The sequence below is a fragment of the Prunus mume genome, linkage group LG1 (genome assembly GCF_029339155.1).
Source record: "Prunus mume cultivar Tortuosa linkage group LG1, ASM2933915v1, whole genome shotgun sequence".
Taxonomy (NCBI): Eukaryota; Viridiplantae; Streptophyta; class Magnoliopsida; order Rosales; family Rosaceae; genus Prunus; species Prunus mume.
This window is the reverse complement of record NC_142698.1, coordinates 6,211,556-6,353,437: the sequence shown is the minus strand read 5'-3', so window position 1 is coordinate 6,353,437 and position 141,882 is coordinate 6,211,556. Positions and strand designations below refer to the sequence as shown.

The 141,882-nt window shown below is 37.1% G+C and overlaps 12 protein-coding genes, 2 long non-coding RNA genes, 1 other non-coding gene and 2 pseudogenes across 22 annotated transcripts; 9 read left to right on the top strand and 8 right to left on the bottom strand.

Annotated features, from left to right (window-relative positions):
- Positions 1 to 2,868: 2,868 nt before the first annotated feature.
- Positions 2,869 to 3,465, bottom strand: LOC148920853 (uncharacterized). The gene has a single exon (XM_089047175.1). It carries the CDS (start codon positions 3,463 to 3,465, stop codon positions 2,869 to 2,871), a length of 597 nt encoding a protein of 198 aa, XP_088903301.1.
- Positions 3,466 to 21,632: 18,167 nt separating this feature from the next.
- On the bottom strand, positions 21,633 to 24,836 carry LOC148920852 (uncharacterized). The gene is made up of 3 exons (XM_089055716.1): positions 24,662 to 24,836; positions 23,227 to 23,463; positions 21,633 to 22,019 (listed from the first exon to the last, which is right to left on the bottom strand). The coding sequence occupies exons 1-3, from the start codon at positions 24,677 to 24,679 to the stop codon at positions 21,972 to 21,974; spliced, it is 303 nt and encodes a 100-aa protein (XP_088911842.1). The 5' UTR covers positions 24,680 to 24,836; the 3' UTR covers positions 21,633 to 21,971.
- A 1,089-nt stretch (positions 24,837 to 25,925) lies between these two features.
- LOC148920851 (uncharacterized) lies at positions 25,926 to 27,202 on the top strand. Of its 2 annotated transcripts, none has more exons than XR_016123163.1 (2): positions 25,926 to 26,248; positions 26,910 to 27,202. It is a non-coding gene; the product is annotated as an uncharacterized LOC148920851 (long non-coding RNA). The 2 variants fall into 2 exon arrangements; XR_016123162.1 differs by having other exon boundaries at positions 25,968 to 26,248; positions 26,820 to 27,202.
- A 12,397-nt stretch (positions 27,203 to 39,599) lies between these two features.
- LOC148920850 (uncharacterized) lies at positions 39,600 to 40,740 on the top strand. Its single transcript, XR_016123161.1, has 2 exons — positions 39,600 to 39,799; positions 40,282 to 40,740. It is a non-coding gene; the product is annotated as an uncharacterized LOC148920850 (long non-coding RNA).
- Positions 40,741 to 48,247: 7,507 nt separating this feature from the next.
- Positions 48,248 to 50,921, top strand: LOC103344151 (UBP1-associated protein 2B-like). Its single transcript, XM_089048078.1, is given in 3 exon segments — positions 48,248 to 49,064; positions 49,067 to 49,878; positions 50,605 to 50,921. Coding segments are annotated over 2 exon segments (1,494 nt in total). The 5' UTR covers positions 48,248 to 48,371; the 3' UTR covers positions 49,868 to 49,878; positions 50,605 to 50,921.
- On the top strand, positions 49,736 to 56,448 carry LOC103344249 (3-dehydrosphinganine reductase TSC10A-like). Of its 4 annotated transcripts, none has more exons than XM_089048140.1 (4): positions 49,736 to 49,878; positions 54,125 to 54,904; positions 55,014 to 55,304; positions 56,076 to 56,448. In XM_089048140.1, the coding sequence occupies exons 2-4, from the start codon at positions 54,220 to 54,222 to the stop codon at positions 56,081 to 56,083; spliced, it is 984 nt and encodes a 327-aa protein (XP_088904266.1). In that variant the 5' UTR covers positions 49,736 to 49,878; positions 54,125 to 54,219; the 3' UTR covers positions 56,084 to 56,448. The 4 variants fall into 4 exon arrangements, with proteins under 4 accessions (XP_088904266.1, XP_088904325.1, XP_088904248.1 ...); XM_089048199.1 differs by lacking the exon at positions 49,736 to 49,878 and adding an exon at positions 53,032 to 53,839 and having other exon boundaries at positions 54,129 to 54,904; XM_089048122.1 differs by lacking the exon at positions 49,736 to 49,878 and adding an exon at positions 53,033 to 53,839.
- Positions 56,449 to 59,032: 2,584 nt separating this feature from the next.
- On the top strand, positions 59,033 to 63,681 carry LOC103344153 (ABC transporter F family member 5-like). Its single transcript, XM_089042959.1, has 9 exons — positions 59,033 to 60,105; positions 60,508 to 60,849; positions 61,339 to 61,479; positions 61,586 to 61,765; positions 61,938 to 62,093; positions 62,346 to 62,447; positions 62,560 to 62,688; positions 63,149 to 63,253; positions 63,341 to 63,681. The coding sequence occupies exons 1-9, from the start codon at positions 59,203 to 59,205 to the stop codon at positions 63,434 to 63,436; spliced, it is 2,154 nt and encodes a 717-aa protein (XP_088899085.1). The 5' UTR covers positions 59,033 to 59,202; the 3' UTR covers positions 63,437 to 63,681.
- Positions 63,682 to 64,580: 899 nt separating this feature from the next.
- LOC148920849 (large ribosomal subunit protein eL6-like) lies at positions 64,581 to 67,077 on the bottom strand. Its single transcript, XM_089051446.1, has 4 exons — positions 66,709 to 67,077; positions 66,498 to 66,604; positions 65,412 to 65,593; positions 64,581 to 65,047 (listed from the first exon to the last, which is right to left on the bottom strand). Exons 1-4 carry the CDS (start codon positions 66,963 to 66,965, stop codon positions 64,892 to 64,894), a joined length of 702 nt encoding a protein of 233 aa, XP_088907572.1. The 5' UTR covers positions 66,966 to 67,077; the 3' UTR covers positions 64,581 to 64,891.
- Positions 67,078 to 74,492: 7,415 nt separating this feature from the next.
- Positions 74,493 to 75,712, bottom strand: LOC148920848 (uncharacterized; annotated as a pseudogene).
- A 5,025-nt stretch (positions 75,713 to 80,737) lies between these two features.
- LOC148920847 (RNA cytidine acetyltransferase 1-like) lies at positions 80,738 to 94,575 on the top strand. The gene is made up of 26 exons (XM_089052152.1): positions 80,738 to 81,301; positions 81,426 to 81,517; positions 81,605 to 81,776; positions 81,886 to 82,008; positions 82,582 to 82,755; positions 83,069 to 83,179; positions 83,279 to 83,412; positions 83,555 to 83,648; positions 84,511 to 84,609; positions 85,527 to 85,663; positions 85,865 to 85,953; positions 87,274 to 87,397; positions 87,497 to 87,584; positions 87,689 to 87,788; positions 87,867 to 87,919; positions 89,273 to 89,449; positions 89,543 to 89,580; positions 90,207 to 90,300; positions 91,226 to 91,405; positions 91,511 to 91,601; positions 91,702 to 91,771; positions 91,841 to 91,988; positions 92,861 to 92,989; positions 93,341 to 93,466; positions 94,006 to 94,071; positions 94,174 to 94,575. The coding sequence occupies exons 1-26, from the start codon at positions 81,197 to 81,199 to the stop codon at positions 94,438 to 94,440; spliced, it is 3,081 nt and encodes a 1,026-aa protein (XP_088908278.1). The 5' UTR covers positions 80,738 to 81,196; the 3' UTR covers positions 94,441 to 94,575.
- Positions 94,576 to 95,523: 948 nt separating this feature from the next.
- Positions 95,524 to 100,649, bottom strand: LOC148920846 (putative ATP synthase 24 kDa subunit, mitochondrial). Its single transcript, XM_089053093.1, has 7 exons — positions 100,491 to 100,649; positions 100,094 to 100,187; positions 99,586 to 99,730; positions 98,617 to 98,727; positions 96,731 to 96,877; positions 96,136 to 96,258; positions 95,524 to 95,853 (listed from the first exon to the last, which is right to left on the bottom strand). Exons 1-7 carry the CDS (start codon positions 100,527 to 100,529, stop codon positions 95,790 to 95,792), a joined length of 723 nt encoding a protein of 240 aa, XP_088909219.1. The 5' UTR covers positions 100,530 to 100,649; the 3' UTR covers positions 95,524 to 95,789.
- A 1,847-nt stretch (positions 100,650 to 102,496) lies between these two features.
- On the bottom strand, positions 102,497 to 105,788 carry LOC148920845 (iron-sulfur assembly protein IscA, chloroplastic-like). Its single transcript, XM_089044243.1, has 3 exons — positions 105,584 to 105,788; positions 104,660 to 104,878; positions 102,497 to 102,799 (listed from the first exon to the last, which is right to left on the bottom strand). The coding sequence occupies exons 1-3, from the start codon at positions 105,747 to 105,749 to the stop codon at positions 102,657 to 102,659; spliced, it is 528 nt and encodes a 175-aa protein (XP_088900369.1). The 5' UTR covers positions 105,750 to 105,788; the 3' UTR covers positions 102,497 to 102,656.
- A 489-nt stretch (positions 105,789 to 106,277) lies between these two features.
- LOC103326079 (ras-related protein Rab7-like) lies at positions 106,278 to 108,127 on the bottom strand. Its single transcript, XM_008228289.3, has 7 exons — positions 107,797 to 108,127; positions 107,657 to 107,683; positions 107,422 to 107,521; positions 107,171 to 107,317; positions 106,894 to 106,974; positions 106,665 to 106,810; positions 106,278 to 106,537 (listed from the first exon to the last, which is right to left on the bottom strand). Exons 1-7 carry the CDS (start codon positions 107,853 to 107,855, stop codon positions 106,474 to 106,476), a joined length of 624 nt encoding a protein of 207 aa, XP_008226511.1. The 5' UTR covers positions 107,856 to 108,127; the 3' UTR covers positions 106,278 to 106,473.
- Positions 108,128 to 114,215: 6,088 nt separating this feature from the next.
- Positions 114,216 to 116,982, top strand: LOC148920844 (putative WRKY transcription factor 51). Its single transcript, XM_089041240.1, has 3 exons — positions 114,216 to 114,541; positions 114,668 to 114,817; positions 116,561 to 116,982. Exons 1-3 carry the CDS (start codon positions 114,309 to 114,311, stop codon positions 116,769 to 116,771), a joined length of 594 nt encoding a protein of 197 aa, XP_088897366.1. The 5' UTR covers positions 114,216 to 114,308; the 3' UTR covers positions 116,772 to 116,982.
- A 1,161-nt stretch (positions 116,983 to 118,143) lies between these two features.
- On the top strand, positions 118,144 to 118,447 carry LOC148920843 (signal recognition particle RNA). Its single transcript, XR_016123470.1, has one exon.
- Positions 118,448 to 132,765: 14,318 nt separating this feature from the next.
- Positions 132,766 to 134,207, top strand: LOC103343716 (uncharacterized protein At5g64816 pseudogene; annotated as a pseudogene). 3 transcript variants are annotated; one of them, XR_016126111.1, is made up of 2 exons: positions 132,766 to 132,898; positions 133,667 to 134,207. The product of XR_016126111.1 is annotated as an uncharacterized protein At5g64816 pseudogene, transcript variant X1 (transcript). The 3 variants fall into 3 exon arrangements; XR_016126127.1 differs by lacking the exon at positions 132,766 to 132,898 and adding an exon at positions 132,931 to 133,150; XR_016126117.1 differs by lacking the exon at positions 132,766 to 132,898 and adding an exon at positions 132,931 to 133,204.
- Positions 134,208 to 134,846: 639 nt separating this feature from the next.
- Positions 134,847 to 135,574, bottom strand: LOC103343715 (uncharacterized). The gene is made up of 2 exons (XM_008247356.3): positions 135,309 to 135,574; positions 134,847 to 135,066 (listed from the first exon to the last, which is right to left on the bottom strand). Exons 1-2 carry the CDS (start codon positions 135,572 to 135,574, stop codon positions 134,847 to 134,849), a joined length of 486 nt encoding a protein of 161 aa, XP_008245578.2.
- Between the last annotated feature and the right edge of the window lie 6,308 nt (positions 135,575 to 141,882).

Genomic DNA, 141,882 nt, shown 5'->3' with positions numbered 1-141,882 from the left:
GAGAGAAGGATATTTACGTGGCAGAAGATCAATGGACTTAAAATAATAAGAAATAATGATTCGACAACAGATCCATCCAATGGTTGGTGTCCTTTGCATTTTGGATATCTTTATGAAATTGTCTATATTACGGCTTAATTATCACTTGAAGTTGTAACCAAGGTCTTAAATATCGAGGGTTTCAGAAATATCAGTGGTTCAAAAACATAGAAATATCAATGGAAATATTGGGAAAATATCGATATCAATAAAAATTAGATAAAAACCACGGAAATTGTGATAAATACATGGAAATTTTTAATGAAACTTTGTAAAAAGTTTATTTAGTCAATCATCTATTATTTTAACACAAAAGATTGGAAGGAAATGCATTGCATAGTAGGTTTGAGTGATTTAAATTGATTATATTGCGAGCTGACAAACTCTGTGACTTGGAAAATCTAGAGTAATTAATGAAAGAAAATTAAATACCCTCTAGTAATTTATTTATCATTTTTACTACAATAGTTTACACTTTATAAATTGCATGGTAAGATACATGAGTAACTTTATTTCACGTTATTCACTGGACATGACATGGTATACGTTCTTATATATATTATTTATTAAAACTTGAAAAATAATTAAAGATGTAAACCAACTTGATTTGTCATGAAAATTAAGCACTTTACCATGCTTAAAAAATAATACTAAAGATTGAAAATTAACTAAGAACATAAATAAAGTTATCTAAGGAAGAATTAAATAGGAAATAAAGAAAATTATCATAGAGATTTAAGTAATTAAGCAACAATTTGGAGGGGAATTTAGTGATGTAAGTACTTATAATGAATAATAAAATAAGCAATAACATTAAATGGATCAAATAGGAAAGAAATAAATTATATCAAGTAATTAAATATTTGATCAAACAATATAGAACAATAAGTAATTATTTTCTATTTTGAGAAACATCTTGGAAGAGTTATAAATACCAGATTCCATAGGTACTAATCACCAAGTGATGACTAGCGTGGTGGTTAAGTTGCTCTGAACTTGGAAGGGGGGAGGGGTTCGAACCGCTGTGTGCATATGAGTCAAGTGAATTATTTCATTTTGGAAACTTCGTGATATTATCGATAATATCGGGATAAATTGACCATTTGCAGCTGCTATTTGAACGAAAATATCGCTACTGAAATTATAGAGGAAATTATCAATAATTTCACGATAAATGAATGAAAACATGCTAAAATATCGCTGCCTCAAAAAAATGATAATTTCGCTGAAATTATCGATATTTTGTTCTGTGGTTATAACAAATGTTATCAGATTGAGTTAAAAACATGGGTTTTCACCATCAGAGGTTCGTCCAAAATACATAGTTGCGTCATTTGTTATACATCTTGAGGTTTATGAAACTATCAATTATCGTCATTTATTTTCTAGTGAACTTCGGATACATTTTGTGATAAAGACCCCTTTATAATATCCAAATTTTCAATATTGCTTTCCAAATGTGTCTATTCAACTGTTTTTCATACAATGTCAAATTTTACAGTTCCAAGCGAAAATAATTGGTTCAATGATCAACTTACTAGGACTTATTCTAATCCAAAACTAGAATTAGTTATGGTCATCAACTAGTTCAACCATTTAGACCTAAGTATGGCCCAAGAAGTGAGGGAGACAGATGCACAATGTAGAAACTGCAGTCCCTCTCATCCAAGGTCCTATAAGGTTCTCTTTAATAACGACCCTTAGGTTAATCTAACGACACTCATAATTAATAATTGTATCCCTCCCTCATACTCCTTGTATTACTCAAATCCCCATTTATTTTGTTCAAAAAAAAAAAAAAAAAAAAAAAAAAAAAGGGATACGTGCTTCATCTCCCGGCTTCTCTGCACAACCTTTTCTTGATTACACATATCCCTATCACGCTTTCTTCTTTGCATCTACTGCAATCTTCTTCATCTCTTGGTGCATTTAAGTTGGGGCTTTTCTATATTCTCTGTAATTTGCAAATTGGTCTTCTCTAACTCAAACGACCTCATCTTCAATTTTATATTACATATTTTTTCCTTTTTTCGCAGTTTATATGATGAAAGAACACTACTATTAACTAATATAGTAGACTTATCTAGTGTTCCTATCTATTTGTAATTGGTGTTTATCACCCTATTTCTGGCACATAAACACCACTCATAGTCACGGATTTACGTAGAACGTAATGTTATAACTCATTTCATTATCCCTATTTCTAGTAACTAAGCAACATTAATAGTCACGAATAAACGAAGACCGTAATATTATGACTCATTTCACTATTCGTGGTTAGGTTGTGCCTTTGTACTTTGTTATTAATTATTTGTAATTCGAGAATACTTATCATAACTTTTTTGTCACTAAATTATGTTCAACAGAAATTACTACAAATGTTCAAGTGAAGAAGGAGGTGGAGAGGATGCCCGCTCCCCAGTTCATACAGGATGTCTTGGTTGCAGATGTTGTGCATGTAACTTTTGTTATCAATAAATTGCATCACTTATTCTACAAACAAACAAACGACATTGGAATTTGGGGTTTCAGTTAATTTTAACTTAACTAAATTTATCCATTAATTATAAGGCTAATACATTCTCACTATTAATGGTCTCAATTAAAAGGAGAGACTCTACTTGTATTGGTATCAAATTCTCTCACTTAAATTTATTTTTTTTCGGAATGTAGAAAGATTTATTAGATGCGAATAGAATAGTTTACATCATGGGCTAGGCAATTAAACAGCCATTCAGGACACACAATATCCCAGCTATGCCTACCACCTTTACGAGAAACATGAGCTGCCACTTGATGGGAAGCTTGGTTACACACCCTTGGAGCAAACTAAAACTCCACTTGGCCAGCATGTTGTACCAAGCACTGAATATCGAATATAATACCTTCAATCTCCAAATCCACCGCTCCCTCCTTATTTAGCATTTTGATCAAACTCAGGGAATCCGACTCTACCACTACCTTGACAAACCCAGACTCTAGACATCGGGTTAAAGCCTCCCGTATCGCCTCTGCCTCCGCCATTAGCGCAGAGCCACAAAATAAGTCCTCATAGCCTCCCGCACTAATGAAACAACCAATGCCATCTCTGAGCACCCACCCCACCCCTCCTCTTCCTGTGCTAGCCTCCCACGCCCCATCGCAATTAAGCTTAACCAGACCTGGAGGAGGGCTGGACCAGACACGCCTAACCACACCAGTAGGATCAGAGACCGCACCCTGCCTTTGCATGTGAGTGTGCTCCGCTTGTACCTCATTGAACTCATCCACCTGGGTCAACAACGTCACCGCATCACCAGGTTGGATCAATATCCCATTGAAGACCAAGGCATTCCGACACTTCCAAATTCTCCATAGCACAAAAGCCACCACTTGCAAAACTTCCGCTACCCGCCCCTTAGTTTCATACAGAGCCAGCAAAGCCATCCAACATGCCAAAAAATCCCTGTCTCCTAATGTCCTAACATCAAGTTGCAAGGGACTCGCAAACCACAGTGCTCGGGAAAATTCACAACGAAAAAACAAGTGTTCTTGCGTTTCATCCGCATGCTCACAGAATACACACCTAGTATCCACCGGCACCCGTCTCTTCATCAGGTTATGTCGCACGGCCAGAGCATTTCGGCATGCCTTCCACATAAACGTACGGAGATTTGGGGGGATCTGCAGTTGCCAAATGCCCTTCTAAACAGCAGCTTGGGCAGACTGCCTACTACCTTCCCCAGCCCCTTTAATGCCTAATTCCCCGTTTCGCTTCAAGTACAGAGCAAGATCATTCCCACGTACAGTGTAAACGCCTTGCTTATGAAAATGCCACATTAACCTATCAGGGCAGCCTCATCGACTAATTGGCATACTTGTAATCAACCTAGCTTCATTCGAATCAAATAGCCTGGATATTAAATCGCATCTCCATGTCTTCAACCTAGGATCAATCAGATTAGCCACGGTCAGGGGTAGGTCTGGATGACGTGAACTCGTTTTGAAAGTATAAGGTTGTGGTAGCCAAGGATCCTCTGTGACCCGAATGCTCTCGCCATTCCCCACCCACCAGCGTAGCTGCGTAGGCCTGCCCCAAGATACTTTCCCCAAGATACTTTCCCCAAGCCTCGCCATCCCCAAGATACTTTCCTTCCAAGCCTGGCCTCCAGAAAACCCACACCTGGGTGGTACTTATCGTGCAGCACCCTCCCCAACAGGGATTGAGGCTGGCCCAGAATCCTCCAGCCAACTTTAGCCAGCATAGCAAGATTAAAACAAACCAAATCTCTGAAACCTAACCCACTATCCTTCTTGAGCATCGATAAATGCTTCCATCCCACCCAATGAATAGGCTTACGATCCTTCCCATTTTTCCACCAAAACCGCGCTATCTCACTCTCAATGTCCCGACACAGACTCACCGGTAATTTGAAACGTCACATGGCATGATTCGGCATTGCCATTGCCACCGCTTTGATTAACACCTCCTTTCCTTTTGTGGATAAAAATTGCTATGCCCAGCCATGAAGCCGAGCACTGATGTTCCGACGTACAGATTCAACCAAAATCTGCTTCAAAAATAAATGAGAAACCAACACCCCCAACCCCCCCCCCCCTCTCCAAAAATTCCGAAATTGGAAGCCATGCACCAGATTTCTTTCCTCTTGCCGCCTTATCAGTGCTGTGAGCCCTTCTGCACATATCAGGAACAAGAAGGTGATAATGGATCCCCTTGCCTCAGTCCCCGTCTTGGAGTAATTTGTCCGGTCGGTTCACCATTAATCAAGACATTGTAGGACACAGTAGTCACACACTCCATAATCCACCCTCGAAACCTATTATCAAAACCCAGCTTCTCCATCATGGCCTCTAGAAAGACCCATTCCACTCTATCATACGCCTTCGCCATATCAAGTTTCATAGCCAAAAATTGTTGATCCGTCCCCCGAGCTGTCTTAAGAGAGTGCAGTATTTCATGCACCACCAAAATATTATCCATGATTTGCCTCTCTGCAACAAAGGCTGATTGAGTCACACTAACAACATGTGGAATGACTCTCTTCAAACGATTGGTTAACACCTTAGATATAATCTTGTATACCACGTTACACAATGAAATAGGTCCCACTGTGTCATTCTCCTAGGATTCGCCACCTTTGGGATCAAAGCAATGTAAGTGTGGTTCAGCTTCCGGAGCATTCGTCCAGAATGGAAAAAACTCTGCACTAATCCTATAATACCATCCCCAATGGTATGCCAGAATTTCTGGTAGAAACTGCCTGTAAACCCGTCCGGCCCAGGGGATTTAATAGGGTCTAGTTGCTTGACTGCAGCCAGCACCTCATCCTCCATCACAGGCTTGCTTAGAGACATATTGTCCTGAGAAGTAACAGTAGTCCGTACACACTCCATAATCTGCACCAACACCCCTTGGATTATCAAAAGAGAAGAGATTCTGAAAATAGGATTATGCAATCCTCCTAATGTGAACGGCTTCCTCATGCCAGACTCCGCTGGGGTCCTCAAGCCCCATTATTCGGTTAACTCTCCTCTGGACTAGAACCTTTGAATGAAAAAATTTGGTATTTTTATCCCCTTCACATGGCCACTGCACCCTAGACTTCAATTTCAAATACTCTTCCTCATTTTGTAACTCTTTTTTAAGATCCACTTCAAGCTTTCTCACCTTATTGCCATCATAGTCATGGGCCTGAAGCTCAACTTGCAGCTACGTCGTAGACTGTCAATGCAAATTTTGGAATTTCGTCATTCTTGCCGTTTCCAATTCACAAGGCCCTTCCTTACCCATTTAAGTTTCTCGAACACCTGCAGACTTCTAGATCCACGGAATCCCTACTCCATCGCCTCAACCAGATCATGACATCGTTCCGCCATACTCCACCGTGGATCAAAAATAAAGCGGGAAGCACTACGTGGAGAGGTATGCGAAGTGTGAAGCAATAACATAACATGATCCGAACCCTCAGCCACCTGATGAACTACACGTGTTGTAGGGTAGAAGCGGAGCCAGTGATCATTAGCAAGACCTCTATCAAGTCATTCCTGAATACCCCCATCATCATGTCTATTCCTCCATGCGAACGGACACCCCTCATATCCCAAGTCCAACAAATTACTATCCGTAACAAAACCACGAAAGGCATCCATACTCTGCACGGAACGTGGGCGCCACCGTTCTTCTCTGATGCCTCTAAAATGTTATTGAAATCCCTCATGACTAGACATCCTTCCTGACAAGTGTTAATTCACTCCTGCAAGGCATCCCATTGAGAACGCCTAACCCCAAAGATCAGTACTCGCATAGACAGCAAAAAATGCCGTATAATCCGGCATCATGAACGCTGACTTTGATAAGGAATCCTGCGTACTTGACCAAAACAACTTGTTGTGCATCCTTCCAGAACATATATAAACCACCACTCAATCCCTTAGGTTCCACCACATGCATAAAATTCATCCCCAACTGCTTCTTCAACCACTCATAGCGATAGGCTTTATTTTTTGTTTCCAGCAGCACCACTATGTCAGGGGCTTGGAGCCGAACTTGCTCCTTAAGACTTGAAACTGAGGGGGGCCCAATGCCCTGGCAGTTCCATACGAGGAGTATCATAACAACCGTGGAGACCCATTAAGGCTGGTCTCCACTGCTTAATCCAAGTCATCCACAAAAGGCAAACACCGTCGCCTCACCGATTGTATCCGACACCCCACAAAGAGCACTGTAATCACCATATCTTTGTCGCTACTAAGTCTCGCAAAGGTCGCCTTCCCGTCCCCCATACTCAATGCACCCTTCCTCTTCACCCTACCCTCCCCACTCCAGTGTGCACCAGTAATCAAAAGACCCAAATTGAAGGGGTCAGAATCTTAGGTCAAACTCCACGAACGCCCCATGCCACTACCACCCCTTCCTTGCTCCCCCACATTATCTCTGCCTTCTACAGTTGGCACATTTTCCCCTGCAGCAATATTAAGATCCAATCCTACCCCCACCTCTTCAACATCCTGCAAGCAACCCATCCCATTATGGGAAGCATGGTGATCCCCCTGCCTTGTACTAGAAGAAATTGTATTGGATGCGAGTTCGAGATAAAGCCCCGTCCCGAGAGTCCCTACGTCCAAGGACTAACCTTCCCATGCCACTTCTGTTGCCGGTCCCGTTCCTCCCCCTCTCATTGGCGGCGTATTAGGTCCGCAGAATCACTGAGAGGCGAGAGCGATTTGTGCGATGAGATAGCCGTATCTTCCAACTCGCCCTTGAACTCTCTCACCTCCACGAACCCTCTCGGTCAAGCACGACTACCATCTTTGCTACCCCATCGGCTTCCGCCACACATTCGACCCCCTTGAAACCCGGGGTTCAAATCATCATTGCCACTTCCACGTCCAGGACTCACACTAGGTTTTAACCGACGAGTTGAGCCTTTTAGTCTTCTACCCCAAGGTCCTCCATCGCCTGCACAAAGAAAGGCTAGTAACGCTTCACCTGTGGCCATTGTTGTTCGCCCACCGAGCAACTCCACGATATGTGGTCGGGATGGCCAATACACCACAAAAAGACAGATTCTAAGGAACTCATACTTAAAGTCAATCCACCGAGAGCCCTCCCGAATGCCACAAAAGTACCCCTCATCGCTGGTTATCCCACATCCTAAAAATCTGCCGATATAGTAGCCCCATTTGCCTCGATCCACCACGTAACCCGACCTATCGGCCCCACTTTAGTAGCCACCACCGTGGTCATGTTAAGGAGAAATACCATGTAATCGAACCCAAAAACATTTGTATCCACCAGCACCGCCTCGCGTCAACACCGTCTCAACTTCCACCACAGAACCAAGCCGTCCCGAAAAGTCCATGGTTCCATATCTAAAACCCTTCACTTTTCATTCTGGTTGGCAAAACGCACCAAGAAGCGACGCTCCCCAATTTCCTTAATAGATACCCCATCGTTCCGCTCCATAACCTTGTAAAGACACTCTCAAAAGCCTCTCGATTCACAGACTTGTGAGTCACAACCCGAGCCACCAACGTGAACTGAGAACCTTTCCATAAGTCCCCAATATCCTCTTCCTCAAAGACAAGACCCGTACGCTCTTTCTCTGACAAACATAAATGTGCCCCAAACCGTTGTTCCAATTCCTCCATGGCTCCCGCAAGCAAACGTGCATACCGGAAAACTCCCTGAAAATCTTAAACATGTCTACCATTTTGAAAGGTTAAAATTGGTTAAAATTGAAAAATCATACAAAAAAGCTCGAAAAACTATTATATGCTATCACTTATATGTTGTTATCCTTTATGGAATAGCTTGTCTATGTCATTAAGTCATATCAAATTCACTTGCCAAAATCGGAAATTTTCGAATTGGAATTAGTGGGATTCGGAATTTCCAATCCAACTTGCACCCCTAACCAAAACCAACTAGTTTGCTAGTCAATTAGCACACTCAGAACTCTTTTTCTTAGTATAAAAAAAAAATTGCAAATGTAACCATGAAAATGATTACATACCAATCTGATGTATAATCTAATTTGGGTTATCAAAATTTGGGCATCTTATAGTACCAACATTACTTTTTAAACCCAAACCCTGAGACGCCTTCTCAAAACTCATCTCTATTAGGTTTTGCACAGAGCATTCTTGAGGTTATTATCCTATTTTTCTCCATATTCTCCAAGTCTTACATCCAATTTCCCTGTAACCCATGGGTTCAATTAGGTGTTCTTGAACTTTTTTGTGAGAAATTATTATTTTTATTACTTCAACTTGAGACGTATCCTAATGTTGACATTCTTGCTTGCTCGAGTTCCTTTGTGGAAGGGTGGTCTTGATTATTGACATGGCACATTGGCACTGGTCATGTCTTTGGCTCTTGCATACGTGTGTGTGTTGTTGATCACTGATTACTGACACATGTTTTATTTTGCAAGCTCTCAAAATGAGATTTCATTCATTTCAGATTTTTCTTTTCTTCTGTCGTTTTCTTCCTTCTTTTATCTATTAAATGAATTTAAATTGACAATGGTTGAATCCCCTATTGTCTACATATGTTATCTGTTAATCCCCAAGTCCCTTCAAGCGAATCCTCATGGTCTTATGACGTGTTTGTATGTATTGCATTCATGCTTGTCGTTTTCTTTTTATTATTTCTTTCTTTCTTTCTTTTTTTCACATTTAAATGAGATTTTTCATGTGTAGTTCTGTAAATTTGTCTTAACTGATTACATTTACATCTGCTTGCTTTTCACATGTCATGCCCTTGACATTCTTGTCCGCTCGAGTTCCTTTGTGGAAGGTTGGCCTTGATGTATATGTGTGTGTTGATCACTGACTGATACATGTTTTATTTTTTAATCTTTATTTCATATTGAAAGGGATCAAATCCAGAATTAACGTCAAGATTTCATTACTATTGTCATATTCTCATTCTAAAACCGTAAGTCTCAGTATATTTATTATTATTGGTATCCACTCTCTGAATCGGCATCATCTGGTACATCAAAACAACACATCATCAGGAAATGGAAGGAAAGAAACAAGTTGGTTTACATGACTTGGAAAGGCAGTACATTTCATTAGCAAATTCCATTAAAAAAAAGTTCAATCGTGTGTCTTCCACGTCCTCCTAGCGTTGTATCTTCAGAATTCCAAAATGACTACAACATGTGAGTGAAAAGCTCTGCACACCTCAGTCACCCTCTATAGGCCCCCTTCATATAAGGAAGTAAGGTTGAAAGATTACAAACAAAAGTACCTAGATGTATCAAATGCAATTTTCCAAATATGAGGTCATTGACAAATTCATCCAAAAAATTCTTCAATAATAGCTCGATAATGAATGCTCCATCAAGTACCATCATTCTTGCAAAGTCATCACTGTCCAATAGGATTCAGTCTATGTGATAACTCTTGATTCTTTGTTCTTGGCCCTTCATTTTATCCTGATAGTAATGTTCGTCCATCCCGGTCCGCATTACAAAGTCATCTAGGTACTTTTGTTTGTAATCTTTCAATAAGGGGTTTAAACCTTCCTTCCCAATATGAAGGGGGCCTATAGAGAGTGACTGAGGCGTGTAGAGCTTTTCACTCACATGTCAGTCTTTCTGGAATTTTGAAGATACAACGCTGGGAGGACGTGGAAGACACACGATTGAACCTTTTTTTTAATGGAATGTGCTAATGAAATGTACTGCCTTTCCAAGTCATGTAAACCAACTTGTTTGTTTCCTTCCATTTCCTAATGATGTGCTGTTCTGATATACCAGATGATGCCGATTCAGAGAGTGGATACCAATAATAATAAATATGCTGAGACTTGCGGTTTCAGAATGAGAATATGACAATAGTAATAAAAGGGTTTCAAAATGGACATGTTTTTATTTAGAAGCAACATGAAATGAGTAAATGTTAAGTGGTCTATCAGAAGACCATAGAAACAGTGACTAACTGAAGTGGAACATAGAGAACAGGAAATGAGATTACTATTTCATAAGCAAGATGTTTTAGTTATCATTGTTAGGAATCGTATTAGCTTTTGTTGACGATAAAAAATGGTTCGGCAGTTCTTGAGGCCAACTTAGTGATGTTGGGCCTTCGGTATGCTTTTGGACCTTGGTAGAGCATGTGATCTGTAAAATAATACACGCTCGGTAAGACCTTTAGGCACCGGTGTGGAACTGCCTCTCTCCGATGCTTAAATAAGTACGAATTTTGGTAAGATTAAACTGTGAACAATAGGCAGATGAAGTAAGTTCTGTTACCTCTATTTTGGGATAGTAGTCCTCTTTTATAGGCCTTGGGAGGCCTGCATTTTGTTTAGAATTTCGATGTGGGATGTAGACGTCAATTGTGGGCCTGCCACGTGTCCTGGAAAGGGTGTTGCCCTAACTAATGAATCGGTAGGCATGGTGCCGAAGACTACCATAGTCTTCATAGGCTGTTCATTTTGGTATAAACATGAGTCCCCCGAGTTCTCATCTCAGAGTTCTCGAGTGGGGACTTGATATCCTCTTCGGTAATCAAAATGTTGTCCTACCGTTTGGTAATTTAGCTAATGGAGGAGCTTAATCCTTGCCCTTCCGTGCGTCTTCATTCGGAAGCAGACGTCCGAGGACTCCAAAGGTCGCTTCTATGAGGAGTGATGGGACAGAAAGACACTTCGTCTTATGTGGCCCGCATGCTGTCTTAATATACGCACAATGAACGACACGCGCATGTCCATTCATGCGGACGCCATTAATGCGCGGTTTGGTTTTTTGAAGGCATACCGTTACAACTCCTTGCCCTATAAATAGGAGTGACTCTAGAAGAGAAACTCACATTGCATTTGTGAGATAAGCAAGAGCTCTGTTGAGGCGATTTTCGGCGAGAGCTAACGGCAACTAAGGCGATTCTTGAAGAGTACGATTAGCAAGTTAATCCGCTTCCCTGCGTACAAAGCTCGAGATAAGGTACCGTTCGACACTCTTTTCAAACTTGTACTCTGTGTATGTCCTTTCTTGGCATGAGCTAGACTGAACTTTAAGTAAGTAGGGTTCCGTTCGGTAGTCTAGTTGCCATATGTAGCGATGTAGAACTCAATAGGCTAGTCTTCTGCATGGCCCTTAGTTTTATTTTTCTGTGTTTTGTATATGTCCGATAACGAGTCACTGTTCGAGAGTGAGCCTAATGCATTCGATGAGGAATCATCCGACGATCAACGGGGTACAAGTAGTGAGGCCGAGGGTGAAGAAGACACCTATGTCGAGATACTCGGTGAATGGCCAAGCTCCGTTCCCACCCACGGCATCGGGAAGGGACTCGTGACTAGGCAGCCAGTGTCGTTGGTTGTGGTGTGTCGCGACGGTAGTTATGCCGACGTGGACCAGCACTGCGAGTTCCAGATGAGGGACACTCGAGTGCCTGGGAGCATACCATCATCAATCGGAGGCCTCTACGTCCGGCCGTGAAGAGACGGCTACCGAACCTCAGATCCCACCGAGGGTGAACATAGTTCATAGAGGAAACCCTATGGTGCCCATAGGCGTGCGAAAGGAAATCTCTTTGGGGTAAATTACCTAGAGCCCAATAAGATTACCAAGCGGGAGATAGCCGGTATCGTCTTGAGTCTGCATCTCAAATTCGGTAAAGATTAGGATCCGGTCCTACCAATCCTCAACAATCCGAAGACAGCCAAGTCGTCTTTTTCACCGACGCGTCCTGCAGGGGGTTCGGTTGCTCCGCAACCCGCCATGCAGAGGATATTGGCCCAGATTGGCTATGCTCCGCCAATACAACCCCAACTTTTGGGTGGCCTTGATGGGGTTTGTTGCTGCGTTGGTATTGCCGAGGAAGGAACCTTCCTTCGAGCCATTTTCCTACATGTACAGTCACCAAATCAAAGAGTGTCGATCACGGAGGTTGGGTTCAAAGCCAGCTGTCTCTGGGCTTCGAACGGGGCCATTTCGTGAGTGTCGTGCTTACTTCTCGAAGTCTTGGAGGAATTGGCAGGTGCTTCTATTGGGAGATTGGGAATCACCATCTGGACAGCCCGTTCGTTTCCCCATCCCTACCGCCTTCCAAGTAGTGGTAGGTCAACATGCCGAGCGGTAGGTCGCTAGTTGTGTTTTCCCGAGAGATCTTGACCTTATTTTGTTTTTTTTTTTGTGTAGGCAAGCTGAAGTAACCGAGCCCTACTCAATCAGAGATTCGGTAGATTAACAAGGTGAGGTTGAAGGTGCCTGCCATTGACAGGGTGTCTCTGAAGTTTCTCTTTATCGAGAACCTCAGCAGAGCCCACCTCGTTTGTCCTGCCGAGAGTAAGTGCACTTTTGTTTCTTTGTGTGTTCATTTATGTCTTTTTGGCGCCTTATCGATTCTTGCTTTGTTCAATGACAGAAGCCAGAAAAGCTACCGAGGCTAAGAGGATGAACGAATCCTCCAAGAGGCGTCTTATGATGGGCATGTAGGGAAAAAGAAGACGGCGGAACCCGATTCGGTCCCGTCAAAGGGGTTGATCCGGAAGATCGACTGCCGATAATCTACTGTGCTAGCGAGCTCGCCAAATAGGACCGCCGGCGACTCCAAGCCGAGGTGGGGATGCGACCACCTCTAAGGCGGTAGGAAGTGGCGGTAATGGTAGACTTGAAGCCGAGCCCGCGACCAATCGCAGCGGCAATCGAGGTGCCAAGGGCCGCTTTTGCCGCTGAGGATGAGGATGGCCCTATCGTGCTTGTCAACATCGCCATCCTTCAAGACGGTCCAATTTGTGAACCACATGATTCGGTTCGCAGATGGAGCTGTCGAGATTGAAGAGCTCCTAAGAGGCTCCTTCGGGAGGAGGCGGCGTGCCTTCCGCTTGAGCCTCAGTGAAGTTTCATGGTGATATTATTTTTCACTTACCTACATCCCTCTTAATACGAATCCGGCTTTAATTTTCAGCGCCCATGAACATGTGGTCAGGCACGAGGCAAGGCTCTCCAAGACCATGTGGTGCACGCAGTAGCGCCCCAAGAAGGCTTATGAAGATGGCGGTCGAAGGTCATCGAGGTGGCAAGGCTCTCAGGACCATGCTCATCTCCCCAAGGACAAATAAGCCGCCGACCGGCAAGTCAAGGCTTCCGGCCAAGCTTGCGGAGATGAGGCGCGCTCCGGAGGCTACGTTGGTGGTGGCAAAGGATGCCGAGGCGGCTAAGGAGGCAATGCATGTGGATCTGGAGGAGTCCGAGCATTCTAAGGCAATAGAAATTGATGCTCGCTTTGAAGCAGCCGGAGGCTACCGCTCATCGAAGAGTTCACCGTCCCACCTTTGGACAAAGAAGTGGGCTCGAGATGGCGGATCCGCTCTACAGATTCAAACGGTACAACCTCAGTGCGTGAACTCAACTTCATTGACAATCCTCCTCCTTTCCGGAAGGTATCATCAAGAAATTATTGAGGATTATGAGGGAAGATGCTCGGAAGAAGCCTTTGTTGCCGAGGCCCTACTCCGCAAATGTCACGCCAACGAGGGTGCTGGTGGTGAGAAGGTCTTGATCATTACACTAGCTTTGTAGTTTTTATTCTCTTTCTCTTTGTATCTGCCATAAGGCAGCTTTTCCGAACACATTGATGCCAAGGGCATCTTTTTAATTTAATTTTGACGTTTAATTGCTTTTGATCAATTCGGTAATTTATGCTCTCTACAATTTTTGTATTCTTTTACTATCGCCAAGGGCTAACAATTTTTAGATATCACTCTACAAGTGAGCCTTTAATCGGTAAGGGACTAGGACTTAATCATTTTAATGCCGAAGGCAAAGTAAAAGTGATTGTCAAGCGAACCCCTAATTGGTGAGATACTTGGACTTAAGTATTTTAATTACTGAAGGCTAATCATATGTATGGAATAAAGAATCTTCTTCCATTCACAAATTGCAAGTGCAGATGGGATCGATACAACCAAACTTATAACTATTTACTGTCGTAGGCTAATAAAAGTATGTTTTGACATTGCCGAAAGGGTATGTAAATAAATTAATCGATAATTTTTAACAAATATGATAGACGAGGGCTTTTCCATTAAATGTTGCCGAAGGCATAAGTACATTCAGAGCTTGTTTTACAACTTTAACCTGCCGTAGGCTAGGGAACTTCATTTAAAGTAATACTTCAGATGTTTGACGTTCCAGGGATGACCGAGGGTATTTCCGTTGGAGTCTCTTAGGCGAAATGTTCCCGATCGAAGGATACCGATGATCTCATAAGGTCCCTCTCGGAAGGTCCGAGGGTTCCTTCCGTGCGATCCTTGGTCGCTAAAGAGACCTTGCGCCCAATCCCCAATTGAAGAGAGCGGGTTTGACCCTTGATTCGTAATACCGAGAGGCCTGCTTGTATGCTTCATTCCGAAGGTTGGCTTGCGCTCGGTGTTCTTCGATCAGTCGAGGTTCAACGTTAGTGCTTCCTCGTTAGCCTTCGAGGCGGCTTTCCGTTGAAGAAGGCTCGCCAATCTCTATGGGGACAACAGCCTTCCGATTCAAGGCGAGAAAGGGGTTTCTCGGTGGACGCTCGGTAGGATGTCCGAATTGCCTATAGCCCTTCGGAAGTTTCTCCGGCCAAGCACCCTTGGAGTTCTCGAGCTGCCGTTTCAGTAGTTTCTTAATGATCTTATTTATTTCTTTGACTTGGCCGCTTGATTGGGGGTGAGCGGGTGAGGCGAAGAACAGGTTGATTTTGAGGAGAATGCAGAACGCCTAAAGAGTTCCGAATCAAACTGTCTACCGTTGTTAGTGATTATTGCGTAGGGGATACCGAATCGGCAGCAAATGTGAATCCAAATGAAGTCTTCCATTCTAGCTACTATTATAGTTGCTAGGGCTTCGGCCTCTACCCATTTGGTGAAGTAGTCTACGTCAACCACAACATACTTGACTTGGCCTTTCCTTGTGGCATTGGACCAATCAAGTCCAGCCCCATTGGGCGAAAGGCCATGGGCTTACGATCGCGCCGAGGCTCGGCAAAGATGTGAGTTATGTTGTCGGCGTGGGGCATTTGTCGCACTTCTTTACCAGGTGTTCGCATCCCGATGCATAGTCGGCCAAGAATATCTTTGCCGAAAGGCTTTATGCACCAGCAATCGGGATCCCGAGTGGTCACCACATACACCACCATGAATCTCCCAAAGAACGTAGTCCCCCTATTTGGCGGTAAGGCATTTCAGATATTAAGTGTTGTAGCCGATCTTGTAGAGGACATCATTGATTACTGTATATCTTGCTGATCGGTACCGCAGCTTTCGGGCTTGAGACTTGTCGGAGTGTAGTGTACCGTTCGTTAAGAAAGCGTAAATGGGAGACATCCACGTGTTTTCATACCGCACGGTACATACTTCGGAAGTTGTCGTGCTTGCTTGAGATAGGATCTCCACCGCACCTTTCTACCAACTTTGTCATTGATTGCCGGCTTAGTCGTGCGGTGCATCGGCATGACCGCTTTTTAAATCGTCCCGGGATTTGCGGCCAATTTCGTGAGGCCTGAAATGCTTGAAGGAGTTGGTGCGTGGTTGATAAGTAGGTCGACATGGAGTCATCCATGGTCGCGAAATCCGCTGCTATCCGATTCACTATGAGCCAAGAGTCACCGAATACCGATTTGTTTTGCGCCATGCTCTTGGCTAGCCGAAGGTCGCTAAAAGGGCTTCATACTCGCCTCGTTGTTGGAGGTTCCGTTGAATCGAGGGCATATTCGACCTTGGCCCCGCCTCGAGTAGTTAACACCTGCATCCCCCCACAACCTTGCGATTTGCCAACCCGTCGACATGCAGAATTTACACGGGACGAAGGGTCGAAGTGCTCGCTGCTCGCTTGCCGTGTCCTCGATCGATTTGAGCCACCGACTCGTGCTACCAAGGTGTGAGCTCAAAATGAAATCGCCCATTTGACTAATCGGCCTCTACCCATTTGACCATTCTCCGCAGGCCTTGGCTTGAACTGTATATAAAATTCTCCGAGCTCAATCGGCCGAATGTTTCTGTTTTTGTAGCACTGCCGAAGAGGTTGGTTAGTTAAAACCATGATTTCATGTGCTTGAAAGTATGGGCGGAGCCTTCGAGCGGAGACAACAAAGGCTAGTGCTAGCTATTCCAGGGGAGGGTATCAAGCTCTCACGCTCTGTAGCGCTTTATCGATGTAGAAGATCGGTAGCTCTACTTTTCTGGTTTGCATATCAACACCGAGTTGACGATGCTAGATACCGATAGATACAAAAATATCACTTCCCCTAGGAGTGGTTTTGACAATAATGGTGCTCTACCCATGTAGTTCTTTAAGTCTTAAAATGCCTTATCGCATTCGACAGTCCACGCAATATGCTATTTACCCCATTTCAAGGCTTTAAAGAATGGTACACACTTATCGGTAGCTTTGGAGATGAAGCGTGTTAGCAATACACGTCCGGTAAGGCTCAATGTTTTTTTGTGTCTTCGGCCTTGATTTTTTCAGATTTGCCTTGATCCTCTCTCGACCGATCATGAACTCGAGAAACTTTCCTGAAGATACACCGAAGGCGCATTTCGTTGTTCACTCATTCGATAATCCTTCAAGATACCCAACATAAGGGCCAAATTGTGTAAGTGCTCCTCTGTCGTCCGGCTTTTTACCAACATATCGTTGACGACACTTCCATGATGTTGCCGATATGCTTGGCAAAGATTAGGTTAACGAGCCTTTGATATGTTCCCCTGCATTCTTAGGCCAACTACATGACATTGTAGCAGACAAACCCTAGTCAATGATGAATGTCGATGCTCGTTATCGCAAGGTTCATGAATATCTAATTGTACCCGGAGTATGCGCCCATGAAATTGAGCAATTCATGACCGCGGTAGCGCCCACGAGCTGGTCGATCCGGGCAACGGAAGCTATCCTTCGGACTTTGTTCAGTCGTTATAGTCTTGGCACATTCGCCGCCGCCTTTCGCCTTCCGTATTATTACCAAGTTTGCAAGCCGCATAAGGTACGTAGCTTCCGATAAAGTCGATGGCTTTTAGCTTGTCAACCTCGACGCATGGCTTCATACCGCTTCGACATCTTATGAGCGGTGCTTTTGTCTTACAGTTTATAAGCCGGGAGACGCCGAGCTTATGGTCGATGACCTCGTGGAGATGCCCGCATGTCATCATAAAACCGGCAAAACCTCGAATGATACCGTAAGAACTCGGCGAATTGCGCCGGAGAGGTGGGGTGAGTGTGGTGCCGATTTTGACACACCGATCAAGTTTCTTCGCTTAGTGCCACCGCTTTAGCTCTTCTGCAGCCGTTTGTGGCATCGGGTCTTCTTCCCTTGGGTCATCAATGGGTCGCATTATTCGGTACCCCTTGGACATATGGTCTCCTTGGGGGTTTAGAAGCTACCGATTTTAGCACCGTCTCCTCGAGCGTTGCTGCATGTTGGGAACTTCATCGCAACATATAAGGGATAGGTGCGCTTTGATTCAAGTGAGTGTTGTCCGTCTCAATTATGACGTTATATGTCGCTGGGCCAACGATGAGAAATTGATCATAGGTCATCGTTGTGGGGATACGCCAAGGCGCATAAGATCGACATCGCTGGTTGGACCAGGTTCCCAGAGAAACTAAGCAAAGGTGTTATCCGCCGATTTACCCGCTATTTGCTACTCCCATGCCTCTAAAGCTTCGCAAAATTACATTTACCGAACTTTCGATGTCGATCAACACTCGCCTACATCGTAGTCGGCAATTTAAGCTCAAATGATCATCGGGTCATCATGGGGTTAAAGGATCCTTTTCTTCCTCTTCACAAAATGTGATGGGCTCCCATCCCACCTTCGAGACCTTGTTGTGCCGGTTGACTTCTATGCCGAAGACTCGAGGTAGTGAGCGCCCGTATATATTTCTTCACCAATCGCTACTCGTACCCTCAAGGTGGGCCTCCTGCCGATGGTGCCGATCATATTTCTCTGTCGATTTACATTCGAGATCGGCGCTATGAGGTCTAGCAATGTATCGTCCATTTTTCCTCCCGAATCAATCGCTCGACAATTTTCTCAGGCTTATGCAATCCTCCGATTATGGTCATATGCTAGTGGTATCAGTAGAATTTGATATCTTGATTGTCTTGCCGGTCGGGCTTTCGGTGATTAGGCTTTGTATTATCTCGTGCTCGTTCATTAGAATAGCCTCATAAGTGGTATTCAACAAAGTGCAAACTTGCTAACCGTGGTAGGCATTTGGTAGGGGCTCGGTGGTCATTGAGACCGTATTTTCCCTTTCCTTTCTTTGAGTGTCCCTGCCAATTGTCACGGTTATCTTTCCATTTGGTGCCCTACCGAGATTCGCTTCCTAGGGGCGCTGAGATTCTCGCATGGGATAACTTCGCTGGTTCTTCTGCCGAGCCAAGGCTCAAACTTTGAGTTGAAATACTCGGCCTTGGCGTGAATTGTCGCTTACTTCATCACCATAAGTGCGCCAGTTGCTCATGTGCACGAGTTACCAAAAGTGCGACAGAGGCCACTCTTAAAGGCACCGTAGGCTGCCCTACTCTGTTCGAGACACCTCAAGTAGTCTCATGATCAAATGTGCAGTATATTCTCGTAGGGGCTCGCTTCTCTCCGCCGAACCGCATGATCATCGGCGTAATACGACGGTCCGTCTGGATCATAAAGTGATTGAGGAAAATCTGCTTCAATTCATCAAAGGAATCTACCGCCTTCGGCCCGAGATGGTAAAACCAATTCAACGCCGCTTCAGTAAGGAGGATGGAACGGCAGCGCATTGCCCTAGTCGTTGAGACCTTGCATCCTACCGATCGAAAAGAGTGGAGATGTGTGAGGGGGTCTTCTACTCCAGTAGAACGATATGCTAAGTGGCTGCACATCCTGTCCTGCTTGGATTTCTTGATGTGTTCGTGAAGGGTCCTGGCTGAAGTTTTCCCAGTTAGGCTCTTAGGAGCGGATCCGATCATTTTCCATCTTCAACCCTCCAAAGATGAGTCGGATGGCGGATCCCAGCTTGGAATCTCCTCGAACCATAGTCCCTGGAAGTTCTCCGTGGACTTGAAGGTCTGCCCTCGTTGGCGTTGCCGAATGGTAGGTAGATTCTTTGGTCTTGGAAAGGACATACGCATAGTCTCATTCGGCGGTAGATTCTAAGCCCCGAACTTTCCGAATGGGTGATTTGTTCCCTAGAACTCTCATCCGTGAGTCCTTTAGGTGAGCATTGATCCTGATCAAAAATCTATGTTTTTCGGCTTCCCGATCGTTAATCCGATGGTGACAATCAAATTACACCTTTTCGGTATGTGGTTGATCCTTGGGTGCCAGAACTACCAACCGCTGGAGGACGATGCATTGCCTTTGCCCCCTTCTTTCTTTTCTTCTCCACTGACCGAGTCCGCAGGCTCGGAAAGATTGGGTGGTTTGGATATTCTGCGCATGTTGTTGATTGAGCAATCACTGGGTTTCATCCACTTTGGAAGAAAAAGGTTGTTATGTTCTTGGAGTTTAGCCATGTCCCGCCAAGAGAAGTGATTTGGGCCGTAAGCTCGCTTTGGTGAGTCCAGATCATGGGTGAATTGCCAAATGAGTGCAAGGCAGCGCAGGCTCGCTCCACTTTGCCTACCAACGTAATCTGCCTTCTCCGTGAACGCTGGTACCGGCGGCCCATGTGTTCTAGAGATAGTGAGTTGATTTAGATCGTTTCCCATAGACGGCGCCAAATTGTTGACACTCAAAAATGGTTCGCAGCTTCTTGAGGCCAACTTAGTGATGTTAGGGCATTCGATATGCTTTTGGGTCCTCGGTAGAGCACGTGATCTGTAAAATAACACAAGCTTGGTAAGACCTTTAGGCACCGTGTGGTACCGGTGAAGTCTCTCCGATGTTTAAATAAGTACGGGTTTTGGTAAGATTAAACTGACATATCAATAGGCATTATGCCGTAAGTTCTGGTTACCTCCATTTTGGGATAGTAGTCTTCTTTTATAGGCCTTGGGAGGTGTGCATTTTGTGTAGAATTTCGATGTGAGATGAGACGTCAATTGTGGGCTGCCACATGTCCCTGGAAAGGGTGTTGCCTAATTGATGAATTAGTAGGCATGGTGCGAAGGCTACCATGGTCGGTTCAGTTTCGTCCATGTGTCTGGTCTTCATAGGTTGTTCATTTTCGTATAAACAGCTTTTATGTGAATTCTAGTGCTCTATATTTCACTCCTTGGAGCTATGTGAACTCAAATGCTGTATATAACTGTTAGGAATCGTAGGAGCTTCTATGTGAACTCAAGTGCTGTATATTTCTTGAGCAGAACTTCACTTCTTGGATCTGTGAATTTCGTATAGTAGTATAGTTGTGGAGGAAAACTTAACTCGCTTGAATCTGTTTGTGAATTGTTCATTTCAATTGACAGGTATTTGCTTACTTGAAATCTGTGTCTATTCTTATATTGGAAGAGATGAGCTCCTTGTCTTACTCAAACACTCCTTTATTTTATTTTATTTTATTTATTTTTAAAAAGGGATATACACTTTGTCTTCCAGCTTTATCGTGTCTTCTTTCTTCTCTGCGCGACCTTTTCTTGATTACGTATCCCTTTGTTGCTTTCTTCGTATCTATTGCTCGATCTTCTTCGTCTCTTGATGCGTTTAATTTGGGGCTTTTCTCTGTTCCATGTAATTTGCTACTTGGTCTTTTCTAACTCAAACGACCTCATCTTCTTCTGCGAATTATAATTGTAATTGAGAGTCTGGTGCAGCCCCTTAGCATCTTTTACGTTTGAGATGACCTTACAATTGGCGATGGTCCTAGAAAGAAGCATTATCCACTTCTTAAAAGGATGAAATTTGCAAGAAAAAGTAGCCTATGCTTCATGTCTCTCTTCTCTTTTCCCTTTTCCTTCTCTCCAAAATTCATAGATACATAAGTCGGATTGATTGCAAAGTTGAAACTTATATGATGGTTTTTTCCCTTGGTCGAAATACTTTCATATTGGGCATGGTTCACTCATGATGGTAAATGAACATTACCTCTCCAAATTAACCCAATGATGGTCATCATAGTTTCTTGACATCATTTATCTCTGTTCAGATTAAACCAATCCTTAAGCTAACTTTGAAACTCTTTAACAACTTCTATTTCTACTAATATGAAATAAATTTTTCAGGGTGACATTTTATACAACGTATAGAGACTACAGAGGGAGAAGCACCAAGGCATCTTGCATCATACATACATGCAAGGTTTTGTTAAAGAGGCCAAGGCAGCATTACATGATGCAGAGAGCAGAAACATGAGCAAAGAAAAATCAGAAACACTACTAATCACCAAATCCAACAACACAGAACAAATGAGGGGGTGGGGTTAGGAAAAATAACACCCATTCTCAAAGTAGAAAACATGAAACACATAACAAGGCCAAGGAGGTAAGTTAATCCCCTCAACATACAGTCTACTTGCTCATCAGGCTCTCACACAACAGTTGAAGTAGCTGAAGATGCTCCTTCGAGTCTGTTCCGAAAACAAACAAAAAACCAACAAACAATAAATCATACGATCTTGTTAACAAAACCAAATTAAAGATTAAAGTATATGACAAAGACAGTTCATGATCATGTAGCTGAGTCAAACCCATTCACCATCATGGGGCCCTTTCTTATATAAAAGTAATCCATAATTATTTAGACAACTAATCACTATGCTTTTTTTATAGGAAAAATGGTCCAAATGACATGATTAGGAACAATCAAACTGCTTATTGCATAAATGCCATAAGAAACATTCTTAAAATGATTCCTTTCTATTTCTTGTTGGTTGATGACCACATAAAATATATGTAAACCATTGGGAGAAAATGCAAATAGATCATGCATGTATCCTGTGTTTTCCCCCACCCTCTTCCAAACACACACAAACAAATGACATCTTCTCAAATTGACAGATAAATCCACAGTCAATACAATTATCGACCAATATTAAATTATATGGCCTAAATCAGCCGGTGCATGTGCACCATTTGGACTTGCCTGTACATATCAAGGATCACTCATTAAATTCTTATTCCAGCATACAGAGGATATCTTTTTCTTTTTTATAGTTTAATTAAACACAACAGATTATTTTAATGGCCTGAAGCATCTCATGCATGTGGAACCACTTTTAAAATTAAATGTAACCTTAATAAATTCATAAAAACATTCTAAGTTATTTCTATATGTGCAACTATGTGAATTGTTCTCAAAGATAATCACCATAATGGGTTTTCCCCAGGATTTTTCTGTATATATATAAAAATAAAAATAAACTTTCCTATTGGACTTTCTCAGACCCAAAAAGACATTTTGCATGTTTCATCAAGGATTTGGTCAATAGGCTTAGCTGATCCCTGAACTAGATGACTTGTATCCTTTATTCAAACCCCCAGGAAGAAAAAAAAAGTGATCCTTCCCTAAGTAATCCTCATGGGGCAAAAAATCTTTCAAGTATTAAATTTTGGACTCAGCTGCTTTAATAAAGGGTGGTCGATTTCACGATCCCCACCATCCCAACAGTGCTACCACATGCATGCCTCTGCCATAAATATTGTTCATAAGCCTACTCTCTCTTCATTTATAACTAGACCAACTACCACTTGTATAGTTGTATCATAATGCCATTTTATCACATTTAAATACCAAAATAAGAACTGAAAAGAAAGGCCATAAAAGGAATCTCTTACAGTGGGAGAGTGGTGCCTCTGATGGTAATGGGGGTGGTGGTCATTGTGGGGAGGTTCCACATTAGCTGTGTTTGTGGCAATGAGTTCTTCTTCATTTCCAAGACTGGCTCTGGACACATCTCTCTTGTTTTGCTTCCTCATTTCCCTTATTTTTGAGAAATCAAGAGAGTAGTCTGGGACTTGGCCCTTCTGATCCCAGTCCCCAAATTGGGGCACTGATAACCATGGGGCATTTTTCTGCATGAAGCAAAGTAGCAATAAATAAATAAAATGTAATTAGTTGCAATAAAGGAATCAACATTGCCAATTGAAAATTGCTTCTCTCCATCTTCAATGAGCTTAAACATTAACCATAGAACAAAACAATTTAGACCCACATACATTGGCCACAATTTTTACCATCCATCTATTAGAGATGAGAGAAAACAACCTATTTCAAAGGTAAATAATATGTAGGTTAAGGAGCAGATATGGGTTTAGTCAAGTTGACCCCACTGTACCCGAGTATGAATCTCACTCCCCGTAATTTAGATTGGATTATAGTAGAATATCATTTCTATAAAATAAAAAATATAAAAAAAACTCTCTGGGTTAAGGAAACACGAAAAGAAAGCACTCAATCAATAAATAGCAACCTACATGGATAGGATTAAATAATCTGTACGTTCAAACCCAAGTTATAATGAAGAGGTATGAAATAAACACTCATTAACTAGCCATTTCAGGGGCGTATTCAATTGTAACATGGTTGGTATAACCAGTTTTAAGATTCAAGCTTTGAAAAACTCAATCCCTGTATTTCATTCTGTTCTTTCAAAATGACAAATCACATAGTTGAATTGTATTTAAAAGACTCTAAGCTGATTGTGACAAACATTGAAATTCAAAACCCTCCAATTATATAAAAAAGGAGACAACTTTGACTGTTTATGAGCTTTGAAAACGGTAATCATTGCTTCTGTGGATGTCTCAGCAAAGGTCAAAAGACTCAGCAACAAAAAAAGCTGCTTTAAGTTTTCAAACTGGAATTAAGAGAAAGAAACAGATGGAAACTTGACCAATAAAATCATAATAATAGATCTAATTTTCTATGGAATTTCAAGCCAATGAACAAATTAAACAGAATTCACAACCCCCGTCCCCCACCTCTCCCAAAAAAATGTTTAAGCTCCGTTTGGTTACCCAGAAAACGCAGGAAAACAAAAGATACTATTTACAGAACAGATTTTGAACTCCACACTTGTCGTTTAGTCCAACAGAACCATTTACAAAATTCAAATAAAATTGCTAACTTGGGTTTCTTTCTTTCACCTTTCGCAACCAAAACAACCCAAACTTCCCTCACTTCCCTCACTTTGCCTCAGTTATTTTTTTCCCAGCAACCAAACAAACCAACCACAGCCAATAGAAGAAAAAAGAAGAAGAAGAGAATCACCTCCTTTCGATCCTCCATGAGATAAAGACTGGTCTCAGATCCTCAAAGAAACTTGCCCACCGTTATAATCACCAAGATAAATAAAATACAAAGATTCTACAGACTCTAGAGCTTTGGTGAGAGGGAAGGGAGACTCTCTGTTGCATCAAACTTTTACAGTATCATACACAGCACGGCAGACAAATAAGACATATGTGTATATATAAGAAGAGATTTATTATAATAGACCTCTTCTTTTTTAGTAATTACAGAAGTGCCACTCCTATGACGCGCTTTACTTACCTCTTTGGTTTGGCCTATCAATCCCTTTTGCTCGGGTGCCGCCTTGTCTGGCTTTGCTTTTGCAGGTTTTGGCCTTGGCTTAGCTGTATGTGCACTCTGTGGACACTTCATTTGTAACTTTCCTTGTTGGTCAGAATGCCTAGTCAACTTTCATGTTATCTGGCATACAAGCATCTTACGCGTGTCGTACGTGGCTTTCTTATCATTTTGGGCCCTAGATAAATCTAGTCCATGGGCTGCCCTAGACGATGAATGCGTAATTGGCATAAATTACATCTCGTGCCATTGGGTGTCAGCAAATAGGGCGGGCACGGTCCAATTCAATTCGTTTTACCCCAAAATTGAAAATCAAACCAAATAAATAATCAGTTTGATTTGGTTTAATTCGGTTTTGGTTCGGTCTCACATGTTGTATTAGGTTTTAGTTGTGCATTGATTTCAATTTTTTTTTTTGTTAGGCTTGTCTCATCATTACTTGAATTCAAAGAAAACCAACAATTAAAACAAATATATATTGTGGATAATGGTGTTGTAGGCATGTAAAATGGGTCGGGCCGAATTAGGCTTGCCCTAATAGGCGTTGGCCCAAGCTCTACCTAATAGCAGGTTTGTTTAGCTCTAAGAGTTGTACGGGCTAGGTCGGGTCTCTATCTTCAATAAACTAAGTATTTTTGAGCTTATGGGCGGGCCAATGGGCTCGGCCTATATGGCCTTATCAAATGCGCCAATTTTTTTAAAACATTATTGGCTTATATTTTTAACATGAAATTAAATTTACCTCTCATAATTGTTAACTTTAATATAAATAAATAAAATTAATTTTAATTATATTAAAATAGTGGACAATTATGATTTATGAGATTAAACAACTTTTTTTATTTCATTCAAACTGAGGTTTGGCCCGATTTTAATTTTGGTCACTGCACTTTTAATTTTTCGATTTTGGTCATCACATTTTGCATTGTTAACAAATCAAGTTCAATTGGGAATTTTGTCAGTTAAGACGCTTGTGGTGAGTACGTGCAGGGGTATTATTGCCCTTTCATCTCAGCCCCTGAATCAAAACATGATTCTCGCGCATTTCTCCCGAAAACAATTTTAGGGTTCTGGGATTGGGGGAAAAGGCGGGTCGATTTTGAGGTTTAGCGTACGATTCAGATTCGCAAGTAAGAAGCATACAATTTTGGAATATTTGGGGTTTGAATTGGGTTTGATTCAGCTCTGTTGCTATCGGGGACTTTCGTGAAGAAGCAAACATGGTGAATTCCAAAGGTGTGGACCCAAAGAAAGCTCCAATTCATCCAAGTGAGTTTCTGAGTTAATATACGAATTTATTGTTGTTGTGACGTTGGTTTATTGTTGTTTTTGGTGTGTTGTGGTAGTATTTTATATGCATTCATCACATGTGAAATGGACTGAGCATGGTGGATGAATAGTGTAAGGTGGAAAAAAGATCTTGCTTGTAGAGAGGGTTGTCTGGTAGTGCTTTAGGAATATAATTTGGATGTTTTTAAATTCTTTTTTTGTCAAAATATAATATGTCCGCTATTGTTAACTATATGCCAAAAAAGTAAATTTTTTTCAGATGATTGACACTTTATTATGGAGTTAAGATATGTTGGTAAATTCATGAACAATGGGAAGGATTATGAGGGAGGCACAATAGATGTTTATGATAATATTGATCCAGATAGGTTTTCTACAACAGAATTAAGGGATATTATGAAGCAAAGTGGGATTCAAAATTGCAGAGGATTTTATTACACTTTTGTTGGTAAGGGAGTCCATAAAGGGGTATTAGGGTTGAATTCAGATGCTGAAATTTTAGATATGTTATCTATCATCTGTATCAATCTGCATATTGTGGTATATGTAGATCATGAGGTTGATGTGCTTGACATTATTGAGGAGAATTACAGTCAATCACAACAGACAGAATATGAGCAATTCTTTAATGATATTCCAGATGAATGCTTCAGTCAAGTAAATGAGAATTATGTTGAGGTTGTTGCTGTTGATGACGATGAGGAAGATGATGTTGTTGAGGCTAGTGGTGAGGCTTCACTTCATAGTGTTCCCATATATGAAGACACTAGTGATGAGTCTGCCAAATAAATTTATGATGAGGAAAATGATGCAGCTCTTGAGGATGATAATATTTTTATGCACAATGTTCAAATTCCCAAGGTTCCAGTGTATGTTGAAAAAAAGATGAAGAAACAAGAAAAGCCATTTATACCTCAATGTCACATGAATGATACTCTGCTTGATGAGAATTACAACTCAAATGGCTTTGGTAGTCCACCTAATTCTGATGATGAAGGAAAAACATCAAGGTATCCAGAGTTTAATGCTAAGACTAATATGGTGAATCCTCAATTTGAAGTGAACATGTTATTTACATCTAAGAAAGAGTTAAGAGAAGCTATTTCACATTATGCTATCAATGAGGGGTATGAGGTGAAGGTTACTACAAATGATGGGAAGAGGATGTTTGGGCCTAATTTGGCACACCCAGTCCAATATCAAAAAGCCCATATCAATTTTTGACAACCACCAGCATTTAGCCCATTTTTGGAAACCCACAAAATTGAGCACCACTTGGGCTTGATTAGAAGAAGTTGGGAAAGCAGCCCAAGAACGAAAAACCTATCCCGGGACCTGTCAACCTTCGAAGATAAACTTGGACTTCAAAAAACAAAAAGATATCAGTTCATAAGTCCCAAAAACTCAAACTAGGCTTGGCATGATTAAATGAGAAGAAAAAGCCCAAAATAGATGCAAACCCACATGACTACCTAAATTTTGAAAAGTCAGCAATCTCAACTGAGTTGATGGAAATTAATGAAAAGAAGTCTTAATAAGCAAAAGTCTCCAGACTTTTTTTTTTTTTTTCAGGCAAAAGAAGATCAAAATCCCTTTTATATATTCAGAAAAAATTTGCTCCAGAGTGGGCACCACTTCCAAAAGATAAGCAGACTACATTTTCAAGAGATAAGTAGGAAGCAGAGAGTTTTTCAGCTGGAATATCAAAACTAGCCATCACGGCAGTTTGAACTCTTACAAAGAGCAGTTAGAATTAAAGAAGGATTAGGTTCTCTTTCAAGAAAAACAAGGAGGTGATTGTCTTAGAACTGACTATTGATGGTCTACTTGCCATAATAGATAACTTCCCTCTTTCTTTGACATTTGAAAAACAAAAGATCTTGTTTTTAGAAAATCTGCCGCCCATTCTAAATATTCAAAAAACCCACTCCAGCATTTTCTATAAAATGAGAGAAGGTGAAACAGATCAGAGGATAGCCAAAAAATCAATAAAAACAAAACTCAAAATGATCACTTGATCTCAAAAGCCTTCAAAACACTTAAGCAACCAAAAGCTCATTTAGCCACAAGAAAGAAGCCAATTACAAATCAAAATCTCTAACTTCAGTTCAGACTTAGAGAAATAAGTCATTTAAAATGAGATTTCTCTCATTACAAATTTGGTTCAGCATAAGCCAAATCAAGCAGAGTTCGGGTTTTTACAAATATGAAAACCTCAACAAATTTATGGAGAGCCCTGATCAAGCAGAACAGGTACCATAGTACAGTTCCACCAAGAATCATCAAGCCCAGCCACTTCTGCCCTTTCTAGATTGAAGAGGTCCCAATTTTGCCCTTTTAAAAAGCCTTCCAAAGCATGAAATAGATTAAAGCTCTGCCAAACTCGAACGTTGGTATCGATTTACAACTGAAACTTAATAGTTGAGGTTGTTGATAGTCCAGTCCAAAGCACAGGCATATCCAGTCCAGCCCAGATCAGAAGCATCTATCTAGGTAGAAATAGAAGTCCATCCCTCCTTTTGTCTTTCTAGAGTTGGTTTTTCCTTTTTGAGTTTTGTAAAAGACAGTTCCGCCTAAAAACAGTTCACTTTCTTATTATTTATTCTGACAAGAACTACCAATTTTTTACTGTGAAAAATTGTGAAGTCCTCACCAGTCTGAGGCAAGAAAAGAACTTACTTGGGAGATGTTCCTCACCCAAATTCACAATCGCTTATTTAGAAATCAGTAACTTGGACGCAAGTTATCTATTTTTAAGAAGTCTGCTAGAATTTCTCATTGCTAGTAGTGGCACGCTCGCACACTAAAGAAAGTTGACTTGTTGACCACTCAATGGTTTTCAAGGCAATGAGGAACTTTACCCTACTATCACAGGAACAAACCTAAAACGGGTGAACAATTTGGTACGTCCAGTGGGACTTCTCAATATACATACTCCTAGAAACATCTTTTAAAGTATATGAATATTGGAAGTTCTAATCATAATTCACACTGTGCCATGGAAAGAGACCAAGTAGCCCTCCGAGAATGACTGGAGTAAGAAGAAAGTGATGCTAGGCAATCAGCTCAAGGTAGGACTAGGAGCAGACATTCTAGGTCTAGTTCCAGAAGGCTAAACTAGATACAGGAGGCTATGTTCCGACAGGAAGCCACAACGCAAAAGAGCTAGAATACTCTAAACAACATGATAGCCATGATGCAATGGCAAGTCAATAGGCAGTTCAGAAAGGACCATGAGGCTGTTATGGCCAAAATTCCAAACCCAGTTGTTATGGTCCAACAACTAGACCTCCCTTATGGACCTCTGCTAGGACTGACATGGCCATACCAAGATAACCTTATCATCGCACATATAGCTAGAATACTAGGACGTGGAGAAATCCAAGTTGGACAGAGGGGATGAGCCCTTCCCATTCAAGAACATGAGGTTCCAGTTCGGCTGAAGGCCTGCACGCCAGTCCCCTAGAATCAGCCTGAACCTCCACTGCTTCACAACCTGTGGCCCCAAGTGATCAACCCTTGGCACTCTTGCTTGAGCAACCAGTTGTGTTGCCTTACAGACCCAAAAGAATGGATCACAATCCATTCCCTCCACCAACAAAAGGCGGAGAGGCAGAGGGAGAAATTAACCTCTTTGCCACCAATGACAGGAACAGACCGGGGCAAACTAGAGGAATCATCCGATTTTGAAGAAGAGGAAGAACACAGGAGGAAGTTCGCCGTGCCATACAGAATGGAGCACAGGATTGATCACATCCAATCAAAACATGGGCGAAATCCCCATCTTGTCAATGCTCTGAATGACATGGGGGCACTTCAAAGAATGATTAGAGAAATGATAGAGCCCGAAGCCAGAAGAGGAGAAAGGCTTACCTACAGGAAGCCATACCTGCTTACATTGATCAGATACCTCTATCCCCAGGTTTTAAAGTACCAAACTTCACCTTATTCAACGGAGAAGACACCCATGCTTCATCAGTTGAGCATATAAGCAGATTTTTTATCCAGTGCATAGCCATAGAAAATAACCCTCTGTTAAAACTAAGGCTTTTTGGAACTTCCCTCTCTAGACAAGCCTTCACTTGGTACACTAGCTTACCAGCCAATTCTGTTCAAACCTGAGAGCAGATGGAAAATGTCTTCCATGACTACTATTTTAGGATCCAGCCAGAAGTCACCATCAGTGATCTTGCTGCCCTCAAACAGAGTGAAGATGAGTTTACTTAAGACTTCATAACCAGGTTCAGAAAACTCAAAATGAAATGCCGAATCCCTATGGAAGAAAGGCACTTCATTCAAATGGCTTAAACCGCCCTTAAAATCTATCTGAGGAAGAGATTTGATAGGATGCTGTTTGGAGATCCGCAGAATCAAGCGGACAAGGCATCTAAATACGAAGAACTACTTAGGGAAGAACAACAAAGAAGGAACTCTTTCACAAGTGCATATTACAAAACCCCATCTTCCTCAGTACATTTGGTTGAAGTAGAATCAGAAGAAGGCACAAAAGGCTCTGAAGAAAGAGAAGTTGCAATGGCAGAAATGGCGAAGTTGAAAGATCCCATCAGCTGCAAGGCTCTGACAAAGTCACCAAATGACCATAAGCTACCATTATTCATTGAAGGGTTTGTTCCAAATAAACCAACACAGAACAAGGTTTATTCCTTCGATCTAACCAAGGTTGATGCTTTGTTTGATGAGATGCTGCTACAAAAGGCAATAGAGACACCTCACAAGTTGCCCAAGCCAGAGAAACTCAAGGGCAGACAATATTGCAGATGGCACAACTCTTAGAACTACTCCACCAACAGTTGTGTTGTCTTGGGATGTCATACAAGAAGGAATAACAGTAGAAAGGCTAAATCATGAGAAACCTCCCTCGCCATAACATATCCCTTTCCCAACCTCAAGTCAACATGGTCAACTTAAATTGGTCGTAATGAAGAGAGGCAAACTAACAAAGAAAAGCCAGCACCAGAGGCGTAAGAGTAACAAGGGAGGCTAATCAAATGCCAAAGGCAACCATCTCGGTTGAGGTAGTTCTGTGCAGCAAATGCAAGTGTGAAAATGAGTTTGAGGTAACTCTGGATAGGCAAAACTAGCCTGCACCTAGCATTTTTGACAAGATTGGAACATCACACCAACATGGCCCAGCTCTGGCTCCACCTAAAGACAGAGCCAGACAGAAAGACTATCTAAGGTCTGCCCAACGTAACAAAAGAATGAAAGAGTTGCCAAAGAAGGAGATACCAATTAAGATGCCCGGAAATGATAACTCTTTGACAACTATCATAGAAGGCAGATAATATTCTATTGGAAAGAGCGGTAGACTAACTCTGGAACTAACCAAAACACAAAAAAAAAAAAAAGAGTCCAAAGGCAATACTGCACCTTCCTCAAGAACAGGGATGGCACACAAGTGCTTTTAGAGACTAGTTCACCAAGAGAGAAAAATCCAGAAACAGCTCCTCAGCAGAACAAACAACATATCACCACAAGAGCTGACAAAGGTAGAATCTCCAAGCAGACCTTCCATCCATCTTGCCTCATCCTCACTCAATCAGCTTAAACCTTCACAATCACGAGATGAATCCGAACCTATTCCAGTAGTAGAACAAGAAGATTGGGCTGAAGAATATGGAGAAGAACAGTTGGACTACGAACCATCTGCAGACGACCAAATTAAGCTCCTCCAAACATGAGAGCAAGAAGACTGGATAGAAGAATACGGAGAAGAACAGATGGAGTATGATGGAGAACCAGATGAAGAAACTGAGGCTTTCTATGCAAAATTAGAGAGCCTGTTACAAGGTGATCTAGGCATTAATATGGTGTTTATTTTGCTAGAAAAGTTCAGGCAGTAGAAGGACAAGGAAAACACTCTAGAAGGTAGAGGAGGCGCTAGAACAACAAACACTCACTGCCAAAGCAGGCAGATCGCCATGAAAGTACTGCAGAATGCTTTGCTTCTCCAAACCTACCAAAGAAATGGCCAATCATCTCAGACTTCTATTCATAACAGCCAACTTTAGGGGTGTTCCTATTCCCAAAGTAATGGTAGATGGAGGTGCAGTCATTAATCTTTTGCCTCACAGATTGCTAATCAAGATGAGCATAACAGATAAGGATCTTATTCCAACATGCTTGACTGTCACCAACTTTGCAGGGGCATCACTAAAACTCACGGAATATTAGATATGGACGTCATAGTTGGAACCAAGGAGATGAAGATTGCATTTTTTTGTGGTAGACACCACTTCTAGCACTTACAATGCATTGCTTGGCAGGGACTAGATCCACCAGAGCCTATGTGTCCTTTCCACTCTGCATCAGCAATTAGCCCTTTGGAATGAATAAGGTTTCATATAGTAGAGGCCGATCCACGACCATTTCTATCTTCTGCCATGTGTTTTGAGGCAAAATCTTATCATGATGATCTTAGTCCTTTCACATTCTTTGGAGTCAACCAGAAAGGCCGTGCCATAGTGTCACGACCTAGAGACTCATTGAAGATGGTCTAGCCAGTTCTCCAGAGGACTGGAATAGACCTTTTGTTCTGAACCTCCAGAACTCTGATGTTTAGTCCCAACCAACAAGAAAATGATCGAACTGCAACAATCCAATCCATTACAAAAAGATTGTTGATATATTTGGAAGAAATGAAGCTCTTTTTTGCAGAATCTAGCCATTAATATGGCAGAATTCACCCATGAGAGCACTAAAGAACAGGAGGAGAGTTTACAAGAAGAAGTACTAGATTTCGCACCAGCAGCACTAGATGACTCCTTACCAGAAGTGGAAGATCCATTACAAGAGATAAACTTAGGGATAGAAGAGGATCCAAGACCCACTTTCATTAGTGCATTGTTGAAAGGACCACTCAAGAGTAAAATCATTACACTTTTGCATGATTTTAGATACTGTTTTGCTTGGCATTATCATGAGATGTCTGGGTTGGACAGGAAATTGGTGGAACACAAATTTCCAATCAAAGAAGGTTACCTTCCAGTCAAACAAGCTAGAAGAAGGATGTCTATGGAGACAGAACTGAAAGTCAAAGAATGGATAGAAAGATTGGTCAAGGCAAGATTCATCAGACCAGCCATTTATGCTGATTGGCTAGCCAATATTGTGCTAGTTTTGAAAAGAAAAATAGAGGCAGTTAGGATATGTGTGGATTATAGGAATCTGAATGAAGCATCTCCCAAAGATAAATATCCTATGCCAATAGCAGATATGTTAGTAGATGGAGCTGCTCATAACCAAATGCTATCTTTTATGGATGGCAATGCAGGATATAATCAGATTATGGTGGCAGAAGAAGACATCCATAAGACAGCCTTCATGTGCCCAGGACATATAGGTGCTTTTGAATACATTACCTTTTGGTTTGAGAAATGCAAGAGCCACTTATCAAAAAGTAATGAATTTTGTTTTCCATGACATGATAGGCCATTCTCTAGAAGTATATATAGATGATGTAATTATTAAGTCCCCAAAAGAAGAAGATCATGTATCGAACCTAAAGAGGACATTCCTAAAAATGAGACAACACAAGTTAAAAATGAATCCTAAGAAATGTGTTTTTGGAGTTCAAGCAGGAAATTTCTTAGGTTTCTTGGTCCACCAAAGAGGCATAGAGATTAATAAAAATAAGGCAAAATCCATCATAGAAGCCTTACCATCTCGAAATAGGAAAGATCAACTTTCTGAGAAGATTCATATCCAATTATGCAGGAAAAATCCAGCTTTTCTCCTCCTTGTTAAGATTGAAGCAGGAATAGACATTCAAGCGGGAGGAACAACACCAGCAGGCTTTTGAGGAAATCAAACACTACCTCTCAAATCCGCCAGCTTTGTCCCCACCAAAAATAGGCAGACCACTCAAATTATATGTTTATGAATCAGAAGTGTCCATTGGGAGTCTGCTAGTACAAGATAACAAGGAAGGGATGGAACAAGCAGTCTATTATCTAAGCAGAACCCTGATAGAAGTATAAAGGAAATATTCTGCAATTGAGAGACTTTGTCTAGCCTTACACTTCACTACTGTGAAACTTATGCACTACATGTTGCCATTCACCATCTACATCATTGCCAAGACAGACCTAATCAAATATATGTTAAGAGGCAGGATTGACAAATGGACTCTGGCTTTGACAAAATTTACTTTCAGATATGTCCCTCAGAAAGCTGTCAAAGGACAAGCTGTAGCAGGCAGATCATCCAAGGTAAGATATTGAAAACATGGATTCTTTGGATATAGCAAATGCAGATCTATTGACTAGAGCTCATACTTGCCTCAACAATCCCATCTATTCAGTTCACCTTACACCTTGGAAGTTGTACTTCGATGGATCAAAGCTGATGTAGCCTCTAGGGCATGGATTGTTTTGGAGGATCCACTAGGGATCATACATTGTTATTCTTTCTAGCTAGATTTCCAATGTACCAACATGGCTGAATATGAAGCTTTAATCATTGGCCTTGAAATGCTGGTAGAATTGGGAATCCAGTCTGTAGAAATTTTGGGAGATTTTATGCTTGTGTTAAAGCAGATTGCTGGAGAATACAAGTGTCTAAATCATTCTCTAGCTGTCTATCTAGTGGCAGCCAGAAATCTTTTGACAGAATTCAGGGAAGCTACTTGGGAACATATCACAAGATAAGAAAACTTTGCACCCAATGAAATGGCTCAAATAGCAAACTTTGAGGTACAAATGTTTGAAGACTATGTGCAAAGAATCATCAAGGTAGGAAAGAAAAATCTACCATTTGTTCTGACCAGAGGAATGGAGATAGATGTCAATTCTGCCATAGTCACTAAAGATGACTGGAGAACTCCCATCATACACTACTTGCAATATCCAACTCTGCCTTCTAAAAACGGAGTCAAAATCATGGTTTAAACTACCTTATGTGGGATGGAGATTTGGTCCGAAAAAGCAAAGATGAGGTACCTAAACTTTGAAAACCCACGTGACTACCTAAACTTTGAAAAGTCAGCAATCTCAACTGAGTTTATGGGAATTGATGAAAACAAGTTTTAAATAGGCAAAAGTCTCCAGCCTTTTTTTTCAACAAAAGAATATCAAAATACATTTAATAAACTTATAAAAAAAATTCTGCCCCAGAGCAGGCACCACTTCCAAAAGATAAGCAAACTACGTTTTCAAGAGATAAGTAGGAAGCAGGGAGTTGTTCAGCTGGAAGATCAAAACTAGCCGTCATGGTAGTTTGAACTCTTACAAAGAACAATTAGAATTAAAGAAGGATTAGGTTTTCTTTCAAGAAAAACAGGGAGGCAATTGCCTTAGAACTAACTATTAATGGTCTACTTGCCAGAATAGATAACTTCCCTTTTTCTTTGACATTTGAAAAATAAAAGATCTTGTTTTTTTGAAAATCTGCCGCCCATTCTAGAGATTAAAAAAACCTACTCTAGCATTTTCTATAAAATGAGAGAAAGTGAAACAGATTAGAGGATAGCCAAAAAATCAATCAAAACAAAACTCAAAATGATCACTGGATCTCAAAAGCCTTCAAAACACTTAAGCAACCAAAAGCTCATTGAGCCACAAGAAAGAAGCCAACTACAAATCAAAATCTCCAATTTCAGTTCAGATTTAGAGAAATAAGTTATTCAAAACGAGATTTCTCTCGTTACAAATTTGGTTCAGCATAAGCCAAATCAAGCAGAGTTCGGGTTTTTACAAATATGAAAACCTCAACAAATTTATGAAGAGCCCTGATCAAGCAGTAACAAGTACCACAGTGCAGTTCCAACTCAGTAATCATCAAGCCCAACCATTTCTGCTCCTTCCAGACTGAAAAGGTCCCAATTATGCCCGTTCAAAAAGCCTTCCAAGGCTTGAAATAGATTGAAGCTCTACCAAACTCGAATGTTGGTATCGATTTACAACTGAAACTTAACAGTTGAAGTTGTTGATAGTCCATCCAAAGACAGGCATATCCAGTCCAGGATCAGAAGCATCTATCGAGGCAGAAATAGAAGTCCAACCCTATTTTTGTCTTTCTAGAGTTGGTTTTTCCTTTTTGAGTTTTGTAAAAGGCAGTTCCGCCTAAAAACAGTTCACTTTCTTATCATTTATTCCGCGGAACTACCAATTTTATACTGTGAAAATTTGAAAAAGTCCTCACCAGTCTGAGGCAAGAAAAGAACTTACTTGGGAGATATTCCTCACCCAAATTCACAATCGCTTGTTTAGAAATCAGTAACTTAAGGCGCAAGTTATCTATTTTTAAGAAGTCTACTAGAATTTCTCATTGCTAGCAGTGACAAGCTAGCACACTAAAGAAAGTTGACTTGTTGACCAGTCAATAGTTTTCAAGGCAATAGGAAACTTTATCCTACCATCATAGGAACAAACCTAAAACGGGTGAACAGAGGATGCAAGCAAAGTGAAATTACTTGCAGGATGACTAAGATTGCTTAGAGGGAGTGAATAGGCCAATTTAAAATTATAGTCAATAAATAAAAATAAACATCTGTAGCAGGATTGATCTGGCTTATCAATCCTGAAACGTGAAGAGCAAAAAATAAAGGAACACGCAAAGAATTATTTTATGTGGTGAAACTATGAACAATAGTATTGGATTTTTGTATTCACTTGATGAGTAATACAATGAGCAGTACAAAGTTTATATACAAAGTTGATGATGCTAACTAGAGTAAGTAGATGTGTGATTGAATACAAAATCAACATAAAGATAAATTAGGAAGTGAAGCCTTTGATTGATTATAAGGAGTTGACAATGGAGCTGCTGGAAGAGCCTTATTTGGCAACGGCAAGTTGTTGGAGATGAGGCATTGATTTGCATTGACTATGGTGGTTCCCTTATAAAAACCCCACCCTTGGGGAAGATCCACAAGACTCCTTAGTCGAATACAAATCCACTATAGAACGATTATTACAAGAAGTACTCACACATTTATCCTAGACACATTCTAGATCATGTTTACCAACTTCTTCGTAACTCAACTTCTATCAGGGGATAATCTTTTGACACTCCTTATGTTGAACACAATACTGGTCACAATTGCTTCAAGCTCGCCGGAGGAAAACCGTCACCACGGTCTTGGTGCCCTCAACCATATGAGTCACCAAACATGCAAATGAATACAATATGAATGATGAAAGTATTTGATAAATCACCAAGTAAACATGGAACACTTGATGACTTATCTCAAAGATATGCACAACATCTTTTCTTAGAAATTCTATATGCTTAAAACAAATGTATCAAAGCTGTGTTTTGTAACAGGGAAGCACACCATGTTTTATACATAACCCATACTCCTTTTTGCAAGAGAAGTGCAAAAAGCTACAAATCAATATCTTGCCATTAATTAGATTTGATACTCTTAGAATCCTAATTGATTTCGTCAGCTCTATGACTTTCACTCTAACCAATTGTTTATAGAAGGAAACAATATTAATCATGGAAACCAATTTGGCATTAAAAGAAACATGCTTTCCAAGTCAAACATGAAAAAGGATATTTTTACTTAAACCAAAATAAAGTCCAACTAGGAAAATAATCTCAATAGATAAAATCTAATCCTATTAAAATATGTCTAATATAAAAGCACTTGAGTGAAAATAACTCCAATTAGGAATCCTATAATGAATGCATGTTTATGTCATGATTTACTTGAAATTAGTTTCCTCATATCGATCAAGTCACACTTCGAAAATCCAGAGTTGAATGTGTTGCGCCAAAACTTTCAGTAAAAGATATTCACACACTAATTCCCCACCTATGCTAAAGTCTAGGAAATGCCAATACAATTTTCATACTAACACAAAGTATATGAAATGCAAGTGAAACCTATGGGCTTCTTTCATGGCAGATGGAACTTTGCAAATTAAGAGCATGGCAGAGACACATACGTGTAGCATAAGTTATAGCAACCCTCAAGCTACTGCAAGTTGCCTTGCTAAAAAATATCTTGATCGAATTAGAGATGAGCCCAAGATGGGGTTGAGGTTATTCCAAGCTCTTATTAAGAGGGAGATAGGGTATGAGGTCAGTTTGAGTATATATGATCAGTACATAATTGTATGCCATTTTGTACCCTTCTAGCATATGGATTTGGTTATGTTTTTTAGTTAAAGTTGTGCTTTTAATCTCTTTTGTGTTTAACATTCAGTTCATTAAGCTTTAGGCAGCAATGGTGGTTTTGGATTGGAAAAGGAGTAAGATGGTGCAAAGCGTGTAGACTAAGCTACAAACTTGTTTCAGGCTTAACATCTTCATCTGACCTTGGATTGGCCCAAATGACATGTGGTTGGAAAGATGACATTCTGAGCTTCAAGTTAGAGGGCTTAAAGTCGTCAATTGCTGAAGGAAAGCCCAATTCATGAGCCCATGAAATTAATGGTTATGCTGAGCTAGGCATGAGCTATTTTTGCTAGTAGGATTGTTGGTGGGCAGACAAGATGAAGTGCATCAGCCAAAAGATATAAGACAAGATGAAGTGGGAGCTGTAGTACTAAGCATTATAAGCTAAATTATTTTCGAATGCAATTGTGCGTTAGGTGGAGTGGGTGTGGTTGGTGGATTCAATTGTGTAATCTAATTTCATCTACCCCCTATGCTTATAAATAGAGAGTCTTCAAGGAGTTGGGGATTCATTCACATTCCATCACATTGTACACATAGAGAAGGAGAGTTGAGTCATAAAGGGAGATAAGAAAGTAGGCAGAAGCTGGGAGGCTTTGGCCTCCTGGCAGCCATGGAAATAAATCTTTTCCATCTCTAGCATCTTATTCTCCTCCCTTTGCCTTTTATTTTCTTCTTGTATTTCCTTAGCTTTACTTTGTCTTTCTATTTAATAAACACATTGTAATTTTATGCTATTGTTATGAACATGATGATTTTAAGTTTTTTAAGTTTGATTGGTTTCCAAGTTTCAATTTTTGTTCTTATTCTTATTCATTATGCTTATCAGTTGATATGCTTGTTTGAATGTTTGATAAACATTTAAACTTGTATGTTAGCTAGCTTGGTTGGAATTAAGAGTAGACACCATTTATCTTAATTTGAATTGTGTGAGAAATTTAATATTAAAGTCCCTGGGTTAAAGACATGACCGTTAGGTTATCATAATGGCCCATCTTCAAATGGGGGATGACAACTCTTCATATATGTCTGGAACCCTATCATAGACCTAAGGATGCATTGTTTGCCTTTTCAGATTGGGATACCTTTTTGGAAAAGGTATTTCATCATCTATAAATATAACAATCCTCTTGCAGTCATTTTATTCAATTAATTCACTATATATAGGCTTCCATATATAGAGGGCATTGAAGTTTTCATATTCACAGAAAGAGGTTCTTGCATAATTTGGTTCAAAGTTCCTTGTAAATTGCAATGTTTCTTTCACAAGGAGGGGAGTCGTTGTATCTTAATAGGCGAACGCTAATAAACCATAAGCACTAGTATGGATGCGTAATTTGTCTTCAGGTCAGAGTGTCCAACACTTGCCTCGACTCAATTAAGGTTCTTCTATTTCAATTCTCCTTTTGTAAAAATTTGTTCTGTTTGCAGTATTTATTTATTTTATAGCAATTTAGCACTGATATTTCCAACAAATTGAATTATGAATAGGAAGAGTGTATGAAAATGCGACAACAGGGATTAGATACATGCTTGGTTGTTTAAAATGTTCTCCTATACTTAATGGATTTCTAATGCTTAATTTAGGTTCAACAACAATGATCTAATTAGGGAATTAGGAATACAAAGTTTAGACCAGACACCACGGCTAAATTATACATGAGAGAAATCAATCTTTTTACTTGAATTGAACTTGTTAATTTGATTGCTTGAGACTTAGAATTGGATTGTTCCCTAAGTTCTAACACTGTTTTCAAACCCAAAATCAGTTTTAGTGTCTATTTCTTTTGTTTAATTTTATGTTTTCAATTCTTGTGCTCTTCTATATCATCTTTAAACCTTGTTTCCATTTATGTTTTGTGCAGGGAATCGAATTGAATCAATCTATCATTAATCCTCGTTGGATCGACCTCGCACTTACATATGCTATACTACCCAACATTTCGTGCACTTGCGGGTATCACAAGTTGAGGATGCAGCTGAATCGATTTTGGCGCAACTAAATTCGACACAACAATATGTGGTAGGGCTAGGCAAAAGGCTATTGAAATCATTAAGGGTACTTATGGTTCACAATACTCTAAGTTGTGGGAGTGTTGTGCAGAGGTTAGGGAAACCAATGTGGGCAGCACTATAATGATAAAAATTGAAGCCCCTTATTTCCAAAGGCTTTATGTGTGTTTGGATGCCTGCAGAAAAGACTTTCTAGCTGGATGTAGACCTATGATAGGTGTTTATGGGTGTCATTTGAAGGGCATATTCCAAGGTATGAATCTCCTTCTGATTTTCTTATTATAACTACATTATCATAGGGCAATTTCTTATCCAAAGCATGTGAATCTATGTTACACTAACTATGTTAATGTATGATAGGGCAATTACTTGTGGTTTAATATTCTTATTTACTTATTTAATATTTTTAGTTTAATATCGTAGGGATTAGATGCTGTATTTGATTTAGTTGTGCCTAAAGCAGCACATAGTTGGTGTGTCAGACATCTTTATGGGAATTTTAAGACATTGCATAAGGGAAAAGTTTTGAAAGATTTGTTATGGAATGCTGCCAGAGCGCCAAATGTGGCTGAGTTTGAGTGTGAGATGAACAAGATAAAGGAATTAGAGAGTGGTGAAGCTGCACATGATTGTTGATGAATATGGACATAAACAAATGGGTTAAGCATGCATTTACTATAAGGATTAAGTGTGATATGTTATTGAATAACCTCTATGAATGTTTTAATTCTTGGATTCTGCAAGCAAGGGATAAACCCATCCTCACCATGTTAGAAATGATTAGATGCAACCCAATGAGGATGTTACAAGTTAAGAATGATTCTATAAGGGGTCATGAAAAGCCAATTTGTCCTACAATCCAGAATAAACTTGACAAGTTCAAGTCATTGTTCAGGAAATGTGTCAATGTACTCTGGAAATGGCTTGTTCCAAGTGAGGGAGTCAATAACATATCAATATGTTGTCGACTGCAATAGATGAGATCTCACTAGCATTCCTTGCCACCATGCCGTTGTTGCAATTTTCCGAAATAGGGAAAATGCTAAGGTATATGTGGATCCATATTACACTAATGAGACATATATGAGGGCTTACGAACCTATCCTCAATCTTGTCAAAGCTATGCACATGTGGCTTATGATGTAGATTTTCGAACATCTAAAAAAGAGTATCCAAAAATCCCAAATTAAATTACTCGCAAGCGCATGAATCAACAATAGTATAGAGATATGCAAGTACGAGATCGAATCAACAAGTACTGATAAAAACAACTTAATTAATTAAATCGCACTAAACCTAATTAAAAGAATGATTGATTGATTTGAGCTTAAATAGCAAGAATTAAAAGAAAGAAAAATTTAATACTCAACAAAGAATTTAAAAGAAATCAAGTTATGAATCCACCAATGACAATCATATTTCCTTTTCTTAGAGCCAATTACTATCCAATTATGATGCCAATGTTAAAGGTTGTTCTTTCTAAAGTATGAAGTAAGCCTGTCAATGTCATAAATCGTGTATCCCTATATGCAATTCTACCCTGTCAAGGTGTTAAAATTTAGCATACAAGTACCTGTTAAGATTAGAAGAATTCAATAAACCAAGTAGGACTAGTGGATGGTGTTTTTCTCCTAGCTATCTACTCTTCTTAGTCTTAGTTCCAATAAACCTAGTGGATGTCATTTCTCTCCTAGATTTATCCAATTATCTAGATGCAAAGTTCCTAATGGTGATCAAGCAAGGATTTCAAACCTAGAATAAAATTCACACAAAGATTAAGAATTTAACACGGCATATAATTGAATTGAAATCAACAAAGTACTTTGCAAATAGTCATGTCATGGCTTCATCATAAACCTTAGAAAGAAATTTAGTTACACATAGTCATAATAAAAATCATAAGAAAAGTCATGAAGAAATAAAACCTAGAAAATAATGGTGTTGTGCACGCTTAAGCTCTCTGTCGTCTCTTGAATGGAAATTGTGTAAAAGGTAGTTAGAGTGACCTTAAGGTGGCCTTATATAGTGCAAAAATAACTAAACCCTAATCTGAAAAGATCTCGAAAAACTTTCCTAAAACAAAACAAAACCCTAAACAATTAAGGAAACAAACTAGGAAAGAATCCTTCTTTGACTGGGAAACACGTCAGCTGAATTGCACGAAATCTTTGGAGTCATTCAACTTCCTAGAAAAATCTGGAAAAATATGAAAAATGTAGCTTTATCTCTAAGCTTTCTAGGGGCATATTACACATCACTTAGAAAAATCGGGAAAGTCTTCAAATGTTTAATCTCCCATAGCAACACAGTTTTGACGGGAATGCAGTTTTAGCTATCTTGACTTGCAGTTTTGGAACAATTGGTTACCTAGAAAATTATGAAAATTTGACACAATGATCTTCAATGTCTTAGCTTTCTTCTCCAACTGGCCTTGTGCTAAGACTCCAACGAAAAGTCAATTTTCCATCAAAAACCTTCTAAGAGTGCAGAAAGTTGAAAAATAAGGAAAGTAAAGTAATAATACTCTTTTTAATCAACATTCCATACAAAAACCAAATATAAAGGGTCTAAAAATTTAAAAAATAAGGCACTTATCAGCTGAAGAAGACTCAAGTTCCACTACTGCCTTCAATGGTTAAAAAAGGAGCCTGGAAGGCCAAAGAAAAAGAGGATAATAAAGGATCCAGAGATGGAAAAGAAAGATTCATAATGTGAGAAAATAAGGCTGAAATGAAAATGTGACACAGTCACATGACGAAGATGCTCGAAAAAGGGTCATAACAAAGGGAGTTGCAAAAATAAACCAAAGCATGCTCCTAAAGGAGTTTATATTGACAACTAAGTGCCCGTTTGACATTACTTATTTGGGGTGATAAAGTGATTTTTAAAAAATGTTGGGAAGCCTCGTCCGTTTGGTAAACTATGAGAAAATCACTTATTATTAAAAATTGATGTGAGAGAAAGCAGCTAACGAGGTGCTTTCATTTTGTGATTATGCAGAAATCAGTTTCGAAGAGGCGCTATATGACAATTATTTTCTGATTATGCGGGAATCAATACCAACAACACTTTTAACAAAAAGTTTAGCAAACACCAAACTGCTTTATCTTACAGATTGATTTCTCTCACAAAAATCGATGAAATTATTTTCACAAAGACATTAATGCCAAATGGCCCTAAAACCCCATCTGCTGCAAATGTTAGTCAAACCCCACCTACCAAGGATTAAAATATCGGCCGTGCAGATAATATCGGGCCTCCAATTTACAGATATTTCGAGGGATATATCATTATCGTTTTGGGTATCGGGAAAAAATCAACAAAAATGACAGATATAGACATTGAAACACATAATTTTGGTGTAAAACTTTCATAGATGTTATGTACATTGTCAATGAATGTATTGAACAAATAAAACTCAAAATTTACTAATAATAAGATATATATATATATATATATATGATGAAATATAAGTGGTATGTAATACGCGTTAATGAAAAGTTTGAAAATAAAAAGTTGATTAGAATGAATAAACCATGCATAAATCCATAGTTTATTTGAACATTGGATTACAATTTAGATGAGTGTCCAAGTACATAAATGAAGAGCTCCTATGAGGTTCAAACAATGTGGAACAACCATCTAGATTCGAACAATAATCATACCAAGTCATGTAACCCGAGTAGTTTGTAAGCCATGTTTGAACATGGTGCACATATGTCTCTCTTGAGCTCCCTACTGTCATCCCATATACGGGATAGTTATGATTAACCCAACTAGTAGGTCCATAATCTGTTTCATCATCTTGAGCTCCATATCTAGTTCCACTATAATCAGACATGACATAACCATAGCCATCATAAGATTCATTTGAGTTAGTACTAGGTCCATATTCTTTTGATGCATAGTCTATATTCTTTTGATGCATACTCCAAAACATCTTTTGAATTGAATATTGCCAAAAGCCTTTGCACATATATCTAATCACTGCACATATACCTCCAAAAAATCTTTTCAGTTTCAATTTGCTTCAAAAACTTTTGAATTTTTTTGGGTTTTGTTATGGGTATCGGAAAATATCGGGAATATCGGCAAAATATCGGGGATATCGCACTTATCGGGGATATATCGTCGATATCGGGAAAGATATAACCTTACCCCCCAATATCGGTGTCGACAGTTCAAAATATCGATATATCGATATATCGGTGTATCGGCCGATATTTCAATCCTTGCCACCTACTACAATTGTTAGTCAAACCCCACCTCCTTCAATACCTAATTTGGGTAGAATTCATAAGCTACCAGTAACTTAGTATTTTTCTTTATTAATTACTGATTGTGTACATATATATAAGTAGCATGTAAAGATGTATAATTTGTTGTTGTTGTGTTATTACAGCTGAGAAAAAATATGTTTCCAACACTCAAAGAAGATAAGGAGGCAAATATTAGAATGCTAGAGTAGTAAGACATTTGCCTATATTGATGACTTATGTTGATGAAATTTTGTTGACTTATGTTTTTCTCATTAAATATTTATATTATCATTATATTTTCCAATTGCATACTCGTCCACCACCACCACCTGCCCCGAACCACCATGCCCACAGGTCCTAGAGGTGGAACTTTCATCACACCTGCTTATGCTACAATTAGAATGAGGCCACCCATTCCTCTACCTACTTCTGCTCAAAGTCAGAATGCACATGATTCTAGTGGACTGTGGTGAATTAGAAATTCTCCTCCATGGAAACTAACATGAAAGGAAGCTATTAGAAAGTAAGACATGCATATTCCAAAGAAGCAGAAGACCTGATTTTTAAAAGGATGAGACTTTTTTTTATATTTTTTATGTAGACTGATATAATTCAGGATATTGTATTTTGCCATATTTTGTGAACTATGGCCAAGTCCGTGTACTGGAGCATGTGTATATTACTTCTAAAGACATTGTATTTTGGCTTATTTTGTTAATCATGGCCAAGTTTGTGTATAGCAACATGTGTATGTTGGTTTGTGTACTACACCTTGTGTATGTTTCCATTCCATTTCATTTCATTTAAGCCAAATAATGTAAGAACCAAAACAAGAGCTGAATGTTTTCATTTCATGACTAGAAATTTACAACCTCTGAGACATGTCTTTCCCCAAATTTTGATCACAATGTTACAACCAAAATGTTTGAGCAACAAAAACATGTCTTTACCCAAATTGAAGCACCATCTAAGCACTTCATTTTTTAACTAATGAAAACCACATTGATAGTAATCAAGATACAAATAATCAACAACATCTCTTTTATTTCTTTCAACAGATTCAAAACATCTCCAACTTGTAGTTGCATGATTGAAACAACTCGTCATAGCTACCATCGTTTTCTATCCGTTGTGAGTCTCTAAAGATTATATCTTCCCTCTCTTTTGTTTTGTCAACATCATCACACCATACGAAACCTTTGCATCCAGCACCTTCGTACATCATACATCCACTTTGCATAACCACAACATCCATATTATAAAATAAAACTAATTCAAAATCATGCGTTACATATTTCCTTGTACACTTCTAGAAATATTTGTTGTAATGTTGTTTTGTAGTTGATAGAAGTAATTTCATTTCAGCTCCACATAGAGGGTACCTCAATCCATGAGAAGATGAAGTAGACATCTACAAACTATAAGAAACGCAGCTAATTGTAAGAACTGAAATAATAATAATAAAAAATACAAGAAATAGGCAAATTTAGAAACTAAAATCGACATATAACCAAATCAAACAAGAAATTACCACCAAAATGGATGAATTCCTACCTGAAATTGATGATTCCCTTTCAAATCGTGACTTCGCCTATCAAATCTTCATCAATTGGATTATATTGAACCTTATACCTCGAAATTGACCAGCCTTTTCCCCAAATTCCAGAACCCTAAATTTTTTTTTTGGGGGAGAAATCGGGTGCGACAATGGTGTTTTGATTCAGGGGTTGAGGCAAAGTGTAATAAAACCCTTGCACACACGTACCACGTGCATCTTAACTGACGGAATTCCCAATTGGACTTGTTTTGTTAACGGAATTCCCAATAGTTAAAGGTTATTAAGTCAATGTCATTTTCTCTATAAAAAAAAACTCTAAGAAATAACGTTAATAAATTTTATAAGAAATGAAGCTAATAAGTCTAAAACTTGATCATCAATTCATTTCAAGGTGTATAAATATGAGTCCTTATGTCCTTCTCATTCCTCACAAATGATCCTCACAACTCTCCAATTCTCTAATTCTCATATTGCAGTCAAGATTCTCATTCATCTAATTTGCAATTTTGTGCTTAAATCCTCTTCATATATTGGATTAATTACAATTTTGGTCACTCGAGTTTGGCTTGATTTTAATTTTGGTCACCGCAAATTTTAATTTTCCGATTTTGGAATGTCATATTTGACATTGGCAATTATTAAATAAAAAGGGGGGGGGGGGGTGGTGGGTGTGGGTTGGGGATCCATACTTGTAAAGATTTTTATCAAGTGAGTGACTTTTATAAAGTTGACAAATTCTTAAATACTTTTATATAGTTGATAAAAGTCACTAGTAAATTGGTAAGACTTTTGCCATTAACAATTAGCCTGAAAAGTATGGAAAAGTTATTCATTTAATAAGCTTTTTAGATACCACTAAACTTGTAAATACTTTTTAAAACTCACAACTAAATATCACCAAACTTTTAAATACATTTTAAAAGTCACAAATTGAATACCACTAGACTTTTATAAACTCTTTAAAAATCTAAATTGAATACCTCCATACTTTAAACTATATAAAGTCATTAAAAGTTTGAATTGGATACACTCCTAAGTGTTTTACAAAAGGATTATTTTAGAATTGGGGATTACAAATTTTAAAGCATCTCCAAGGGAGATGTCAATTGCAAAATATTAAATTTGAATTTGATGGCTTATGTAGCAATTTAACACTTTGGGAAAAATTGAATTCCACCCAAAATGTCAAATATCATATTATTTTATTATATTTTTAAAAGCAAATGAGGCCATATGATGCATAAAGTTTGAAAATAGAGTAAATGACAATGGGTCCATGACAAAAGAATATTTGACATCAAATTCATGTAGAATTTGACTATTCAGTTGGAGCAACTTTAACTTTTAATTTTTATCATTTCATGTCCATGTGACAATTTGACATCGGAGATGTTCTTTACCGCCCCATTTGGTTTATGGGAAAGGAGACTTGTGAATGAGAAATCAATTTCTTTCTCATGTTTAGTAAGTCCAGGCATGCTAAATTATTGTTTGACCCATGAGAAAGTAGAGGGAAAAGTGAAGTCATCCTCCTAACTTGGGTTTTGTTTTCCTTCATCATGGGAAAGTTTGGAAAAATGAGTCAATATTAAATAAATATTTTTCATGACTATTTTGTATACATTAACAATTTAAAATTACAATATATCATTAAATGCATTTTTTTATTTGATTTAATATGAGTATAATTAAAAATTTATACAAACTTTGTTTTCTATTCCTACTTAAAACGAACATGAGAAATAAAATAAAGTGATATCTCTCAATTACTTTTCCAGCATTACCAAACGTGGAAAATGAATCTTCCATTTTCCATCTTTAAATGATGGAAAATAGTTTCTCTCAAATTCGTTCCATGAACCAAACGGGCCCACAAGTAATGCAATAAGGAATTTACAATTTCAGGCTTTAGTTATTTCAATAAAAGTACCAAAATATCCCTAAACCCTAATAGAGTGGAAAGATCTTGTTACCTTTATATTTCTCGGTTCCCCTATTTATTTGTGTTCCTCCAGTTCCTCTGTAACCCGTGTTTCCACTTGGGCGCCGTCACCAGCTCCCCAAAGAAACCCTAACCCCCAAATCCCCAATCTTTCTATCTGAGACGCCTCCATCCACCCACAAAATGGGGAGAAAACGAAAGCTCGACGCCAACAACACCGAGTCCTCCGAGCCCTCCAAGAAACAACAACCGGTCGTTGAAGAAGAGGAACCCAAACCCCAAAACGAACCAGCAGAGGAAGTAGTCGAAGAAGAAGAAGAGGAAGAAGTTGAAGAAGAAGAAGAGGAGGAAGATGAACCGGAAGAAGACAAAGAAGATGAAGGAGAGGAAGAGGAAGAGGACGAGGATGAAGAAGAACCTGGTGTTGAGTATAAGCAAAACGAGAACGTGACGACGACGTCCACGTCGGCAGCTTCGGATCTGGCCGGTGACGGTGCCGACGAGGACGAGCCGATCCAGAATCTTCTAGAACCCTTCAGCAAGGACCAGCTTATTGCCCTGCTCCGCGAAGCAGCCGATACGCATGGTGACGTATCTGATCGGATCCGTAAGGTTGCAGATGAGGACCCGATCCACCGCAAGATCTTCGTCCACGGGCTCGGATGGGACACCAACGCCGAAACCCTAACCAGCGTGTTTAAGGAGTACGGTGAGATTGAGGATTGCAAGGCTGTGTGCGATAAGGTCTCTGGTAAGTCCAAGGGTTATGGCTTCATTCTTTTCAAGACTCGTTCTGGGGCTCGAAAAGCCCTAAAGCAGCCGCAGAAGAAGATCGGCAATCGGATGACTGCGTGCCAGCTGGCGGCTATTGGCCCAGGCCGGCTCCGAGTGCCGCTGCCGCTGTGCCTGTGGCGGTCCAGGCGGCCCAGTCACAGACAGTGTCGGAGTACACGCAGAGGAAGATCTATGTGAGCAATGTTGGGGCTGACTTGGAACCCCAGAAGCTGCTGATGTTCTTTTCTAGGTTTGGAGAAATTGAGGAAGGGCCACTGGGGCTTGATAAGATGACTGGGAGGCCTAAAGGATTTTGTTTGTTTGTGTATAAGTCGCCAGAGAGTGCAAAGAGGGCATTGGAAGAGCCGCACAAGAATTTTGACGGCCACATTTTGCATTGCCAGAAGGCTATTGACGGTCCAAAGCCGGTCAAGTCTCAGCACCCGAACCAGCACCACCACAAATCCCATAATTCCAAGTTTCAGAGGAATGATAATCCGGGTTATGTTGGTGGAGCTGCGGCAGGAATGGGGCATTTGATGGCGCCAGCAAGTGGTGGGATTGGGTTTAACCAGGGTGCTGCGGCCGCCCAGGCATTGAATCCCGCACTTGGGCAGGCGCTGACTGCATTGTTTGCGACTCAGGGGGCTGGTTTGGGGCTGACAAACCTTTTGGGAACTTTTGGAACGGCTCCGAATGTGAACCCAGGTGTTCCTGGTGCAGGACATGCCATACAGGGTGGGTATGCGAATCAGGCAAGTATAAGCCCTGGAATGATGGGAAGCTATGGAAATCAAGGTGCAATACAAGGTGGCTACCCGAACCCGCAGATAGGGCAAGGTGGTTCAGGAAGAGGGCAGCATGGTGTTGGGCAATCTGGTGGCGCTCCTTACTTGGGGCATTAGGTGCCCCTGAGGTATAACAAAATCACTCTTTTACTTGGTAATTTTAGTTATTCTCACATGCACACCACAACTGATCACAAAGTCACTCTTATACTATTCCCTTTTTGGTAGTCAAATACTATTTGTACTTTAGTAAGTTTAATTGAACGAGTGTAGAAGATTTAATTGTATAGGCTAATAGGAAATAGAGCATCATTGGTTGAATCCTATTCATTTTCATCTACTAGGTTACTGAAGGCTATTAGGGTTTTCAAGTTTTAGATGCCATCTATTGTCAATGCAGGGGTGATTCCGTTGCGAGGAAAAAGCCTGGGGTATAATTTGTTGTGTGAAAAACATTGACTTTTGGTTTTAGATGACAGAAACTTTGGCTTGCTGGGTATTTAGATTGATTTTCAAGAACTGAATAAGTGACTTTTCAATTGATCAAGGGAGTGTGCGGTCTTTTGAGCAATTCTTTTAGAATTTTTAAATTTTTTCAATATTATTGCTTCTTTATTTTGTACAGCTCCATAAGATGGATACTTTCTTGTCAAAATGCTTGAATTTAAGCATTTTGAATTATCTAATGTTTTTGCAGCAAGTTGATATCATTGTTGCATTTAGAAATTAACTGTCGAGACCAGTTCACCTTTCGACTTTGAAGTCTTAACTTGTATTCATTTTAAAGGGATTTTGGGTTTTAAACCTTTCATCTCTTTGAAATTATTTTTCACAATTTTTTATTAAATGTGCAGATCCCAAATAGGTGCATCAGTGTTTTTGTACTGGTCTGGTGATTCTTCTGAAGTTTAAAAGGAGCTGATGGTTACTACAAAGAGCAGAATCTTAAAACTGTCAAATGAAATTTCTGTTTTCCTTCCCTTTTCTGTCTTTTCCTTCTTCAAAGTACTGTAGTTTTTTTAATTTTATTTGTTTGAAAGCTCAAGAGTTTGAGAAATTCTCTTATAAACCTATCTGTATTTTATGGAGTCGCGAGGTTGAACAAAAATACTTTTTAAATTCCCAATCCTATGGATTAAATGAACTTTATAATGTAGTTTTTCTTCTGCAATGCTCATTGTTAACTTTGTTTATTAATGCTCTTTTATTGTTTTTTATTGGTTTTGAATAATTTTCTTGTATTTAACACCACAATTTTATCATCTATAGTTTATTTGATGGATCTTTCTAAACTGTGTTTTTGTCAGCTCTAAATGGTACTGAATGGTGCCCTATGAGTCATGATATTTTTGTGTGAAACATCAGACTTCTTACGATTCGCTTTAGATGATAACATGATCTTATTGTTTACTGTAGTCCTTTTGGCAGGTAATGTGATGCAGGTTGTGAGGCCATAGAAAATCTATTGTTAGGTTTTTTAGAGTTTTGAAGTAGGAGCTGTGATCAGTTTTCAAGTAAATGCTTCTTAATATAAAAGTTGGTAATCTGGCCATGGGTATAGAGCTTGTAGCTGAATATAGAATAATGGTGTGGTGGAGCTGGTGTTTATGTTCAGTTACCAACTCTAATATCATAATCTTAATACCCATGAGTGAAACAAAGTTCATTGACTTCAGGATGTTGATAGTTCTCACAAAATAATTTATAGGCTTCGTGGAATGGAGGTAAGACAATGAACTTAAGATATTGCTGTTTTTTGCTGTATATTTTTTGGTTAAAAGAAGCTTGTCCGGCACCATTGGTTTCAAAATATATTTAAAGTGATTTGGTCTGGTTGGGACAGGATTCGAACTCGCAATCTTCAGGTCATGATGGGGTTGATGAGTTGATCAATCCTCTATCCCGTGCCTTCCCCCTTCCCTTTCTTTCATTAGTTCTACTCAGGTCTACCCCTTACCTCTCCTTCATTACTCTTGCATGGTCGGGATACACAGCTGAACTTCCGAAATTAGCGTCTTTTTGTTAAGTAACACTAGTTTTGCATTGATAAATTTTGGGTCAGCAGAACAAGGGACTCATGTTCTGCTTGCATATATAGAAGTCAATTGAACTTCCTTATCGAAGGTCTTTCTAAAGCTGCCTTGCAATCTCATCCTTGGTTGTTGAACCTAATGGAGGTTCAATCCATGGATCCACTGTAAAAGTAAAACTTCGGATATGATAGATGGGAACTACTTGACGATAGTTGCCGTTTTCTCAAGCAAGATTTGTAATCATGTATCTGTGTGCTTGTCCTAGCGAGTGAAGATCAGATGTGGATGTTTTGAATGAGCGGTGCCCAAGTGACTGCAACCCTTGTACATGCCAGAAGTCACATCCAGGGAGTTGGTTTTGCTCACAGTATTGAACAAATGGTCACCCAAGTACTATTACTTAAATGTGCAAACGTTGTTAGAGTCTTGGCTTGTCTCCATTGAATATTTCTGTTCTGGATTTTGTCGGAGGGTTGTATTCTGGGCTAGAATGTTAGAAGTTGGAACGAAGTGAAAGCTGGTCCATTGAAAATTTTATACAGTTGTGATAAGAGCTTCATACATGATTAGAATATCAGGTTGTGCACTGCAGTTTTGAAATATTTGTAGTTTCACTTTGGTTGCATTCTTACCTTTGGATGTGAAAGTAAAAAAGATTGTTATGATATAATTTTAAGCATTTAGTCTCAATATTATGGCCTTTGCTAACATTGCCCTAGGAAATGCTTTTACCGGATGTGTCTCTCTTAAAATATTTAACTACATTCTTTATAGTAAAAAACACTTGTCGAACTGTTCATTCAACTGGAAAAAAGAAAGAAAAAGATATTTACCTATTCTTAGCACTAATGATTAGATAAATTCTACATCATTTAATTTTTATAAACAAATCCAAAAAAAACTCAAAAAAATGACAGTTAGTCTTATTGAATTTAATTTTGATTATTAAATTATTTTGATATTATATTGAGTGTTTTGGGTTTTTAAATGAGGTTTTGGGGTTGGACTTATTTTAAGAAATCGATGACAGTTTTGTAATTTATAACAAAACACAATATTTGAGAGAGTTTTTTTTTGTGTTTCTAAAGTTCATTTTATATAGGGTTTTGTTATAATTTGTGCTCATATATTGTGTATAATAGTAAATCTCTCAAAAAAAACAAAAAACAAAAAACGATTCTCTTTGTTTTAATTGCGTGCGTTTTTTATAGCCTGTTTTTTTTAATAGAAAAAAAAAACTGCTTCAATTTAACGAAGTGGAATTCATTCTTTGATTTCAAAAGTTCAGGCGTTATTTTGTTGATAAAAAAAAAATTAGAATGAGCTTATTAATTGTGATTTTTTCCTTAGATTTGTTGAAATGAACTAATATACTTTTCTATTCTTCTTTTTATCTAAGAAAGAGGGATTCCAACAAATCTACCCTCCCAGATTTAATTATTCAAATGAAGTATTGAACTTTATTAATGTGTCTAATATCAAATGATTACAATTACAATGAATTGATAAGTTTTTGCATGAAAACATGCATATGGGCGACTACTTAATTTATTAGCCTGTTTCACATGTTTTTTTATTCTTCCATGGTCCTCCCTATGCTAAATCAAGTTACCACGACGTTGATTCGGCGGCCGGTGTAATTTTGTCAGTTTGGTTTGGTTCGGTTTCTCAACACTAAGAGCATTTTCACCCCATGTGCTATGGTGTTATTAACGCGATAGTGCCTGTCATAACAATTTTTTTTTATTGTTTTTCACTACATGCCATAGCAAAGGGGAAATGAAAAAGGGCTCTGGTACATCGTTAGTACTTAGATGGCATCCCAAGCCAATAGAAAGAAGACACCTGTGTTATTGTGTCCACGTCAGATCAGACAAAAACAGAACAACTCTCCCAAATCGTCATCTCCGTCGCCGTCTCCTCTCTCTCTCTCTCTCTCTCTCTCTCTCATCACACCAGTTAAGTTATGCTTGGTGCATCTCACCCAACTATTTGGTTCCCTTTCTCAGCTTAGTAGCTTCCCAACACTGAGGGCGATTGATTAGGGTTTAAAAAGGTAATTTATAGCCTCCCTCCCTCCTTCGACTTTCATTTTTACTCATGGATTGATTTAGTTAATGGATCCATCATCCATCCATCTAGGGTTTACTTGCTTCTATTTCTTCTTCAGCGGAAAATCAAAAGATTTTTTATTTGATTCATCATGGATGCAAAGTCAATTGTATTTGAATGAATGAAAACCTCTGTCCAAGTTGATTTCCATCCAATTGTTGCTCAATTTTCTTTTTCAAAATTGTACTCTCGTTATGACTTTCTCTAATTTGAATTATTCTATGTGTAGATAGATGGGGGGATATCAATTGATAGGCACTTTACAGAAGCTTTGATTGAGACATCACCAGCCTTCATTTGCACTACCTTTTCAAAGCTCCGTCAATGGCATACTTCAACCTCTCTTTCCTCGCCCTTCTCCTCCTCCTCCTGCCCCCACTCGCTCTCCTTCTCATCCTCTACCTCATAGTCCGGCCCCGCCCTGTCAAGATCCCAATCAAGAACCGCCACGTGTTCATCACCGGAGGTTCCAGCGGAATCGGGCTGGCATTGGCCCATCACGCCGCCTCCGAGGGTGCCCGAGTCTCCATCCTCGCCCGCTCCATCGACAAGCTCGAGGAAGCAAAGAACTACATCCAACTCTCCACAGGCATTGACGTGTCGATCTTCTCTGCTGACGTTCGTGACTACGATGCGGTATCAAAAGCGGTGGAGGAGGCAGGCCCCATTGATGTGCTGATTGTCAACCAAGGGGTCTTCGTCCCTGAAGAACTCGAGAAGCAGGGATTGGATGAGGTGAAGTTCATGGTGGACGTAAATCTGATTGGCAGCTTCAACATGATCAAAGCTGCTTTGCCCAAAATGAAGAAAGGAGATGGTATGCCCCGGTCGATTGCTCTCATGTCTTCCCAAGCTGGTCAAGTTGGTATCTACGGCTACACAGCTTACTCTGCGAGCAAGTTTGGGCTTCGTGGGTTGGCCGAAGCTCTGCAACAAGAGGTGATATCTCATGATATTCATGTTTCTCTTATATTCCCTCCGGACACAGACACCCCTGGTCTCACTGAAGGTAAAATGTGAATAAAGTTGTTTACTTTCCATGTGAGATTTGCTTGATTTGATTGAATTGGATTTGATGTTTCATCCACTCTGATTTTGATATTCACTTCTTTTTGTAGAGACGAAAAAGCGGCCGCAACTGACTAGCATTATAGCTGAGTCGTCAGGGGTGATGAAAGCTGAAGAAGTTGCAAAGAAGGCTTTTGGGGGGATCAAGTCTGCTGCTTTTATTGTGCCTTGTAACCTTGAAGGGGCGTTGCTGTCTATTGCCACTGCTGGGATGTCTCCTCAGAGATCGTTTGTTATGGCATTTGTTGAAGTGGTTGCTGCTGGTTTGGTTCGTCTTGTTGCTCTGTTTTTCCAGTGGAATTGGTATAATGGTATACACACATGGCATGCACAGAACAAAAGTGAGTATTGTTTCGTATCAGCAGTTGAAATGATCTGTTTTTCAGTGTTCAGTTTGATGTTACTGCACATGTTTAAAAAATCTTTGTTGTTATTATGTTGACTTAATCGAAACTGCGGGGTTTGATGATTGGTGCTGCTGGTTATATATTTTCTTGTATTTCAGATGTTAGATGTTTCATGCATTTAAGTTAATCATAATGCTTAGTGTTTCACAAACTTCGCATTACAAGACAAGCTATATGTTAGAGAGAGATTAATATCATTTCCTTGATGGTTCTGGTTTCATGTTTCTGATATGGACCAAGTATAACAAAGACGAATAGATGCACCAGTTAGAAAGAGTGATGTAAGCAACATAGATGCCAGTGGTTGGGGGGGCAGCGGAAGACTAAAATTAACATGGTGGAAAATCACAGATAGTTGAAAGATGTAATTCTGTATGACTTATGAAAATATAGTCGACGATTTGATGGAACAGAAAACTGAGATTCATATAGCTGACCTCAAATGGTTGGGAACTTGGGACTTGTCACTGTTAGATGGCAGGAGATCAAAGTGAAATTTACCTGCATGCATCTTCTATTTTTGTCATAGAATATTGAAATTCTAGTACTGGTTTCCCATTGTATCTAGAGCCCCCTTTTCGTCCAATGTAAAGTAACAGTCTGAAAATGTGATCTTTTCTCCTGTGTTAATTTCCTTGCATTTTTTTTTTTTGTTATGATTGAAAATTGACCAGTTCTTGCTTTTTCTATGATTTTTAATTTCAGGGGCCTGAACTTGGTGCATTGTAAGGGCACTTCTTACACTGCAGCTGTTGGTTGCGGGATACTTTGGTTCTTCGAGTCACCGACCTTCACAGAAGGTGGTTTTGGCTATCGAATTCGCACCGAGCATCTCTTAGCATTTGGTATTTGGTACTGCTTGAGGAAACTTGTTTTTTACCTCCATCAGTCTTCCTTAAATTAAGACCGTTGTCGTTCCAGGGCATTTGGTATGTTAAATCTTCATTGCTGACTCTGATAGATACCTGGAGTTGTAGGCACAGGAAATTGAAATCAGTCTTGAGATTAGGTTTTGCCTTCTTTCCCCCCGACATAAATTCAATAATATGTTCTGATGAAATAATTTGCTGGATTAGAATTTCATTGCGGTAAATATCCTAAAAGCATATTTAGTAAACTCAAAACTTCACCTATACTGGTGCATCTGAAAACTCAACTTGCACTGCGTGAATAAGTAGAGGTATTTCCAATACTTGTTCTCTTTCCATTTTAGTTACATCACTTACACCCGCAAAGATGAGAAGAAAGTGGCATACAAGTTATTTAGGTTTGGACATTGTTTTACAGTGTTTGTTGAAATATAAACCAGTAGTGAAATTATTCTTCGGATCAAACGCTTGGGAATTTCGGGTTTGTTTTTTAAAACCTATGTTCAAAAGAATTAAATACAAATTTGAAACGTTCTAGTCCTTACCAAGTATAATATCAGTGAAAGAATATAAACAGTATCTGGTAATTTTCATGTGGATTGTTGATTAAAGGACTAGGAAATGGCTACAAGATTTTTGTAGCTCAAATTGTTCACAACATTTTTTTTTTTCAGACGAAACATTTATTTCAACCCTCCTGGTGGTTCCGTATGTGATTCCTCTATCTTTTAATAATTGCTTGTATAAAGAAAAAAGAAGAAGAAATGAAATGAAGAATGATGAAATTAGAGATATTTTGTCATATACCCATTCTTAGCACTAATGACATAAATAAACATTACACCATTTAATTTCTATAAACAAAAAACAAAAAAAAAAAAAAAAAAATTCAATAAATGTCAGTTGGCCCTATTGGATTTAATTTTGATTATTAAATTACTTTGATGCCTTATTAAATGTTTTTGGTTTTTTTTTAAATGAGGTTTTAGAGTTGGGCTTGTTTTAAGAAATTAATAACAGTTTTGTAATTTATAAAAAGTTAAAAGTCTCTATGTTGTAAATGAGTTTTGGGTGTATTTCTAAGAGCATCTCCAAGGGAGATGTCAAATACCAAACATCACATTTAAATTTGATGGCTGATGTGGCAATTTGACATTTACACAGTTTTATATTCCACCCGATATGTCAAATAAATAATTATTATAATAGTCAAATCATTTAAGATAAAGAAGAAAAAAAATATAAAAATGAAAATAATAAATGAAAGTAACAACTATCTTTAAAAATAATAAAATATTCATTTGACATCTTGCTTTTGGGATGTCAAAAATAACATCTCAACCTCCAGCCTTCATTCCACATCAGCTTTGACAAATCGGTTGGAGTGATGTGAGATGTTATTTCTAGCCGTTAAATGTCTATGTGACACTTTTGACACATCGGTTGGAGATGCTCTAAAGTCTATTTCATATATGTTTTTTTTAAATAATTAGAGCCTCTATATTAGATATAATAATGAATCTCCCATGAAATTATGGGCTAGGTAGGCTCAGTAATTGGAGGTATTATAGTGTGGTATTAGAGTACGACTACGTGGTATAAGTTGTAAATGATATTTATTGATATTATGCATTAAAAGTGAAAATTTTGAGCCATGTGCGAAATGGAGATAGTTATCCTCGATCAATTACAATATGCCAAGTAAAATCGTGATTAGTTAGGATGGTACTGTTTTGCTATCTAGTGCTATGCGTGTACGATTTATTTATGTGACGTGACTATTCCACTTGCTATTCATTTTCCATTCATTGTGAGGCTAGTTGTTGATTTTTGACTGCAAAACTTTCATCCCATCCAATGTTGTTGAATGAAAATATGTTATGGGGACGTGGCTTGAGGATACCCTCACAATGCATAGCACGTGGCATTCGATGAAGGGATATGTTATCAATTTCTGAGGATCTCCTTGCAGAATCTGCACCACGAAACTCGTATTGTAGCAGCGTGTCTTTTTAGTTATGTTTATTTTTCGCGGCTACAAAATATTCAGAATGTCTTTTACTTCTAATTTTCAGAGGTAACTGTACAATGGATGACATTGACTTCTATACGGTACGGGTTCGAATTTGGAACTAAAATTTTGAGTCTTTATTCTTGTTTTTTTTCTTTTCTCCATATATAATAAATATGAAAACTCTCTCTGAACGTGGACAGGATTTTACTAAAATTTTCAGTCGTTAATTCTTTGCTTCGTTTTATTAACTCTTTTTTGTCATCTTGACGTTAATTTTTTATTTTGATTAGTTTGATTATCGTGCTGAGGTGATTTTTGATTCAAATTTGAGACCAATGACTATCGTGTCAAGATAATTATTATTATTTTAATATAAAAAATAGTCTAAACTACAAAAGGGACACACGTTTCTCATAAAGATGCAGATCAATGCTCTTTTTCACTAAGCTAAACCCGTTCAATCACAACACAAATATAAGAAAGAAAGTTCAATGGGATTAACAAATATAAAAGGTTGTCATTGACAATATAGAATATACTTCTAACAAAAAAATATAAAATATACCGTCTTCGGCTACCATTTTCCAATATCGTAAACAATGATAAATAGAAAAAGATTTGAAGCAGAAAGGAAAAAAAAAGACAATTAGAATAAAAACAGAAAACAAGTAGTGTAATTTTCTATCCATTCTCTGTCTCTCTCTAACTATTTTTACGAGGGTATTTTGAAGTCCACACATTTCACCAATATATTCGTATTCGTGGGCTGAGAGTTTCTCTCACAGGGAACGAGAGAGAAACTCAACACTCTGCCCTCTACCTCTTTCTCTCTCACTTCATTCTCACACCTTAATATTTCTCCAATTCATGTCCACCAAAACTTGTGCTTATCTTCTCCAAAGCCTCTCACTCACCAAAAAAATTTCCCCCGCTTTCTCACTTCCCAGCCATGGATTTGACTTCTAAGCTTCACCGCCTTGACCTCCGCTCGAGCTTCCTCACTGGTTCAGCCCCTTTCGATGCCCGAATGACCGCTTTCCCACCTCGGCTTTGCTCAGTTTCAATTCGAATAGCTGCTCAATCAACTAGAGGTAACAACACCAATTCTATCAAAACCACTAATTTATACAAACCCAGAAGGCCGAATGCTAAAATTCCAACCCGGATATCGGCTTTGGCCGTCGAAACATCGGTAGCCGAAACTACGGCCGAAAACGATATTGAATCTTTGTTTTCCGATAATTCTAAGAATGAATTTGAGTATAAACGTGGTAAAAAGAATTCAAATGCCGGAGCTTCAGGTATTTCTTCTGGTGTTAAGCTTGAAAATGTGAGGAAGAGCTATAAGGGTGTGACTGTATTGAAAGATGTGAGTTGGGAAGTGAAAAAGGGTGACAAAGTTGGATTGGTAGGTGTAAATGGAGCAGGGAAAACAACCCAAATGAGAATTATTGCTGGTTTAGAAGAACCCGATTCTGGGAATGTAATAAAGGCGAAACCCAATATGAAAATTGCGTTTTTGAGTCAAGAATTCGAGGTTTCGTTGAGCAAGACAGTGAAGGAGGAGTTTATGAGTGCGTTTAAGGAGGAGATGGAGATAGCAGAGAAGTTGGAGAAGGTTCAAAAGGCGTTGGAGAATTCGGAAAAAGATTTGGTGTTGATGGGAAGGCTTTTGGATGAGTTTGATAAGCTTCAGAATCGGGCACAGGCAGTTGACTTGGATATGGTTGATGCAAAGATTAATAAGTTGATGCCTGAACTTGGGTTTGCTCCAGAGGATTCGGATAGATTGGTGGCCTCATTTAGCAGTGGTTGGCAGATGAGAATGTCACTTGGAAAGATTTTACTTCAGGTATATTAACTATCCTATTCATCAGGGGTATTTTATGTGTTGAATTATCTATGTTGGTGTAGGAAGCTGAATTATAGCTTCAAGTTTTCTTACGTATGGGTGGATATCTTTCTACATGATTTTCATTCTTGCTACGACATTATTATTCCCCTTTTTGTCATTGCAGAAAATGGTTTCAGGGCAATTGTTTATTAGTAGTTTATAAGGAAATTGCTAACATAAACTTCTGAAGAGCGAGATGCTGTTTCCAACAAATATCTGTTTCATACAACTTATGATATTTGTTTATGTGAGGCGAATTTGACAAACAACACAAAAAGTTAGCAGACTAATCATTAGTGGTTTATCCCTTTTCACATGGTAATATGGATAGCATGTGTAAGCTGACTGTTTTATCTTCAGGAGCCGGATTTACTACTCTTGGATGAGCCGACTAATCACCTTGACCTTGACACAATTGAGTGGCTTGAGGATTATCTCAATCAGCAAGATGTGCCAATGGTTATCATATCTCATGATCGAGCTTTTCTTGATCAGTTGTGTACAAAAATAGTGGAAACTGATATGGGTGTCTCCAGGACATATGATGGAAATTACTCCGAGTATTTTATTGCAAAGGCAGCATGGATTGAAACTCAAAATGCTGCTTGGGAGAAGCAGCAGAAGGAAATTGAGCAGACAAAAGACTTGATACAAAGGTTGGGTGCTGGAGCAAATTCCGGCCGTGCTTCTTCCGCTGAAAAGGTATGCTGAGATTTACCAGACTAGCACATAAATTGAGGTGCAATTCCAAAAGAAACTAAATACACCAATCTAACCTGGACAATCAGTTGTTGTTGCATCATTTTCTCTGTTTAACAACAATACAACCTAGCTGTTTTAATTTTCTTTTCTCAGTCATGAACACTTAAGAGTGGTGAGAAATATTCATTCCAAAACAAAGCATTTCTCAAACTGTTCGTTCAGTGGGCTTGTAGTCTGTCTCATCCAATCATTGTTGTTTAGCCAAACAAACTAAATGTTGCATAAAATTTTCTTTATTTAATTTTTGATACCTAATGCTTCTTGTTCATCATGATACTCAATAGAAATGCTAAACATACATGATTGTTGATTATATCTATTTGATGTCCCTAAAATATTTGTATGTATTGCTCTCTATGGCATGATATTTAATCATTTTACTGCCTACTTCAATTCTTTATCTAACATTCTGTCTATTGCCAACAACAGAAGCTGGAGAAACTTCAGGAAGAGGATCTAATTGAAAGGCCGTTCCAGAGGAAACAAATGAAGATCAGGTTTCCTGAGCGGGGACGAAGCGGAAGATTTGTTGCAACAATAAAGAATCTGGAATTCGGCTTTGAGGACAAGGTGGGTTGACATATGTATTTTTAAACTATTCATCTGCAAATTTTATACTTTGTTGAAGAGAAATGGGACAAGTAGTTAATATTTGTCAATCTGTGTTTTGTACCAGGTCTTATTTAACAGGGCAAATCTTACAATTGAAAGGGGAGAGAAAATTGCCATTATTGGCCCAAATGGATGTGGAAAGAGTACTTTGCTGAAACTAATAATGGGTTTACAAAAGCCAATAGCAGGTGAAGTGGAGATTGGCGAGCATAATGTCCTCCCAAACTATTTTGAGCAAAATCAGGTGCGTTACTATAATAATTTATATAATGGTACTTTGATTTAATTACTACCATCATGCTTCTAGATTTCCTCACATAAATTTTTCTTTCCATTTTATCGAAGTTTCTTTGTTCTTTACAGTATGCTTTGCCTGGCAATATTGCTGGTGTTAACCTATTTCATGTATTTTTTAGGCTGAGGCACTTGATTTAAATAAAACAGTGCTTGAGACAGTAGAAGAAGCTGCAGAGGACTGGAGACTTGATGATATAAAGGGTCTCCTTGGGCGTTGTAATTTCAAATCTGATATGCTTGATAGAAAGGTTTCCCTCTTGAGTGGTGGCGAGAAGGTAATTTAAAAGGATTGCAATGGTCTTCTCTATATCTTTTCCTTCCCAGCGAGGAATTAACTATAATGTTTGTGAAGGTTTAAATTTCTTTATGTTTTTCCTTCATTCTACTTTGTGCTTACATATACGAATAGCCTGCACTATACATGGAAGTAAATGTGTCAATATCCCAAAACAAATGGAGGGCATGAAAAAATCGATTGATTGCTGAACAAGATGATGGTTTAACAGTTTGTCTTTCACTTTTGTTAGGCACGCCTTGCCTTTTGCAAGTTCATGGTAAAGCCATCGACTCTGCTAGTTCTGGATGAACCAACAAATCACTTGGATATTCCTTCAAAAGAGATGCTTGAGGTATATCTCACATTTTTCTTTCCATTCTCTGTCTACAATGAATGTTTTGTATTACTTCAGCTTCTGAGCATCACTTTGCCTATAATAATATGGCCTCTAATTGCTACTTCAGGAGGCAATAACGGAGTACAAGGGCACTGTCATCACAGTTTCTCATGACCGATACTTCATAAAGCAAATAGTTAATAGAGTAGTGGAAGTTAAAGATCGCAAGTTGCAAAATTATGCAGGCGATTACAATGTAAGCATTCTATCTACCCTCACTGTACCCGAATTAAAGGATGTAATTTATGGATTTATCTTAATAATTTTCGAAAAGAAATGAGCTGAAGTCGAAGATTATCTCAGCATCTTGCAGCTGAGCCTCAACCAAATTATGATTCATGAAGTATTTAACTTGATAGTTTACTCAGATTGATGACTCCCCCTTAGCAGATTGTTATGCCCTTAACTGTCTTCCTAGGATGATTTGATACCATCATATCAATTTCCTAATTATTCAAGTAACAAAGTAGAATTATCATGCCGTGACATAGATCCGTTTGCTTAATCCCTCTTTTATTTCTAATCTACGCAGACAGAAAACTTAATGATCTGTTGTGATCCCATTTAGAGAGTCTGGAGTTTATTCAAAAACTAAATTGATTATGCAGTTGCTTATTTGATCAGTGATTCTAACCTTGAACTTTTATGACCTGCAGTATTATCTAGAGAAGAATCTTGATGCCAGGGAAAGAGAGCTTGAGCGCGAGGCAGAGATTGAAGAAAAGGCTCCGAAAGTGAAAGCCAAATCAAAGATGTCTAAGGTAAGCTTTTGTCCATTATGAAACGAGGAAATTCATATATTTCAGTGCAGCACTCTGAGCCGATACTACGTTTGTTTTCCTCTGTAGGCTGAAAAGGAAGCTCGGAAGAAGCAAAAGATGCAGGCATTTCAGCAAGCAAAGGCAAAATCGAAAGGAACAAAGAATGCCAAGAGATGGAATTAAGTGAACCTTTGAGTATCATTGAAGATCTTCCACATTAAACTAATATTATTTCTTCTAGGAATAGGAGATGAAGCGGCCTTTTGTGACCCAGCTATTCATGTATATATATAAAATATATATAACAGTTGATATGTTAATAGATTTACAGGTTTTGATTTAGAACCAAGGCTGCAACACGAATCATGTACCTGAAGCTTCTGCGTTTTGTTAATAATGGCAAAAGGATGAGAACAGGTTTGATTTTACTGTTTAGAGTTTAGACTTTTAGAACATTCACACTTCCAACCCTGCTTCTTCACTTAGAGCAACTCCACTGGTGAGCTGAGCCCAAGGCTGGGGGATGGGAAAAAAAAATGACGTTCTAGCAAGGAGCCCAAGACCTGGTTGGGAGTGGGACCCACGAAGACGGGCTGGCCCTCAGGCCAGTTCAGCCCGAGCTCAAGCTTGAGGGTTGGGCTGATGTCATTGCTGACGCCAGGCTGGCATCATCCCACTCATTTGATTTTTTTTCTGTTGCCATGTGGCGTCATCTGGGCTTTCCGATTGGTTTTTTTCCTCCAATCCAAAGGCAGCCAATTTTTTTGTAATAAAATACTAGAAAAAATTCGGAAATTTTTTTAAAAAATACCCAAAAATTAATGAATTTTTTTACCAGCCAATTTTTTAAAAAAAATTTATATGAAATATGAAATTGAAAATTTTATCCAATTATGAGATATGAATATTATTGACACGTAGGAATCCGAAAATCTTATCCGAAAATATTATTCAAATTAATTATTGAGGTAAAAAAATTTGTGAAAAAAAACAAAAAAATGAATAGTAATTGCCCTTTGCCATGACAACGGATGGAAACGGAAATGCCTTCTTGCAAGGACAACCACTATTCACGTGAATAGTAGCTGCCCTTGACCCCATTGCCATGACAAAAGGCAAATGAGTGTAGTTGCTCTTAATCAAACTGAGCCCTACAGTAGGCCTACCTAAATAAACCACCAACTCTCTGTGTTAGATCATGTTTAAAGGAGAGCCAATGATCAATTAATTTAACGACACCCAATCTCCGTGTTCGAGGTCTTGAGTTCAAATTTTCCGAGCTACAGTCCAATCACAAACACAAAAAAACAAAAAGAGATCAAGGGTCTGCGAGAATTTGATCAAAGTTAATTAAAACTCAATAATGCGGTCCATGGATTCTTTGATATAAAAAAACATACTCTTTGCGCTAGTAGCAAAAGAAAAACTTACATTTCGCACCACTACAGTGTGATGATCTATTTAAGAAAACAGCTGAGTGAGGTAAAAGACGAATATACCCGTACAACTCTAAAACAAATAAAATACATCATGTTGGATATGCCGACAAAATGAAAACACAAAACCGCTGAGAAATCTTAAACAGGCAGTCTAAGCTCAGAAAACTCTCCTCAAAAGTAATAAAAACGAGATAATCATCTAAAAGACAAGCTCGTGAGGCTTCATGCCTGACTTAAGAGAGAATCTCGCTGCTAAGTATGTCTTCAAGTCTGGGACGGCGTCAATCGACTTTATCAATGAGGCATCCACACTTTTCTGATCATCTTTCTTTTCTTGTGGGAGCACATTCTTTTCCTACAATACAGTTGGGAAAATATTAATACAAGCAAGAAATTATTCGACCGGAATCTGGCATGTTAATGGATACTATTCTCTAACATTTAGGAGACCCCTGGATAAAAAAACTTAAACATAACAAGAATAAAAGGATCCGAGCAGTAGCAAGCAGATGACGTCCTATGAAGAATTAAAAGTTACTTTATTTACTGAAAGGAGTGGATAGATGCAATGAAAAGGGAGACCAAAAATTATAGAATGTCTGATCAAAATTAAAGAATTAAGAGACACTGATGGCACTGCGACATTGTACAACAATACAACTCCATATAGACAATAGCAATAACAGATATAAATTTGCTGAAGAAATTATAAAACTAACCTCTTTCTCTGCCTCAAAAAATTCTCCCTCTCCCTTATTTTTCTTCTTCTCCACTTGCTTTGCAAAGTATTTGTCATCAAACTTCTCGACATTCACTCCAGAAATGTCAACCTTGGTGGAAGTGGCAATCACATAGGACTGGTTCAAGCGTCTCAAAGGAACACCATTAATTTTGAATGGCCCTGCAATGGCATACAGCGAGCATTCAAGTTAGAAATACACTTCCCTGAATGTACCTATGAAAACAAAAAAAACAAAAAAGGTATAGAATTAAACAGCCCTTTATAACAGGTCTAGTGAAGCTACATTTGAAAGTGTATGCACACTCACAAAATCTTGTAATGGAACAGAGATCATATTTTTTAAGCAGAAACACATCCACATTAAAGTAACTGTGTGATTAGACATTTGGTGACATTTTGTAAATTGATGCAATCACATATGCTGGTACAGAAGAGTGATTCCCTTAGCTTCCACACCTTTGTCTTTCCCCAAAATATCCCCCTTATAAACAATAAAACTTTATTTTCCATGAATGATTCCATCTTTGGTGAAATTTCAGGTGAAAAAAGAAACACGCACAACGGCACTAATTGGGGTTTAGGGTTTAGTGCGGACTACCCTATTGAACTATGGTACTACCCCACTCAAACTACCTATGACCCTACAAACTATCTACTTTACGGGAGAGCAGCAATCTCACAAGCACAGTGTGCATGGGAAGGGTATAGTTTTCCACTTTTTAAAGAAAGAACGAACCTTCTTTGTTGCAAAAATTTTACTAGTGCTGCCACTAAACCACCTAGTCGGGGTAGTGGTTATTAGATAATCTGAAGTCCAAATCAACTTGTTTTAGAGAATTCAAATGTACCTATTGTAACAATTCAAATTAAGTTGAGCAAACTTGACACGAAGAAAATACACTATTCCTACCTTAATACATTAAAAAACCAATAACAACAATAACTAAACATTCTAAGGCTCCTTTGATGAACTTTCACAACCTTTCAACTAAAACCAAAAACAACCCAAAACACAAATACAGATGCAGAAATGGACGAACTGAAAATGAAAATGGACGCTCACCAGTAACGAGAAGCAACCCAGATGGAAGCTGCTTAAGAAAAACAACTCTCTTGCCCTTAAACCTTCCCGCCAATATAATCAATACCGTACCTGGTGTAACACTAGCCCTACAAAAATACAACCAATTTAAAATATGCGTGTATATATATAAATAACAAATTAAACCCATTTTCTACTTTCAAAAAACTAAAAGTAGGGAATATAAGAGAACCTGAGCTTGGTAGGCTTGAGCTTGCGCTTGTTGACGAGCAGCTTCTTGACGTCATCGGCAGGGTAGAACTTGGGGGCCTTTTCCGGCCCGGTCTCAGCCGTTGGCTTCGGGTCATGGCGGGGAAAAACACCGCCGTTTTTGGCCTTGATGGCCCAAAGGCCGCGCTTGTGGTACATCTTGGACCTGGAGAACTTGCCCACCCCACGAATCAGATCTGGGTTTCGAGTATTTCTGGGAAGTCTAGCTTTTGCCGCCATTGCCACCACTCTCTTTCTGAAACCTACGGCTTACCAATTGCAAAAGAGAGAGAAAAAGGTGCAGACTCAGGAGCTCGTGGTGAGTAACTGAAGTTGAACCCAAAAATTATTCTTTTTCTGCTAAGTAAACCTTAGCTGAGTACATCTAATATTTTAATTAAAAATATAAAATTAATTAAGTACATCCGAATATTTTAAACAAAATATAAAATTAATTAAGTACACTATATTTAACTTCTAAAAATACTCTTGATACATCATAATACTCCCGATACGTATTCTTTAATTTTTAATCTTTTATAATCTTCTAAAGAATTTAAAATAAAAATAAAGTAAAATAATATTTTAACAAAAAACTCTCTCCCTCCCTTCTCAACGAGTCCAGTTTTCCTGTTCCTTTTTTGCCTGTGCCCACCTATTTTCCCCTTATTCTTTTGACATGTGTCCTCTTAACTAACAGAATGTTAACTCTGTTAAGTCTCTCAATTTTTTTAAAATTTTATAAAATAATTCTTTCATCTTCATATTCATCTTCACTTTTATAAAAATAAAAAATAAAAATCATTCATCTTCTCTGCAACCAGCACACCTCAGCGACCCTCATTTGCTCGTCACTGCCCCAAGCCTCCTTTCTCTCTCTTTGAATTTCTGCACCATATCAAGATAGTCTGAAATTTTGTTTTTATGTTTAAAAATTTGGATTCAAATAGAATACCAAACATGGCCTAAATTTTTTGATTAAACAATTTTCAAACCAAAAGTAATTGTTAAAAGATTAGGTTTACATTCTCCTCAAATATATAGAAATCTGGATCGAAATTGTAAAATAATTTTTTTTTATTGGTTGGATGAGGATCCATTAGTGGGCCACATTGTAGCAGACTATATTACTCTTTTAGTTCGTACACTCCTCCCTCTCCCTCGTTCGATCAATGAAATTTGAGTAGGTTTTGTTATGTTTTCCTATTTAGATCGGTGCACTAGATACTAAATGCAAATGCAGAGAGAGAGAGAGAGAGAGAGAGAGAGAGAGAGAGAGAGAGAGAGAGAGAGTGAGAGTTAGAGATATTGTCGTACTAATATTATTCAAAACAATGAAATGTACTAACTTAATACGTCGTAAAATAGTAAAAGAGTGACGTGAATATGCTTAAATTTAGACGTCATTATCTACGCTACTGATGTCATCGTTGACTATAACTTTACACGACATTAATTTTATAATTACCATAGTTGTACAGGAAAACTTCATACATCATCAAGACAAAAATTACCATTGTGGTTAAGTACAAGTTAGTATGACTGCAATCTAGGTAAAATGTTGTCTTTAATGTCTACATCGGTAGCTTTATACCTATTGTTATTATTTAGGATTAAGTGTTTACACAACTAGAAATAACACATTTCATAAGACGATACTTTTTAAGTTTCAGGCATCGTATTTTAAGAATACCCCAATAGATCTCGATTTTTGAGGTGTTTAAGTCACTGATCCATGGCGGTTTTCTATTACCGTGTTCTTTCTAAAAACAACAACGGTATTTATTTCTTCTGTCGTTGTTTTACTGTCGTCTTTTTTCCATTTTTGCAGTATTGAGTGCTCATGAATAAATCCATCACAATTAACAAATCTTAAAATAATAGTCATTTGTTATTTACCCGATTCATCAATAAGAATACAAAATTTGTTCTTCCTAAGTTCTCTACAAATTGTCTTCCTCATCTTGGTAGCAACAATATGCAAGATTTCTTTTACAATATGCAAAATTTCTTTTTGTATGTCATTGAAAATATACTGAATATTTAGGACAACTTTCTTAACTTCTATATCTATTCTTGCAAAACACTTCATGTTTTCAATGAAATTGCCCAGGTTAGATGAGCCAAAGGATTCATCGTGGCCTCGAAAAGCCAATGCTTGATTTGCTAGATACCTAATGCCCTCTATTGTGGTTGTAAGTCGCAACCAATTGTCCATCACTTGTTACTTCAATTGCTTATCTACCACTTCTTCAATATGAAGAAATAGATATTTTAAGTTAATCCACTTTTGCATAGCAAGATGTTGTGGTGAATTTAGCTTGCCTACATGATGTTGCAATCCCATCAATTTAATGCACCAACTAAATACCCAATATACTTCAGACAAGTTCCTACATATAACTGAAGCTTCCTATATATAACTGCAGCAAAGGCACCTTCTTAACGGGAAAGGTAATTATTCTTACTAAAAGGCAAACATTTTCCACTAAAGCTAACCATATTGTTTACAAGTGTTCATAACGTCAAACTGCAGACTGAATGTACCTTTATTTGTTTTTTTGCAGTCGGCAGCTGTGAATTGTCCCCATCGATACTTAAAGATGTCGGATGTACACCCTCCAAATGAGCATGTCAGTTACCCGGGAGTCCAGTTGTGCCATGTGTCGTTCCCCTATCAAAAATGGATACAAAAATCAACATAATTCAGTGAAAATGAACACGTCGTTTCAAACAAGTAAACTGTTATACCTTCATAAAGAGCAAGTATGTTTATATATTGAAGTGTACGAAATAGCTTAATTTCATAATGTAAAGAATAAGTATGCTAAGCACGACGCCACCTCAAAAACAAAACCCCAAAATGGAAACAATTTATGTGCCATGTAAGGCAATTAGCACCGCTTGTAGACTGTACAATATTACACTTCATAATGTACAACAAGCCTGAAGACTCGGGAAATGATTTGACCTTGCTACACATAATAAATAAACCAAATAGCTTTATCAAAATGGTTGGATTACCATCTAAAGCACATCTAGCAAAGCTTCTATGTTTGCATCTTCATATAAAGGATTTCCTGACATAATTAAGGAGCACAGTGAATTCCCAAGTCATAAGTGAAGACTGAACTCAATTCACATACATTATGACATTTACCTCATATATATGCCTCCCCCCTTAAACCCTCTATCGCAAGCTTGAGTCGGTAATATTTGAACTTCGAATGGTCAACTTTATCTAATGAAATGCCGACACTGAGATGCTCGATGAATTTCACTATCATGATTCCACAAGAGGTACTGTCGAGGCAATAAGTTCATAAATTAGAACTGCAGTTATGTACAATATCGATAAACTGCACTAAATTCACATAGCTTACCCATCACGTTTTGTGGCACATCTCCAATGTTGCAAACTGTGAATGGCATAAACATGGACATCTTCATCCCCTTTTGCTTAACTTCTTCAACCTCAGAAGTGTCATAAAAGTGCATATCGTACAGCACCCATGCCAGAGTATCGCTAATAAAGTGCAGATATTTGACTAGCTTCAAAGTTGAGGTAAAAGCAATATACGAGTCATACACAGTTGCAGTATGTCTCACGAAGTCAATTAGACTCTTGAAGATTATATGGAAAATAGACCTTTTGGACCTTGGTCCAAGCTTGTCCATACTCGTGTTGCCACGTACCTTGCACATAGTGATGTGTATTGTTCAGGTTGCTGAGTGGAAGGTCAACGGTGTTTGAAGCAACTGCCTTCTTTAGAGCATCTCCACCCACAAGGGCAAAGTCTAGGGCAAGGGCAAGCAAGAGCTGTCATTAGTCACGTGAATAGTGTCAGTCTTTGCATTTGTGTTTCCACCCACAAGGGCAAAGTCTAGGGCAAGTCTAAGGCAATTACTATTCATTGTACTTTATTTCCTATTTTTTTATACTTTAAACCATTAATTTTGATAATCTTTTGTAATTAAATTTTCGGATAAGATTTTCACCCTCTAAAATTGTGCCACGTGTCCCATATCAGATACGATTTTCAGATATTGAAAAAAAAATTATAATATCAGATTTCAGATAAAATTTTCACCCTCTAAAATTGTGCCACGTGTCCAATGTCAGATAAGATTTTCAGATATTTTTAAAAATTAATAATCTCATATTTCAGATAAGATTTTCACCCTCTACAATTGTGCCACGTGTCAAATGTCAGATAAGATTTTCAGATATTTTTAAAAAATTATAATATCAGATTTTAGATAAGATTTTCATCCTCTAAAATTGTGCCACGTGTCATCTCTATCTTCTAAATCCCTCTATAAAACTACACCATCAACTCATACCTCTCACACCATCTCTTAGCTATTCCTTCATTTCTTAGATTTTAGAAAACACATTCTACTCTCAATGTCAAACTTGTCGAGGGTGTTAGAGAGGCAACAGAAACAAAGGGAAGAAATCCGGCGTAGACGTGCTCAAGAAGATCGGGACGCCGATGAAGAAGATCGGGAAACATATGGCTCGTATCCATGGCCATGATTTTCATCTCTCTATCCTTTATGTCTTTTTCTTGTGCCATTTGTTGTTGCAAAACAAATGCTTCCTCTCGTGCCATGTCCATTTCATCTCTTTTCAAGTCTCTCTCCATTCTTAGTGAGGTGCTCTTAGCTATTTGCTCCAATAATTGTACACATTCATTGGTCGAAGTGCCCCCTCTCTTGGCCTTTGCCGCCTTTCTCCCAATAGGTCTTGGCGGACGTGGCACAAATGGTGACTCCGTTTCCATTGGAGAGTCCAATGGAGAATCGGTTGATGGAGAATCGTGGAGTGGCGTCTCATTCATCACAATCGGCAGACCGGTGGGAATAATTTTGAATCTCGAACAATCCTTCACAATTTCCCAACAATGGAAATGCACGAAACTTTTTTTGCCTTGCCCCATGGCACCGTACCACATTTGTGCTTGTATCATCTATTAAAAATAAATAATTGGAAGTGCAAGAAACAAAAATTATTATGCAAGAAAATATAAACTATTTTGAAATGCAAAAATAAAATTGATTATGCAAGAAAATATAGACAAATTAAAGGTGCACCAAGAAAAAAAATATGCAAGAAAAACAAATAGAATATGCAATAAAAAAAGTGACATTGAATTGATTAAAATGGCAATTATAAATATTTTACCTCATCGGTCAAATTTTGACCGCTTTGAATGTTCGCCTTTACTTTTGTCAAGGCATTTCTCCATTTCCCTAACTCTTTATTCAGAAGTTTCCATTTACTAGACAACGCCATTTCGGTCCGAATAGAACCCGATCTTTGACAAAATTCTCCATGAATTTTGCTCCACATGTGATGAAACTTCATCTCATTGCCCGTGATAGGGTCATGACTAATGTTCAACCAAGATTGACATAACGCAATATCTTCATTCGTTGACCACGAGCCTCCGACTTCAATAGAAGATGTCATTCGTTTTTTTTATACAAATGGAAAGTAGTAGAAAAATGTGAGTGGAGAGTAAAAAATATTGGAATGAGAAGAGTTTGTATGGAGAATTGGTGTGGAAGTGAAAAATGTGAGTGGAGATAAAAAAATATTGGAAGGAGAAAAGTTTGTATGAAGAATTGGTGTGGAATGTTTTAGAAATGTGAGTAAAGAGTAAAAAATATTGGATGGAGAAGAAATTGTATGAAGATTTAGTGTGGAAAGTAAATAAAATGGTTAGGTATTTATAGAGAAAAAATACAAAATTTTTGGGTATTTTTTAAAAAAAATTTCAGAATTTTTTCAATTTTTTTTTCAATTTTTTAGCCAAAAACGAGGACCGTCGGATTTCGGAAAAAGTCATCGGAGAGTCCTCATCGCGCCACGTGGCAAACACCCGCTGAGCCGCTGGGTGACGCCACGCCGCACGCACTAACGTAAAAATTTGACTTTCGTATACCGACGTCATCCAACTCGGGCTTCAGCCAGTGCAAGACTTGCCCTTGGGCTTCGGGCTGGTGGGACCCACTCAAACCGCTACAGTGCCCTGCGCACTGAGCTACCTCGGTCTCTCGCAGCCCTTCACCCTTTGGGTTGGGCTGGAGGTGCTCTTAATCCTCGTTTCTTGGTAAGCCCTTTGACCAGCTCTAGAAATTGCTGCAAACATTGAAATTAAGGCATATTACAAAATGACAAACCGATGTAACTGAAGCGCTGAATGTAACATGTTAACATGTTTACCTGCAAGCAATAATCTGCCGTTGTCCAGTGAGTTCCAAATACCAACGGATGAGATAGTTGCCTTTTCCAAATGAGAAAGGTTGACATGTCAAGGTGCTGGAAGTTGACATATATTATATGAGCACAATTTCATACAAATGTACACTTAACAAAGGTGAGAAAATAATTTAATTATCCTAATGAAGTAGAGTTAAAATTCTTACCCTTGAGCTAATCCATTCCATATCATCGATCAGTTTGTAGAAAAACTCAGGGCCAGCTGAACATGATTCCAGCTGCACCTTCGCACTACAATAGGCAAACTTTCAATGCTCAATTTTGTACTCATTTAATAATTGTGACATTGTAAATTATGACAAATACACACCTGTATATTAAAGGTAGCTACATTTTCTTATTGGTATATAACTACATACTACAATAACATGAAGATTGAATATCCAAGATAAAGAATCCTAACATTATATCGTTTTTCAGGCAGTGCAAAACTCTATTATTGCTTTGACATCTTCAATAGGTAGGGGTTTAGTTGGATCAAAACATGGCGGGGTTGCCTCCGCATCCAAAACACTCATCGTCCTCTTCTTCCTCAAAGGATCGGTAAATGGACTCAACAATCTCCAGGCCGGTCGCTTTTTTCTGCACTCTTTACCTTCCACCTCTTGTTTTTCAACAATCGAACTACCTCCATCATCACCAGGCACAATAACTTTGGGTATGATGGGAGGATTCATCTGACCTCCCGATGGCATAATGTCGCTCTTTTTCCAATCCTCTAACAAAAACAACAGTTTTTTGCATATTTCTCTGCACCCGCCCACATCTTCTGAGTAGGAAGCTTCTTAGATTCTGCTGCCCACCTTCTTGCTGCACTTGTATGTGAGGAACCAAAGCGCCCATTTCTGCCTCTTGACTTCCATGGTTGCAGACTTTGGCTCCATCACCGGGGACTTGTGCTTCCATTACTGCCGGTTATGTAGTCAGAGAAACATATCCATGTAAGGGCAACATGTCATTGTTGCCTCCTTCATTCATATGAGGACTACCAAAGTCATCATGTCCTTCCCCACGTTCATTCAACCCACCATTTCATTTTTTTCAACTGCTCTATCTCCAGCTTAAAATAGTGTTCGATTGAAACGAGGGTCTTGCCAAAATTCTCCACACACTTTTTTTTTTTCAGACTCCTTTTCAAGTTTCAACGACTCCTTCCATACCATTTCTTCCAAGTCATGCACTTTGTTTCGAAGCACTTTATTTGAACTGGCTACCTTGGCCAATTCATCCTTTGTCCTTTGAAAGTCACGCATTAAAATGCATAACTCAATGGACAAGACTTTACCCTGCATTCAGCTTATAATATAACTCATACAATACTTACAAAATATAACCCAAATACAGCTACTGTTTGGCTATTGTATTGACTATATACTAATTATATAGCAGCGCCATTAAGTTTATTATGACGTATATATTGCAAAAAGGTCATGCTTACCTTAGAAGATGACGGAAGGGTAGCAGTTTCGTCAAATTCATCATTTTTTCTTCAATGTATGTATGCTAGTTTTTCTTCGGCCATCGCCCAACAACTCAACAATTTCTTCAGTGTCGTCAACACTATCACCCCAAGTCCAATATGGCTGTTGCTTGTCAATTACACTTGGGCGAAGAAGTTGCACATCAACCTGCAATTTACATATACAAAATACATATCAATAAACTTATTATATTTTTATATGCATAATATTATCATTAAAAACATAACTAATCTCACAGTTCTCGAATACTTGGCTCATTAGCTCATGAAAACAAGCTGAAGTATTGCTCATCCGCTGTAGTATACGAGGGATGTGGGCATTCTCTTTGTGCATGACAAAATGCAGTGCAGCCAACGCTGGAAAGACCTCAAAAGCCCAAATCTAGTATGAAGAATAAAACGTCAATGACTGTAAACAAATGAAATTGGACTTATACATGAATGGAAATTTGCTCACCTGAAGTGCAAAGCCAAAATCTTTGATGTGGTACTCTCTTGGACTATCACTTGTCGCTGTCTTTGCTTTCTTTTCAGATTTTTTTGTTTTTGTAGCTTTTTGGGGCACTTTTACTCATTGGTAATCGGCACAAAGTGCCATCAAAAGTGAGGCATTTGTCTTGGCATAAGAAATAGCACCCCCTGGATACTTTACAAACTCTTCAAGGTCTTCCGCTAATTTCAAATACCGCATGTTAATGTGGACATGTTTTTCACTGCCCAACAGCACAAAAACAGCAAAGTATACAAATCTAAGCTTGAATACATCATCCTCATCAACACAGTCGAGGAAGGCTTTTTCTAGTTCCAAAGGTTGACAGTTTTATCATTGCAAAAGTACTTCCTTTTCAATGAGCAATTCTCATTAGTTGCAATCGGAATGAAAGGAAGGTTTCCAAACCTTAGCCCTGTGACGACGCAAAATTGTTGCGTCGTGAATTGGATCACCTTATTGCCAACGATGAATTTTATCCCATTGACTTGGGAAACTGTCTTCGGATCAGCCTTCCTCAGCAACAAGCCGTGGACAATTTGTGAAGTCCACTTAAGGTCCTCAATGAGTAAAAGATGACCAAAACAACTCTCTTCAAACCTTCGTAGCTATTGCGGACTGAATTTCTCCTTTATGGTACTGATTGCGATCTTTGTATGGGAAAGGGACAACGCCTTTCCCTGGAACTTTTCTTCCTCAACGATCATCAACTTCATTTTAGAAACCATATTTCCCCACACACCAACATTATACAAATAATTTCAGGAATCATCAACTTTTCTTCCTCAACAATCATCAACTTTTCAAACTGACGCCAATTTTTAGCTCCTTTTCAAGGTATGCATCATCTCCAAGATTTTGCAGGTCATGGTCGTGACCCCTGAAAATGAAAATGAGTTGTTCAACCTTCGCCATGCGTCCTTAAGAAATGTGATTGAGATAATATTTGGTAGTTTTAAATCAAGATTCACAATTTTTAAGTCGGCTCCTCCATTTTGTATAAGCAGAGCTAGTGTTGGCATGTGCATCATAACATAACTTTCTGTGTAAGGAGTGTCATTCCAATGAATTTCCTATTGAGCCAACTGATGAATCTTCATCATCTTCATCCTCATCAATACTGATTGATGAAGATGACAATTTTGCACAAATTTATCAAACCCAAGAGCAACAAAGAGAGAATGCTAATTCACAGAGAGCTAGCATAAGTTCAAATATGTGGAGAGATGCTCTCTAGGTCATATGAAGAGATGGAGCTCCAACAAATGTTTATTATATCTTGAATAACTTTTGTTTTCCTTAAGCCATGTTTAGTTGCTACACGAAGTTATTGTTATTACTTTCCTCTATTGGTTATTTATCTATGTGGCATAATTAATACATGATTTTTGTTTCATATGGAATGAAAAATATAAAAAAAGTCCTAAGTGAATCATAAGTAAAATTCTGTAATTACAATCTATTAAAATAATAAGTAAAATCTTGTAATTACAAATCCTTCTAGAATTCATTACATTAAAATCTTGTTATTACAATCTATTAAAATCGCAATTGAATACACCATCATGTGAATACTAGTAAAACGTTCATAGATGTTATGTAAATTATCAATAAACATATTGAACAAATAAAACTCAAAATTTACTAAGGGGGTGTATTCAATTATGATTTTATAAGCTTTTTAAAGACTTTAAAAATCCGGATGTATTTAATTTAGATTTTTACTAACTTTTAAAAAGTCTATAAAAGTTTGGGTGTATTCAATCCAGACTTGTTTGATTGGAAATGATTTAATTGAGTGTTGAATTTGATGAATTTTTAGGTGGGAGGTATAAATAACAAGGGCCAACATAAGTCCAACTAGGGGTGGGCATAAAAACCAATAAACCAAACGAACCGACCGAACCAACCCAAACCGAACCAAAAAATGAGGTTTTTTTTACCAAACCGAAAAAGTCAACACTGGATCTAACCCAACCGAAGTCAACGGTTCGGCCTTCAGTTCAAAAAAATTTGGAACCGGTGAACCTAACCCGAACCGAGCATTATTTAATAATATATAAATATACCACGTGGCTTCTGTTTATTGGGTAAAAGAAGAGTTTACCTTGAGGACGCTTGCACTATATCACAACCACAACTAAACCTAGCTCCTTCCCCTTTCTCTTAAATTCAATCGACCTCACTTTCACTCTCGCCAATACGCCTCTCTCACCCTCTACCTCTATCGCTCTCTCCCGACCTCACCCTCACCCTCATCGTCATCTCTCTCTCTCTCTCTCTCTCTCTCATTTTTTATGCGTAAATTTATTCTCTTAGATTTTTTTTCCTTTTGTTCTTGTACGTGTTATTTGTAACACTAATATGGGTTTGTTTTGTTGTTCTTGTTCTGTCTTAGATGTCATACTCCAGAAGGTCAAGGTGTGTTTTTGTTTCAAAAAGGCTACTTTTTTTGTTTTCCTGTTGTATTGTTTATTATTAGCCATGTTGATTGTAGTAATTCATTTTGGACTTTTATCACGTTTTATGTGAGTTTTGTCAAGTTTTAAGTTTTGTTTCTTGATGACTTGTATCCATATTCAATTGTTGTGTCAGTTTTTACAGATTTGTCCTCCTGAGATTAAGCCATCACCAACATCTTCCTTTAGTTTTCTAAATGTTGAATTTTGTTTCTTATTTTCATTTATTGTTTCTGTTTAGAGATTTTGTTTTTATTTATTTATTTTTCACAATAGCACAAAAGATTCCTCCAGAGTAGTAGCTATTATTTAGGCTTTGAGTTCTTCCATTCCTCCAATGAGTAGAAACTTTTTTGGCTTTGTCCAGATGTTCCTCATAACTTTGCATCAGATTTGTTGTTGCAACTTTAGATTGAGAGAAGGGGGGCTTCTGATCAACCTTGGATATGGACTGTAGGGAACTATGAGGTTGATTATACTCCAGAAATTATAAGCATTTCATGTTCCTTTTATACTCTCATTTTAGCTGCCTCATTGATTAGGCTAGAAATCATTGGCTTTGAGTTATGCTTTGCCTCTTTTATTTTTTATTTTTTTAACTTCCTAAATATCTTCTTGTTGTTTGTACTGCATGCATTTTGTTTCATTTTGTTACAAGCATTCATTCAGAATGTGTTGGAAGTGATTATATAAATCTCCGATTTCCTTTCTTTTGTACTTGCTATGTGTGATTTGATATGTCCAGCTCACTTTTATTTAGTAAGTGTTATGATGGGTCGAAACTAGGGGAGCTTTTGTTATCAATCACTCCATACACGTGTATCTTATTTTTTTTGTATTGAAATTCAGTAGATTCATCTTCATCTGGTTTGTCAACCGAATAACTCAATTTAGAAGTTTAGACATATTATTATATTTTGTAGAAATTGGGAGTTAAACATATTATGTTTTTTCTTCCTTCTTCCACGATTTTTTTATATATTATTGTTCGTTGATGATAACTTGATTGTGTTTTTCTTGTTTTTATAGTAGTTTTGCTTGTTATTAGGGTTTAGTTTGGGGTTAAGGTTTATGCTTCCTACACTAGTTTTCATAAGGTGACTAGCAGTCCTATTGAAACTCTCGTCATCAACACTCATTTGGGAATTCATCTCGAATTCCTGCTCATTAGTGGAGGACATCCAATTTTTTGTATGGATAAGCAACTCCAATCAATTGCAAACAACTTGATAACACCTCATGGGAATGAGATTATTATATGTACCTTCACACAATCAATATGTACACATGTTTTGAATTTTTTTTTTTTCACATTGCTAAGGTATGATTATTATGTTGATTGTACTAAGTTATGAAGAATATTATGTTGTTATGTCTTGTGTTTTTTTTTTTTGTTGTTGAAAAGCTTACATTGAGAGAGACCTTCTATTGAGGGATCCCTCAAATTAGCTTATTTGAGGGATACTCTTGTATGGCCCACTCCTCATTGTATTTCACTCATCCAAACCATCTATTTTGTAGATGCTCATTTTAAGATCATCTCTACAAAAAATCACTTGAATCCGATATCATTTGACCACTCAATTGAGTTATTGAAATTTTTAGTATTTTCTTGAAGCATCGTGTTCATTGATTTTGTAAGACACAATTGGATATCGAAAAGGTTTCCGATTTGTCTAATTTTTTGCAAGGATGATCTATGAATGTAGACCTAAAAGATAGATAATTTGGATTATTAAAAAAAATTTCGTAGGGGACCCTAAAGAAATTCACCACTCTTGAAGAAGTTTGGGAAGACTACTTTAAGGTAAGTTCTTAACTTTTCTTTAAATATGTGTTATGTAGTAACCAAAGAACTCGTTATGAATATTATTATTTAATTATTTTTTTATAGTCCCACCCAAACCCACAAGCATATTCGAACAAAAACTTGTGAAGACTATGAGGATTTGCAAATTGTCATTGGAAATGCAACTGCTATTGGAAAAAAAAAAAACACATTGTAAATGAAGGGGATGCTGAACTAGTTTTCCAAACACAAGAACAACAACAATCAAATGCTAATGAATGGAGAGTTGGTATAGCTTTGAATACGTGGAGAGATGTCAGGCACAATGACAACAATGAAAATCAAGGATAATAAATGATTATAACATATTTTTCTTTAAGTTTTGCTTTCAGACTTCGTATAAATTTGTCACTATACCTTCGTGAATGCCAATTGCTTAAAATTTCTTATAATTTTGCTTTCCGTAAAACTATGGGTATCTCTGGTAGCATAATAATTTTTGTTTTTATGATGTTTCATGTTGATTTACCGAGATAGAAAGAAAAGTCGAAAACTTTACATGGGCAAAGCATATCATAGAAATACTTTGTAGAGTGACCATGAAAAATCTATGGCTCGATATGTAATTGTCAAAAACAAAGCAGCTTGCAGCAATATATATGGAATTTGAAATGATTAACTCAACATAGAAGTAAAACAGAGGATTAGTTGCCAATTCCCATGCATTGAAGTAAAAAAAACACATTGTTGAAATTTTTTATTTTGCCATCTCTCCAAAATAAAGGAAAAACTGGGTTTTAGATGATAGATATATTAACCTCTAGTTTAGTATGTGACACAAACTTTGTTTGCTGTTTACTGTTAGGTGCACTGATGGTTGTTCTAGTCATCCATTGATATAAAGAAAAGAAATGTTGTTATCTCTGTAAGAGGACTTAAGAAGCTGATTGGGGCTCTAGTTTACATCGAGTGTAAGGCCTGCTATATATTGTGAGTAAAGTTTATGCAAATTCACCGAAATCTATAACAAAAGTCTATATAAAAATATGAATGTCTAAGCCTATAAAAGTTTCATGGGACATTTTAGAAAGGGCAATGATTTCTCCACTCCTATTTTATCCATTACACTTTTTTAGTTATAAAAAAGGAGTGTAAGTGGATAAAATAAGAGAAAAAGGAGTGGGGAAACCACCACTCTTTAGAAAAAGCAAAAGGAGAGAGAAAAATTTTAAAAGAAGCAAAAATGGACAAAAACCCTTATTTATTTTTAGATTTCTAAGAATCCAATACATCTGTACGCTGATTTGAAAGTGAGTTTTTTTTCTTTTTGAAAACTTTGGCTTTTTCCAAAAGTGAAAATTTTTTTATGTGTAAAACCTAAAAAACCTAAGTTTCATTAAGTCCTCCCTAGTTCCGTCGAGGTTCCCGGAAAAAAAAAAAGTTTCATGAAGTCCCAGGGGAAATCTATAGTACTTGTAAAGTTCCATGAAATGTGCCACTTAAACAAAATGTTTTAAAATACACACTCCTAAGTATAAGATGAACATATCAATAAAACCCCAAACCCCCAAAACCCTAAGCCGCGCGTAAAATCTCGCTCTCTTTCCCTCTCGCGAAAAACAGGGCAGCACAGCCCCTTGTTTTTCCGGTGACGTTCCGGCGCCGTCCGTTCATATTTTGGCCACACACCCTTCAGGGAAATTGTTCCCCACGCTCTCCTCTACCTGACCCACCTTAGACCTGACGCCGTTAGCCTCTCCAGCCGCCGGAAACTCGATCTGAAACCACAGGAGTGGCAGCCACCGTGAACAGCAGCTTCACCGTCGTCGTTCTTCGAGCTCCGGTCATTGGCCGCCATTCTTCTTACTGTAGGTCCGTCTCTCTCCCCTCTTTTATACCCTACAACAACTGTAGAGCTGCCCAGCCAAATACACACAGAGAACGAATTGCAGAGAAGATAGAGGATGAGGAAGAAGGTTGACGAACGCATCAGAACCCTAATAAGCAATGGCGTCAAAAACAGGCACCGCTCCATGTTCGTCATCGTGGGCGACAAGTCCCGCGACCAGGTACACCCTTCTCCTTTTTCTACTCGATTACTCTCTGTGCTTTCGTTATAATTTGTTTGGGTGCTGAGAATGGTTTCGAAGAGAATCAAGATATGGCTCTTATGTAGTTTTATATTGGTTTTAGATTGTGAATCTTCATTATATGCTAAGCAATGAAGTAAAGAAATCAAGGCCTACTGTGTTGTGGTGCTACAAGGACAAACTTGAGCTCAGCAGGTTCTGTTTCATTTTTCATTTTCGTTGGAAGGAATTTCGTTTAAAAAGTGGCTGCACAACATTAATTCGTTAAACTATTTAATGCAGTCACAAGAAAAAACGTGCTAAGCAGGTCAAAAAGCTGATGCAGAGAGGGCTGCTTGATCCTGAGAAGGTTGATCCTTTCTCACTTTTTGTTGAAAGTGGGGGATTAACTTATTGCTTATACAAGGATTCGGAAAGAGTTCTTGGTAATACCTTTGGAATGTGTATACTTCAGGTAACTTGCAAATTATCTCTTACCAAATATTCTAGTCTAGCTGACTACTCGTATAAAAAAATTGCCCCCTGCTTTTTCAAGACTAAGTTTGCTCTTACTCTGCATCAAGGACTTTGAGGCCTTGACTCCAAATCTACTAGCAAGAACAATAGAGACTGTGGAGGGTGGCGGACTAATCATATTGTTGCTTCGTTCTCTATCCTCACTCACCAACCTATACACCATGGTCATGGTATGAATTTAATATCTCTTTCTCTTACACACACCATGGTTATGCTTAGTTTTTTGGCCAGAATGGTTATGCTAATAAACATACAGTTTAATCTTGAAAACTACACACTTTGAAGTTTTCATTTATTTATTTGTTTTCTGCAATAATGTGGCTACGAGAAGACAATTGGTAAATTGAAATGCGTGACTGTCTTTTAAGCAATTCATCTGGGCAGATAAGTTTCAATGTGGGCCTAAGTTGATTAGTTCTCACTTTTTCATATTCTAGGGTTTTCTCACGATTTTACTTTACCTGAAATTGTATTTTACTTGTTGAGTTAGTATCAAATTTAACTACATTATACTTAAAAATTAATATAGTCAAACCACATGTTCTATTTAACCTTTATAGCTTGGTTGACATACAGGTCTGATTTCTAGGTTTATCATGCATTTTGATAAAAACTTCAACATAAATTTTTGCTTGCAATAGTGTCATCATTTACTTACAACACTATGTTACAATTGTTCTTCCCAGTTCTCTCATTTGCAAAAAGTACCTCTATGAAGTCTTATCAAGGCTTTTCTATTTCAGGATGTTCACGACAGGTTTCGAACTGAATCCCATTCTAAGGCCACTGGACGTTTTAACGAGCGTTTCTTATTATCAATTGCATCATGCAAAGCATGTGTAGTCATGGATGATGAGCTGAATATTTTACCCATTTCATCTCATATGAGGTCAATTGCTCCGGTTCCAGTTAAAGAGGTAACCTTTTGGCCTCTAAACTTTTAGGTAGGAAGGATTACTGCTAAATCTCGGCATATTTATTTTTGTGATATCTTATGCAAAACTGGAAAAGAATAAAAGGCTAGGTCTTTCCGTATATGTGTATGCTGAACGGTGTTATTCATCATTTTATTAGGATAATTTGTAGAATTTAGTGATACTATTTATCAGTGCCCTATTAAACAAATACTAGAATTTAGTGATACATTTTATTAGGATAGTTTCCGTATATGTGTATGGTCAATGAAGCTTTGTTGAACTGTTCTGTTTTGTCTCCTGATCATGATTGAAGGACTCTGAAGGGATATCAGAGTCACAAAGGGAATTGAAGGATCTAAAAGAACAACTGAGTGATGCATTTCCTGTTGGCCCTTTAATAAAGAAATGTTGTACGTTGGACCAGGTAGACATCTTTTTTCTGATTTGTATTAGTTCTAAATTCTGTATCACATGGTTTACTACTAACATGACTCATAGGTTAAGTTGGTAAATGTTTGAGCAGGGAAATGCTGTTGCTACATTTCTGGATACAATCTTGGACAAGACACTCCGAAGTACTGTTGCCTTGCTAGCTGCTCGTGGCCGTGGGAAATCAGCTGCACTTGGTTTGGCAATTGCTGGAGCTATTGCTGCAGGGTAGTATGCCTTCACAGTTTATTTGAATTGTTTGTTTGTGTGTGTGTAGGTGTACACTTACATGCACGTACTATTTTAATTTATTTTATGTAAATGTGGCTGATTGTTGTTAGATTTTGATGAGACAAATATATCTTCACAGGTATTCAAATATCTTTGTAACTGCACCCAGCCCCGAAAACTTAAAAACTCTGTTCGAATTTGTTTGCAAGGGTTTTGATGCACTGGAATATAAGGTATGTATGCGAGGTATTCCCGTGTGAGTGGTTGTGATTTATTCTATTGCAGTCTGCCAGAAATCTTATTCTCATAAATAAATAAATAAAGCAATTCCTTGACCGCATCCTTGATGATTCTGTTATTTCTTTCCATGCGATCCAACGATGTGCCATACATTGCCGAAGAGTAAGCCCCTTTTTGGCAGATAGCCCCTTGACGGTGTGGATTTGGCAAATAGCCTCCCGATGGGGACGGGATTCCCCAAAAATTCTTACCGGGGATAGGGGTGGGATGGGGGCAGGGATGGGGAGCGAGGATGGGGATGGTATTGCCATACCTGGCCCCTCAGTTTGAGAGGCCGATACAAAAACATATGGTCAATACTCTCTGATTTACCTTTGCATAGAATACACCAATGTGGAGATAAACAAGGATAGTCTTCTTTTTTTGGATTATATGACAAGTATTAGTTTTCCTATCAATCATTACCTAGAAATCTACACTTTTATAGGTACACTAGCTCAAACATGTGATCAGTCCAATGCTCTAACAAAGAATGAATTTTCTAAAGAGTAGATTGATAATAATTTGTTGATTCTTCACCTCCATTAGTGTAGTTAAGATTTAAACGTTGCATAAAGTTTAGTCTTTCAATGCTAAACTTAATAGGTTCTACACTGGAAAATGTCCAGTTACCAAGCATGGTGGTGTTTGAAAGTTTTTTTATTTTTTATTTTTTTTTATTTTTTTGTGAACTACATTTTGGCTTTCATCCATTTCTTATAAGATCATTCCTATTCTTATTCTTCATTTCTCAAACGTGTATTTTGAACTGTGCACTAGTTACATTGAGCTTACTGCTGTAACCTATGTTTGCAGGAACATATAGATTATGATGTACAGAAAAGCAGTGACCCTTTGTTGAAGAAAGCAACCGTACAGATCAATATATACAAGCATCACAGACAAACAATTCAGGTAGAATGATATGGAAAGTTCGGTTTTATTGTAATATTTGTGTGTGCATATTGTGCGGGTGAGAATAATTTGTATAACTATTGGCACATGCAGAAGATTGTATTCAGTGGTTACAGGATATGGGTTAACTTTTTATCTGTGCCCACCATTGTAATAAAAGTATTTGCTTAAAATTAATGAATAATAAAATTTCAGGATATAATCTCATTCCTATGTATAAGTTATAGATGGTCTAGTTGGACGTGTATATTTAACTTATAATTAGTACCAATGTGAATGAAGATTACTGAGAAAATGCTACTGTCTTCCATTTCTTTTTGGATAATGCCATACTGTCAAAGATTCTAGTTTGTCTATTCTATATATTTTCACAGCATTATCCTAGTTCATCCTGAAGCCAATCACCTTCTATTATTTGTTCTCTTTTCTTCCAACCATCCTAGGGTTTTCATGCAACCCAGCTTAGATCATTCCAGTTATGCATAGCAAGGAGTTTGCTCAGGCAGTTGAACTTGATGGAAAGAGTAAGGAATTATTCATTATACTTTGTAAGGCGGGTGTGGCAAGGTGAGGAAAAAGGAAAGGAAGTTGCTTTGGCTGTATTGGTCATGTGCCTTGAAAACATGATTGCCGAGGTAGTAGTAGGGAACATTCCTTCATAGGATAGGCCTCATCACTAATAGGCATAAATGTGTACACCTTTTGCCCATCAAATGTGTTTCATTTATGTGTGCTTCATTTTGGTTATTGGTGTGAGTATATTGAACAAATTTAAATGGTTTATAATATCTAAAGCTTGCTTTCAAAAGCATGTTCTTGATGGATTAGTCAACCATTATACCTCTTGTGGCTCGAAGAAAAGATTCTATCTACTGTTTGCTTATGGGCTAGATGTATTTTGTTACTTTTCGTTGCAGTATATACGACCACAAGAGCATGAAAAGCTTTCCCAAGTTGAACTGTTGGTTGTTGATGAAGCAGCAGCTATTCCACTACCAGTGGTGAAGTCTTTGCTTGGTCCTTATCTGGTCTTCCTTTCATCTACTGTTAATGGGTAAGATTTGTCCATGGTCTTCTTCCATCATATGGTGTAGTTTATGTTTCAATGATTTCATGAAAGACTTTCAATTTCCGCATATTGTTTCCACTTTTCCTTTACTTATTCTTGATGTTGTCTTCCAATTTACGAAAAAAATTTGCCAAAAATATCTGACTGCAATTTAAATACTGAAGCACATTTCTTTGATTCTGAAAGCTATGAAGGTACTGGTCGGTCTTTGTCCCTAAAACTTCTACAGCAATTGGAAGAGCAAAGCCAGATGTCTGCTAAAGGCCCTATATCTGGTATGCTTATCCTTCACTAACCGGTTTTTTTTCCTCCTTTTGGCTTATATCTAAAATGGGTTGGATCAAAATCCCCCTTCCCCCATCATATTTGACCTTATCTTTAACTTCCAATGTCATCCCTGAATTTATAACTTGCACAATATTACCTCTTCAACTGTGATGGGTTAACAAATTAGAATTTGTGGGGCAATAAACTAAGGTTACTGTTTTCCCCTCACTCTTGCATTTCTTGGTGAAGCACAAGTTGGTTTTATGCATATCAAAGCAAGGGAAAATATAAGCATCACAAGTATTGCTTGGTGAAGCACAAAGTGTTTTAAAATCACTGACATCTTTTCGTGGTTAATTCAACTCGTAAGTAAAATGACCATATTCATCTGCTCGTCTACATTGATTGCTTTTCCTTAGCACTTAATTGTCAGAGTTCTACTTTAGGTGACAGGGCAAAAGTAAAATTTAGTTAGGAATAACATACAACAAATCAAGGGTATGTACAACACCCCAAGTTGGTTATACTTGTTGAGTCTAGATTATGAGAAACTAGATAACTTTCTTCATGTTATTTATGATAATAAAAATTTGTTACCATTTCTCAAGATGTAATAATAGAGTGCTGGATTTGTCTACAATTTGTAGTCAGAATTTTTATATAACGAAGCTTAAAGGTTGTGAGCTTCTTTTATACCTTTTATGTTAATGTTATGAATTTAACTTTCCCTTTATTAATTTGATTTTGTTTTCTAAGTTCTTTTACGGAATTTCAAGACTGCCCTCTGCTTCAATTGTATGGGGTGTGATGCTGTTCTGGTCTCCTTAGGACATAACATCTGGTTTTGTTCTTTTTGTCAGGGTTTTTTTTTCTTTTTCTAAATAAAACTGACTACGTACAAACAAAATTTGTCTTCCTTGGATGATTTCCTGTACATTCTTCACTTTTTTGTATATTCTAAGCTTTAGGAGCCTCTTTGTGGCACTCTAATATACTTTCTATAAACTCCTGCTTGCTTATTTCTTTTTGTGTTAAATTTGCTAAAGTTCTTTAGATTGTTGGAGGCCTGTTTTTCTATATTCTTTGAAACGTTGGCATCTGAATGTGCATGTATGTCTGGACATCGTGTGGTCATAAGCTGCCTCCTATGTAACATTAGACTCTGACATACTCAACTCACTCAATTTTTTAAGTCTACACAATTGGTAACATTCTTGTTTCTGAAATAATGGAATTGCTGACTCTTGCAAGCGAGTAATGTAATATAATATTTTCTGTTATAATATTTGGACCTAACATTCTGAACTGATAAATGTGCTTGATTGTAGGTCGGCTTTTCAAAAAGATTGAATTGAAAGAATCTATCAGATATGCTTCCGGTGATCCAATTGAATCCTGGCTTCATGGTTTACTTTGCTTGGATATTACTAATTACATCCCTAAACTTAACGGGTAAAACAACTATGCTTAGAACTTTAGAACTGAGGAAGATGAAACCATCTACATTATTTCTATTATCTTCATTAATGACCTCTCTCTCTTGATGACCAGGTTACCTGCACCCAGTGAGTGTGATCTGTACTATGTGAACCGTGATACACTGTTTTCATATCATAAAGATAGCGAGTTGTTCTTACAGGTACCTACATATTCAAATTCTGATATCCATTAATTTTCAGTTTTGATATGAATGATTCTTCGATTCAAAAATATTAATGATTCTTACATACTCAACACTTTCAGCGAATGATGGCACTGTATGTTGCCTCTCATTACAAAAATTCTCCAAATGATTTGCAACTAATGGCTGATGCTCCAGCTCACCACTTGTTTGTGCTACTTGGTACGTTTGCTTCCTTTTGAACTGGTTTTCCTTCCTTTGCTATTATTGGCTGGACTTTATTTTACTTTATGTGTGCAGGTCCTGTTGATGAGTCAAAAAATCAGCTTCCTGATATTTTGTGCGTCATTCAGGTTTGCATCTGTTTTCCTTTCGTGGTGAACTAATATTTTGTTGGTGCTTTTATTATGTGCTGAACATTTCAATGGTTTTTTTTCCCTTCAAGTTTACCCTATTGTGAAATGAGAATAAAGGACACAATAATTTAAACTTGTACCTTCTAAGTGTTTTCTTCTGGGGTTCATCCGAAATGAATGTTTTTTGGTATTGTGTCCCATTTGTGCTTCAACCTTGTGTTCAAAATGGGAATTTTTTCCATATTTACAGAGTAGGGTTTTGGTCTGCACTATAAGCTTCTGTCTCCAAAGTTAGCGGTTCGTCTTTCTGAAATATCCGGCTAGATTGGCAAGCTGTTATTTGTTAATTCTGCTTTTGGGAGTCGTTTTGGTTCTGCTGAATGCCTGTTTTCATTTTCTTTTTAGCTTTTTTGGATTTATCTTCTTGACCACTTCTGTTCTCTGTAGTTTTATTGTTCTTTAGCAATAAATTTGTCTCGTTTCCAGGAAAAGAAAAAAAATGAAAGAAGAAATCAAAAAATTTCCGTGGTTCTGTTAGGTTTTGGAACCTTTTTGCCCATAAATATTTCATGGATTGTGAATTGCAACCTATCCACCTAGTCCCCAAACTTCAGCCATGGCTCCATGGAAAAAACGAGTTGCCAAATATTACTAGGATGAGGCCTATCATGCCAAAGCTAACAGAATTCCTAGTATTCCAAATTTGCCAACATAGCTTAATCATTTTCTTATTACCATGAGACTCAGATCCATCTCTCAGTTGAGGATGGCTCTTTCCGAAATCTGGGTAGTTGAAACTCTGTCCAAGATGCCTGTATTTATTGTCATATCATACATCTGAACTTTAAAAGTCTAATTATCTTAATATCATAGGCAACAATTATGATTTTCAAATTCTTTTTGTATCTTATGATGCAGATTTAGTCGTAGGTTATGTTTTAAGTTTTGTTGATATTAGTGATGGACACTGATGGAAATCATAATTTTAGGGATTTTCTTGAGGTATTTGATGTGATTAATGGTAATGATGGGAATTGAGTTGATTAGGAATTTTCTTAGGAATTTGATTTGACTTGTGAGTCAAGGAGCTCTATAATAAGCTAGACATGGTGCAACTCCTTTGACAAACCTGAATTAGAAAATAATGAAACCCTATATTCTCCTACTTCTCCCTACTCATCTCTCTCTCTTTTCTTTCTATTGCACTGTTTCAATTAGTGTGTCAATATTTAGCTGTTTTCCCTTATATCAAGGCGTAGACTCCCACCGAATGGGTTTTTAGCTGTCCCTATAGTAAGAGAACTCAATTTTGTGATGCTCTAAATTTATGTGCCATCCTTTTGTTCTTAGGTCTGCCTTGAGGGACAGATTTCTCGTAATTCTGCAAAGAAAAGTTTAAGCGATGGTCGTCAGCCCTTTGGTGATCAGATACCATGGAAATTCTGTGAGCAATTTCAGGACACTGTGTTTCCCAGTCTGTCAGGTGCTCGGATTGTACGAATCGCTACACATCCAAGTGCCATGAAGGTAGTCTCGTTTTCGTGGTTTCCAAATTGATTATGCTATCGAGGGTTTTGTTGAAATGATAATTTATTCTTCTTTGTTTATTGTTTATCGCAGATTGGATATGGTTCACAAGCAGTGGAACTATTGACAAGGTATGCTCGTGTTCACTTACTGTCCACTGTAACATTGTTGTAGATCACTTGCTGGATCTGGATGCGTATTTGGATGCCTAAGATGTTTAGAAAATTTGATTTATTTCTTTAGCCCCATATTCCACACATGTTGACAGAAAAGATTGAAGCTTATTGGCCTTGGTCAGGCTTCAAATACTTTCGAACAAAATGTATTGCATGCTGCCTTCTCTTAATCAAATATACTTTTAATTGATAGAATATGTAGAGGGAAGTAGTTCAATTACAAAACCCTATAGTTTGATAATACTTATGCACATGCAAGTTGCAATGGGGGATGTGAATTTCATGCTTTTAGTTGAATTTGGACCACGAGCCCTTCTAGTGTTTCCATTTGTGCATCTATGAATAGTAGAAGAAACGAGAAATGTGGGAAATATTCTAGTGATACCTCTGGTATGTCTCATGTGATATGTGGGAGACATTCTGCTGCTCTTGTTGGGGACACAGATACACACAACTTCTGGTGTGATATGCGGGAGATATTCTACTGCCGTTGTAGCAGTGGAACTCATAAGTACTTATTATTGAGATAAAAGTCTCTATGAGATAATTTGAGTGAATCTACTAAGGTTATTTCGCCTCAGGTACTATGAAGGACAGTTTGCTCCTATTTCTGAAGTGGATGTTGAAGATGTTGTTGAGACAGTGCCTGTCAGAGTCACAGAAGCTGCCGAGAAGGTTTATTATAATCACTAAGCTTAGTTTTCTTTGGTTATTTTTTCTTTTTAATCAACGGGCTGGAAAATGTTATGTGGAGACTGTTCTATAATTAAAAATTAGAATGTTGAAGTGCCATTGGGAAGGTGACCTCCTTTTAAGGAAAGTAGAAGACAGACTTCCCACCTTGGTTGTACCTCATTGCTATGTCATATGTTCATTGCACTCTTGTGCTGTATGCTATGTGTGCCATAATAATATAACAATAATGTTCTATAATTGTGTAAACAAAAATGAACTCCAATAATTTGCTTACTGATAATCAATGTGGGTGGGCTAGGGTGTGCCATTCAGAAGTTATTCATACAGCTAAGTTTTTACACCGTAATAATTAATAATATATTTATCAACATGCCATATTTTGTTAATTTAAATTTGACTCTTTTTTTTAGCCCTTTATAAATATATGAATCTGTCATTTTTGCAAACAAATCAGAACTCTCTGAAGTTGCTGTCATTATTGGGTTTGGTTCCTTTCATTCATCATCAATTTATCTTCTTCCCCTTTAAATTTGAACTTTCAACCTCCACACACCCTCCAACACACAAACACACTCTTTTATTGAATTACAGAAAACTAATATTGGAGACAGTTTTTTAAGTCACTGTTTGGTGCTGAATGCAATTCTTGTTCTGTCAAAATATTTGATTTGGTCAAACTTGGTTTTGTGTGGTATGAAAATTTTGTTGTTTGAATGTAAAAGTCTGAACAAACTTTTGTGAATCATTGCTTCTCATGTAAAATTTGAGCAAAATGACATAAATCACTCCATGGCTGTGAGAGTTTATTATGTAGTGGTTTGTTTATTTGGTTCAATAAACCTGTCACCTGTACTTACCTTTGATACTTTCTAGTGGAATCATACATGTCATATTTTACTTGTAGGTTTCATTGCTGGAAGAAAGTATAAAACCTAGAACAGATCTTCCTCATTTGCTCGTTCATCTTCGTGAAAGGCGACCAGAGAAGCTCCATTATATTGGTGTCTCCTTTGGGCTTACCTTAGACCTTTTCCGCTTTTGGTGGAAACATAAATTTGTTCCATTCTATATTGGACATATTCCAGTTAAGATGGATTTTTCCTCCCGGATTGAATGTTTTCAATATTGTACTTTGTTGATGAATGATTGATTAAACAGTAATTTGACATTTTTCTTTTCAATGGATTAGAGTGCTGTAACTGGTGAGCATACATGTATGGTCCTGAAATCTTTGAAGAATGATGAACTTGAAGTTAATGATTTTCGTCCGTTCTACCAAGGTGGGCCCATTTTTTCTCAGAACCTATTTCTCTACTTGGACTTTTATGCAGGTTTTGTATCCCTTCACCTCACAGCTTGATAATTTGTTGGCGACCCTAGATTTCAGGCGAAGGTTTTTGAGACTACTGGGTTATAGTTTTCGTACAACGGATTATAGGCTCGCTATGAGGTACTATCACATGTTTCCTTCTGATAAATGTTTTTTGTTCAAGTGCTCATACTGCTCGTAATCTTTCAGCATCATAGATCCTAAGATCAATTTCACAGAGCAAGAACCCAAGTTGCCTACCGTAGATGGGTTCTTAAGGTCAATCACAGATATATTGTCACCTTATGATATGAAGCGACTTGGAGCTTACACCAGCAGTCTTGCTGACTTTCATATGGTAAGCTCTCTGAACAATGGTTGATGGCCACTGTCATGGTGCTATGTACTGTTTATGAGGATCTTTAATTCTCATTTTTTGCGGCTGGTTTTTGTTCCTGTGCGCTTGTGTTATATAAGATGATAAAATAATTCTTTAAACGACAAAATCGATAAGGGTGAGGCTATTTGGACACCTTATTTTCCCTTCCGCCCCACCCAAACTCCCCCTCCCAAACCCAACCCATCCTACCAATGGTGAACCTTCTTGTGGGTGTGCGGTGCTCCTCTGAGGGAGGTGGACCTCTCTCTTTTGCAACTTTTAGGGAGGCGCTGCCATGGCTGCCCTCTTCTTTAGTTTTAAAATTATAAAAAATTGTAAAAATAGTTTGTGGAAATAAAATAGTTACGAAGGACAAAATTTTGGTTTCATCAACAAACCTTTTTTGGGGCAACTGAACAAATAGAGGGACGCCATAAAATAGAACACCCAACTGAAAATGGGAATTTAAGATTTCTTCCACCTGAAGCAATGAAAAATCCCAGTATTTGCTTCTTTCTTGTTTTTTTAACTTTGGGAAAAAGCAGTCTCCTTTGAATGTGTCAAGATGGTCCTCTATCTAGGAAGCACAGACATATATAGTAGGGAGGGAGGGATCTGAGGATTTATTGTATTTTCATCCATGACAAATAGGCCCTACTTTCTTCAAATCACCTGAGGATTGCTTTCTAAAGTTAGAATATAATCCCTGTGGTCCATTTGGAAATTATAATAATATACCAATGCAGTATATTTCACCATTGGGACTCACATTTAACTGGAACACTGAAACCTCTTATACTGTAATTAATTGTTTGTTTATACAGATGTCTAACATACTTCTTGTTTTACAGATTTTGGATCTTGTTTCAACCCTTTCACATCTGTATTTCCAAGAGAAACTTCCAGTAACATTGTCATATGCCCAGGCTTCCATATTGCTCTGCATTGGCTTACAAAATCAAGATATCTCCTATATTGAGGTGTGTTTCTTTACTTGTTCATCTTGTGGTTGTGACCATGCATGCAAACTCAAATATGTGCCATTTAAATATGATGATTTGTACCCACCACCCCCCTAAAGAACAACAGAAGAGGTGGCTGATTGTGAAGGGTTTACTGCCGTAGTAATCAAAATACATCTTCCATGAATCTTCTTTCTTATTCACATTGGCTTCCAACATGTATTTTAATCAGTTGTCTTTCGTATGTGCATTTACTATACTGTTTCACAGCTTGTTTCTTGTGTTTCCAAGTTTGAGGCTCAAATGCTCCTAGTTTTAGTATGTAAAGGACTATCAGGTCTCATTTTTACTTACATTCACGTTTTACAGGGGCTGATGAAATTGGATCGGCAGCAAATATTGTCTCTGTTTATAAAAGTTATGAAGAAGTTTTACAAATATCTATACGCTATTGCATCTGAGGAGATTGAGTCGACCTTGCCTAGACCAAAAGAAGTAAGTTGAGCAAAGCAGTTTACTTTTTTATGTATGGAAAATACGTGTTATGTTGATAGTTTCTATCTCCTATTTCATGGCGTATTATACGTTATGGTTCTAGTAGGCTTAACTCTGATATTCACACAGGCACATACAACCATTATGCCTTCTACACTGTTTGCACCTTGGCTATTTTGTTCGATATGCAATCATTAAGTTTACATTATCGGATTTATTTGCCTACTACCTTCTCCTCCCGACATTTTTTCAATCATATAGTCCAGAGTTTGAAAGTTTCAACATCTCAAGCTGTCCCTTGAAAAAGAAAAAAAAATATATATATGTATCACATTGATTCTGCACTGTAGCATTTGAATCTAGAAAGCTGTTTGCATGGGAAGTTATCTATAAAAATATTTTTAAGGTATTAAAAGTTATTTTATATACCACATAACTAGGATTTAGTCAGGCTTGAGCTCAAGTATACACTTATCCTTTTTCAATCTTTTGCTTATGTTCTAACATCAAATTCTGTCATGTGGAAATTTTGGGTTCAGACTGTCTTGGAACCTCACAAAATCTCTGTCGACGATGATCTCAATGAGGCTGCAAGGAAAGTTGAGGTATGCTTCGTTCCTTTTACCTTCCCTGTTACCCTAAACTATCTTTCTCACTTCCTTGTGCTGAGAGCCAAGAGTCGAGCTGACTTGACTGCTTACATACAGGATGGGATGAGATCCAACACGGATGGGTTAAATCCTGAGTTTCTTCAACAGTATGCGATTGGGGACAGAGATGCAGAACTTGAGAATGCATTACAGAATGGTGGTGTAAAGTTACCAGCTGGAGGTGTTGTTAGTGTGAAATCAAGTAGAAATAAAATGGAGGAGAAAGGAAAACAGAAATCGAGTCATAATAGTGGGGAAAAGCGGCGTAAACATGAGCATGGCTCCAACTCCAAGTCCAACAAAAAGAAGAAATATTCACAATAGTCTATACTCTTTTTCAAGACTCTACATAACATTGTAACTGTTTTTAACATTTAGTACGATGTTATAAATCACCAGTCACAGCATATGCAGATCACAAATTTTGACAGTAAATGACAATGGATTTTGTTATTTGCAGACTAGTTGTTTATAATTCTCACTGCAATTCACACAAGTCTAAAACTGTTTAATCAAGACATCCAACTACAAAATTACAAGAGCACAGCACAATTAAAACTTTATTAAGGCTACTTTTCTTTAGATGATTACAATATTTTATTTTGAAGTTTATTCAAAACAGCGTCCTCAAAATTTTGAAAGCCAGCCCTAACCAAATTATAAAGTCGATCAATTTTAGCACCACCCACTCTCCTTCCCAAACTTCGCTGCCACTTTTTGTTTTCCGAACAGAAGCAGTACTAGCCGACCACTGGCGTGTATTCTCGCAATCTCTTCTTTAAGCTTCCTAGCAATTCTCTCCTCTTCATCTCTTTGGCAGGTTCCCGTTCTCTTGCTCAGAGACCATGTCCTGTCGCTTGGCATCACGTTCCAAACTGCGGCGGTGATGGCGGCGGCGGCGGTGCTGCTGCTCTCTTATCTCTCAGTAAATAATCAAACATTTTCCTGGCCTTGTCATGCTTGAGCATCTCGTAGGATAACTTGAGACTTTGGAAGTTAGCATGAGCATGGGGATCATGTGGCCTCTTATCTGGGTGCAACTCTAGAGCGTTTATAATCATAATGCTATGTGGACTCGGAAGTTGTGTAATTATAATCATAATGCTATGTGGACTTGGACTATTACCAGCAGGACTAGACATTCGGAGAAAAATTTGCCTTATCCAGGATTAAATTTTACTTTATTATGTTTTTTGGGACAAACTCCATAGGATTAAATTCAATCAAAGAAACAAAGGAAAAAATGTCGCATGTTTTAGGATTACATATTTTCTTTTATGAATTATTGTTTAAATTCATTTACCAAAAAATATTTCATGCAGTTTCATATTGTAGCTTTAATATAACTTGGACTACAAGTTGAAGGTACACTGGCAGCACAGTTGCATAAAATATAACAAGAGGAGGTTTATAAATTCAATCACTTTTTATGTAGTGAAAGTAACTCTCAGTGATAACAGGCACCCAGTTCTCACCTGGCAATGTATAAGTAAGTCCAAAAAAATATAAACGAGCGCATAATCTTGATCGATTAGCATAATTGCACTCCAAACCAATAGGGCCTTATTAAAACAGGAGGGCTATTCCCCATACCCTAGAAAGTCATCAGTTTCCAGATTCTACCAACATTTGGTTGATTTCAAAACAAGCCAGTGAAGGTAAATCCCAGATCATTAGATGAAGTTTCGGATGTCCAAAGACTTCACATCAACCATTTCCTCATCTTTGAATTCCTCCCTGAGAAACATTGAAATGGAAAGTAAGTGTCAGTCCTGTAAACCAACGCCAATTTATCAAAAGCCAAAGCAAGTCCTCTCCCCCCGTGCCATCTAACTTATGTTCCATTTTAAGCAAAGTCACCTACCTTGAATTAGAACGAATAGTAATAAAGACTCAAATATATAGCCATGTTGATGCTAGCATGCAAGCAAATTTTACCAGTCACGCACAATGGTTTAGTGAAACAGAGAAACAAACATGTTGATAAAAGAGGAGGTACTATGCAAAGACATAAATTACCGTTTCTTCTGAGTTTCCATCGCCTCAAGAGCATCCTTCTTAAGTTCCTCCAGCTGTGCTTTCGCTTTCTTGAGTTCTAGCTGTTCTTCATACTTTGGTAGATCCTCCTTCCGAATTCCAAGCCTGAAAAGAAGAGGTTAGACTTGGTAGGAATCCTGTATCTCATGTCAGCTATGTAAGCAAACAATACACAAAGTGTTCAAAATAAAACAACTGCAAACCAATCAGTGTCAAATAGGAAAAACCATAGCAAGTGTTTTAAGCTATTATACCACACTTGTACTAGCAAAGTTATTAGACTATGGGGTCTGGGATTATGCACAGCCACAACTAGGTATCATTTAGGAATACATTCTACAGCCCCAGATCCATATAGTCTTCAGGACCGGGCAATGCATTTCGATATAGAATATAAAGAAGAAAAAAGAATTTTTGTCTAGCATATACAATTTGTTTCATAGGAGAGTTTGGAATAAACTAAATAAAAAAGCTGAACTTGTATGCAAGTGGAATGAAGGTCAATCGGGATTAACATCACCTTCTCTACATTCAAAACCTTAGAAAATAAAAAATGTTTAAAACAATTGTCACCTACTTCTTGTTTATTTTCTCAAATTCTGCCTGGAGAAGAGCCATCCCTTTCTTATCATTCCTCAAAAGAGGTTTCTTCAGTTCGTTTTCAACTTTCTCCAATGCATCCATCATCATAGCCTCTGCACCAAGTTCATCAGTGATACCTCTCCTGCAAAGGGTAAGAAATAAGTTAATTGACCAATGTAGTTGTATATACGAAAATGTTAAAGTACAAATGTCTGCAAGGCAGACGTATGTGTAGATAGAAAAACCCTAAATGACAATTTAATTTTAGAAGTTTCCAAACAGATTTTGTTCTTTTATACGAAACAAAATGTATTAGTTCCTCAAACAAGGTACAAAGTGGACAAGGTATACACCTACAAACAAGAATCTATCTTACATATAATTCTAACAAAACACTACCAGCATACGGAACCAGATTTTAAATCTTTTGCTTCTTCCCCACCAAACTCACTCCAACACTACTTTCTTCCCTACCAGAAAAACTTTCGACTTTCCCTTAACCATGCCTTACATCCTGCTTGGATCACCCAGCTATATTTCCTTGTTTGCATAGCTTCAAAACAAATTGAAGTATGCAGAATGATGAAGAAATAACGGAATAGACTTTCAGCTCTGCACAAAACACACCAATGAGGTGACAGACAAGATTGTTGTAGACTTCACCTTTGAATCCTATCAGATGTATTCACCTTGCCATTATCACCTGCATTGTCACACAAGCTTCAAGATTCCAGCAACAACCTTCTAGAATCTTCTCTACTGTTACAAAAATAAATTTTTTTTTTTGAAATTCTCCAAAGCTGCTGACTACTCAACCTCTCCAAAGCTGCTGACTACTCAACCATCTCTCATGCCTCCTAATCATTTAAGTTCCTCCTAAAACCAAAATCCCAGCTCAAAGGAAAATTAGAGCTAACTGCCCTCCCTACAATAACCATAAATGAAATATTGACAAATTATAAAAGAGGAGAAGCTCTGCTGAAAGGTAGTTTCCCTGCCCAAACATCTACCCAAAATCTCACCTTCTCTTCTCGCCATTTCTTACAACCAGCATGCAGTGATTTAAGAGATCATCATATCCTTCAAAGGGTACTAGATCCCCTAGCCAATAGTTTTGCATCCCAAGCATGCTTCCTATAACCCTATGCCATAAAGCTTCCTTTTCTATGGAGAAACGCCACAACCATTTACCAAACGTGACCTGTTTTTCAACAAAAAAGCTAACACCCAAACCACCTTCTCCTTTGTTAAGGACACTACCTCCCATCTAATTAAGTCCTCTCTCTTTACTTCCCCAAGTCCAGCCCACAAAACATCCTTCATCATATTCTCCACCTTCCTAGCAAGCCACTAGGAAGCTGCTTAGAAGAGGTTGGATTCTTGTTAACCAGCCTCCAATAGATAGAATGCCCACCCCCCCCCCAAAAAAAAAGGTCACCAACTCCCTCCAAAATCTCCTCTTAACCTTCTCTACCATCCTGTTCATAAAGCTAGCAGACCTTGTATTCCCACCAATGGTAAGCCCAAATACTTTAGAGCCCAATAGCCAACCTCCAGCCCCCAAAAGAACCAGGTAACCTTTCCACTTTTACCTTCTAGAAATTAATTTCCAAATACAAATTCAGAGCAACACACATCCTCTAAATATAATCACACTAGAAAACTTATCCCAGAAAACATTAATGGTCAATGGACCAAAGAAATTGTTTCTGATTTTAGATCACAGATGATAACCACAGTAAGCTTGGTAGAAATTACATAATAAAATAAGGACCCCATGAGTTATAGCAGAAAGAATAGGAGTACAGGCAGCAATTTAAAAAGCCATGTTAATCACATTATACAAGACATCAACCAATTTGAGAGCAGAATAGCACATACTTGATCCTAATTTCTTTCAAAGTCAACAGGTATGTTCTAGCATCTGGGATATCTTGTGTTCGGCTTTGGATCGTGTGTTGGATGCGTTGAGATTCTGAGAACAGATCTGCCCTGCAGGACACCAAATGCATTACTGGCCACTTCAACAAAATTAAAACACTGAAATGCAGGTGGCATCTAATGGAGCAAAAACAGGAGAATGTGTAAGGCTCCCTATTCTACAGCAATAGTAATGTTATCCACTTTTCTTAAGTCATTGTAACAGTAGAAGTTAAGAAAATACATAAAACGACTAACAAGATAAAAGGAGATCTACAGTAATATTACCATTTTTTGGAAGTTAAATTTACAAATGGCAAAACTATGTTATTCAATGATTGTACCTAGTCCGGAGACAGTCAAGTGCCAATCTCACATAGGGTGATGAGTAGTGCCCCCACCAATAACCAAGTTTCACGACAGAAATAAACTAATGCAAGTTAACCTTTGGAAGAAAAGCTTCAATTTAATAGGTGCAACATATAAATGCTCTTTGCAAGGCTGAACATGTGGCAAACCATGAGAATCCAAAAAGCCCTCTTTTTTCTTTTGTTTGACAGGGTAAGTTTTCTCTCTGATCAATTTGTTCTTCTTTTCAAAGAACAATATACTATAGTTCAAGTTCCTTCCCAGATTGTTGATCGAGAATATTAGTTGTCAATATCCCCTCCCTACCAATTTCCTTAATTGCACTAGCTACCACTTCTTTCCTCTGTACTGAAGCATTATATCGTGTATAATAATAATTAATCAAGATAATGTACTCTAGAAACATAACAGTGTCAGCTCATGTTTATGTGTTTGTCACAAATAATATAAAAGTTTACTACATATGCAAACAAATAGGCACATCTGCACAAATGCACAAAACAACAAAGCAATCATATTATTAGAAGGAATAGACTGTGGTAAAGGGTTAAAGGAACTGACTTCTCTCTTATAGTTTTCATGACCTTGGCATACTCAGAAACAGCAGCTGGATCCTCTGGGTCTATGGTGATCTTCTCTTTGCGAAGTATTCCTAGGGCTGTCTCAAACTTCTTTTTAACATCCAAGAAGATGTTCTTCAGCATCTCTTTACCCCTCAAATGTAAGAAATATTCAGTGCGGTTTTATCACAGATATGTATTAATAAATGAAAGAAGAAAAAAAATCAACTAGAATTTTATTTCTTACTCAATATTAAGGAGGGAAAGACGTAAATAAGGTCAACAATGGATAGCCAGTCACAATAAATACATCCTATCTAAAAGACACACACAAATGCAAGAGACCAACTTTGGAACCCAGCATTGTATAACATTCCCAGGTTCAGATCACTCTAAACTGTGAAAATCACAAAGCAATCCATATTTCTCAAAGTTGATATTTTTGGCAAGCTCGCAAATCACAATCAATAGCGTAAACGTAAATAAGGCCAAGATTTTCGACTACTCACCATCACCCTTTAGCACAGGGCGATTTGCTTCCTTAGCAAAGTAACGGACTGGAATAACACGCTCCTGTTGAAGAATGACTCCATTGCCACACAGCTGAAACATTGCAAGCAAAATTAATACAAACGTTCATCAATTCCAGGCCTTCATTTATCCAATGCCCAAAAGCTTTTCACATATCCATCATCACTCGGATCAAAAATAAATAAAACCAAGTGAAAAACAATTTCTAATCACCCAAATGAGATTAAACTAGCGCAAATTATGCAATTTAATCGCCGTGAACGTTCAAAAAATTAAAAAACAAATCGTAATCTGAAATGCCTAATTTTTCTCAAACATTTTCTCAGAAACTAAAAACAAAAGAAGATGAATGAGAAATGGGATCGATTGACTGACCTGTCTAGATTTGGATAAGAGGCGGGAAGAGAAGGCCATATCGGAGCTCAGTCTTCCTCTTCTTCTTCTTCGGGTTTCGGTTTTAGGGTTTGGATTTGATTGCTTTGAGGCCTCTACCTGATTTCTGAGATACTATGGAGAGTGAGAGAGACGATGAGTTCGTCTGCCTTATATGCGGACCGTTGGATCTTCTACGATGTCGTTTTAATGTCTCATGCCCAATTCTTTTTTTTTTGACTCAGCCACTGTGAATAAACCTGAAGACGTTTTCGACCAAAAAATACCTGAAGACATAGTTGTTTATATTTACCAAAATGCCACTGAGTTCCTTTGTTTTTAATTTTTGAATTTTTAGAATGGTGTTAGGCTCGTTTATGTTGTTTTGTTAAACCATTGCTTTAAAAAAAAAAAAAAAACCAGTGGGACAAATCACAGTTGAAGAGAGAAAAATTACCTCGCGCATATGTTATGTGTGTATAAAATTGATACAAGCACCTCTTGATGACAACAAACTTAAATTATTTGATGACCGCAACATAAATAATATTTGATATATATCTTCTATAGACTGAATTTGGTACTAAGCATAAAATTTACTTCAATATCATCACGGGCAGATGTATCTTTGTCCTCGTTCATTTGTATCCCTTTACGAGGATAAAGAGTATGAAGTCAATTCTACAATCTCTCATTATTCTCTAGCTACAATCAATGTTGATAATTGATTGTGAATTACACAGTTGAAAACCTGTTAGCCCAGTCAAATATCATCATGGTTGACATCCCCTCCCCTCCATTTGTTCCAGCCACTCGGGCTAGGGATGGCAATTTTCCCATTGAGTTAAGAGTTTTCGTGAGCTTTCGCTCCTAATGGGTTGGGGATGAAAGATAGAAATCAGATATGGAAACGAGTTCGGGAAAGTTCTCATGTATGATATTCAGGGCATGAAATAGATAATATTCTAATTCCAAAAACCAAAACCTGCCTCGTTTTACATATATATTATTTATTTTTCATATCAATATATTTTTAAGTGGCTCTTAGATGTGCCCCACGACTTCCACCAAATTTTATATTAGATTTTGACTTGAATAATATATATATATATATATATATATTCCATTGAGGGATCCCTCAAATAAGTTTTATTTGAGGACACTTCAGTAGGGCCCACTCGATCAGATTTCACTAATCCAAACCGTCTATTTTGTAGATACACATTCAAAGATCATTTCTACAAAAAAAATCACTTGAATCTGATATCATTTTACCATTCAATTGATTTATTGAAATTTTAGTATTTTCTTGAAGACCGTGTTCATTGATTTTGTAGGACACAATTGAACGTAGAAATGGTTTCCGATTTGTCTAATTTTTGTAAGAATGATCTATGAATGAAGACCTAAAAAATAGATGGCTTGGATCATTGGAAAAAAATGTAGGTACCTTAGCCGCCTCAAATAAAATTATTTGAGGATTCCTCAATAAAATTATTTGAGGAATTCTCAATAGAATGGGATCAGTATATATATACATACACATAGTAAAAAAGGTGTTTGTTTCCTAGTCCAATAGTTTTTTTTTTCCAAGTAGTCCAATAGTTTTTAACTTTTATTTATTTTGCTCAAAAATTATTTTTGTAATGGGCAGTCCGAAGTTTCCTAGTGAAGACGCGGACGTGGATGGGAAATCCCATATTTGAATATTACATATATGAAGGAAGGGATGAAAAAAGTAAACAGGAATTTGGATAGAAATGGCATACCCGGCCCCAATTCACCCCATTACAAACAAGAAAGATTCAGAGCTTGTCTGAACTTTTTTTCTTTTCTGGCTAATGATCAGGTGCAGTTGTTGTTGGAAGTAGCGGTCACGACTTGGGCAAAGGAGGTACGATTGAAGGATCATGACCAAAATGAATCGAAGAAGCATACAAAACAATAAATACAAATAATAATAACAGCAGCAACAAAAACAAGGCTGGAACAGGGTTATTGGGACGAAGTAAAATTAGAAATTCTGGTGGCAGATATGCAGCAATGCAATATATGTCAATAATGGTCCTTCAAGAACATATCTGAAACATGTAATGGATGACTAACATAATGCAAAGTTTTCTTTACTGTATCATATTCATTCTATTTACATGTTCCATATACACAATCCTACATCTCCGCCGCAAAAGATTTACCGCAACCACATGTTTGTGTGGCATTGGGGTTCTTGAAAGAAAAGCCTCCACCGATAAGAGCGTCACTGTAGTCCAATTGCATGCCATACAAGAAGAGGAGGCTCTTCGGATCACAAACTGCAACACAAAGGGAAACACGAGTTACTTATCCTTGCCAAGCATAAGTTACTGGGAAAGATCCAAACAAAGCAAGTGCCATATAGCGTGACAATATGGTATTAGTGCATTCTATCACCTGGATATGTACATCAATGGAATGGTCAAAAGAGAACATTAACTATGGTATCTTCAAACTCTCTTGAAATGCACAAGCAACATCACAGGACACTTCGAATTCATAAGACCAAGAATATACGACATACTCTGCTCACAAAAATTTTCTTATATACAACCATATAGTAACTAGATCTTATTTCATTTAAAGTCTGAAGGCCCATTCCAACATGACATATTATACAAAAATCCTTAAAGAACCTATTTGGAGAGGCAACCCCAAACTAGCCACTTGTCATTTTCTAATTGGTTCTTATAAAATTTTAACACACTAAGAACCAATTAGAAAATAACAAGTTGCTAGTTTTGGGTTTTTCTCTCCAAATAGGCTCTATATGGGCTTTTGTATAATATGTCATGCTCAAATGGGTTTTTAAATAATATCTTTTTATTAAATAGTACCGAAGCTGATACTATTGTAGCACAGCAGTAAAGGGATTGGAAGGGGTTCGATGGGTTAATAGGGCAGAGCTCTCACTTTACTGTTATAAAAGGAAAATATGGTATGCAAGATAATGGATGGGAAGGGAAGAGAGCCATATGATATGATGATCCAATAGAAGCTCTTGGAAAGACACCTATGAAGATTTTTCAGTGTGCTGTCAGTTAGTAATGGGAAATGGGGAGAGAATGAGATTTTGGGAAGACAAATGGGCGGATGAGAATACACTACAACTCCTATCTCCAAGACTGTTTCGTCTATCAAGTTTCTATGGAGTACATCATGCAAAAATGGCTGAAAGCTCTTCTTTCCCAATGAGCTGGTAGAAGTCTCTTCTGTGCTGCTCTTATCCAAGGGGTGCCGTAGGCCTGGTTCTAGGTGGCAGAGATTGGAATGGATAGCTGCTCATGCTAAATTGAAAAAATCTGATGTGCTTCTAAGGAGATTGCCAGCAGAAGTGTATGCATCTCGTCAGAGATGCATCATGTGCAGGAGAAGGGGGAAAGTGGCACATATTTCTTCACTGTTCAGTTGCCTTAAATTTGTGGTGGATATTATTTCAAAAAGCTAAGGAGAGACGGGTCCATAGAACTCTCCCACTGTTATGCGCAAGGTATAAGGATTATGGAAGTGGCCAGCAGGCAAAATTCCTTTGGGCTTGCAGTGTGTTGGCTGTCATCTGGGTTACTTAGGTGGAAAGGAAGAGAAAAATTTCTGAAGATCCCAGACCTGTTGAAGCTGAGGGATTATGGGACAAGGTTACATTTTGGTCCTCTGTATGGGCATCTGTTTCAACTGACTTCAGGGGTGTTTCTCTATCCAATATTCTTCTAGATGGGATCATAGGAGGGTCTTAAAACATTTTCAGCAGGTTACATTTGTTAGGTAGAATTCACACTAATTTATTATTATTATTATTATTATTTTGGGTGGTGGACTCCTCGTCTATGTGCTTGAATAATTGCTCATGAAAATGCTAATGTATCATGTCTATAGAAGCAGTTAAGAACTGGGATAATTTGTTCTTAAAAAGTTCTAAAGAGAAACATTGAACATTTACTTTTCTATGAAAGAAAGAAAGACTCTAGCACAGTTTAAAATATGCATGAAAATGCTTTAACATGCACCATGACTCAAATGGAAATCAATGAAAGTGGGAACTAGTGCAGTCATTACAATAACTATGACAAGTAGCATATCAGTTATTTGTCATAAGTAGCACATGTTCACATGACTAAGAGAATGAAAATATAAAGGCTTACCCATAACAAAACCATTATATTCAATGACGGAATCATCTGGCCTTGCATTGGCCCTACTCTCAAAGTCCATTGTATAAGACATGCCTGAGCACCCACCCTGTTTGACACCACTTCTCAAGCATAAGTCTTCACCGCGTTCAGATCTCATCTTATTGAAGTGCTTCAATGCGTTATCCGTAAGTGAAATTGCAGGTGCAAGCCCCTCGGTTTTCTGTGCAGCTGAAACATAGAAGCATCTTAGCATCAGCACAGTCAGTCTCATAAATGATAAGAAATTCATGAAACACTTAATTACTATGTGGAATGCATTTCTCAACAAATCTCATGACAAGTTTAAGGTTGAAAAATCGCTTGAAATGAACCTGGCCCAACATCATGATGTCTAGTCGCCATATTTACCCAAAATACCAAACTTTTTTCTTTTCAATAATTCTATGTCTTGCCTGTGAAAGTCACAAACTTTCTTCAAAACAAAGACAATCACGTAACTTGCATATATTACCATCAAATTCAGCAGCAAGCCCACAGAACCATGAATTCGGATATTACAAGCAAACTATATTTTACATCCAAAATTCAAGCAGCTATTATTTGTACTGTACAACATGTTCAATGTAATTGAACAGGAAAAAAAAAACCATTTATAGCCTACACATACATTTTCCACATACAGAATTCAAATTCAAGCAAACCATATCAAATCAAACCCCAAAATGCACCAAATTAAACATTAAAAAATAATAATTAAAAGAGTCATAATATCCCAATTGTTATGTAGCAGCTGAAGGAGAAAAACAAGCAAAGACCAATTAACAGCTAAAAGTGTAAGCCATTACATATGTTCTAACAGGCAAAGTAAAGATTTTAAATTAGTTCATTCAAATATAAAAAACAAAATTGGGGAACAAGAAGAAAATAAAATACCCGAAGTTGAAGTTGAAGTTGATCGAATTGAAAGGGGTTTTCTACGGCTGAGATTATTCTTTGAAAATCGAAACGAAATTGAATTAGGAGGTGAAGAGGTTACAGGGAGGTTCGTCGGCAGACGAAGAAGAGAGGGGATGTGCGTAGTAATTGCAGAGAACGCCATCGCAGAGAACCTTCTCTGGTTTCCTTTTTTCTTCGCAGAAATGATTAAATGAGAAATTTTGTATTTGTCTGATTCAGGTCAAGGCCATTTAGGTGGGGACATTTGCATCAGAAAGATCCTCGCCGTCCAAATCTCTGATGGTCTGCGTTGAGTGTTACATGCGTGTTGTTGTAGAGAGATCGGACGGTCAAGGTAGAACCTCCTTTTTTTTTTCTTTGTTATTAATTGTTTTTTTTTTCTTCTAATTATTTTAGAAGTTGCGTATACTGTATTGTTTTAACGGTTTTCTGTGGCACCTTTTCGTTTGTTGATGAGTTTGAGTCTCCTGAAAATGGCGCATTTTTGAGGTCTAGCTCAATGAAAAGGAGCGTTGGACTGCACTATGTGGCTCAGATTCAATTCTCACCACACTTGTTCATGTACGCCTGAAAACTCCTCTCGTATCTCTTGCTTTAAAAAAAAACAACGTACATTTTTCTGCATTTTGAAGAATGAAGTTTATGTCATTCCACATTAGCATAAGGTATATGATGGTTTAATCACTTGCTTTCAAGAGCTAAAAAGTAGACAACTTACAATGGTATATGATGAATGGTACAACACATGAAAATGGTAAATATATAACACACTTTCTTCCACCCTCAAAAGAATGAAAGAAAAAATAATATTATGAAAGAATTTACATATTCAGATTGAAATTAGTAGGGATATACATATCCCATCCTTAGCATGCACAGCTTCCTCTTTGCTCTGCTTCTGAAACACTTTCTGAAATACCTTGGAAGTAACTGCAACATTGCAAACTGGTATATCAGCATCATGAAAGGGAAATCAATAAAAGATGTTGGGGAAAAAAACAGCATCATGAGCTCAATGCATTATCACAATGTTGGTGATTCTGTAAAGTGTACTCACATGTCTTGTTCATGTTCATTGATCATTCCTGTTTTTGCAATACATAGAAACGCTTCGTCGACATTATAATCCTCTTTCGCAGAGGTCTCAAAATAGGGTATGTTTCCCTTTGAAGCACACCACTCTCTAGCCTTCTTCTCAGAAACCTGCACAATTGGGGTGCTAATTTAATTTGTACTACCAAGGACAAGGCCTAGAAAAAAAAGTTCAGTATGCATTCTGTTCATACCGCTCGGCTGTTTCCACCATCTACATCGATTTTGTTTCCAATTAATACGAAGGGAAATGCCTCGGGGTCAGTCGGATCAGCCTGGTAACCATTCATGAAAATACCAATAATCAGAATCAGGATCAGTTGCAGACCATCTTATCTTAATCTACCAGAAATAAAAAACTAAACCATATTTTAAATTTCCTATGACCTTGTAAATCATTTGCTGTCTTGTTACCATGAACAGAAAAAATTGGAAATTAAAGAAGCAAGCAACAAAGCAATTCAACGAAACCTGTTTGAGAAACTCTTCATGCCAGTTCTGAAGTGTTTCAAATGATTTGCTCACATTCACATCATACACAAGAACACAGCAATCGGATCCCCTATAAAACGCAGCTCCAAGACTATGAAATCTTTCTTGCCCCGCTGTGTCCCAAACCTATCCAAGACAGATGCAGCAGCAAAGAAAACTTAGCATAAAGCCTTTTGTTAAGGAATTTTATATGAATGGATACTACTAATTGCTCTGATTAAATTACTCACTTGCAAAGTCACCAACTTGTCATCAATCTGAAGTTCCTTCGTGACGAAATCAGCACCGATCGTAGCTTTATACTGTCGATGGAACTTCTTGTACACATATCTAAACAACAAATTAAGGATCCACAGAGCATATATAACAATGGATTTCCAATCCAATTGCAGCAAATTCAAATTTCATGCATGACTTTGCATAAATCAAATGTGGAACAAAATAGTTTGTGAGTGTAAAGGATACTGATTCATCAAAGACGTCTTTCCCACCCTGAAATACCACACAAAACCAAAAAAAAAAAGAAGCCCATATTAAAGAAAATGCAGGAAACAAAACCCATTACATCAAAAATAAAATAATAATAAAAAAAAAGTAAGACATACCCACTATCTCCAAGGACAATGACCTTAAGCAGGGTTCTTCTTTTCATAGAAATATCCATTGAAGATTGAAGATTGGACCACTGTAGCTCTCTGTAATATACAAAGAAGACAAAGAAAGAAAAGGGTTTTTTTTCTTTTGAAGCTCCAAAACTTTAGCTCTCTGCTTCCTTCGAATATCCAATCCAACAGTGTTGGGAAAGCTTGGGAAAAGAGAGATCACGGTTGAAGAAGAAAAGGGCAGGCCAACTTTTCCAAGTGGTTCCTGATTCTCCTTCTTTCTTCGTGCTCAACTTTTTTCTTGGGATTCTTTTTTTCTTTTTCTTTTTTGCTTGTGATGTGTTTGAATTATACAAAGTGAGAGCCATGTGAACTTTGCCAACCAAAACCAACGTTACCCGCCAGCTGACCTCCTTTTTCATTTTATATATATTTTTTTAAATATTTCGTACGGTATTGGACTTAGAAAATTAAAGTGGTTTAGTTGACTATTTGCTTACGTGCCAGTCGTGCTTGCCTCAACATTTTGTGCTCTCTGCTTGATTTTAATTGGCAGGTTGGACAGGTTTTCAATTTGCAAAATTGACCGGCCGTTGCTGCATTTTTAATTAAATTTTTATATATATTAAAATTCTTCAAGTTTGCATTCTGCCCTGCTCAACATCAATTTGGACTTTGGATTCTACTTTCCATTTTGAACTGTTTTGTAATCGATCTCATGGAAATGGAATATGCATTGTTGCTAATTTGGGCTTTTAGCTTGGCATGCTTGATTTCGCATTTGGGCTTTTTCTCAATTATAATACACATTATTCACCTCACAAAATTAAATGGGAAGTATTATTTTCCCGACACTTATTAGGAATGGAAGAAATTATGAATTGAGGAAGAGAAAATTAAGGAAATGGAATTGGATCAACTAGGGAGAGATCAACTACTCCCCATAGTTTATCCAATTCTTGATTTAAAGATATTAGTTTATGAATTTTAACGTGGAACTCACATAATCTTCTTCTTATTTCTTTATTTCTTATGTGTTAGTACATGCTGGGAAATCATGAATTAGAGTAATATCAATACCTATGTGTTAGAAGTGCACCTTTTGAAGAAAATTTTAGCTTATAGAGCCTTGACTCATTGTATTACGCCTCAATCTGAGAAAGGACTAATATTTCAAACTAAAGCATCAATTAGGGGTGGACATGAGTTGGGTTGGATTGGTTTTAGTCCCAACTCGTAACCCAACCCGATATATAGCATTTTATGATTTATTGGGTTGTTCGATTAACTTAACTCAAAATTAAGGCTTATTTTTAAGCTAACCCAACCCAATCTACTATGATCGGGTTGGATAGGTCGGTTGGATTGACCTAAAATTATGCCCACTCCTAGTAATTTTAGAAAATTTAGTTTAGGTCATAATTATGTTTTGAAATTTGAGAATGCAATAGTCCTATTTTCATTTTTAAGTCTAATCAATAGTACGTTATGTTTTCTTAGCTACAAGTATGTACCATAATTAAATTAGCTCAAAACAAAATTCCTGCATTGAAAATATGAAGAGAAATTGACCTTCAATAATAATAATTTATCTATAAAAACTCGTAAGCGTAAAACAATTCATCTGAATTAAAGAGGGAATAATGTCGTATCTATGTGGCGAAAATGACCAAAATGCATTAAGAAGTTTTTGCTACGTACGCACAACATCAGAATGACCAAAATGCATTAAGAAGTATTTGCTACGTACGCACAACATGAGAAGACTTGACCGAGTCTTTCACAAGATTAGCGAGCATGCATCAGCTGAGACATAAGAGGTAGTTTTTAGAAGGTGACAAACTAAGTTGGTACAAAATGATAACTGAGTCATAGTTGACACTTGTATGATTATGTCTAAATATTAAAATATTGACCGAGGTCTAACAAAACATTTTTATGGGTATCAGAGGACAGAGAGTCAAGTGGACAGACATATATCAAGGGCAATGATTTCCCCACTCCTATTTTATCCACTTACACTCCTTTTTTAATGATTTTCACTTATTTTATCTGATTTACACTCCTTTTAGTTATAAAAAGGAGTGTAAGTGGATAAAATAGGAAAAAAAAAGAGTGGGGAAATCACCACTCTATATCAATCGTGTCATAGGGGAATGGTTGGAGAAAACATCAAAACCCTAAAATATTAGAAAGCATGATGGAACTATCCAAAAGTGGGTTGAAACACAAAACACAAAACACAACACCAAAAATGAAATTCTGTTAGGTTGATGCCGTGCCGGCTAACTAATCCAAACAATAGCGTATTTGACTAGTACGAATTTCTTGCTTTACGGGTAATTTTTTCTAATTTCCGGCTGCTAAAGATTTTCTTTTTGACAAATCTAACACTTTGGTTCCCATGATATATAGTAGTTTCTTCAAACTTGCTCCATGTATTTCACTTGGCCAAAGCCAAACCAAATATACAACAAAAATCCATGTTGTTGGGGCGGCTGAGCTCCATATAAACTGGGAAAGTAACAGAACAGAACGTGCATCTCCTCGAAGACTAGTTTAAGTCCGATAAAAGTAAAACCTTGGAAGATGTGTAAAGTCCGACAACATTTGTATCCCCACAAACCGACCCGTGAACACAACCTTGTTGCTTTGCTTTGCTTAAATATTATTCAACAGGTATCTTACACATGCATGACTTTAATTTCCAGTTCAAGAAAGTCGGCCCATTCAGTTTTCACATCGCATCTATTGAAAATTATTTTGTCAACAAAACATGTAGAGGGGACTAAGAGAAAATTAAAAACATTAAAACAAAAAATAAAACACTACAAATTGTATGAGGCAGGGTTGCATCCAAGTGTGGAACAAGGACTTTTTGTAAGGACTTTTTTCCCATATTATTATAGTGGGCGACTGACTGACTGACTTTGTATAATGAATTCTTGTGATTTAACTTACTACTTTTGACTGATACAGGATGAGTTAATTTTCACTACGGGAGGTAAATTTCCTACGAATTAGTACCAAAGTATTTTATTTATGAAAATCTACACTGAGTTGAAGTCCAATCTAGTCTAAAAGGTGTTTCCGCCCTTCGTTGTATTTGCCGTATAGAGAGAGAATTTAGATGGAAGACCAAATAATTTTCACGACATCATCATCATCATCATAGTTGAAAATTGAAACCAACGAAGTGAAAGGGATATTACTAGCTAGTTTACTAGCTTTAGCAACATGTCTTGCTGTCAAAAGAAGTTTCCTTCCTATTTTCCCACTCAAATTAATCCAATATAAAATCTCAGAAAACAAATTAAAGTATGAATCTAGACATTATAAAATTCTGATGATAAGGTCAAGGATCTTGTCGAATTTTGATACTTCTTTACACTTTCCCTCTCACTTCTCACCCATCCAGAAACACCTCAATAGTTATTGGGTCTGCTTCATAGGATTGTCTTATATGCTGGTCACCCATTGGATATTGACCTCTGCTTCCTTTTTGACTAAATGAAAACAACACAAATTAAATATGTAATTAATAATTAAGGAAAGTTGAATATGTAATTAATTAAGGAATAAATTATCCTCTTTTTTTTTTTATTTTCTTTTCACCCAACATGGTGTGACGTGGTGATTAATCTACAGATGCAGTTTTTAGTTTGTGTGGACAATTTTTATAAGTAAATTTAGGTTTTAGTCATAAAAAAACTTTCACTTTTGGAAAAAATCAAACTTTTTAAAAAAAGACAGAAAAACCTCTCAACTTTCAAATCAACGACATACAAATGTAAAGGATTTCTTAGGAAATCCAAAAATAAATAAGGGCAATTTTGTCCATTTTGACTTCTTTTAAAAAATTTCTCTCTCCTTTTGTTTTTTCCCAAGTCTCACATTTTTATATCGACTCACATCAATGGCTCATGCATGATAAGTTTAATAGATGACTGCCTAGGGTTTCTCTATTATTAGGCAGATGTGGCCAAGTGCCTAATCTTTCCATACAAAATTATTATATATGTTCAAATATGATTCGTTTGATTAGATATGATAATTACCTTTTCTGTCTTATTCACACATTAACACATTACCTTGTATGCTTTTACTGGTTGGATTTGAGGGAATATTTGGTGAAGAAGCCATCCAAAAAGCAGAAAATAAGCCGCTTAAAGTGACATAGAAAGCAGACGTGGGATATTAGTATCCTCATTTTCTCCCTTTATATAAATAGATATACATATACATATAAACAAGTTTGTTGTGTAAAAAATTAGTTTGGTTAATTTTGTTTGGCACTAACTTAACATGTTTATTACACTCTAAGCAGCTAATCCGTCAAACTCCTGTTGACCACTAATTCTTTTCAGCCTACTTGGTCAATTATTCAAATAAAATAATTAGTCGGGCCGAGAAGAAATGGTAACAAAGGCGTTCTTCTTGGTGTTAGTGTGTGTGGCGTTCCAATACCACTGTCACAAATCGGCGTGGGTACTAGTGAATAATGTGGTGTGTATTTCTGACTACTTTTGAGCGATTCACGTGTTTACAGACTTTTAAATTCCATCATATGCAATAAGTCTTAAACTGCTGTTTCTCTTAAGGGACTTTAGTTGGGTAGTGGTGACCCCTATAAGAATACCTCAATTTGATGCTCTATATTGATACGACGGCAGCTCCATACCCTGAATAGTGGGCGGGAGCAGCTTTTAAAGAAATGACTTTGTAAACGGAAAACAAAGACCTTGTTGATATACTGAATGTATGGTTACAATGGGTGGCGCTCAAGAACCTTGAATGTTTTTGAAGTTCTTATTGATATCTCTACTTGAAACCCGAAACCCTAAAAATTCCTCGACCTTGAAGAGTTCGGTCGAACTGTCTCTTCATTATTTGGGCCACTTCGTGTGAGCCCAAATGTCCCTCAAAGCCCAACAAGTTGTTCCCTTCAATTTCCTTTACTTTTGAATGACCATTTCCTTTGTGACCATGGGCGAAATTTTCTAGGTCTAAACAACTCCATAGAGAAGAATGACCTCTTTTATAAAGCATATCAGATAACACGGTAGATAGAAAAATTTAGGGAGTTTCACTAAAACACCCAAAATAGGAGCTGAAATTATAAAAAAACTCAACACCCCAAACACTTTATAAACACACCCAAAACCCATCATTACACACACTCAAAACCCATTTATAAACACACTAAAAAAATATACAATTGTTGACTTTGGAGTTGATTTTGGGTGTGTTTCTATGTTTAAATAGTGCTTGAGTTTTTTTATAAATACATGTCTAGAATTGGGTTTATTTATAAATTTGTAAAAAATTTATTGTTTCCAAGTCCGGTAAAAAGACTCACATACAGTCTCCAACATCATTACAAAACATTGCCTTTTATTTAAAGTCTCTGCGGATCGTCGGCATCCTATCTTCTTTTACCATTTTTAAATGATACGTGGATGTTAGAATAAAGAATGAATAAAAAACATGATTAATATGGAAGATAAATAAAGCACTGCCATGGGGTAAAGTATAAAGACTTGAACATTAACTAGCATCAACCATTTTGAGGGAACAAACATTCCATAAGAATCTAATTCCATTTCTAATAATAATATTGTTTAACCACATATAGGTATAGCACATATCGTTTCTTAAAGACATCCATAAGTATAAGGGATCTTGTATGGGCTTAAAAGGAGTTGGGTACTTCTCCATTTCTAATTATTTGTAGGGTGAAACTTCAACTTCCTTCATGTTATCAGATCAGGTTTACCCGCATGTTAAGCTACGGTCACAAATTCACCTCATCCAATTAAGGTGTCTACATATCAAATTTGAAATTTCGCTGCACGTGAGTGTGGAAAGTTAAGTAATTTTGCATAGGCTTAGAAGAAGTTGAGCTTCATTACAAATTTGATTTTGGAATAAAACCTCAACTTCCTTCGCTTTAGCCGTGAGTAAGAGAATTATGTTTACTATTCAAACTCTCTCTCTCTCTATACTATTAAGCGCGTGTATATATATATATATATATATATTGTCTAGGTCTTTTCTATATTGAATATATATTTTGTCTGTGTTTTTGATATATTTTGTGGATAATCCACTCAAGTAGTGCCTCCGGTTATCTGAGTCGGAGTGACTATCAATATCCCCCACCACGATAGTGCCGCCTATCAAAACAAACAAATATTATTACAAGCCACTGGTCCCAAATGCCAATACCTAAAGCAAACCAATCTTACGTCCTCACGATGACGTCACCAAGATGCCCTACAGTTGCCACGTGGCGGAAGCAAAGAAGCTTCGTGACATCCTCAAGGAAAGTGTATATGAAGGAGCGATTTAAAAAGGAAAAAAGAAAAAGGAAAAAAGAAAAAGGAAAAAGGAAATATTATGTTTATTACTATTTATATGTAGAAACCATGCCTAACAAGTAACAACCAATTAAGCAAGACCTGTCTTTACTTCTACCATTTTTCCACTTCCAGCTTTGTAGCTTTCTGGCAATAATGGACTGTCTTCAGAATCCAAACCCTAGCTCTGCCGGCCCTTATCACTTCGGAGAGAGCATCGATCCTTCCATCGATTTTGATGAGTTTTCAGACTGTTTCATGCTTGATTATGGTGTTGATGATCATCAAGATTCTTCGTCTTTAAGTACCGTGTCGCCGGAGAAGTTCATGGCTGACTGCTTTACTGGATCCAGTGGTGGTGCAACATCAAGAAATAGCAACAATAATATGTAAGTAATCCTTATATTTATTATCATTTTTTTATTTTTTTATTTTTTTCTGAATATAATTAGCAAGGTCTATTTTATTTTGTTTTTGAAACTATGAAAAAAACTTATTTTGATTTGATTTTGTAGGAAATGCAGAAATGAGGGGAGGAGAAACAAGACAGAAATGGGTCATAGTAGGGTTGCTTTCAGAACTAAATCGGAGCTGGAGGTTATGGATGATGGATTCAAGTGGAGGAAGTACGGAAAGAAGTCAGTCAAGAACAGCCCATATCCAAGGTAATAATGATAATATTTATTCTATATCTAAGATTAGGAGGAGATCAATTATATTATCTTTTTATTAATACCATTATCCATAATGCTTTTCTTAATTGAAATTAGATTGCATAAGATAATGAAAAACTTGGATTTGATAATTAATTATAAGATAATAAATTTTATAATTAGGCTATTTGAAAAACTCAGCAGGAATGTAAGAGCTCCTACTTACTTGATAAGAAGAGAAGTATGGCATTATTAGAGATGACAATTTTCCTCACGGGTAAGATCTTCGCAGGGATTCAACCTAGTGGGTCGGATATGAAGGAAAAAAAACGAGTATGGGTCGGGTATGAATGACAATTTTATAAATATGCTATTAAAAGTGATTGTACCGATTAAGTTTTATATTTTATATTATTATATTATATAATTTATACAAATCTTAAGCCACACTAGTTATTTATTTAGTTAACTTCCAATCTATATATAAACATTCTTATATTTTCTTATAATTATATATTATATATATTCATTATCTTGTCTTTGTACTTTTTTTTTTCCAACAAAATAGTTATATATTGAAATTTTTTTTTTTCTGTAATGAGGTGGATCAGGGAACCCATTCCCCAATGAAGGTGGGAATGGGGAATCCCCGATATGAATTTTGCCAGTATTAAGGCAGGGATAGGGGAAAAATGCTTAAAGAGGATGGGGATAGGGATAGGGATGGGAATGACAATACCCTCCATGGATTCGACCCATTGCCATCCCTAAGCATTATTTAGGCTATTTGATCCGGTGGAGAGAGAGAGAGAGAGGACTTACTGTTGAAGAGGCATGCTTATGTTTGCTGCTTCTGCATCCAATAATATTGTTCAAAATGTTGGGGTTGAAGATGACTAGAGAAAGGCATGTAGTTGTCGATTGCCATTGATCACATCAAACGATCAATTACCACACACACACGCATAACACAAGGGCATAAAAACCAAGACAGGTCACAACTTGTCATTTTGTTACTCTCAAACTACATACTACGATAATTAAGATAATCCGCTCGAGATGATTTTTGAAAGAAACCTAAAAAAGAAAATAGACCGTCGGAATAATTGAAATAAAATACGTGTTGGCGGCTTGACTTGAGAGTTGTGGTGTCTCTCCTCTCTAACCTTGTCCATAGCACTTCTGGAGCACATATCACTTCCAATCACTACACTCAAGTTGACAGACAAATCTAAAACTATTATTTCCTTTAAATAAAGGGCACACACACTTCATTATTTTGTACTTTCTTTGTCTACGTGTGCTTAGTTCCTTTCCCTTTTACTAGATTCATATTCTCCTATATATATATATAACTATATATGTATATATATATATATATATATGTGTGTGTCATGTCTAACTTGAGAAAAATAGAATCCCTCATGAACATGGGCGGAGTTAGAATTGTAAGATTTGGGGCCGATATATAAAATACATAAGTATTCAAAAATTACGTTAAAAGCTAAATATTTTAAGTTATTTATGTAAAATTTGTTAGGGTTTTAACTAGTGTCCCTATCTATTTGTAATTCTTGTTTATCACCCTATTTCTGGTAAGTAAATAACATAAAAAATCATGTATATACATAAAACGTAGTGGTGACTAATTTCACTATCTGTAGCTACGCCGCGCGCCCTTTGTATTTTTTATTAATTATTTCTAATTCGGGAATGGTTCTCATGACGTTTTTGTGCCTAAATTATATTCAACAGAAATTACTACAAATGTTCAAGTGGAGGGTGCAATGTAAAGAAGAGGGTGGAGAGGGACCGAGAAGACTCGAGCTATGTGTTAACAACATATGATGGAGTGCACAATCATGAGAGCCCTTGTGTGGTATATTACAATCAGATGCCTCCTCCTGTGGATCCCAACAACATCTGGACTTTGCGAGCTTCTTCACAGTCTTCAGCTTCTTCATAGTTTGCTCCTTTATTAATTATATGCTATATATATATATATATATTATATATGTAATCTCACCAAAATGGGGCTCGAAAATTATTTAGAACATTGTACATGATTTATATGATTGTTGTTGTTGAAGAGAATGAGATACGCTGGCTGGAAGAGAAGTGGGATACACTCATGTTATAAGAGTAAATGACATGTGTATTATAAAAAATTTATGTCTTGTATGAGTCTCGTCGGGCGATTTAGTTGGTTCGGCCGGATTGATACTCACCCTTATGTATGATAGGTGCATGCATGCAAAAACTCCTCAAGGACTTGGAGAGTATCCTTTTGATGTGCATGTGTGTTTTTTTTCTCTCTTCTATAAGGAGACTCAGTGAAATATATGCGTCCTCCCTTCTATGTACTGCCTACAACATACCCAATATTATGCCGAGGCACAAGTAGGCAAAAATAAAAGGACAAAATCAGACACAAAAGACATAAGGTGAACTGCCAAATTAGTCTCAATCCAAATGTGGTAACATTGAACTAAATGACTACTAGTTGATGACCAAAAATTGACAAACGAGAAAACTATGCCAAGGCACAAGTAGGCAAAAACAAAAGGACAAAATCAGACACAAAAGACATAAGGTGAACCGCCAAATTAGTCTCAATCCAAATGTGGTAACATTGAACTAAATGACTACTAGTTGATGACCAAAAATTGACAAACGAGAAAACTAGAACCGATTCGGCATGCGTGGTCAGGCCGAACAGGGCTGGAGTTTTGATGTTTATATGTAAGAAAGTAAATGGTAATTAATAGTGAAAGTATTAGTGTCCTACTGGCGGAGTACCCTTTAATACTTAGGCCAATTTGGTATTGCTGTCTTTATGAAAATAATCGATGTCGATTTACGCAAAGAAAACAGTTTGGCGTTTGGTAAAATTTTTGTTAAAAATGTTGTTGGTATTGATTTTACACATAATCAGAAAATGATTGCCGCATAATCATTAAACTCAGCGCAATCATTATGCGGCAATCATTAAACTCAAAGCATAATCGAATTTTTTTATATTTATATATCTTAAAAGTTTTGCCTCTCCTCCATGGCACAAATTCTGCCTCCGCCAATGGAAATAGTATGAGATGAGTGAATAATTGTAGACTACAGTTGGTGGGTGAAACATGTCTTTTGCTTTTTGAATATCTCTATATTTATTTCCCATTGTCTTGATTTGTCAATTTTAATAGTTTCACTCCCTATACTCCTGGAATTCTTTATGCTAAGATCTCAAAGGGAAGAGAGTAAGGAGGCCAAGTGCCAGTAGTCCCACATCGATAAAATAAATCTAGACTACACGCTTTATAAGACTTTGACCTTGGCAAGCTATCGCCGAGCTGAGCAACGCAAGCTTGTAACCCAAGTGGGGGCTGTGAGGTGTTGGAACATTGACCCAATACAGCGGGTCGGGTTCGGTGTGGCTTTACTCTGGCACGCCCATTCCAAGCCAGGAGTTGGGCCATGAGGCTAGGGCGAAGGCTCTGGCTTCATGGTTCCTAGAGTGGAGGGCACTGCGTAAGGCTGGTTTCACAGAGCAACGATTACTTCCTGCTCTTGGCAGTGGAAGGATAACGGGTCAGTGCCACCCGGACTCACTGTGGCCCGCTGGATTGTCCCAATTGAACCACAACCTTTTTGGCTCTCTATATATAAAATAAAAATTGACCCTTATGAAGAAGCCTAGCCTTTTGTTTTGGTATTTATTATTATTCCTAGAGTGGAGGGCACTGCGTAAGGCTGGTTTCACAGAGCAACGATTACTTCCTGCTCTTGGCAGTGGAAGGATAACGGGTCAGTGCCACCCGGACTCACTGTGGCCCGCTGGATTGTCCCAATTGAACCACAACCTTTTTGGCTCTCTATATATAAAATAAAAATTGACCCTTATGAAGAAGCCTAGCCTTTTGTTTTGGTATTTATTATTATTTTCCTGCTCTTGGCAGTGGAAGGATAACGGGTCAGTGCCACCCGGACTCACTGTGGCCCGCTGGATTGTCCCAATTGAACCACAACCTTTTTGGCTCTCTATATATAAAATAAAAATTGACCCTTATGAAGAAGCCTAGCCTTTTGTTTTGGTATTTATTATTATTCCTAGAGTGGAGGGCACTGCGTAAGGCTGGTTTCACAGAGCAACGATTACTTCCTGCTCTTGGCAGTGGAAGGATAACGGGTCAGTGCCACCCGGACTCACTGTGGCCCGCTGGATTGTCCCAATTGAACCACAACCTTTTTGGCTCTCTATATATAAAATAAAAATTGACCCTTATGAAGAAGCCTAGCCTTTTGTTTTGGTATTTATTATTATTTATATTTTAAAACGGGATCTGACATGGAAGTCCTGATAGTTAATATAGAGATATTCGGTTGGAAACAAAGTGTTCTAAAATGTCCTCAATATTTCCAGTTTGGAGCTGCTGATGAGTAGCCAGTGATCATTGATTTGAAATTTTTGGGGATTTTGGACGCACTATTATGAAGATGACTTTTTTCGTTTATGGATTGAAGATGACTTTTGGATCACAAAGAAGTATACACGTATATGCAGGCCCTTTTGGTAGTATGTATGGTGTGTGTATATATATAATTTGTTGCAATGGAGTGTAAATGTATGTAGCTTGAGGATTTACGATACTTGGAAAATTAGGTGCATTAAGTAGGGCTAGACTGCACTGGACTAAAGCCCAGTTCGTTGTTTGGTACAAGTATGGGTTGGACTGCATTGGACTTCAAAAATAATTTATTTTGATGTTTATTAAATTATTTAATATTAGAAATAATTAAATTTGATTATAAAAAAACATGTACACAAAATTAAAAGTAAGAAATCACATGAGGATACCATAAAAACAGTCCAAAAATTCACAAAATGAATAATAACCCGAAAATTCTTCTAAATACATTCAAATTATCAATAAATACTTATGTTATGTTGCTCTATTTGCCATCTACTCATTAAACATCTCAATAGCCAAATTATCCCTCAGTGCAGGCCATTGGTCAGATGTGGCAATGGTATCAATAGTGCCATGATCTACATTGTTCTCAATGAAGGGATCTTAATAAATTTATTGCTCCATTGGATCTATAGACACCTCTCTCCTAATTAAGTTGTGTAATAGACAACAACCCGTTATTATTCGGCATTGTGTTTGTTCGATGAACTCCTTAAGATTGCCCAACGCATCTTAAGAAGTCCAAAACAACGTTCCACCACGTTTCTTGCTGATGCATGCTTTTGTTTGCCCGTTCTTGGTTTACTCCTGTGATGGAAGGGCAAAGTTCCCACTGGCTTGAGAACCATAAACTGGTCAACAAGTCAGCTTTCTTTGGTGTGCGAGCGTGCCGCTAGCAAAATTTCTAGCAGACTTGGTTTGGAATGGATAACTTGCGTCCCAAGTTACTGATTTCGCAAACAAACGATTGTGAATTTGGGTGAGGAATATCTCCCAAGTAAGTTCTTTTCCTGCCTCAGACTGGTGAGGACTTTAACAATTTATCTCAAGATAAGGAGGTTGCCTTGGCCAGTAATGGTTTGATGGGATTTAAATTGTTCTTTAGGCTGAACTGCCTTTTACAAAAAATATATATATAACAGTGAATGCTTATATTAGAGGAAGATGAAGGGACAGCCGGGGCTTTATTTCTGTCGAGATAGAAGGTTCTGTCCGACTGGACTGGAGATACCCGGCCGGACTGGGACGCTTGGACTGGACCGCTGACAACCTTGGTCTGCTAGGCTTCAACTTGTAAATCGATACCAAAGGCTGATTCTGGCAGAGCTTTGATGTACCTCATGCTTTTGTGAAGCTTTTGAGTGGGCAGAACTGCAATCTTCTTAATCTGCACGGGCAGGAGTGACGGTTTTTGAGGGCTTCAGTGGGCTAGAGACTGCTGCAATTTTGTTGAGGTTTTCCATACTTGGAGGAGACTCAAACCCGCCTGTCTTGGTTTGCTGAACCAAATTTGTAACGAAAGAAATCTCGTTTTGAATGACTTGTTTCTTAAATCTGGATTTTGTGTATCCTGATCTGGAGCTAGTTTCACTTGAAATTCAAGTGGGCTTGTTGGTTGATTTTGAACTTGTCTGTTGACGGTTTTCTTTGTGTAGGATCTTTGTTTGATTGGGTGATGATTTTTTTGTTGTGTTGTTGTCTTACCCTGTTCACTCATTCTTGTATTTATAGTAAAACTGTTTCTTTTCTAGAGTAGGTTGATTGTGTTTATTTATTGGGCGGCAAAGATATCTCCCCCCTTTTTCTTTTTTTAATGGAAGGAAAGAAAATAGGATTTCTTCAGTTTTGGCAGATAGGCTCTCAAATAGGCAATCACTTCCCTGATTTTCTTGAAAAGGAACCTAATCTCTTTCCCAATTTCAACTGCCCCTTGTGAGATTTTACCCGTGATGGTTAGTTTGACTCCTTTTCTCGACACCTCGCTTCCTCGCTTATCCTCTTTGAGATTGTAACTTGCCTATCTCCTTGGGAGAATTACCTTCTCCGAAAAGACAGAAGAAAAAATCTCGAATATACATATATATATATGTAAGAGGGATTTGATCTTCGTTTTTTTAATCAACTTGATGTCATGAACCCTTCAATCACTTTTCTATGACATTTGCTATTGACTTTTTCTTTATCCTGAGATGTCACGTGGGATTGTTCCTATTTCTGGGCTCCTCTTCCTATTATATTGGGCCTGTGAGGCCCAAATTAGCCTTGTTTGCTCTGATGAGCCTTGGTATCTCTTCAGTTTTGGGCTCCATCTTTCTTTGATTTTTGAGCTTTATTCTCTAATTTTATTGGGCTGGTGTGTCAATTTTTTACCCAAACAATTCATGTTAAAGTATTCTCAATGGTTCAAGGGTGCACATCCTTCTCTCCATTCTGATAAGTAATATATCGTTCCTCTATAGGGTGCAAGAAATCCTTCACAATTTGTGTAACCAGCATCCATAAGGTAATAATAACCTAAACAATAAATAGGAGCTAATTAAAAATTAAAATTAAAATTTAAACCTTGGAAAATATTTTACCCTGTAACTTTGACTATGTCAGCAACTTGGCATAAAAATATTAGTCCATCAGAGGAAGAAAAAAAAAAATCAATATCTGGGTTATTATTGAAGAACCTCAGAGAATCTTTCAGTCTTCCTCTGCAGAAAACATATTTATCTACCTGGTAGTATCCTATACTTTATTATGATTTTTTTTAAATTTATCTACCTAGTAGCTTCTCAACAGGCAAATCTCTCTCTCAAAAATAACAAACTTGCCAAAATAGCAATAGCATAATTTTTTCTCACACCCCAAAATAACAAACTTGCCAAACTTTGATTTGAAAATTTGCATAAACAAAGTAAGCAAATGCAACTAACCCACCCCAAAACCGCAAATAAAAAACCCTAGAAAACCCCAAATCAAAGACCATAGAAAATCCTAAATCAAAACCTAAAAGGATAATGCAGAATATTAGCATAATGAACAAAAAAAATACTCACTTGAGTTTGAATTTTGAAGGCGAAACTTCTGCACAATCTTGATTTTCTGAAGATTGAATGACACAAACTCGTTTTTTTCATCCACCAAACATCAGACGAATAGAAGAGATGCAAAGAAGAAAAAATTTTAGAGCTGAAATCACAAGGAGGAGACGAAGATGACAAAGAGAAACGACGTAGAGAGACGAAGAGATGAGACATGAAGGATGAGGCAGAGGTAGAAGTGACAAAGAGTAAAGACGTAGAGAGATGAAGAGATGAGACGTGAAGGAGGAGGCGGAGGCTTCGAAACCCGTGGTTCCACTTGGGTTTACAAAACCCTCATACGATGGATTCTTATTAGGAGCAACAAAAAAAGTCACAACCAGTCCAATGTGTATTTAGATTCACCAAACAACTATTAGGACTATAATCCATTTTAATTGAAAAAATCTAGTCCAGTTCAGTCCACCAAACAAGGCTTGAGGATATTGTAATCTAAAATGGAAAGTCCTGTTAATCAACATTAATATTATGTTTTTTCTTGTGCCTTTATTTTCATCATTTGATACTCCTTGATAATCGATATCGATAATGTTTTGGGTTTATGAGATCGTAATATAGCTATGATTAGTTTAATATGTCATATTGCAATTATAATTAGCATTTTACTGAATTTCGACAAATGTTGCAGTTGATTGTTCTCTGTTTCTTTCATCAATTGATACTCCTTGATAATTCAAATTATCTTTGATAATGTTTTGGTAGTTTTGCACTTAGACTAATTTCAACATAGTGGGAGTTGTTGCCAACTCTTTTTATATACTTTTGCCAACTCAGCAGGAATGTATTTAGGTCCACATGTGTTACAACATGGGTCTATACATATGATGCCATATCACCATTTCATTTAAGGTTTTGAAGTTGAAAAATTGAAGAGAGGAAACAACAAACCTCTCTCTCAAGTCCCCCTTGGTCGGCCACTTTGGAGAGCAAGAGCTAGCATTTTTGTCCTCTCCCAAATTTTCATTCTCTCATCTCCATCCATCCTTGGCCAAGAGCTTTGGTGAGGTGCACACTGTTGTACCTATTGGAGAGCCATAGTGGATTATCAAGAAAGGAGAGATCATGACCTCTACTTGAACACCTTCTTATGGTTCAAGATTTTCTCCTAGGGTAACTAGATCTCTAATCCCTCTCTTTAAATAAGTTCTAGAGAGTCTATGGTGCACATTTCTTAAGCCTAGAAATATTTTGGGTTCCATAGGATTTGTATGAGTTTCTAAAGGTTTTATTTTGCTTCTGCTTCTTTGTATTTAGTAGAAATGCATGTTAGATAGCTCAGTATCCTATTTGTGTATTTGAGAAATGCATAGAACAAGTTTTCCCCTTCATTTTGAATTTAAAGTAATAAAAAATATTGTTGCATTTCAAAACTTTTTTGGCATAAATTGTAAGAAGTGTCTTAACATAGCAATTCGTGAACTTCTCCATAAAAAATCATGGAAAAAAAAAAGGTGGTCGTACATATTTCAGAAGTTGTTATGTCCGGTTTGAACTTTATGAATTTCCATGGTGAGAGTTAAGCCTTATGTTATACGTGGAAGCCCCAGACATTTACCAATTGTAATGAACAACCCTTGATACCATGGAATATAGTTAAACCCATTGAGGACAACAGAACAAAGACGAAGACTAGGATTACCTATAGATTCAAGAATACCAGTTGTACTAGAGGTTAAAGTACTCTCGTCAGTTCTTGCTCCAGTACCATGCAAGAAGAGGAGACCATTTCCCGAGTTTGATTGAATGGATAAAGAAAGGCTTGGACCACATTCAGATACAAATGATTTCGTGGTACACAGAAAGAGAAGGAACAACACAATAATTTACGTGGTTCACCAAAGACTTTCTTTGCCTACATCCACGGAGCCAGGATAATGGAGGTTTATTCATAGGTGTTAAGAGTTTGTATAGAAAAATACATTTTTATTTATTTTTTTTTGGTTAGACCCAAGGGTGTCCACCGCCGACAGCAGTGACAAAATACATTTTTATTTAATCTCATATTAGAAGCGAGTTGTTTCCATTTATGGTTTATAAGCACCAACACTTTAGAAATACTAAATAGGATATCGGCTTAATGGATCCAAACTTGGCCCTCATCTTGGTTTGGCCTTGGAACTAATAAATATATATATTTAATTGTCAAAAAATGGACTTGGGGCTTTTGGGTTATGTTGATTTAATTAACATTTCTTTTTATTAATTAGAAATTCGTTTTTCAGATAAAATCATTATTTGAAATTCGAATATATTTAAATATTTATTATAACTATTGGATGAAGAGGTGTCAGATTTCTATATATTGACAATTCGTCCAAACCTGAAGACGTACATAATTTGGAATTGCATTATCATTCTCACACATAAATAATTCCTGAGAGAAAGCATATCACTGTTCTCCACAAATCAAAGCCACAATGCTTAGGCTTTTGATTTGTGATAGTTTAATCAAGGTGGGCAAACTCCTATCGAACTACAAGCACAAGGGTAGAGAAGAAATACTGTCTAAAGGGCACTGCAACTCTGGAGGACTTTATCATCTATCCAAGTTAGTATTTTGTAATTCATTCTATTTCTGTATTGATTTGATTATATATATAGAATATATTTCGTACTGTTTTTATTATGTTATTTGGTTATATTCTAATTGTTCGCCAACAATAGGAACTCATGTAAGAGCTCCAACAATTTAAACAAGTACAATCACCAATATTGAGACAAGAAAACAACCAATAGTATTAGAGCATCTCCAATATCCTCTTCAACTACTTTGGAATGCTCAATAGATGAGATTCATCCCAATATAATAACCACTAAACACCAGCAATAATAAATATTGTAATATTCCAACAAGTATTGTCATTTGTAGTTGTACTTGCCATTTTCTATTCTTAGTGATGGCAAATGAGGACAATGAAATGTCGTTTTCTCCCATTTTTATGTTTGGCTTGTGTAGTATTAGGAATAAGTTGTTGTTCAGGTTTCCAACAATACCCTTAAATTTTCATTATTAAAAGTTATTAATACGAATAGCTTTTTAGGGTAAAAAATGGTATTTAAAAATTATGATAGGGGTAAGCTAGTCCAAAAAAATTGCATTAAATATTTTCCCGAGTGGAAGGAATTTTTTTTTCCCAAGGTGAGGAAATTCTCCCTACTTGGGAAGTTCATACCCATGAATTAGGTATTGCATTTCCAATGGTACATTTACCAAACCTAAAAATATAATTTCATACACATTCCCAAACTCCTAAACTCAATACATGATTTAGTTCTAAACAAATGTTCATTGAACCATCAGATGGCTAGGTGACCATGACTCAATTTCATTTTTTTCCTCTTGTATTTTTTAATTTTTATTTTTTTGCACGCTAGTTTCTTGCCTGATTTGAACTTGTGGCCTCACTTCAAGAATCAAGATCAAACATATTTGGATTATAAAATACTCTCACTTAGCTAGATGATCCTCCAAAGAGGATTGAAAGCATTTTGGGAGAAAAACTTGTGTGGTTTTCCAAGACATTAGTTTAGTTGATTCAGATCCTTTGTTTTACTTGCATGTTCTCTGATAAATAACCTATCTAGCCATCTGCAATTCCTTTGCCATATTTATCGTATTTGACCTCTCTCTTCCATTGATAAAGGACACCTTTATATTTATATAAAGTTGGCCAATTTTAAATTAAGGCTTGGCGAAGATCATTTGGAGACTACTTGCGTTTTTTAGTTGATTTATTTCCCAACATTACAATATGTATTTTCATAGGGAGAACTTGGTGCTGGGATAAGAAGCTTTGAACTCTTGCTTAGCCGGTTTTAATGATTCTCGACCGCCCATGCAAGTTTCACTCCCTCAAATTCAAATGATAAGAAGAAGTGCAAATGCATTAACAATAAAGCAATTTTGAGCTTCGAAATAGACCTGAAAATTCAAGCCATGACTTTGTGCTAATATCTCAAAGCGAAGAGAGTCAAGACGCCAAGCACAAGTAGTCCCACATCGACAAAATGAAGCTGGATAGTACGCTTTATAATACTCAAACATGGTCGCACATCGCCCAGCTCAGCAAATGTAAGCTTGCAACCCGGGTGGGGGCTTTGAAGTCCAATATAATGGGTCGGTTCGGAGTGGCTCCATTCTGGCTAGTTGGACCATGTGGCTTGGGCGAAGGCTCTGGGCTTCATGGTTCCTGGAGTGGAGAGGGAATTGCGTAAGGTTGGCTTCACAGAGCAACGATCACCTCTCCCGCTCCTGGCAGTGGAAGGCCTTGTCCAAATCGCACGGTAAATGTTTTCGAAAAAGGTAGTAATTCAATGAATTTTAGGCCTTGTTTCCACTTGTTTTGGACAGTAAATTGATGAATTGTTCTATGAGGGAATATGGCTTGCCAAGATTTTTATCTCTACAAAAAAAGCATCATGTGTATTAATCAATTTATTTCTGGATTTGTTGAACAAGTGCAAGAAACAAGAAATAGCAAGGGCATTAATGAAATTTTTCCTAGGGTTTGTAGTCTTCTCTTCTTTAGATAAGTGCTTTTGTCTTACAGATAAAGTGGTGGTTTGGTGTAAAGTGGCAGATAACCCTAGACCCCTCTCTCTCAAAAAAGATTCCCCTCTCCCCTTCTCCCTTCCTCCCTTCTCCTCTTTTCCCAATTTTCAGAGATAGAAGGTTTCTCCTATTTATCTTCATGTTGTAATGATTTTCCTCCATTCATCATAGGCGGATGCGTCTAGGCATCGATCTCCACCTGCATTTCAGTGTTGGATCTCTACCACCATCCACTACTACATTTTACAATTTGCGCGACGAAGAGAATTTTGGAGCGCAAAGTACATTTTAGTTGCACAAATTTCAGCGACAAAAACTTCGTCGCCCCAAGATCGTGAAGAAAGACTTTGCGCGACGAAAAAATATTGGTCACGCAAGGTTTTGAGCGACGAAAAATATTGGTAGCGCAAAGTTTTATGCGACGAAAAACATTGGTCGCAAAGTCTTTAAAAAAAAAAATTTAAAAATTCCCGCATCCCATTTTTGGTACCCGCCCAAATTTTTAGAGTTTTGCGCAACGAATATTAATTTTTTCTCATTATTTCTTTAATATTAATTTAATTATATTAATTTATTCAAATTTTTACTTTTAAAATTTAATTTAATTGTATGATTTTTTTTTAAATTACTTAAATTTAAATTGACATATTTAAAATAAAATTACATATGAAAAATAGTGATTAAATTATCCAATAAATATATATATATAATATTCAAAATGTACACATAAATTAACAAAGTACAATAATAAAATCCGTACCCAATACTCAAAACTAACTCCGAAAACACATATTAATGAAAAAAATTTAAAATTTGGAGAGAATATACATTTTGGCAAGATTGAGAGTGAGTGAGAATGAGAGGGAGAAGTGAGTGTGAGAGAATTAGAGAAGATAGTGAGAGAGAGATGAGAGAGTGAATGAGAGTGAGAGATAGTGAAAAGAGAGATGAGAGAGTAGTGAAGAGAGAGATGAGAGATTAAGTGAGAGAAGTGAGTGTGAGAGAAAGGGTGGGATTTGGGGAGAGGGAAAGAGAGAGGAGAGGTAAGCGTAGAGAAAGACATTGAGAAAATGGTGGAGGAGTTATTTTGGTTTTAAAAACCGGATCACTTTGCGACACAAAAAATATTGTTGGTCACGCAAAGTTTTGTGTGACGAAAAATATTAGAATACAAGATTAGTGAGTGAGAATGAGAGGGAGAAGTGAGTGTGAGAGAATTAGAGAAGATAGTGAGAGAGAGATGAGAGAGTGAATGAGAGTGAGAGATAGTGAAAAGAGAGATGAGAGAGTGAGAGTGAGAGATAGTGAAGAGAGAGATGAGAGATTAAGTGAGAGGAGTGAGTGTGAGAGAAAGGGTGGGATTTGGGGAGAGGGAAAGAGAGAGGAGAGGTAAGAGTAGAGAAAGACATTGAGAAAATGGTGGATGAGTTATTTTGGTTTTAAAAACCGGATCACTTTGCGCGACAAAAAATATTGTTGGTCGCGCAAAGTTTTGTGCGACGAAAAATATTGGAATATTGGTCACGTAAAGTTTTGCACAACCAACAATATTGGTCGTGCAAAGTTTTGCGCGAGAATACTAGAATATTTGTCGCGCAAAGTCTTAAAAAAAATTATAAAAATAAAAGTAAAATAAAAATTCTTGCGTCCCATTTTTTGTACCTATCCAAAATTTTAAATTTTTGCACGATTTAAAATGCATATTGGTTGCGCAGAGTCTAAAAAATTCCCACATCGCATTTTTGGTACCAGCCCAAATTTTTGCGCGACGAAAAATATATATTGGTCGCAAAGTCTAAATTTTAAAAATAAAAATAAAAAATATCGCGTCCCATTTTGGTACTACCAAAGTTTTAGAGTTTTGTGCGACGAACTATTGGTCGTGCAAACTTTTGAGAGACGAAAAATTAGTTCGTAGCACAATATTTATAAAAATAATTGTTATGAATAATAAAAAATAAAATAATTTTATTTTACGATTTAAAATGTAAATAAGGTTAAATCTACTTAATAAATATATATACTATTCAATTTCTTAAGTGTTATACGTACAAAATAAATAAATTTAAAGCTACTTAATAAATAAATAAATATATATACACACACACACACATACCATTCAACGATCCAACCGGCGGACTTATTTGTATATACTTCAAGATCGTATACCCCAAAAATCGCAAAAAACAAACATTCAGAGATCTAGTAACAGGACAAAACTTTTCAAGGTTTATAAATAAAAAATCACGATTTAACTGTTATTTTAACTTCCGATTTTGATGCTTTTTTACAGCTACACTTCTTGACCCTATATGAATACAATGACTGAATTTGATCTTCAATTTAAAATATTTATACTAGTAAATACCATAAAATCTTATGTTATATTTAACGAAAGTATAAATAAACTCTTAATTGTTAGTGAATATATTGTTTTGATGACATACGCATTCTACGAAACTAGTGTCAACGATCCAACCATCAAATTTATTTGTTTATACTTCGAGATCATACACCCCAAAAATCACAAAAAAGAAACATTCAGAGATCTAGTAACGGGACAAAACTTTTTAATGGCTATAAATGAAAAATCACCATTTAACTGTTATTTTAACTCCGATTTTGATGATTTTTTACAGCTACACTCTTTGACCCTATACGAATACAATGACTGAATTTGATCTTCAATTTAAAATATTTACACTAGTGAATACCACAAAATCTTATGTTATATTTAAAGAAAGTATAAATAAACTCTTAATTGGTAGTAAATATATTGTTTTGATGGCATACGCATTCTATGAAACTAATTTCAACGATCCAACCGTCAAACTTGTTTGTTTATACTTCGAGATCATATACACCAAAAATCAGAAAAAATAAACATTCAAAGATCAAGTAACGGGACAAAACTTTTCAACGGTTATAAATGAAAAATCATGATTTAGCAGTTATTTTAACTCCGATTTTGATGATTTTTTTACAGCTACACTCCTTGAGCCTATGTGAATATAATGACTGAATTTGATCTTCAATTTAAAATATTTACATTAGTGGATAGCACAAAAATCTTATGTTATATTTAACGAAAGTATAAATAAACTCTTAATTGTTAGTGAATATATTGTTTTAATGGCATGTTCATTCTACGAAACTAGTTTCAATGATCCAACTGTCAAACTTGTTTGTTTATACTTTGAGATCACATACGCTAAAAATCGGAAAAATTAAACATTCAGAGATGAAGTAACGGGACAAAACTTTTCGACGGTTATAAATGAAAAATCATGATTTAAAGGTTATTTTAACCCCGATTTTGATGAATTTTTTTACAGCTACACTCCTTGACCCTATATGAATACAATGACTGAATTTGATCTTCAATTTAAAATATTTACACTAGTGGACACCACAAAATCTTATGTTATATTTAACGAAAATATAAATAAACTCTTAATTGTTAGTGAATATATTGTTTTGATGGCATACGCATTCAACAAAACTAGTTTCAACGATCAAACTGTCAAACTTGTTTGTTTATACTTCGAGATCATATACGACAAAAATTAGAAAAAATAAACATTCAGAGATCAGGTCATTGGACAAAACTTTTCGACGGTTATAAATGAAAAATCACGATTTAACGGTTATATTAACTCTGATTTTGATGATTTTTTACAGCTACACTCCTTGACCCTATATAAATACAATGAACTAATTCGATCATCAATTTAAAATATATATTTTCTAACAAAAACCCAATTCGAACTACAATAATATATTTTTCTAACAAAAATCCGATCCGATCTAAAATAATAAATTTAAAGCTACTTAATAAATATATATACCATTTAATTTCTTAAGTGTTATGCGTACAAAATGAAAAACAAAAATAAATTGGTTTAGGCGACGAAATGTTTGGATTACGTCATGCAAAGATTTTTAAAAATAATTTTTTTTTAATTTTGTAAGGACTTTGAGCGATTAAGTTTATTGTTTCACACACAAAGTCACTTTGAGGGACGATGTATTGTAGTCACTCAAAAGTTTGTCGTGCAAAGTGACTTTGCGCGACGAATTGTTTTTCGTCGCGCAAGACTTTGAGCGACAAAGTTTTGAGTTTCGTCGCGCAAAGTGACTTTGAGAGACGAATAGTTTTTCGTCGCGCAAAATTTGGTCGCACAAGGGTTTTTTTTTATTAGTGATCTTTTATGTTGTTTCTTTATGTTTGGAATAAGTTGCAGAGACTCTTTGGGTTTTCTGTATAGTTTTCACATCTTATTTGTGAGAGTTTTATTTGTATTGTTATGACTTGATTTTTTCAAGCTTTATATATTTTTGTTTATTCTGAGTTTGCTCTCTTAGTTGGGATGCCTATACTAGAGTTTCTTCGATTCTGAATGATCATGGAGGAGCCCTAGATTGTTGAAGTTACAACGTATGACCTAACATCTTAAATAGTTACAATTGTGTAGATCAGCACCATATCTAATATCGCATTGCCCTTTTAATGTTGAAAAATGTATGGAGTTCGAATTCCTAATCTTCCTTGATCAAAATGGAATAAATAAACAAAATTAAAAAATTTACAAGGCTATCTTTTCAAAAATTGGCAATCGTCTAATCTTCGTTGGAGCGTGGACTGCGAAGTGTTTCTTTGGATCATAGAGGGCGTGGTTTATGTAAGCATCAATCTTATCTTTCTCATCTTTAGACTCTGCCTTGGTAAAGCCATCCATCCATGGAGACCAGGTTGAATTTGGAGGGGGAGGAGTTGGAGAAGGATAAAGTGGTGGTTTTGTTTGAATATTTGTTGATGCTTGTCGTGGCACATACTTGCTGCTGCTCTTGCTTTGTTTCTTCATCGTTGGATTGCTGGTTTCTTTCCTTGTCTTATTTGCTTCAAATCTCTGTTAGGAAGAGCAATAACAAGAACAAAAGAATTAAATTATATGAAATAACTGACATTCATTCAAGCAAATTGTTGCAAATTAAAAAAATAAAAATAAATAACTGACATTCATTCAATTTTCCACATTGATGGCACAATTATAACTCAAAACTGTATCTCACCCAATTTACTTCAATTAAACTGAAAGAATCTAGTAGCTGAATTGTATACTGTTCTTCTCTAGGTAGCTTAATGTGCAAGAACTTAACACCAAAAAAAAAAAAAACTTATTACGCAAGAAACTAAGAAACTCTTTCTATAGCATTCAAACCAAGTTTTCAAAGTAGAAGGATCCAACAACACAGAAGAATTGTGGTGGTTGGTTTTCAAGTTTTGCTAATTAATCTATTTTTTCAATCAAAGCTGAGTACTGGTGTTCTGAACAAGGGCAAAAAAAATCAAGAGTAGAACAAACTTGTAGAAACAACAGAGAGAGAGAGAGAGAGAGAGAGAGAGAGATAGGTTTTTAACGTACCCTGTAAAAATGTGGGTTTGTTTATGTAAGAAGAGGTGTTCGTCTTGGTGGTGGTATATATGGAGAGAGTAGGGAGCAAGTTACCCAAATTAGAGGTTGAATGGGATTTGAGTAAGTTTTTACTTGTGTCACAAATAAGGTATTTACTTAGGAATACCTAATTGGATGTGGCATTGAAATTGGGTAAGAAGTGATTATTTTGGATTTTTTTTTCTTTCCTTTTTCTGTTTGCTGAGATATATTTAAGAAGTTCTTCTGTTAATTAATTGAAGATCAAATAGGAAAAAATAAAAGTCTGAGAACTTAAGTGGTTAAGAGTTAATAGTTTTTACCCTGCACTCAGGTCTTAGATCGATTTTCCTCTCTCTAACATCATTTGTATAAAAAAAAAATATATATATATAAAAAAGACCTCCACCAAAATGTTTGGGCTATCCCTTTCAATTAGCCCAAGTCCAGCCTCCAACTTAATTACCCAGCCCATACGCTGTCTGTGTCTGTCTGTCTCTCCTCTCTCCCTCAAACTCTCAGGCCAGAAGAGCAGACGCCTCGTCGTATATCAGGTATGCTTCCCAAACCCAGAACCGTCTTCAAAACCCTAAGCCAACTGTTCATACTAAAATATTCCAACTCGTCTTCTTCCTGCTCTACTTCTTTGAACAATTTCAAAGTTTCAAGCTGTTTTTCCTTTGAATTTCCCATTGATTCTTAACCATTTTCAGTGAAGTTCGCTATTCTGCTTTGGCTGAGAACATTTGTAATCTCTGAGAAAACAGTGTAACAACCAAAAAAAAAAAATTTGGTTTAAGCTTTGGGTGTGAGATTTAGTCCTTCTAGTCTGCTTCATGTTATTTTGATTTATCAATGTGGTAGTTTTTCTTTCTTCTTCTTTTCCTTTATTTTTGGAATAATTGTTAATTGGTGGTGTTGTTGAGTCACAAAGAAACAGCCTCTGCTTTTTGTGCATAAATATTATTGGAGTTCAGCGTTTAAATCCCAGAAAATGTTTGTGTGAGATTAAATGTTGGTTAGTTTCTCTCATGGTTGGGTTTGTGTCGTGTCGAGTCTCGATAATTAACAACTTGTTGAACTTTGGTTTACAGTTTTCCTCCATTCTTTCTAAGAAAAATTCGTGTTTACTGAAAACTGTGATGTTGTATGAGTTACATGTAATTCGAGGATTCTTTCACCGTGTCTCCAATTTATTGACATCGATTATATTATAGTCAGTGAATTTACGCCGAAATGACCTGTAGAATTGTATGAAGTATATGCTGGCAGTTCATTGATGACTAAATGGATAACTAAGTTCCTTGTATTTCCTATTTCAGTTAAAGACTGCTAAAGAAGAGGTTGACCTTGCATTGGTGATGGTGGAAGTGTGGTGGTCCTTATTAGCTGCGATCCCCGCAGTGGTTGCAGGACAAGCATTTCGAGTGAAGAAAAGGCGCGCTGAAGAGCAGAGATTAAAGAGTGCCAGGGGGAGAGAGAAGAATTCTGATGAGATTTTTGTCTGTGAGAGGGTATGTACATCCAAGAGAATGCTGAAAAAGCTAGGTGCATTCTCAAAGGACCCAATTCCTGATACTTGTGTCACTGTATGTGGTGTGTCGGAGCTGGATGCATGTGCTGATGCATGCGCACGCACTGTTTGCGTAAACCAACATCAAGTACCTAACTGGAATGACATATGCCTTCGGAGATGCCAGAGTGAATGTCTAAAACTCTCTTCTTCCAGTTATTCTTAGTATATTTTTTTCAACTTAAAAGAGGAATGTGTATTACAAGTCGAGTTATCATAGCGTTGGATACTATCATTTTGTGACATATTCTCCGATTATCGGCTATCAATTTTAAGAAGTTTGGACTAAATTTTTGTGCTTGATTGCTCTTAAGGCTGATTTCTGGCACAAACTTGATTGTTGATTTTTTGAATTACCTTGTTATATCTCTGGCGTTCAGCATATATAGGTGCTTTCTAGTCTTTGAGCTTTTAACTGATGTCGATTTAGGAGCTTGTTTCTTTAAGTTTGTTTGGCTCGCTTGGTGGGCTTGATATCAGGTATTTACAAAGCCAATGTTTGTGCATCTATTAGGTTTAGATGACATTGAATTTAGCATCCCTAAATGTTTTATTCTCATTTATTTTGGTTTTACTTTTGTCTGCAAATGGTTAATGGAACTTGTGAAATTGTTATTCTCTGAGGAGGATATTTCTCACTTGAAGACTTTGGCCCTTTCAAGGCCTTTCGAGAGCAGTAACACGAAGGAAGTTCAGACACTTCATGATCATATGTTAACGGCTTTTTAAGAAAGAAAGTCTGTCTTTAATTATTTCAAAGAAAGGGTAAAATGTGAGATCATTGATTTGCTTATTGCTGAATCTTCATAACTCTTCATTTTGATATAAAGTTATCAAACTGAATGAATGCAGATTGATACAAGTTTACAATGAAACAAATCTTTAAGCCAAAAAAGCCTTAACCCTACGAATTAAGCATCAAAAAATTCTTAAAGCTCTGCATGGGGCTCTTCATGAGAGACCTTTTCCTTTACCTTTTCTGCTGTCTTATGCATTGTCTCTCCCACTGCTTCGCCAGCTGATTTTGCGGATTCTTCAACTGTGTGTTTGCCTGTTTCAAAACTCTTGTGAGCTGCCTCTTTCAATTTCGCTCCCATACCAACACCGCCAGTCCTATCCTTTCCATCTGCCTCATCTGCACCCCTGAAACTGATAAAGCAATTTGAGAAACTTGGCATCAAACTTTAAGACTTTTTGTAAAACTTTTCGAGAATAGTAGAAAATTGGGGTGCATAGGGTTGCCACACATTAAACCGAATACCTTAGGCGATGCAATTTTTTTGCTATTTTTCTAAAATTCCATGTGAAAAGAAATGCCATCTTTGAAAAGATGGGGGGAACTTGTTACTAGTTTTTCATGAAAGTAGCAAACTTGCAACAGAAGCACTTACTCTAGATTTGGAGGGGAAAATTGCAATTGCATATCACTTATGATGGTTTTGACTTTGTCCCAGGCATTTTGATGAGACTTTTGCAGGACAGAAATTGTATCATAGAGCACATTGACTGTATCTTGCATTGTTTTTCCAAATGTAGTCTGCTCTTGCTCATTCTTCTCAACCTGTTGTTGTCCTTCCCCGATCGTCGACGGAATCTGAAGTGAGACGATGATGAACCAAAAAAGAAACAGTGCGGTTCTTCTGCTAAATTTGTCCATGCCACTAAATTTGGAGGATTGTTAAAAGTAGGGGCTCAACTGGGTCATATCAAAGGTGGTTTTGTACTTGGAGTTGTTTCAAATTTGAACACTTTCTAGGCTTCTAGCCAGTTACATGTAATAAGGTAACGTGGGGTTACCTTCTTGCATGTAGGATTCCACATTTGAACGTGTCAAATCATGGTTAGAGATGTAATATTACAACAGAAATGTAGCATTAATAATTTATGGCTTTCTGACCAAATAAATATATAAATATATAAAATAATTTATGGCTTGCAATTTATATTGACTGCGCGGAAGGAAGTTTACAAAATAACTAATCATGTGGATCTCTAGCATGTTAATCTGATCTGAGAAAAAATAACGGAGGAAGGAGAGCAAGATTAATATTTTATAGTACTAATAGCAATGTAATCTGATGAAATAATGCTGTCACCCCATCTTTAATAACAACGGAGAAAATGATGGTTAGATTGTGTGTCCAATACATTGACAAAACAATGAGATTATTAAGGACTAGCCTCTTTGCCCGCGCATGCGAAAAACTTTTTAATCACACGCTATCGACTTACAAAGTTTCTTTTTTTATTTTTGCAATTGTATTTTTCTAGATGGTCATCTTAAAAGTTTTTTTTTATCTCCCTTATTTTTTAGATATTCGTCTCAACAGTTTACACTCAATAAAAGAAAATAAAGAAACTGTTAAGACGAACATCTAGAAAATACAGGTGATAAAAAAAAAAACAAAATTTAAGACAACCATCTAGAAAAATACAATTACAAAAATAGAAAAAGAAACTTTGTAAGTCGTGCATAGCGCGTGATTAAAAAAATGCCTCCAGAAGGATAGTCTAATGAATTTTGGGAACTAAGACGATTCATATTCTATTGATATTAGAAACTTTAAGTTTGAATAATCGATGAAAACAAAAGTAAGTCTAAAATTGGATGTGCAAGTGACATCAATCCTATCAAAAGAAAGTCAGATATTAATAGGAATCTAGAAAAATACAATTGCAAAAATAATTACAAAAAAAAAAAAAAAAGCCTCTCACAAGTGGAAGTGCGTGAAGAAAAGATAGTGTAATGTAATAATGACAAAAGTCACAAATTTTTATTTTTAATTTTTTACACAAGGGTCACATGAACACTTTTAAAAGAAAATTCATAAATAAACACTAGGCCCTTGGCACATAAGTCAATTGATTTTCTTTTTTCTTTTTTATTTTATTTTTAGAATTAAAAAAAGATAACATAGGTCTATGTTCCATAAAAGTAAGACCTATTATCTGATTTTGTTTTTAATTTTAATTTTTTAATATAAAAATAATTTATCATATTATCCTCATTTAATTAATAATTTCAATTCTTAATGTTTGAATTAACCAAAGGTATTTTCTGGTATTTTAAATGTTTCACTATTCTCTACCTTTTGCTTTATATATATATATGAAAGAAAAGGTAAAAGAGCGTTAATTCACAAAAAGCTGTGCTTAATCACACCATTTTTATTATAATTTTCTTGAATATTTCACTCAAAGAACGTGTGCTCTGGCAACACGATATTTTGTTATTTATTCTTTTCCATTTTTTGTTTGTTTATTGGCTGCATTTGATTGTTTTGCCCCATTTATATTGGATTTTTTGTTTTGGTGTTTTTTTATTAACAAAGCGTATTTTTGGAATTTTGAATATTTTACTATTCTCTATCTTTTGCTTTATATATATACTAGCCTCTCTGAAAACGCTTCTGGGCCTGCGAGAGGATTTTTTTTTTTTAAATTAAATTTATTTTAGAATTAAAAAAGATAATGGGTGGTTGTGTTCCATAAAAATAGGATCTATTATCTGATTTTTTTTTAATTTTAATTTTTTTTAATATGAAAAGGTGTGAATTTATCATATTATCCTCATTTAATTAATAATTTCAATTCTTAATATTTGCATTAACCAAAACATTTTTTGGTATTTTAAATTTTTTATCATTCTCGGTCTTTTGCTTTATATATACTAGCCCCTTGGTAGAGCATGTGCCAATTGGGTTTTTTTTTTAAAAAAATTTATTTTTAGAATTAAGAAAAGATAACATGGGTAGTTATGTTCCATAAAAGTAAGATCTATTGTAACAACCCGATCCTAAATTAATATTTAATTATTAATTTATTCAAATAAAAGACGATTTTACCCTGAGAATATTTTAATGATTTTAAAAGTTGATAGAGTTTGGCTCAGATTCCAAAGTGGAATTTGGGTCTGGTCCTGTCATTTATTATCTGATTTTGTTTTTGTTTTTGTTTTAAATAAAAAAATATATGAATTAACCATATTATCCTCATTTAATTAATAATTTCAATTCTTAATGGTTGAATTAACCAAAGGTATTTTTCAGTATTTTGAATGTTTCACCATTCTCTGCATTTTACTATATATATATATATAAAATAAATAATGCATAGAATAAAAATGGATTTTATGTTAACAATATCTATCCTTTAACAATGTATAGATATGGAGTTTAGTTTGTCATAGGGGTAGGCAAGGTCCGATTTGGACCGATTTTTGCCTCAAATTAGAACCGAATTTGGTACTATTCATCCAGTTTGGTCGGTTCGGTTTTAACAAAAAAAAATTCAAAAACTGTCCAGTTTAGGTTGAACCAATTTCGGTTCGGTTTTGAACTGAATTTTTAAAATTATTTTTAATACAAATTTCAACTGAAATTTTATTTTATTTTACTTGAAAATTAATAAATTATTTAATTTCATATAAAAATAAATATTAAAGCTAGAAAAGAGAGATGTTTTGAAATTGAACTTGGATAAATATTAGTTATGAGATTACAAATATAGCATTGAATATAAATAAATATTGAAATTATATATTTTTTAATTTGACCGATTCGGTTCTGCCCGGTTCGATTTTTGAAGACATAGAACCGAATCCAAAATCGGTCCGGTTCGTTTTTGATTAGTTGTTGACTTTTTGGTCAACTTGGTTTTTTTTCTAGTTTTTACGGTCTGTTACTCGAATTTCCGGTTTGCCAATTTGAATGCCCACCCCTAGTTTGTCATACTTTTAGTGAGAAAAAAAAATAACAATGAAGATGATGCAATAAAAATTGACCTTTTGCAAAATATTATATTTATAAATAAAAATAAATCTTTTTTTTTTAATTAAGAAATTCTGGTATTGCATTTATAATTAAGTCAAAAAAGTCATTAGCCACAAAAGACCGATACAAACTAGCCATAAAAGGGCAATAAAAATAATCCACATAAGGCCATTACAATAACAGAGCTATATCTGACATAAAAATTAAGACAATTTGGTGTGTCTCCACTAACGATCACTTAAGATCAAAGAAGCTTGAAAAAAACAAGTCATAACAATACAATTCTTAATTTATGATATATACAATAAACTCTAAAAACTCAAAATCACAATATTTAAGTACGATCTATAGCATTAATTTGTTGGATAGCCTTACCTTTTTATTTATTTATTATTTTTATAGAGAAAATTGTTAATTGTATTCATAAATTAGGCACAAAGACCATCACCCACAAGGACAAATACAAATGCCTACAAAAGGGTAATACAAAGATGAAAGCATAGTAACCACATAGGGCTAATACATATATAGGCCACAAAAGACCAGTGAAATTTTGGCATAAAAGCCGCATATTTGAACAAACCACACATGAATCGCAACGCCCAAATCTACTAATACAACTTCAACTTTTAACACTCATAAGTAAAAAATACAAGCAGAGACTAGAAAATAATCAGACACCCAACTCACAAGGAGTTGATGCAATTATTACAAAAAGAAAACTGTAAACATGCAATCAAAACCAACAAAACCACTAGCGATGTTGTTGCCACCACCACGACAGCCATCGTCGCCACCTTAGAGTCAAAGAACACCATTAAGATTTAAGGCCTTCACCCTACAACAAAACATCAACCAACAAAACCACATATCCACAAATCGTGACACAAATAACCTCCCTACAAGTAGAACCCAAAATCTAGTAGATGGGGAAAGGGAACAATAAGTAGGGAGGTAAGGAAAGAGAGAGGGAGAGAGAGGAGGAGCAGGAGCTTCCTCCCCTCTCCTCGAAACACAAAATGCAAAAGAGGTTTGAGAGAGAGAGAGAGAGAGAGAGAGAGATTTTCAAAAAGACTTGTACTTGAAAAATACAGATTGAAGAAAAATATAAAAGTGATTTCATAGATTAAAACATATGTGTAACACTAATCAATAAAGTTAGGCAATGAGGTGGAGGAGTGAGGAACGTTGTAAACAAGATATATAGCAAAAAAGAGAATAAGTATATCAAATTTAAGACCTCTATCTCAAAACTTTGATTTCATTTATTCTCAAAGTATTTTTTTAATATCAAATCAATTATATAATTAATTCATAGATGAGTTATTCTTCTGAAGGAGGAGAAGTTGCAGGAGAGAGATATTGTGAGAACTTAACACATTGATCCCAAATTTCTGCACTCTTGGTCAAAGCATCCAACTTGTTTAGTTTTGGGAAGATAACCCGGCGTGTGGGAGGATAACCGGGCACCCTTGGCGGGGTGTGTCGTAGGTTCTTGGCGGGGTAGTCTATGCTCGTAGGACTTGTTTCAACCACACGTGCGATGTGTTGCCAGCATGTGTGTTGCGGTCCCCTGGTTGGACTACTCAACCCTAGTCACATGGTAATGTGTTGCTATCCTGTGGTCTAGTCAAACAATCCCATGGCTGGATTGTTTTCTCTGGTGCATAATGTACACCATGATATGTTCCTCCCCTGGTTCGATATGGATGTTATACACACGTGCGATGTGTTGTTGGTGTGTGTGATGAGAATTGGGCACCCTGGGATGTGTTGTAAGCCTTTGGCGATGCAGCATGTGCGTATAAGACTTCACGCAGCCACAAGTTCGATGTGTTGCCGACGTGTGGGCTTGGAGGAATAGTCCCCCGGTTGTAGTGCTTATCCCTAGTCATTGGGTAATGTGTTGCTATCCTATGAATATTTGACATGAATTTTGGATTTGACAATGGACTTATGGTACTTTGCAACATAGGCCTTCGATAGGGTATGGTTGTGGGAAAAAAAGGGATTTTGCTTAATTATGTATGAAAAGGATTTAAGGTTGAGAAATTATTTTTGGAGAAGTTTATGAGTTTGAAACGGCTTGAGTAAAGGGGTTTATTATTTTACAATGTTCTCCAAGAAATTTAGATTGCATTTAATATATGGTTTTAATTATAGTTTGTTATGATATGAGTCTATTGAATTGAGGTTTTTCAAGTTTCGGATTATATATATATATATATATATAGTAGACAAGGATTTTATTACATGGTATTATTTTCTAAAACAGAGGGGGTTATTTATGTTGAATATAATTTATGTTTAAAGCTTTGCTTTTTGTCTACCCACATTTTCTGTTTTGCACCCCCAGGTTCTAGATATCTGAGGTCGAGACCACCACATCGAGGCATCATCATTGTTCGCTTTGTAAGCTCGCAACATAGGAACTTTCCTTTAAATAGGTGATGAGGTGGAGGAGTGAGGAACGTTGTAAACAATATATGTAGTAAAAAGAGAATAATTAAGTATATCAAATTTAAGGTCACCATCTCAAAACTTTGATTTCATTTATTCTCAAGTATTTTTCAATATCAAATCAATTACACAATTAATTGAGAGACTAAGTTATTCTTCTGAAGAAGGAGAAGTTGCAGGAGAATATTGTGAGAACCTCTTCATGCCTAACCTCAGTGTAGCTTCTTAACTTCTGAGGCACTTAAAAAAGATATTAAAAATGAAATTTTAAAGAGGAGACGGGAACTCTTTGACAAAAGGGTGTCTTCCTGCGTTTTTTGGTGTGAAACGTGTTTTCACTAGTAAACCCTTGTTTTTATTGGAACATTGAGTCCAAATTTCTGCACTCTTGGTCAAAGCAACCGTCTTGTTTAATTTGGCAAGAGGGCCTGACAGAGCTTGGTTCACTAATGCAATGTGGCATGATTGACCCATTAATACAAGCTCAGTGCAACAACCATCACTAATAGACCATTCTTAATTATTGTAACGACTATTTCTTTTCCACACCCGCCATGAAGCCTTGATTTGCATTCCTCTAGGAACTTAAAATTTGATGGGGCAGGTGCCTGGGTTGCAAGTCCTGGCAAAATCATCATTGTTGCAATCACGAAAATCCAGACTGCAAAAGTTTGATAACCAGTGAAACTTGCCATTTTTTTTGTGTGTTTTAAAAATATACTTTGTTGCCAAC

Bases quoted from the DNA above. Each gene is read 5' to 3' on its own strand.
- LOC148920853 (XM_089047175.1), bottom strand. From the start codon at position 3,465: ATGGCTTTGCTGGCTCTGTATGAAACTAAGGGGCGGGTAGCGGAAGTT.
- LOC148920846 (XM_089053093.1), bottom strand. From the start codon at position 100,529: ATGGCCTTCTCTTCCCGCCTCTTATCCAAATCTAGACAG. The intron at 96,259-96,730 runs GTAGGTGACAAT...TCTTCTTTTCAG, and splicing joins TTTGAGAAAATAAACAAGAA to GCTTGGAATTCGGAAGGAGG. The intron at 95,854-96,135 runs GTAATTTATGTC...AATGTTTCTCAG, and splicing joins ATGGAAACTCAGAAGAAACG to GGAGGAATTCAAAGATGAGG.
- LOC148920852 (XM_089055716.1), bottom strand. The intron at 22,020-23,226 runs GTAAGAGATTCC...TTTTCGGAACAG, and splicing joins AGAGGCACCACTCTCCCACT to ACTCGAAGGAGCATCTTCAG.
- LOC103344153 (XM_089042959.1), top strand. From the start codon at position 59,203: ATGGATTTGACTTCTAAGCTTCACCGCCTTGACCTCCGCTCGAGCTTC. The intron at 60,850-61,338 runs GTATGCTGAGAT...TGCCAACAACAG, and splicing joins GTGCTTCTTCCGCTGAAAAG to AAGCTGGAGAAACTTCAGGA. The intron at 62,448-62,559 runs GTATATCTCACA...TTGCTACTTCAG, and splicing joins CTTCAAAAGAGATGCTTGAG to GAGGCAATAACGGAGTACAA.
- LOC148920845 (XM_089044243.1), bottom strand. From the start codon at position 105,749: ATGGCGTTCTCTGCAATTACTACGCACATCCCCTCTCTTCTTCGTCTG. The intron at 104,879-105,583 runs GTATTTTATTTT...TCTATGTTTCAG, and splicing joins AACTTCAACTTCAACTTCGG to CTGCACAGAAAACCGAGGGG. The intron at 102,800-104,659 runs GTAAGCCTTTAT...TTTGTGTTGCAG, and splicing joins ATATAATGGTTTTGTTATGG to TTTGTGATCCGAAGAGCCTC.
- LOC148920849 (XM_089051446.1), bottom strand. From the start codon at position 66,965: ATGGCGGCAAAAGCTAGACTTCCCAGAAATACTCGAAACCCAGATCTG. The intron at 66,605-66,708 runs GTTCTCTTATAT...GTATTTTTGTAG, and splicing joins CTCAAGCCTACCAAGCTCAG to GGCTAGTGTTACACCAGGTA. The intron at 65,594-66,497 runs GTGAGCGTCCAT...ATGCCATTGCAG, and splicing joins TGGGTTGCTTCTCGTTACTG to GGCCATTCAAAATTAATGGT.
- LOC148920847 (XM_089052152.1), top strand. From the start codon at position 81,197: ATGAGGAAGAAGGTTGACGAACGCATCAGAACCCTAATAAGCAATGGC. The intron at 81,518-81,604 runs GTTCTGTTTCAT...TATTTAATGCAG, and splicing joins GACAAACTTGAGCTCAGCAG to TCACAAGAAAAAACGTGCTA. The intron at 91,406-91,510 runs GTTAAGATGGAT...TCAATGGATTAG, and splicing joins TCTATATTGGACATATTCCA to AGTGCTGTAACTGGTGAGCA.
- LOC148920844 (XM_089041240.1), top strand. From the start codon at position 114,309: ATGGACTGTCTTCAGAATCCAAACCCTAGCTCTGCCGGCCCTTATCAC. The intron at 114,542-114,667 runs GTAAGTAATCCT...TTGATTTTGTAG, and splicing joins AGAAATAGCAACAATAATAT to GAAATGCAGAAATGAGGGGA. The intron at 114,818-116,560 runs GTAATAATGATA...TATATTCAACAG, and splicing joins AAGAACAGCCCATATCCAAG to AAATTACTACAAATGTTCAA.
- LOC103344249 (XM_089048140.1), top strand. From the start codon at position 54,220: ATGGCATACTTCAACCTCTCTTTCCTCGCCCTTCTCCTCCTCCTCCTG. The intron at 54,905-55,013 runs GTAAAATGTGAA...TTCTTTTTGTAG, and splicing joins CACCCCTGGTCTCACTGAAG to AGACGAAAAAGCGGCCGCAA.
- LOC103343715 (XM_008247356.3), bottom strand. From the start codon at position 135,574: ATGGACAAATTTAGCAGAAGAACCGCACTGTTTCTTTTTTGGTTCATC. The intron at 135,067-135,308 runs GTAAGTGCTTCT...TTGCTTTATCAG, and splicing joins TTTTCCCCTCCAAATCTAGA to TTTCAGGGGTGCAGATGAGG.
- LOC103326079 (XM_008228289.3), bottom strand. From the start codon at position 107,855: ATGGATATTTCTATGAAAAGAAGAACCCTGCTTAAGGTCATTGTCCTT. The intron at 107,318-107,421 runs GTGAGTAATTTA...TGTCTTGGATAG, and splicing joins ACAAGTTGGTGACTTTGCAA to GTTTGGGACACAGCGGGGCA. The intron at 106,538-106,664 runs GTGAGTACACTT...GCAATGTTGCAG, and splicing joins AATGAACATGAACAAGACAT to TTACTTCCAAGGTATTTCAG.